Source organism: Arachis ipaensis, chromosome B1 (assembly GCF_059453495.1).
Source record: "Arachis ipaensis isolate K30076 ecotype BB chromosome B1, ASM5945349v1, whole genome shotgun sequence".
Taxonomy (NCBI): domain Eukaryota; kingdom Viridiplantae; phylum Streptophyta; class Magnoliopsida; order Fabales; family Fabaceae; genus Arachis; species Arachis ipaensis.
In genome coordinates, this window is record NC_142436.1 from 23301920 (window position 1) to 23446098 (window position 144179).

At 35.3% G+C, this 144179-nt stretch overlaps 2 protein-coding genes, 1 long non-coding RNA gene, 2 other non-coding genes and 1 pseudogene across 6 annotated transcripts; 4 read left to right on the plus strand and 2 right to left on the minus strand.

Moving 5' to 3' along the window:
- Positions 1-22346: 22346 nt before the first annotated feature.
- Positions 22347-24493, minus strand: LOC148575962 (protein FAR1-RELATED SEQUENCE 5-like; annotated as a pseudogene).
- A 14614-nt stretch (positions 24494-39107) lies between these two features.
- Positions 39108-40856, plus strand: LOC107627329 (uncharacterized). Its single transcript, XM_016330175.3, has 2 exons — positions 39108-39772; positions 40591-40856. The coding sequence occupies exons 1-2, from the start codon at positions 39227-39229 to the stop codon at positions 40672-40674; spliced, it is 630 nt and encodes a 209-aa protein (XP_016185661.1). The 5' UTR covers positions 39108-39226; the 3' UTR covers positions 40675-40856.
- An 11773-nt stretch (positions 40857-52629) lies between these two features.
- Positions 52630-59284, minus strand: LOC107648359 (aspartic proteinase 36). 2 transcript variants are annotated; one of them, XR_015902273.1, is made up of 12 exons: positions 58793-59284; positions 58567-58687; positions 56772-57199; positions 56512-56668; positions 55497-55579; positions 55319-55415; positions 55138-55210; positions 54770-54976; positions 54518-54642; positions 54191-54292; positions 54022-54119; positions 52630-53134 (listed from the first exon to the last, which is right to left on the minus strand). It is a non-coding gene; the product is annotated as an aspartic proteinase 36 (transcript). The 2 variants fall into 2 exon arrangements; XR_015902272.1 differs by having other exon boundaries at positions 55319-55579; positions 58793-59261.
- A 14009-nt stretch (positions 59285-73293) lies between these two features.
- Positions 73294-78483, plus strand: LOC110270216 (uncharacterized). Its single transcript, XR_002359489.2, has 2 exons — positions 73294-77136; positions 78072-78483. It is a non-coding gene; the product is annotated as an uncharacterized LOC110270216 (long non-coding RNA).
- A 26916-nt stretch (positions 78484-105399) lies between these two features.
- On the plus strand, positions 105400-105822 carry LOC148575963 (uncharacterized). The gene has a single exon (XM_088502634.1). The coding sequence runs from the start codon at positions 105400-105402 to the stop codon at positions 105820-105822; it is 423 nt and encodes a 140-aa protein (XP_088358760.1).
- Positions 105823-134364: 28542 nt separating this feature from the next.
- On the plus strand, positions 134365-134472 carry LOC148575964 (small nucleolar RNA R71). The gene has a single exon (XR_015903446.1). It is a non-coding gene; the product is annotated as a small nucleolar RNA R71 (small nucleolar RNA).
- The last annotated feature ends 9707 nt before the right edge of the window (positions 134473-144179 follow it).

Here is a 144179-nt window from a genome sequence, read left to right on the forward strand (position 1 = left end):
TACATAATTAATGGCAGTAAAGGAAGGAGCTTAGAAAACATACCTATATTAACCTATCAACCATATTAGGTAGCTAGATGTTCTTGCACACCATGAGTGAACATTCACGTCACTTAAAAATATTGTTTAATTTTATTTTTTTATATATATTTCAAATATTTTTTGTATCATTTTAAGTAAATGGCTTATTATTATTTTGGATACATATACGTCGTATAAAAATATTGTTTAATTTTATTTTTGTTACATATTTCAAATATTTTTTTATATCATTTTAAGTAAATGTCTTATTATTATTTTGGATACATATTTATTCTCTTTACATGTATATAAATAGTGAAATATTTTGGTTCTTATACTTGTTTTATAATAAATAATTTTATAAAATTAATTAAAATAATAACTACTTAATATTTTAACAAAAATTAACAATACAAATAATACTCTATTTATAGAGTATAACTAAGATCAATCCCAAATAATTTAAATAAGTAAAGAAAATTTTTAAATTTTAGCAAAGCACGTAAATACTTTGGTTCTTAGTTTGTTTCATAATAAATAATAAGCACAAAATTAATTGAAATAATAAATACTCAAGATTTTATCAAAAATTAACAGCATAAATTATATTACGCGGAGTACACAAAATATATTTTAACAAATATTAATTCCAAATAATTTAAATTAAGGGAACTTCTAAATTATTTGGCAAAACATGTTACTTAAATGTCTTATTATTATTTTAGATACATATTTTTTTCTCTGTTAATGTATATAAATAATGGAATACTTTGTCTTTTATATTTGTTTTATAATAAATAATAATCATAAAATCAACTAAAATAATAAACACTTAAGATTTTAACAAAAACTAATAATACAAATAGTACTTTTAAGAGTACATAAAAATAGTTTAATTGTTTATATTCATTATATTATTTTTTACATAATTTATTACAAAATAATTTATAGTATGAATTTAATTTGATTTATTATATTTATAATATTAATTATTTTTCTTTATAGTACTTTTAAGAGTACATAAAAATAGTTTAATTGTTTATATTCATTATATTATTTTTTACATAATTTATTACAAAATAATTTATAGTATGAATTTAATTTGATTTATTATATTTATCATATTAATTATTTTTCTTTATTTGTAGAAGAAAGAAAGTATTTTTTGACCTCCCAACAGGGACGATAACATGTTACGTCATAACATTAATGTGATGTATCGAAAAATTATTTGTGATAATATAATGTTCACTGTATAACAATAGTGAAAAGTTAAAAGACAATATTAAAGTTCGAAAAGATCTATGATGCATGGGCATAAGGCTTGACTTGTGGGTGGCAAAGGTGGTAAATATTCTTATCCCATATTTACCATGTCAAATTCACAAAAGAATGTATTTCTAAAAATTGTACGGTGTTTTCAGATGGCTACTCTAACAATATTGCTCATTGTATTGACTTGCAACAGCATACGTTGTCTGGTTAAAAAGTCACGACTACCACATTTAAATAGAATATTTACTACTAATTTTGATGAAGAACGCATTGACTGTCCCAGTTTTTTTAGAACTTGGTAGGAAAGCTATAAACCCTCTACAGCTTATTGACCTTGAAAATCATAAATCGTCCAGATGTTGTTTCACCGACATGGTTCACCTTATGTGCATCTCGTTGATGAAGTAAATCTTAATGATCCGGTAAAATATCGGTGGATATATCCAATAAAAAGATTAATTTTTAAATAAACCCCTCTATGACATGCAATATGATAAGTATGTATACTAAGAGTATCCTTTAATTTATATGAAAGGTATCTCGGTCGTTTGAAGCAGTATATTCATAATAGGGCACAAGTAGAAGGTTCAATTGCAAAAGGCTACTTAGCTGATAAAATTCTAATTTTCTATTCTAGATATCTTGATAATATCGAGACTATGATTAACCGACCAGCGCGAGTTGATGATCAACCTAGTCATGTTAGACCTAATGTAGGAAAAAATTATGTTCTCAAAATTTATTGAGTAAGTATAAAACACAAATATAACTCTTTTGACCCATTGACTATTTGAACGAATTTGCTGTTATTTCATGTAGTATATTTAGGAAAAAAACATAAAGAGAAGGCTATGGGATCAAACACAGTCGTAATCAAAGATAAACAGTGTTGTCCACAAGAAATGTTTTTGATGGTTCAAACAGGAAGTTGATAGAATATACGTTATGCCAATTGTATTTTCAACTTAGAATATTTACTACAATATATCTACCTTTGATGATACTAAGGATGCTTGTTATATGGTGCTAGGTTCCAAGGTAAGGTACTCAGTATTGAATGAATTTAAGTGGTTTTCATGCAGCCTCATACTTCAAGTAAGATGTTTTGGGACGTACAACTTCAATGAGGATAAGTTCAAAATCATCGTAAACGAAGAAGGGATAAAAACCTAAAATAGTGGAGTTTATGTCTCTTCTAAAGTGGTTGTTGGTAGTGTTCCATATTATGGAAAAATAGTGGACATCATTGAATTGAATCATAGTTGTTAGTTCACAGTAGTATTGTTCAAGTGTATTTGGACTGATACCACTATTAGTAGAGGCATCAAACAAGAATGTTTGGGACTTACTAATATTAATTTCTCTCGTTTGATACACAACAACAATCAAGAAGATGACGAACCATATATATTGGTACCAGAGGCTCATCTCGTATATTACATGAATGATGAAATAGATAAAGAATTGACTGTAGTGGTTCATGTGAAATCACGAGACTTGTACGACATGGAAGAAGACAATAAAGAAGTTGAAGTTAGTTTTTCACTATAACCAGGGTTGAACATGTCAGGTGAAGGTGACATTGAAGATTTACAGTTGACAAGAGATGATGATGACATAGAAGACCCCACAAATGATGCTTTTGATAATAATGATGAGGCTGCAGAATAGAAATAAAAAAAATCAATGTAGTTTATGAATTATCTTTCTCTAATTACTAACAAAAATGGTGTCCGATACATTAGCCGTTTGCTTATTATATTATCATCTAGATTTTGGTATTTAATTTAAATATGTTGATTTATTGGTTTTATAAATAAATGTATGTTTTACTCTTTTATAGCTTATTATTAGAAAAAATTATTTTCCAATGAAGAAGTAATATCGTTGTTATTGTTGTTGTTGTTGTTGTTGTTGTTGTTGTTGTTGTTGTTGTTGTTGTTTGATGGTTTAATAGGACAAATGAAAATAGAGGACTTCTTATCTTGTACACGTATAACACTCGCTAAAGACATGACTTTTACCTCTCCATTCTCTTCATTGGAACATGCATGCAATTTCTGTTGTTAGAGATATATGATTTAATAAGGTTAATGTTAGGTGTTGGTTGGAGACTATATTAGCACGCTCTTGATTCAACCAATATTTGGCAACGGCGACTGAATCTAACATGCAGGTTTGCTCCCTCATGCTTCCCTTTAAAATTTTTGTTACACAACGAATAATATGTATTAACTTGATCTATGCTATTTTAGTTGCTTCAATGTAATTCCTTATATCAAAATTGAAATTTGTAGAGACTGCATGAATGGGGATCAAAGTACTAGAAAAAATTTGGGTATATTTTTGTCACATACGCATCTCGAAAGAACTTTGAAGACATACTTACTGAATTGAAGGTAAATAAATAAATCTCTTATATAAAGTCCATTTTGTGACGGTGTGCTTATAAAAAAATACTTTGAACTATATTTTTATTGTGTAAACACGCAATACAAACAAACATCTTATTGAGTTGGATATTACATCACATGAGAAAATAAGGATTATAGAATCATATCTTACAGAGTTTTTTTACCAAAAAAAAATTCACTCCAAAATTATTAAGAAATCTACTATCACTCATAATAAGACAGATGATACTTGCTATTTATTTTGTTTAGTTTTGGACAATGTCTTATGACTAGAATAGCATCGGTCTATATTAGGTTCCTAATTGCCTCTGCAATAAACCTACTTTAAACCAGTCTGACCCGTCTTAAACTGATCAACTCGAATTAAAGCGAACATGTTGACCCGACGGGTCAATGTCTCCAACGTGCCTCTATGGTGCACTAGCGGTGAACCTGGGACCTTCAAAAAACAAGCACTATAATTTTCCACAAGCTCAGCATGTCATTCAATACAATAGAGGCTAATAATTATATATATTATAGGAAGATGTTCACGTTTGATGTTGTGGTTGTGCGGTACGTGATATTCCGCTCTATGCAACCATTTAGATATAACTTAAAATAGTAGAATGGTGAGGATTGGGGGCATGTGGCCTTCGATGGAGAAGTCTATAGTATTCATGGTGGGGCCTCAACGGGGTTGGAAAGTTATGCGTTGAATAAGAAAGCGGTTCGCATGTTTGCCCAAAGTGTAAGTTAACGCTTGGAAGCTGTAGTGGTGTGATTTGACGAAGCCGAGTGGAGATGAAGTGTTTTTGGGCCAGTTGCCTTTTTTGTTGCTTCTCTCCTACGATTGGGCCATGTTCCATGATTTAGGCCAGTTCAGTTTCATGAAATGAAAATGCTGCGTTGGACAGTTATGAATGAGTGTTTTCCAAAAACAATCAAAATTTAAAAATTTTATTCTTGTTGGTGCTGTTCAGGAGAAGAATATAGGAAAACGTAATGAGTAAGTAAAATTTTTAGTTTACTCACTAACCTATTTTAAGTTTATTCTAATACTATTTCATGAGTTAGAGTTATTTGTGGATTGATGTGTTATGTGTAACAAATTTTAATAGATAAAATTAATTTTATATTGAGAAAATATGTTAAAAAAATTCAAAATATTAAAAGCCTCATATGTGATTGTTTTTTTAAATAAAGTATAGTTCGCTTGTAGAGAAATTGGAAAAATGATTTGTTTTATGAAAATATTTTTTGTAGTGAAACAAATTCATTAAAATTAATAGTTAGGCATGATTTAGTAAAGTTTTGACATTTCTAAAGGTTTTGAGTTAAGTTTAGATTTATTGTTACTGTGTAAAATGTTTATTTTATTTTAAATATTTTATTTCAATTATAAAAAAATATTTGATTTGAAATATGTTATTTATTTCATTATAATGTTTTAGTCAAACTTATTTTCTTCAAAGTATAATTATTTTTTTTATTATTGTCATTATCTTTTGTTTTGTTCGGTGATGTTCATCATCAAACAACTACAATTACTACTATGATAACGACAAGTATAATTCTCAATTTTATGTAAAAGAAAATAATAATAGCACCGCATAGCTGATGTAGTTTTTAATTTAAGGTAAATTTTATCAGCTACATTTGAAATGGAAAAATGTGAATAAATTAAGTCTAAGCAAGTGTTAGTTTTGATTGATTTGTTAGAGTATGAAGATGTTTTAAAATAGGAGAAAAGAAAGATGTTTTTATTGTTTGAATTTTTTTTAAATATTTATCTACATATAAAATATTTTTGTTTATTAAATTTTGTAGTAGATGGTTAACAAATTTTTTCTTTAAATAAATTCGAGATGACTATAATTCATGAAATCCAGTTAAAATAAATTTAAAAGAGGTTAACGAGTAAATTAAAATTTGACTCAATCATTATTTATTAGATAGGAGATGTGCCAGGAGAACTGAGTCCAGGCCAAAACATGGAATGCTCTCAAAAAAAGGGTTTAGCTAGTTATTTTGTTGTGATTAAACTTTATTGTATTGTAATTAGCACTTAAGTAGTTAAGAATCCTTAGAGTACAGAGAGATTAGTACAAGCGTGAAGTGTTATTTCGTTGAGTTACTACCAAATTTTGAAAGAGATGAGTGGTAAGTACGAGGTATAATGAATAGCATGAACCCATGCCAAGAAGCACAACGATGAGGAAAGATTGTTACAGCGTGATTAGCGTTGGTAGTACGTTATAGAAGTTTTAAGATAGAAATGGGCATGAGGGAAATAGTGAAGGTAATGATGTGGAAAGGAGGATGGGGCTGGAAGAATGACATCTGACATAGAAGAGAGACGGATTAAGGTGTGGGAACTTATTGTTAGCGCCTTGTGGAGATGCAGTTGGAGTAGGCTGTGTGGAGAAAGATCATTCCGATTCAGGTGGGATGGCGGAGCCGGATGCACCCATTCTGCAATTGGTGATAGCATCAAGGTCAAAAACCTTTTCTGGTGGTTCTTCAGTGTCATCTGAGTGTGCCACATTCATCTTTCCCTTTCGCGCAGATGTTGCGAAAATGATCGGCGAGGTTGGCATATTTGTCCGTCAAAGTCTGGACAATATCGTAGTTGTAGTTGATGATGACGACTTCAAGGCTGGCACAGAGTGCACGTAGTGTCATTCTCGCGGTGTCTTCTATGCTGGTTTTATCATCGAACGCAATCCGGCCAGACTCGACCAAAGGCTATTGATAGGTTGGAGGGACCAGGGAGGTGAGGTGGCGGTAACATGTCCGACCGTCGCAGAAGGTCTTTGTGACGACTCGGTACAGCGGTTGTAGAATTTCAAGCTTGTCACATGCATCACTAAGTAATTTTCTCATGCTGAAGGTGAGCGTTGGTGAGTTTTTTGGGGGCAAGGTCGTCGGCTACAAAAACAATGTATGAGTATTAGGTGCTAGTAGCAACCAAATGTGATTAGAGTATACATGTAAAGCAGTTCAGTTGTGAGAGGAACTTACCACGCAGGTATTGAGGAAGGGTGAGCTGGTCCTCGCGGTGAAACCATTCATGCAGGGCTCACAAAGCAAGACGCTATTTTTCACGATAATGGTCTAGGATAACTGGCTCCGGCGCTAAGGCATTGTTAATGCGGCTTAGACCACGATCGTAGTCCCCATCGCCGAAGAAGAGGACCCATGCTTTGTTGGCGTTATCATGAGTTGCGAACTTACACCAAGATAGACCATGGAAGTCATTGATCTGTTCTTGAACCTCTTCAAAGGAAGTATAGATCCCAGGGACCCATCCGGCGAAGACGCAATAATAGTCCGGTGTTGGTTCCATAGGGTCCATTGGGGTAAATTCTTTTTTGTTTTTGGTTTGTGTAGCCTCTACGGCAATGGCGTGAAAGTGGCAGTTTTATAGGAGTAACAAGAATGGGTAACAAGAATGTGTAGTGTAAGGGATGGTTAGTATTTGGGGGGTGCAAAGATAAAATTTTTAGATTTTCAAATGGGTTAATGATGTAGATGGCATGGGTAGAGAATCAGCATCTAATCTACTATTTCTGACAAAGCAAGATTAGCTTGACTAAGATTGGACATTGTTATACGGCGGAAAATAGTTGACATTTTTGCACTAGAAATTGATGTTGAGTAACATGCAAATTTAAGTGTAATGACGAGTAGAAAATGTAATGTGATACTGCATTTGAAGAAATAAAATGCGTGAATAACAAATAAAATAATGTTGGGTGGAGTAACAAAATTTTTCTTTTATGTTAGATACGTTCGTTTATGAATATGTGAGTAAATGAAATTGGATAAAATAACCTTTGTTTGAACAATGCGTGTAATTATAAGAATTTTATTGTTGAGAAATGATGATGACCATTTTTTATACATTAAAAAGAGATCCTTTTTTTAAGTTAAATAAAATAATTTTTATATTGTATGTTATTTATTTTAAAGGTATATACATTTGTTTTGTTTTACTTGTTTGGCCTACAGTAAGAGAGAAGAAAAAGGAAGATACATGAAAAGGATAGGGTTTCAAAAAAAGGTAGGAACTGCATATGTTTTGGAATTTTCAAAGGGGTTGGGGTTGTTGTTGGGGTAAGGATTATGCGTAGGGTTAGGAGGGTTATTTTGTTTGGTTTAGGGTGTGTTATCGTTGGGCTTCTGAAGAGATTTAAGGCAACATGTTGGCTATTTATTGTGTATGGTGTGAAAAGGGAAAAAGAAAAGGATGGTTTTAAAATTTTTGGGTACTATTTTTCTTTATAAGTTGTGTGTTAATGAAAGAATTAAACGAATGTAAGATGATATATAATTCATTTGAAATTGTTATTGCATAAACAAATTAGATGTTACATAATGTAGTAATTGATTCGAAGAATAAAGGCATGGAAAGAATTATGTTTGGTTTAGTAAAAAAAATGGTTTACTTTATTTTGGTTATATTATGTTTAATAACTTGGAAATTAATCAAATTGGAGAAAATGACTTTTACCTGAAGAATTGTAAGTATAACAAATTTTTTGCTGTTAAAAAATAGTCATGAGAATTTTTTATGGAAAAGAAGAGACGTTTTGGTTTTAAGCGAGATAAATCGATTTTCGTATGTTATTTATTTTAAAATCTTTTGTAATTATTTTCCATCCTATATACTTATTCGACTTACAATAAGTGGGGTGGAAAAGAAAAAAGAAAAACGTATAAAAGGGTTTAGGAGTTTGAAAAAGAGGAGAAAAAACATATACTTTGGAATTTGCAAAGGTGGTGGGATTGGGGTTTAGGGTTATGAGAGATCACATTTTACCTTCTAAAGTGAGAATTCAAAATTTAGAGGATCCAAATTCTCTAAAATAATGTTAAGAATAATATTATTGAGAGTACTAGAATAAGAGTACGATGTTAAAAACATTATTCTAATGAATGATTTAATTTTTTTCGTTTTAATTTTAAAAAATGCCAAATTTTATATGTTATTTTAATTTTAGTAAGCAAATAATAGTTTTATTGTAAAATTAATATTATGTTTAATTACTCTGTTTGAACCTATAGTTTTGCGAAATTTTTAATTCGGTCGCTATACTTTTTTTCCTTTTAATTGAGTCGTTGTACCAAATTTTTTTTAATTGGGTTCCTATACTTTTTTTCCCTTTTATTTGGGTTCCTGCACCAATTTTTTTTTTAAATTAGGTCTCTATACAATTAAACTAATTACTGTCAAGAGGGACTTAATGCAAAAAACTTTTTGGTGCAAGAACCAAATTAAAAGGAAAAAAAGTATAAGGACCTAATTGAAAATTTCGAGAAATTATAGGAACCAACAGAGTAATTAAACCTTAATATTAATAACATCTATTTAAATACCCAAATTAAAATAATAGAATAATATAAAAAAAATATTTAACTTGATCTCTATTTAGGTAAATTTTTATGCAAAGTCTTGTTTGTAAACTGTAATTCAAACACACGAATTTGTAACTTCTGCATCAACGTATCGTTTACAGTTGGTATTCCTAGTCCTGGTTGACTCCAATAGTTTTTTCGATAAAACCTTTCATATTTATTCCAGGCATTCATGAACGAAAATATTTTAATTTTTTAAAAAAGCCTAATATTCTTGTTCGTGTTTTGAATTTTTATTTTGTTTTTATTAAAATGTGTGTTATAATTTTGTTATAAAATACATTATTGATCTTACCAAAAAGAATAAAATAAATTAAAAATTAACCATACACAATATATTTCACATGCATACATGGGTCAAGGTTGGTTTAGAATAGTAATGCACCGTTATTTTTTGTTAAACAAATGCATTTGAATTCAAAATGACTTTATCTTAAATTGAAACCATTAATTCATGCCTAATTAAAATGGGAATGCCGTGTGAATAATTATAGTTGGTTGTGACAACATTTTTATTTTCTCTGGATGTGGCCTTATTCATCGGGGTCCAGTTGCTATGAACGTTGTTAATAACCATGTGTGCAAATTTTAAGTACCTTCCTTTGACCGTGCATTTTAAAGTTGAAAATGACTTTTTAGTTACACGTGCTTCTTAAAAATGAAAATGTGTTTCTTTAACAGAGCTCCCAACGCATTGCTGCAGAGGGAGCATGTGGTTCTGAAACGGATACGAGGGAAGTGATGGTCTACCCTCTATGACAAGGGAGAATGATTTGCCTATAGTAGGAGATGCAGAAGTTCTCCAAAAGACGTCTCCATTCTCATCCCTGCCAAGGAACAGCGATGTGAAGCTGAGGAATAAAAAGTAGACAATAATTATAGCGTATGAACCTCAAAAGTTTTTTTTGTTATTTTGTCATAATCGGGTGAGGGATTAACTCCTATCCATCGCTGCCAATGGGCCCAAAGCTACGGCCCATCTTCATTACAGTAGGGCGCCTGAGTATGTGTTGTGTGGGTTTAGGGTTAATCTTTCTAAAAGAAAAGTCATGTGATTGGGTTTGATCTCCTACTATTCTCCGAATAGGTTCCCCTGGTTAGTTTGTTGGCTTTCAACCCACTCTCTCCCGGAGCATGAGTTCAAGCACGTTACACCATGAAACCAAATTGGATGGAGTTGTTGGGAGGAATTTTTAAAACTGGTTTCGGATCAGTGGAAACGGTTGGACTGTTATTTGTAACATTTAAATTTCCATGACCCAAAATGTTTACAAATTCATGCCATGGATAGATGGGTCTGTTATGGCCTTTGTTACCCTTAGGCGGTTCCGTGAGTGAGTCCACTGAATATTGCAAAAATTAGGTGGGAAACATGTTTCCATAAGGTTGATAGTGTCATATCCCTGACTCATGTATAACCTTCCGTTGATCATGAAATGAGATTTCAAGATGGTCAAATTGAACACAAACCGACGCCGTCAGATCCAATTATTTGGCGAAGTAACGTTCCCTGTTGATTTAAGTAGAAATAGAAAGTACAAAGACCCACAAGTGTTCCATGCATCAAAACACATGGTAGGAATAAAAAGGTAGAGTGGTTACCTTCCCTTTTACCCCTTTGATGACATTGATAGGTGATAATCACATCATCTCCCTTTTATACTCAAATTTCGATAGGCTTAATCGACAAAAAGCTCTGTTTATTTTAGCTTGGAGACAGTGGTAACCCAAACATCACCGTTGACACCGCGAGGAAAGAAATGGAAACGTTCGATTCGTTTCTTGTATATTCTTAGGATCCTTCTACTAATGTGGGGTAAGCAACGTACATGGCTGATGATACTTTTTCTGCCGTTGTTGTGATCACATTTATAAATAGGAGCTTTTTGTGTTATAATTTTCTTTGATGTTTGGCTGTAGGGTCAATGACAGTCTCAGCGTTGACACCCTTGATGCCGTTGGTACCATTCAGGATAACAACATGAACTTTGAGCATAGTGTTGAACTAGTTTGTGTCTTTGCCTTCCCTTTTCATACGTTTGTACTTTTGTGGGTGTGAATGTAGTGGATGCTTAGAGTGTTATAGTGGTAGGTAGCATCTCTTTTTTTTTTACTTAAGATCGATTCCAAGGGTCTCACATGCTAATGTAACGTTCTTCTGTTCACAGTCTCTGCCGGAGCAGTTATCCCAGCTAGTCAATGATGGTGGTGACATTGGCCACAATGAGGAGAAAAGCTTAGTTGGCCGCCTACTTGATTTGGCCCAGGTATGTGTGGAGATCCTCCCTTGTTTGAACATTGTGTGGGTGTATGTGTTAATTGTCTTCATGTCGAATGAACACCAAGTAGTGGCACGCAGTGTAACCCCATGAAGTGTTCCGTTGCGCTAACTTTTCGTTTCAGTTGTTGTGGACTTGTGTGAGGAACCACGTGCCGCTACCTTTTTCGAAGCAAAAACCCTAACCACAAATGCGACACATGTTTTCTTATGTGGACAAGTCCCATTACACCTGATCATGAAAGCATTAGGCTTGACATCTGGGTTCTAACATACGCCGTGTGGGTGTCAGTTAGTCATAATTTGGTGTTCCTTCTTCAATTGACTGACGCAATATAAGGGACCATTAGAAAAAGTGTTATACTCTAAATGGTTGTGTGCTATATTCTGCTGGGCATCGAACTAAAAGTTGCTAATGTAAACATTCACATAGCAAAGTTGGAGACAAAGCCCAAATTGTCGGAGGGCATGCTTCTTCAGATCCTTCAAATGACTCAAACTCACTATGAGGACCACCATAAGATTGTGATGGTTCCCAGGTCTAACAGGGAAAACAAAGGGACCGACAGTGCGGATGTCGTAGGCCATTTTAGTTGTGAAAAGGTAACAGAAAAAAGAACACACCAATGTGGCCATGGTGGGAAGCTTGTAGAACAGGGCACGACAACATGTGTCAAATCCACAACGGATAAGGGGAAGGCAGCCCACAAGGAGTCATCCCTGGTCCACTCCTTGTTGGATTTTTTTGTGCCTAACTCCCCCACGGAAGATGATGTTATTGTCATAGAAGAATTGCCTTTGACGCAGGGGAAAAGGACCGCTGCCTCCCTAATGGTATCTCTTGGGAAGTCCTCCCTCCCTCCCCACACTGGGCTGTTGGCACTCCAAAGACGTCCACTGACGACGTTGCAGTCAAGGAGGCACGACCCGGTAGTCCCCAAGGAAAGGTAAAATTATTTAACATTGTTGTTGAATCGTATGCCTTGTTTCGTTGACTAATATGCGCTAATGAATTTTATGCAGGATCTATGGAGCCTTCCAGTGTGGAGTCAATTTGAAGGAACGACACAGGTAACTGCCTTATATACCTCCACACCACCGACACATAAAGTGCAGAAGCTCCCCAAGCTTGACCATGAAGAAATCATGCCCATGAATATGCGGCCTCTTCTGAACCTCAGCCGACTACCGCCGAGACCCCCCATAACTAGGGCCAAACGGCACCTAATGATTCGCCAAGTTGCTAGTAGCAAGAGCCGCCAGTCAACCCGCAATGTGGATTCAAGCCTCTTGGCTGTTCCACTGGTACATCCCATGTTAATCTTTTACCTCTAGCATGAAGAATCCATTTCCACTGAACAAAATTAACGACTTTTACATTGACCTCCATGAATGTTCCTTTGCAGAGCTTTAATATGTACTTTCGACTGACTCTTGGGATGGAATTATTGAGGTATGAATGCAAGCTGACAGCATATATTTTCCAACATAAAGAAGATAATTCGATTCCAAATCTCGAGTAAGTCCCTACACACTCCTAACGTAATTACGATCAGCACCGTCACACAAATTCACAATTGTTATGTGATGCAATGAAGGGGATGCTCGCATCTATTACTAGGCACTCGTTTTCTACGTTACTTCCGTCCTTTGAAACCCCTTTTTCATTTTTCGATGAACCACACAAAATGGGCAACAAAAAAGGATGGCCCTTACAAGGGGAAACAAAATTCAAGTAACGTGGATACATGGCAACCATCTTCTTTATTAAAAATCATTAATCAAGAAATGGGCCAAAATAAGCCCACTAAAATTTTACAGGGGTCAGGGTAAGCACAACAAAATTCCCAACCACATTTCGAATGAATAAAAATATGAACCTAATGTAACTTATTAGTGAAATCGATTTTTTTTTTTGGCAAATTGGCCTACTTTAAAGATGTTTTTTGGTCTTTTTTAATTGGGCTAGTGTGGGCCACTTTTGCACCAGTGGAATGAGTCTGATAATAACATTCTTGGCTCATTGTGTACCCGAAAAGTTGATGCTGAAAATCCCTAATACATCAAAGAAAGAGTAAAATCTTGCACAAAACAAAATTGTTGAATAAAAAAACCGTTGCAGAATTGTTGAACCGGCCAAGAACTGGTCAATTGGCCCAAACCAGGCTCTAGCTGGTTTTTACTTTGCAGCGTTAAATGTCAACGTTTGGGGAATTAGAAGAAAAAGGAACCACCGTCACCTTCCTCTCTCTCGATTCTCATTATCTTGTTGCGGCCTACCGAAACTTTCATATTTCTTGATCGAATGTGTTTAACATCATAGAGATTTCCATTTTCCTAAAAAATTGAGTACCATTGGCATCATTCTTGATGTTGCTATTCATATTACGTAATTGCTTTATTTTCCTACTATTCAAAAGTTATTTGTCATGAATCCTTGATAATCCTTCTTAATCTTCCAAAACCTTGGTTGCTCTTTGTTAAGAATATGCTGTGTCTATTTTAGCATTTGGTTCAAGGTGTCGTTATAAATTAGAACTTTAGTTTGACAACTTCTGGTTTTGTGTTTTGTACTTTTCTATCATCTGATTTTTTGGATAGTGGTGCGTTGCTGTGTGGCTGTATGTGATGGTTTTACTATTTTGGTTAGAACATTGATACATATTACTTCCCTATTACTATTTTTGTTAGAACATTGACAATTTGTTTATCCATTTTTATCCCTTGCGCAATTTACTTTCTCACTGTTGCGAGTTTTGTTGTCGATGATTACAAATAAATGTTACAGTACAAGTAAAATGTTGAGTTGGTTTGCCTTGCTGCATGCGGTCACTTGATTTGCTATTTTTTTGTTATTGGTCATTGAATGCGTCTTAAATTGGTTTCTGACTTGTACAACAGCTGAATTCTTGATTTTCCTGTATTGCCAAAATTTCTACGGTTATTATGGTGAATTTAATTATTGGCTGGCATCTGAGCTTGTTAGAAATAAACATAACAAAGTTGAATAGAATTGATTATTTGGTATTGAATTATTGAATCGGTTGATCCGGTTTCGGCTAGGTCTTTCATCGGTTAAGAAACATTCCATGAAGTCCCGGATTTGTGAATTGCTGATTTATTCGTGGTTTTTCTGGTTATGTAATGGGTTTGGATTGTCTCAAGTTTTTTCCTCTGGTCAAACATCAACGATCAGTGCATGATTTTTTTAGCGAATTTCTTTTCATAGTTTCCAGTGCTACATTTTCTGAGAATTCAATTGTTTTTACTGATAGATGATATTTAAGCTTACGATTTGAACATTTCCAACTTCACCTGCAGGGAGGTATTGTTCGAGCTTGGTGGTTTCAAGATCGTCAGGGGGGTATTCATCTTGTTGCCCCCCCTCCACACACACACACACTCCACCCAGATGTGACACTACAAGAAATTACTGGAATAGCGATCGATTTAGCGACCGATTCTGGTGGTCGCTAATTAGAAAATAGTAACCAATTTCGGTCGCTAACAGAGCGACCGATTTTTGAACAAGGCCACTAAACCCCTCACCAAAGAGTATCCATCGCTAACATAATCGGTCGCTAAATGGTGACCAAATTTTTTGTCGCTAAATCGGTCGCTGAGTAAATCGGTCGCTAAATGGCGACCAACTTTTCGGTCACGAAATCAGTCGCTGATGAAATCGGTTGCTAAATCGGTCGCCGATGCCTAATTTGAAAATCTAAAATCGGTAGCTAAATTAGTCGCTAATTTCTGAACTAAAAAACTAAATTGGTCGCTAAAGCGGTCACTATTCCTAATCTTACAATTATAGATTTTTACTAATTTCACATTTACCACTATTAAAACTTAATTTCATATATAATTATATTTTCATAAAATATAAAAAGAATAAAACATAAATCAATTTTTTAAATAAAATTTCAAATAAGTACCAAAAACATTCACAATGTCTACATAGAATATAAAATATTGAAAATTCCTAAATACATCAAATTTATGATCCACAATCTAAACTAAAGGTAAAAATAATTCATGAATAACATAACTCTGCTCTATTCATGAACAATCAGTATGCTTCAACAATTTCTGCACTAGTTTTGTCCCTTTGATTTTTCCACTGCTCTTGGAGATTGTCAACTTGTGTTCTGACATTGGATACTGATTCAATTGCCTTTGGGATTATTATATCTTCTTGCCTTCTCTACATCTCCTGAAGTTTCCTCTCTCTGCTGGCTGAATCCTTTAACAATATGACCTTAGACATGTCTTTCACTCCCTATATGTGCAAGCATTCTTCATCCTCCTTCTCTTTTCCTCTAAATATTAGCTTTTGTTCCTTAGGTTCTAGGCCAATCTGAGATGCAAGGACACCTAGCCCTTCAAAAATGAGCCAACTAAAGCAGCTAATTATGCTTCAATCTCATAATTTTAATTTGTAAAAACAAGCTGATACTAAAAATTGTCCCCCTTTAATTAAAGCCAAATTGTAACATCTTTATTAGCCTAATAATGCAATAGATGTACTCAGTAAAAGTTATACACTATTACTGCTTAAATTTATAAGATGTTTAAATTGTTAAAAGGTTCAATAAAATACTTTTTCTTATAAAATTATGTGATAATAGTAAATACATGATTATATAATCGTATAAAAGATTTTACCTTAATAAAAATGTATGTAAATTAAATCCAATCATACTGCAATGTACTAAAGGGAATACTAGTAGCTAGAGGAGCTGCAGGTGGAGGAGCTACAGCTGGAGGTGAGGGAATAATAGTAGTATTAAAGGGATTCCCATCTTTTCTGCAAAGTAAATGCAACTATAATTAACTTGTATTAAGCAAGTTTTATATTAGAAAGAGAAAAGGCAGATTGGCTAAAAAGAAAGCTAGAAGTTAGCACAAAAAAGAAAATCAAGTTCAAACTATAACTAACCTGAATTCAGGAATAGTCAACAACTTTGGAGGAATCGGCCCAGAGAATAGATTGTTCTCTATATTCCTACACCATATTAAACTCATGGTTTAACTAAAACTCACATTAAACTTCCTAAGCATTGTTGCTAGATATAGGTAGGAGTTATATGTATGTTGCATGAGTTCTAAAATACATACAGATTCTGAAGAGGGAGGTCTTCCAAAACAAAAAGGGTTCCACCAAGTTGATTGTTCTGCAAGTGTCTTCAAGAAATAAATAAATGAATAAGAACAACATTGATTTAGCAAGGTCAAGTAGAATCACTTAGTTGTAAGAAATTATACTCACAATGTAGTAAGAGTTGATAAATTCGCAATCGAGGGAGGTAGCTGACCACTCAAGTTGTTACCTGACAGATTCCTGCAGCATTAAGGGATTATTATGAAACCGGATATGGTAAAAACACCGAAATATCAATCTGATTTTACATAATTTTCTTACATATTTGTCAAACTGGTGAATTATAGAAACATCTGAGATTTGTCTAGTTAGATGGTTATTGTTTAATGACCAAAGGGCAGCAGCAAATTGCCATTCATATTGAAGAAACAGATTATGCAGAAAAAAAAAGATAAAATCTAACTCTTGAGATCAGATATGCTATAAACTCACAATTCTGTTAGTTGAGTTAAAATGGATAAGGCATCTGGAATGCTTCCATTTAACTTATTATCCAAAAGAGATCTAAGTTGAAAAGATGAAAAGAAAAGAGGAAATAGAAACTTGTTTAATGATACAACAAAACAAGTCACAAGTTTATAGATGACAAAGATAACATACAATCTCTTCAGAGTAGATGGCAGAGTGGATGGAATGGTCCCTCCAATGCTGTTGCTGCTAATATCCCTGCCAATTGAGGAATAGAAAACTTCATTAGGTTTTCATGCAAAATAGGAGGAGTTCAAAACTTAAATGTTAACTCAGTAAGGTAACATCGAATTTGAAGTATACAAAACTTACATTTTTATTATGGATAGAAAATCCAAATTACTTCCAAGCTGTCCACTCAAATTCATGCTTCCAAGTTGTCTATCCATCCAAAAATTGCAACAAATTTCAGGCAAGACATATACCAAATTTTGATCACAGTCACATGCAACTCAATCAATCAAAAATAGTACAAAAGGATATAGATATGATCTTCAAGAAACAAAATACTCCTATAGAATTCACTACTTGTCTATTTAATTAGAATTCTCTTTTTAATATAAGTTTAATGGAAACATACCAAAGGCATTTCCTTGGAAAATATGTGATATCTGAATTATGCAGCCAAATCCAGGAAGGGATTGGGACCACTGACAAAGCAATGAACATGTAAGCACATCTCATTTTGCACTTTCTTCCATTCAGCTACAACGTCATCCTTTTCATACCACCCTCTCAACTGCCACACAAGAAAGAAAAAGGGGGATGGCAGATACATAATATGAATTAGTTAAGAGAACCAATATTTTTGTTCAAAATATATACTACCAAGCACTATAATTTCTATGCTATGTGAAAGCAAGGACACAACACAAACCTACTCAAGATTGATCACATTGGAGACTGTTAAAGTTAGATTAGCTGTGAAGTCGCAATGCGATAGAATGTAGGTTCTCGGAATAAAACTTGCATATTTGTTTATCTAATCCTCCAATAAAACTACCTTAAGTTTTGAAGCTTCAAATCTTGCCGGAGGAACCAAGAGCCTAACAGCCTAAATTTAAACAAAAAGTTATTTAGTAAGAGTTTTCTTCATTTCAGATAACAATCTGTACATGAATTAAGAAAAGAAATTTCAATTTTGTTTATTAGAACTGGAAGCTGGAGTCCAGAACACACATTCTTGATGATGAGAAACTGCGGATTCGGACGGTGGATCTGGACGGCGATGCAACGATCTGCGACAAAGCTAATAATTTGAAATTAAAGCACATAATAGACAAAAAGACTGAGAAATAAATAAGCAACAGCAGATTAGAGACGCTTAATTAATATCCTAATAGATAAAACCAAATCAAAATAGTGAAAAATTCTCTAGAATTATAGTGAGAAATCAAAATCAGAGATACAAAGATGAAGTACCTTGACTGAAGGAGAAAATCTGCTTAACTGGAAGACTGCTGTTGATACCGGAGAAGAAGTTACTACAGGAGGCGGCGTTGAGAAAAGAACGACGTGATGCGAGAAACGGCAGATCTGGATGGGGATGCGACGATCTGCGACAATGGATGAACGAGCAGATGAAAAATGCGAAGAGGGGGCAGATGATGATGAAGACTCGAGGAGGCGAGATAGCATCGACGAGAATGGCACTGACAAGAACAGCGCCGATCAGGACTTGCTGGAGAGTGAGGGAGGCGGCAAGAGGGACACTGTGTGAGGAGAAAGCTCAGTGTAAATTAGGATTAGGGTTTAAAAGTTATGTATTCTTTTAATTTATTTTGAAATTTAAGTTATTTAATTTATTGATTAGTCAAAAAAAAATAGTGATCGATTTAGCAACCAATTAATTTATAACAAATTTTGTAGTGGTTGCAAATTCGGTTGCTAAGAATTACAATAGTGACCGATTTATTGACCAATTGCTCTAATCCAATGATTTTATAGTCGGTCGCTAAAATCGGTTGCTATATTATCCCTTAGCAACCGATTTAGTGACCGCTACATTAGCGACCAGCTACTTTAAAAGCAGCATTTTAAAGTTGGTTGCTAAATTAGTTGCTATTTTAACACTTAGCAACCGATTTAGTGACCAACTTCTTAGCGACTGATTTAGCAACCAACATTTATTAAGCTTGTTTTTATATTGGTCACAAAATCGGTTGCTAAATTAAAAAGCGACCGATTTAGTCACCAACGGACCCTAAAAGCATTTTTTTTGTTTTGGTTGCTAATTCGGTCGCTAAATTAAAAAATAGCGACTGATTTTAGCGACCAAGAGTGGGTAGTCACTAAATCAGTCGCTAATTGAAATTTAGCGACCGATTTAGCAACCGACTTTTTCTTTTCCTAAAATATTTTGATTGGTCACAAAATCGGTCGCTATTCTAAAACTTTCTTGTAGTGTGAGTACTACTACTTGTTGCACATATGTCGGAACACATGCATACCTAACATAATAACACGACACACACTTTGTAGATCAGAAAATTACTGGGGTCATTAATGCTGATTTTTCTTACTTTGGTATAGCTCATCAATACATCATCCATGATTGCATCACTGAAAGCCATGAGAAACAAGGCACCAAGGATTTGGTACTTTCCGTGTGACTTTGCCACTGGTGTGCTTGCCGATACCCCAATCTCACAACTGCAGAATAGTTACGAAGGATGCTGGATGCCTCAAACTAACAACCTGGAACATGTAAGCGTGTAGTTTATTACAATATTGATTTCATCAACAGTAGGGAAAAAAGGCCATTATTGGTAGCTAACCACCAATGATGAACTGCTATACTTCCTTCATTGCTTATCTGCGACAGGTGTTTGTGCCAATTTGGGAAGCCAGAGACGCCTGGTATATTATGGACGTTAAGGTATCAAAAATTTATATGCTGGATGTCAACAGGTCTCCAGAGAGCATTGTGCGAAGGGAATCCAACATGAATAAGATCGTGAGCTATATTCCGTCCACGCATGTTTCCGAGTAACCACTCGTTTCATTCCTGCCGGAGGCCATTAACCCTTTCACTTGTTTCTTCCTATTTTTTGTAGTGTCATGCATTGGGGAAGATGTTTGTCCATAGCAGGAACATCATTAACTTCCGCCACACATCCCCTAACCTTACCAACTGGGGACACTACATCTACCCAGAAGGTCTACCCAAAGACCTGGAGAGGTTGCTCCTACTCGCTATCTTTAAAATGACCTTTTCATTTCTGCCTGATGTAAATAGTGTGATCACCTTTTGAATTCTAACCAAATTTTATGTAGTGCCGAATCTGCACTGTGGTGTTTATCCTGGCTACAATACAATAGGGGCTTTTCTACAAAAATATTCCGCCACATGGTACGTCAACCCAACTCCTCCTGAGCTTAGTAATTTTGTTAGCCCTTGCTGGTTCCGAACTGCCTCGTTAACATAATTGCCAAGTGATTTAAGGCAACATGAATACACTACTATTGTTTTAGTAAACACGATGTTTGTTGGAATTGTTATAGGAGAACAACGAGCACGTGCGCATGAGGGCCGCCTTACACATTGTTCAATCGGATGTGAACCAGCACCATGGGTTCATTGATAGCAAGGCTGAAGTTGTTTGGAGAGTAATCACATCTTGCAATGACAAGGAGTCCATGAACAAGGACGACATCTAATACATTCTAGTCTGTGTTGCTGCATTTGAACCGATATTGATGCTCCACTTTTGTGATTCAGTCACTTGTCACCATCTATATTGTCAGAACATGTTGCTGTTGCATTTTGTTAAATATGTAGTAGGATGTAAGCATGCACAAACTGAACTTAGTGTAGTTCATTTTAAGTTGGTATATAAAAATAATGTATGGCTTTTTGGTTACAACTAAAACATGGCCACACATGTGTCTAGTGGGTGGCCTAATTTTAGTTGCAGTACTTAGGGAACCCATGTAATCCAACCCAGGTGTGGAACAATTACCTGTGTTTTATAACACTGCATCTAATTATATATTGGAGTTATAATAATGAGACTTTTTTTTAACGCAAATGCATTTTTTTAGTTATCAATTCTATTTTGTTATCTAACACCAGAAATTGTGCTAGTTCGACAAATCTACCCAATAGACTGTCTATTTTTGTTGTTTTATCAAACTAATCTAGGTCGCTTTGATGGATATCAAATTAACATATGTATTTTATGATTACCTTTGTCGATGGTTATGTGTTCCTAGATTAGCAATGAAAATTTTTTCTAATTAAATAAAAAGTTGATAATCTCATTTCTTCCTTTATTTACTTATAGTCTTTTGGAGACTTAATTTAGTAAGAAATTTTCATGGTTTCAGTTGTCTTTCACTAATCAACTCTCTAGTCATAAACTAAACACATCAGCAACAACATAATGCATTAAGCAGATAACATGAAGAACATAACACATTATGAGAATGTAAATGTTATATTGCGGGGTATTCATCGAAGCTGTTTTGGAAAGAAACAATTTCTGGTCAACTATTTTGCTCAATGGTGAGAAGATTAAAGTAATAATCAATACATAGAAAACTATTCCTTTGTCTCCTTAAATCTGTTGAAGCAAAACAATGGCTGTATAAATGATACACAAACATGAGATATTTTTTCAAGAAAAGGAACACAGTCAGGAGAACAGAGATGAAGTTCTTTACATAATAACCACAGTCCACACTTTCAGTACATCCCCACAAGTCCGAGCAATGTAATTTAAGTCACATCACTAACTTACAACATCAAGTCCACCGCCTCCTTGGCATCAGTACATAACTTACCATAACCACTAACATATGGATCAATACACATGCCAATTTAACTAATTACTAGACAAACATACCACTACGGTGTAAACCCCAACAACATGAAATCTTCCTGCTGGACTTTAAGCATTGTTCAAATGGGTTGCACTGACATGCACCGTCTTGCTACCTCTCTGGCTTTGGTTTTCGTTGCTAACCACTTACGAAACACATGCAAATTAACATCAAATTCCTCACTTTATGTCAACATTAGTCATGCATATGATATGAATCATTCTCATTTAATTAACTAACGGACCCACGAGTCTATTAATTAATAAAGAGGGATTTGCCGATTCAAACCAAAACTCTAAATGCAGCTTTGTTTAAGCCATATGGTGAGTGCCACAAAGTTATTTAATTATACAACTGATTTCTTAATCGATAGAAATACCACAGGTTCACCCATCTATAGTTCGTCATCCATCACTAAACATAGGACAACGCACATAATTTGGCCAAAAAATAATTTGACATCCATATAGCACAACTTCAACACAAACTTTTCCAAATAGCAAGGTCATTCAATCGTACGTACTAGGACATGGCTCTGTGATTCATTGTGGGGTATGATATCTTCTGCGGGGTCTTGGCTACATGTCGGCTGGCTTGGTGGACCGCTCGAGCAACGAGTACGGTGATGACCAACTTTTCCATAGGTGTTGCACTTGCGCCTCTTTCTTCCGCGACAACCGAAAGGCTCTTGAGCATGCCCAATTCCCTTAGTCCGAACCACAATGGGATCCCGCACTCCTTCTTCAGCACCATCAACACTGCACCTACCAACAGTCCTAAGACCATTCTTCATTTCCAAGAAGTCGTTTCCTCAACTATCTTCTCCAAATAACTCTTGAAATCATTCTCTCGCATACACGCAACTCTTGCCAACCGCTTGCAATGCTGCAGGAAAGCACCCACTTGGACCTTATATACTGCATTCACATCACCCTCTTCGTTCATGGTGGAAGACCCCTCCAGATCAACTTTGGCCGTCTTCAACCAGCGTTGCAAAACCATGCTTTTTGGAAGACAAATCTATGTCCAACTGCACCAAGACCGCAAGTATGTGAACACAAGGTAGTCCAAATGACTCCAACCTCAGACAACTACAAAAAAAGGAATCCTCTCGAAAATGGTGGGCAACAGTCCACCTGAATTGTGGCATACGATACTTCTGTGTCACATAAACTGGCCGATCATCCAATTTATTGCACTCTACAATAGTAATCTGAACACTTCTTTTCAACGCATCTCTAAAATGCAGAAATATTTTCTTTGTGAAGTTCACTGGCCCTGACTTCTCTAGCTCTGGAAACTGAGTTTAAAGCACCGGGCTCCCATACAACGACCTAAACTCAAGCTCCTCCTCATTATCCCTCAAGAAATCAACATACCGTTGGAAGTTCATCATAAACTCCAAGATTCTGTATCGCCTTTCCACAAACCTCCCCATCTTCGTATGCAATGACTCACATCGAGATGTTGTCCTGAGGCCAGCATAAAAGCATCTGTGTATGTACACGGTTGCCCATGACATCTTCTTACCATATAAATCCTTTACCCATTCTACTTCCCACACCCCACACTCATCCATCATTGCCTCCCATTGCCTCTCAAACTCCTCAACCTCAACATCAGCAAGCATGCAATTTCTAAATAGAGTTGTGAAGTGAGGATTGCACACATTCACGGTTGCATTTTTCAGTAGGTGCCATGCACATAGCCTGTGATGAGCTTCTAGAAAAACTTCTTGAATGGCAAGCCGCATTGCTCTATGCCCATCAGTGATGACTACCTTAGGCGCTTTCCCTCCCATTCACTCCAAAAACTTTCCCAACTGCCACACATATGACACTTGTGTTTCAGAAGACACCATGGCTGCGCCGAAGACACATGTTTGGTTAGGGTGGTTCACCTTGAAAAATACAATCACCGGCAAATTGTACTTGTTTCGCCCATACGTCGCATCAAATGCCAAAACATCTCTAAAAATTTTGTAATCATCCTGACTAACACCCATCGTTCCAAAATAGATCACACATTTGTTGCTCGTCCCTAACCTGGTATCGCCAATACATGTTCTCATCTGCCCTTGCACAAGAATTGAAAAACCGTAATGCGGCATTCACATCGCCGCAATGCATTGCACGTTGCCGCCTAGCCACATTATACATATCTCTCTTTGTGAACGGAACTAGGTTAAACCCCCCTGCTGGACAGCATAGACTCATAAATTTTTGGAATCGAAATCCCAACTTGCCTCAAACTTTTCATGTGGGCTACATCAACATATGATATTTTTCTGTATGCTGGCAGGTATGACACAAACTTTGCTGGGAGAAGTTTGTGGTTATGCTCAGCCACAAAACGACACACATACCAACTGGTGCTATCGGCTTTCCGCTTTATCCTCATCTCTGCCTGACACCCGCAACGGGTTACAACCTTGTGCTCCCTCTTCCGATGTTACATCTGAAGCCATTTTCTATGTCTAAATCCTTCTCTATTGCACATATACGTGTAGCGAATAATTCGACCCTTCCTATTCTTCAGTTTCTTCCCTTGTCACATGGCAAAACCCTTTGCTTGACTGTATTGCTCATAGAAACGACACGCCTCATCCGGGTTAGCGAACTCCATCTCCAATATCTGTGCACAACTAAACATTACATATTCAGCACTGTCATTCTGCTCACTGTATCGTTCATCCGGTGATTCTCCCTCCAACTCCTCTGCCTCTGCTTCCATCCCATATCCAGCGGCGTCTCCTGCACAGAGAAAAGCTGACCAGTTATGTTTACCGCTAACGATCCTAAATTACAATTACTATACAACCCGGTAAATTATACACCAATGCCAATCATACCATTGCATCACCATCTCCGCTATCCCCGAAGACGTTAGAATTCTCTTCATTCTCTACATCCAATTCGGGGATCGTTCTGCTAGAAGAAGACATTAAAAAAAATTTCCCTCTGCCTCTGCTGCAACAACTTCCCCAAATATTCTGTATGTCGCAAAACCATTCACCAATATTGTAGCAAACCCAACAAACATAATGTTAGTTTCCACCACAAAGAAGAACTAAGACATACCATGTAAGTGACACCACCGCTAATGCTCGAAATTTAAACATGCCATACGTACACTCATAATCATCCTCCTCAAAAATCACATCACAAAGCATCTTACTTAACCAACTCAAATCCCAACTCGGTATTCCATTAGCCAAAACTATCCTCACTCACCGCAACCTTAGTCTCCACAATAAAATTACTACACAAATTTATATGCTACCATTATCGGTTAGACCCAACTACACCATCAAACCCACACCCCCATCTTCATTTCTAAGAAAAAAAATTAATGCATCGACATACATTGTTCCAAACCGATGCGCCCCTCCCCCGTAATACCCACAGAGCATAGACAAAAGCTTTCCAAAATCTCAATCATAGTAAACATAGTTTAGGCAAAAGCTTACTTACCTTATCTTTCACCAACATCCCACTATGGTCTTCCCTCAAATACGCCATTCTTCCTTTGCCACACGCCTATTGTGTTATGCCCCTTTGCTTTCTATACGACTTTAATAAATCTCAGACCACGCACTGTTGCCTTTCAACACACAATGACTGCACTCCTTCCAGGATGAACAACCCAAGACTGGACCATCAGATCCACTCTCTCACTCCATCTCACCTTCTTTGATTTGACTTAATTCTTGCAAAACTATTTCTTACAAGAATCATTTAGATTTCCACTAAATCGGCTCGGGCCCAAAGTTTCCAAACTCACACTAACCATGCTGTTTAATAAGCTCCACTCCTATTTTGTTTTTACAGCCGGTCCTTAATATAATTTCAAATAAATGCTTGAGGTTATATTAGACTATTTGCCCTTCACTAATGGACAAATTTGAAACAAGCTACTTGGTGGTACAATGAATATGATGTTTCGCACATTCACATCAGTATACGGGATAACTTTCCTATATATTATAAAAACAACTCCTTTTTGTTAACGACGTATTTATGATACTAATGACTAATAAGTATATATTTATGGTTATTATATTAAAGAAATTATATTTAAATTAAAACAATAAAATTTAAACATATAAAATATTGTTTTTATAATTCAATATTAATATTATATTTATTTATTTTTATAATTTAATTTTGATCGATACACTAATAATATAAAATATTTTACACAATTGTCTAATAACATCCATTTTTTTGAATAACTATTCATGCAATGAATATAAAAGATAACTACTTTTACTGATGTAGTGTTATATAATTGGATATAATACATCAAAATTAAGTTCATATTTTTATGATTTAAATTTTAATTTCATTATAATTGTATATATTTATTTAATTATTACCGAGTCTAACGGTTCGACTAGTGACCTACCAGTTGAACCATTAATCCTGTGACCCAGTAACTTAGCCGGATCGATTACCGGTTCGATTCTAATAAGTATGATTTTGATCTCAATAAGGTTCTAGAAGAAGACAATGGAACTTTAGATGGACAACAAATAAATGGTGATGTATATGCATGTTGTAGATAGGGGCTCAATCTAAACAAAGAACCATAGTTTAGAGATGACTTATCAAATTCTCTAGCACGTGAAGCATGTAGATTCATAGATTCATGACAAAATATTTTTGGCCAAGTTAACACGATATTTCAAGAGAAATTTGATCTGAACGAAACACTAGTAGTTGGTGATGTAATGGAGATATTGATCTTTAATTTTAAGACTTGGATTGATTTATCATATTTTGAGGTTAGGGTCATAGTATTAGGTATTTGTCTACAGTACAAATATCTTAGAGAGGTTAATTAAGTAAGGTGCAATTTGGAAGAAGCCTTAATTTATGCTTAATTCAATTTTATTTTATTTTTATAAATTCATCTTAAATATTGATTTTTTTCTTTTAAATTCAAACAAATTTTGAGAAATAAGTTTTTAGTATATATATATATAATGAAAATTAAATATGAACAAACTCAATTTAAGTAGTAAACAAAACTTCTAGTTTTATTAAAGGCAATATTGGATTAGCACAACTTTAAAGAATTTGCATGTAAACTTATTCATATTATAGTCCATTGATTTTTTTTTTGAAAAGAAACAATATACAAACTATGTATATGGGCAATGTAATTTCGCGGCAATTTTAAAGAAAATGCCGCTAAATATAATCGATTTGGCTACAGGAATATTTTTTTGCTGCGCTAACCGTCGTTAAACATCATTTTCAATAGTTCAAGTGCTGTTAAATTCTGATAACATAGTATTTTGCCACATTAACTACTGCTATAATTTTATTTGCAGATGTTTTTGTTAATAAACGCCACAAAATTTTAGCCGCTATTTGTTGGAATTTTTATAATGCATGTAGATAAATATCAATTAAGTAGAACTAAATATAATAGATCTATTTTGATTTAATAATATTTCTTCTCCATCATAATAAATTGATAACAACGGCGTTAGGAACATTTTAGAAGTAAAAGGAATAAGAGAAAGGGGGTGAAGAAAGTGGAAAGAGTAAGATTTGGTGCGATTAAATTTACCTTACACTCGTTGCTATTTATAGAGTATGGGTTTGAGCCGATTTGCGAAATAATTAGGCGAACTGATAGAGATGAAAGTAGTTCGCCAAGTCTCTAGGCAAATTGAATGAATGAGATGTAGTTCGTCGGGATATTGGGACAAACCACGTACGAGACAAAAAAGTTTAGACCTCAATAAATAATATTTTTTTATTTTACTTTTATAAATAAATATTTCTTTAGTTTATATAAGAAAAAATTTATATATATTAAAATATAAAATACTATTAAAAATAAATTAAATACTGCATATTAGATTAATATATGATGACTAATTCAATAATTAATTTTTTGTCCACGTAATTGTTTTTTAAACGATTTTTTTTTATCAAAGATAGAAGACTCGAATCCGCAACCTCTTAATTGAATATGAAGAGACTATGCCATTTGAGCTATAACTCATTGGCTTTTTTAAACGAATTAGGAAACCATTTTAATTGAATGAAATGAAACTCACTATCCTTTTATCACTGTCACCAACAGCTGCTTGGACCCGCACAACACCAAATCATGACTAACCAGCCAACAAAGACGCTGCTTAATGAGTAATAAATTCAATTCAACTAGGTATCTTTTAAAAATTGTACAATATTCAGCTTTTTATTACAATAATTTAAAAAAATTAAAACAAAGACATCTAAAAATTATAAATAGATTTAGTGTCTTTTTAAAATTAAATACACATTCAAAATACAAACTAAATAAAATTTGAATTTAAATTTAAAATTTAAATTTCAATTTTAAATTTCTGTTTCGAATTTAATATATTTAATTATTAATATATTACAATTTAAATATACATCCAAAAATCAAATTAGTTAGAATTCAAAATTTCAAATTTAAAATTCTAAAATAAATCTTAAACCATCTTAAATCACAGTAAAATCTTCGCTCCGTAAAGATCTAGAGTTGCAGCGCCTCCCCCTCCTCATCTGTGGCCGCTTTCGTCTTCTCCCGGTTGCGCACTTCTCTGCGACGATCCTTTCCTTCGGCGACGCGCTCCTTCCCGCAACGCGCACACCCCCGCGCCTCCTCCATCAATGGACTCCTCCCCGTCTGGTCTCCTCCCTCGCGCCACGCACAACCGCCCCCTTCTCCCGCGCCTCCCCCCGTCTCCTCCCCCACGTCGCACTCCTTCTGTCTCTGGTAGTTCTGCTTGCAAAATTTTAAAAAATTTTGGTTGAGTTCATTCATAAAGATATGTTATCCCTTTTTTTCGCTTAATAAAAAGTTCTATTTTTTTAAAATTTATGTATAATATTGGAAGTGTCTGTGTTTTATTTTTTAAATGTATTTGTGATTATAATTTTTTTTTTGCACTCATATGTTTGATTTGGGAGTTATAATATTAACCTAATTTGGATGTGTCAATACTTAATTTTAGATGTGTTTATGTTGTTCATTATGTTCTTATGTACATATATAAGTTTTTTTTACATGAGTTTTGGATGTATTGATAAAATATTTAGAATGCATTCTTATAATTTTGGATGTGTATTTGAGTTTAATTTTTTCTGTGTTCAATATGTAATTTAGAACTACAACAACAATAATTTAGATGTGTTAATACATAATTTTGAATGTGTTTATGTTGTTTATTTAATTTTAGATGTGTTTTTGACACTAGTTTTGAATGTTTTGAATAAAAAAAATAATTGAAGTGAGTTTAATTGATTTTGAAAACTTCACTTATTTTTTTTAAATTAGTACACGAAAATTTGTTACGAGTTTTATGGTTTGATTTGCAAAAAATTAATGTATTGCAAGTGATTACAAATTTAACAGTAATAAGTATTTAAAATAAAAGTAGTTCTTTAAAAATAAGAAATATGATTAATTAAAAAATTAAAATAATAAAATATTAAATTTAAAGATTGAATAAAAACTAAATTTTATTGTACAAGTAGCATTTTCTTAATAAATAGTCAAACCGAAGCAATTAGCCACAGAGTCACAAGTCACAACCCTAATCAATTTTTTTTCCTTTTTTCTCCCTGTTGCACATGCTCATAACAGACCACAAGAATTTTAATGTGCTCCATGGCAGGTAAACTAAAATTATCACTAAAGTTTGTATAAAATAATAATAATAATTACTAAATTTTTCTGCCCCAAATTCAATTTGAGAATCATACATGAGCAATTTTGGACCTGTTAACTACTGTTTTAACTCTTAAGAGAGGTTAGGGTTCTTTTCATAATCAGTTGTTGTTTGTTTATGACAAGCTTTGATATATTTTAGTTACAAGTCACAAGTTATTCCTCAATCAATGTACTTAGTTGGTTTGCGTTTTTCAAATGTTAATTCACAATAATTTTGTGTAGGGCTTATGAGAAAGATCGAGTTTATTTGAGTTATCTACATGTATACATAATAATACTTTAGTTTTTTATTTAAAAAAGATAGTACTTTACTTTCAACTTTAAAAATACGATTAATGTTAAATTTGTTTTAATTTTATTATTAATATTTTAAGAGGAGTGTTATGGACCAGCAACTTTTGTGTTTTGTAGCCATCAATTGACCATCAATAATATTTTTAATAGTGTGAGATTACATCCAATGGTGAGAGATCACTCACTTTTCTTTTGATGGTTAAGTGCTAGCCACAAAATACAAAAGTTATTGGCCTCCTAGACTTTCTCATATTTTAAATATGTTTTAATTATACCATTGAGAGTCATATGCTAATTATATGTTAAAGTATCACTAATGTGTGACACTAATAACTGTGTAAGTGTAAGATTATCATGTCATATATTATTTACATCGAGAATTATAATTAAAATATATTACAATATTCGAAAAAAATTAAAACTAAATATCAAGAAAAATTGAAAATAAAATGTAAGCTTTGAGAAAAAATAATAGTTATTGTTCAATAACTTTTTTGCAAATAAAAATTATATTGATAACATTCTAAAAATATATCATTTTTATAAAGATTTATTTTAATATAGTAATATTTTATTTTAAAACAAAAATTATGATAAGTATCACATGTTTTTGTTAGTAAATTATGTAAAAATATTATTTAAAACTTATTGCTTTATTTATATAAAAATAACTAAAATACTTTTAAAAATATTTTTATATAATTTACTAACAAGAATATATAATATTTTTTATAATATTTGTATTATAATTTTATTTACAAAAATATCTACTAAATTATATGTTTGTTTTTAATTCACAACATTTAATTTATATTTGATTTCACATTCATTCTTATTGTTTAGTTTCAGTTTTACTCTTAATATTTTAGTATATTTAAATATATTTTAATTAGGCTAGCATTGACACGTATTAGTGACATACCGTTAGCATATAATTATCAAGTTATTATTTTTGTTAATGGTGTTTTTTTTTTTTAACTAAAGATAGGAAACTCGAACCCGCGATCTCTTAAGTAAGTATAGAGAGATTATGTCATTTAAACTATAATTTATTGGCTTTTGTTAATGGTGTTTATCACTAAGAATATAATTAAAGTATATTTAAAAAATTATTAACGATAAATTAAAATAAACTAAATATTATAATTTTTAAAATATTTTAAAAATTTTAAAAATAAAAAATATACTTATCCAAAAAACAACGATGGAAGAAGAAATTGGAAACATAAGTTATCATTGAAATACTTAATTTAATAACTCTAAAAATACAATATGACGTATAACTGTAAAACTGGAATAAATATTTTATTATTTCAGAAAAATGTTATATTATACGTGCTCAGATTCAAGTCACTATGAATTAAATACTATAAATAAGAATTTATTTTGTTTAGAACTTTACGGGAGTAGTAGTTTTGGATGACTTACTCAAAAAGAAATGGCAACCAAACAAAACATTTATAAGCATTAATTTTGAATGCTTCAAAAGTTTCTCTCCTTAGATTTTTTTTTTCTCCATCCCAATTTCTGGTGAGTATACCCTTTCAAAAGCTATATTTTTGCAATATTGTTTTTTATTATTTTTATTGATGGCATGGTCAAGCAATAGTACTGCATGAAATTGTGGTAACTGATAACATACAAAGAATTCCAGCATGTAATTTTATTTAAAGTTTATTTCTTATTGGTGGAGGATGATCGCGACAACCTCAATGACTTGATTTTTTAGATGATTATGAGTAGGGTTTTTATTTTGCTTTGGATATTTTACATAATTAGTAAAATTAACTTTCAAAATTTAAAATTTAATATAATCTTTAAAATTTAATAAAAAAATTAACTTTCAAAATTTATAAAATTTTAGATATTATTTAAATATAAATTAAATTAAAAATATACGTCATATAATATCAAAGTTAAATATATATTTTTAAATTAATTTTATATTATCTATACAAAAATATTATTTATACACTCAAACTAATTACTAGAATTAACCATTAATATATTTATATATAATATATATATAAAATTTAATTTATTTTTAATATATATTTATATTTTAATATATATATATATATTTTTTAAATTAAGAATAAAATTTAAATTCAAAATCTCTAAATAAAAATAAAAAAATTATATTATTTAAATTATAATTTATTAACTTTTAATATATATTTTATATTAATAATTAATTTTAGTAATTAATTTTAGAAAACACATAGTATAGTCTTTGTATATTATATGTCACGGAAAATTTTAGAAGGTTAGATTTAACAGTGTTTGAATAGTTTTCTGGAGTGTTTGAGAATACTCTAGATGGTTCCGGAACGTTCTAGAATGTCCTAGAAGGTCCCGGAATACCCTAGAAGGTTCTAGAAGACTCTGGAAGGTCATAGAGTATTCTAGAAGAGTGTAGATGTATATAGAAGTATAAAGAGTGATATGGAATAATCTAGAAACATTTAGAGAGTTGTGGTAGGATAGATATTTGTAAAGAAGGTTCTGGATGATTAATCTGGACCGTTGATTAGATTTAATCCTAACCATCCATTAAGGAGGTGGATGGCTATAAATAGGGATGAGAGTTAGAGTTTGGGTGTGTGAATCATTTGTAACCACACTTGAGCAATAAAGTGTTCTTCCACCAAAGCTTCCTTTCTCTTGTGTTCTCTTGTGTTCTTAGCTTTCTTGCTAAGTAAAGAGGATTAGGCTGACTTGGTCTTAGCTCAAGAGGTTGAGTAAGTCCGAGTGCCGGCACGGTAGCGTTGGAGTGTGTCCAAGGCCGTGACAATTTGGTATCAGAGCAAGGTTCGAGAGGGAGCACAAGTCGCTTGTGGGAATGACTTCTAGTATCACCATGGAGCATGTTGAGTCTCAAAGGGGAAGGGATACTATTCTTTCTCAATGGGGAGGCAAGAAGGTCCGTTCTTCAAGTGAGCCTAGAGGTAAGGACTCTAACTTCTTAGAAGAAAGAGTTTCTATGTTGGAAAATGTTCTATCCTCTATGGATGAGCGCTTCCAAAGGATAGAACATGACAAGGAGACCCTCGAGGCTCACGTATTAGGAGAACTAGATGCTTTCAAAGAAAGCATGCTCCAAATTGAAGAGAAGCTTGAGAATTCCTTAAAGCTATTTGAGGAAGTTCGAGTTTGGTTCGAGGAGGCGAAATCTCGACCAACCATTATAAGGGAGACGACAAAGATTGATCTCCCCAAGCCAAAGGAGTTCAAGGGCGTAAGGGACGCTCGCGAGGTGGAGAACTTCCTATGGAAAATGGAGAGGTACTTCGAAGGCCAAGGGGTGGTCGAAGAAGCAATAAAGGTACGCACTGCAGCTCTCTACCTTTCTGATAATGCTACTTTGTGGTGGAAGAGAAAGTGCGTAGATATGGAAAAGGGCACTTGCAACATAGCCACATGGGAAGATTTCAAAAGGGAATTGAAAAGACAATTCTTCCCTGAGAATGTGGTTTATGAAGCAAGGAAGAAGTTGAGGGAGTTGAAGCACAAGAGTACGATTAGCGACTACGTAAAGGAGTTTACTACTCTCACGCTTCAAATCCCCAACTTAGCATCAGAGGATGCATTGTTCTTCTTCATTGATGGACTCCAACCTTGGGCAAAGCAAGAACTACAAAGAAGGAATGTTAAGGATGTCGATGAGGCCATCGTGGTGGCCGAATCACTCACTGAGTATCATAGGGGAGACTCTAAACCTAAGTCTTCCTCCAAGCCTAGTTCTGCTAAAGGTGGGGGAGACAAGGGAAAGAGCTTCTCAACCAAGAAAGAAGGAAAATACTCTTCAAAGAAAGAGTACGAAGAAAAAAAGAAGGCTTTCATGCCCAAAGGAGGATGCTTCGTGTGCAAGGGACCGCACCAAATGAAGGATTGTCCCAAGCTAGGGACTTTGGCATCTATTGCTGAGGAACGAGAAGCTCAAACTCAAGTAACTGAGTGTGTTGGATCTATCCAACACATAAATGCTGTGAAGACCAAAGAGGCAAGTACTGCAGAAAAGAAAGGCTTGATGTATGTCAAAGCCTTTATCAATGAAAAACCTGTCATGGCTATGATCGACACTGGTGCTACACACAACTTCATCACGCCTGATGAAGCAAGGAGGCTTGGGTTGAAGATCACCGAAAAGAATGGTTGGTTCAAACCCGTGAATACCAAGGGTGAACCCCTTAAGGGAGTAGCAAAAGGGGTTGAGATGACTCTTGGTTCTTGGAAGGGCCTTGTGGATTTCTTAGTAGCACCCATGGACGATTTTAAAATAGTCATCGGGCTCGATTTACAAAGGAAGGCAAATATAATACCTATGCCATACTACGACGTAGTATGCGTCATGGAGAAAGGGTCTCCGTGCATGGTCCCTACAGTCTCTAAAGTTGGAGGACCACCGATACTTTCCGCTATGCAACTCAAGAAAGGGTTCAAGAAGGGAGAGATTACATATTTGGCCCTACTACAAGAGGAGTCAACACTTGAAAGAGAAGACGTTCCTCCCGAAATCAAGGAAGTCCTTGAAGAAAATAAGGATGTGATGCCTCCCGAGTTGCCAAAACAACTACCACCTAGGAGGAAGGTGGACCACAAGATTGAATTGGAGTTAGGAGCAAAGCCGCCCGCCTCAACACCGTATAGAATGGCACCGCCAGAACTCGAGGAGTTGAAGAAGCAACTCAAGGATTTGCTAGATGCTGGGTTCATCCGTCCATCGAAGGCACCTTATGGCGCACCAGTCTTATTCCAAAAGAAGCATGATGGTTCATTGAGGTTATGCATCGACTATCGAGCACTTAACAAGTGTTCCTTTGCAAGGGACGAAGTCCACTTCTTGGGACACATCATTAAAGGTGGAACTCTCTGCATGGATCAAGGAAAGGTGAAGGCTATCAAAGAGTGGGAGCCGCCAAACAAGGTATCTCAATTGAGGTTATTCCTTGGGTTGGCTAATTACTATCGGAGGTTTATCAAGGGATACTCCACTAAGGCTGCACCATTAACTGATCTTCTCAAGAAGAATCACTCTTGGGAATGGTCAAAGGAGTGTCAAAAGGCCTTTGATGAGTTGAAGGCTGCTATCACAGAGGGACCAGTACTAGCACTACCCGACTACTCAAAGGTATTTGAAGTCCACACTGATGCTTCTGACTACGCTATTGGAGGAGTTCTGATGCAAGAAGGACATCCTATTGCCTTTGAGAGTCGCAAGTTGAATGATACAGAGAGGCGATACACTGTCCAAGAGAAGGAGATGACCGCGGTGGTGCATTGTCTGAGAACTTGGCGTCACTACTTGCTTGGTTCACACTTCATCGTCAAGACAGACAATGTGGCTACAAGCTACTTCCAAACTCAAAAGAAGTTAAGCCCCAAACAAGCTAGGTGGCAAGACTTCTTGGATGAGTTTGATTTCGAATTCGAATACAAGTCAGGCAAGACTAATGTCGTAGCAGATGCGCTGAGTCGCAAGGCTGAGTTAGCGGCCATTTCTATGGTGGAAGGAGACATTATGCATATCATCAAGGAAGGGTTGCATCACGATCCATTAGCCAAGAAGTTGGTGGAGTTGGCTAGAAAAGGTAAGACCAAAAGATTTTGGTTAGAAAACGACCTTCTCTACACAAAAGGGAGAAGACTATACGTTCCTAAATGGGACAATCTGAGAAGGAAGTTGGTAAGAGAATGCCACGACACCAAGTGGGCTGGTCACCAAGGTCAACGAAGGACCTTAGCACTCATGGAATCTTCTTATTATTGGCCTCAAATGAGAGCTGAAGTGGATAGCTATGTGAAGACTTGTCTTGTGTGCCAACAAGATAAGATTGAAAACAAGACACCAAGTGGGTTGTTGGAACCTCTGCCTCCATCAGAGCGACCGTGGGAAAGTGTCTCTCTAGATTTCATCTCTGCCTTATCGAAGTCCGAGGGGTTTGGATCTATTCTCGTGGTAGTGGATCGATTTTCGAAGTATGCTACCTTTATACCTGCCCCTACTGACTGCACTGCAGAGGAAGCAGCACGACTATTCTTCAAGAATGTGGTGAAGTACTGGGGATTGCCTAAGAGCATCATTAGTGATCGAGATCCACGCTTCACAGGACGACTATGGACAGAGTTGTTCAAACTCCTTGGGTCGGAGCTTCATTTCTCAACAAGCTTCCATCCTCAAACCGATGGGCAGACTGAGAGAGTGAATGCCTTACTCGAGTGTTACTTAAGGCATTTTGTGAGCGCTAATCAGAAGGATTGGACAAAACTCCTCGACATTGCTCAGTTCTCATACAATTTGCAAAGGAGTGAGTCTACAGGGAAGAGTCCGTTCGAGATTGTGACTGGACAACAGCCGCTTACGCCTCACTCTCTTTCTTCCTCTTACTCAGGGAAGAGCCCTGGAGCTTATCATATGATTAAGTCATGGGAAGAACAAGCAGATGTCACTCGTTCTTACCTCGACAAAGCTGCCAAGAGGATGAAGAAATGGGCAGATAAGAAGAGGAGGCATGCAAGCTATCAAGTGGGAGACAAGGTAATGATCAAACTTCTTCCACAACAATTCAAAGCCTTTCGCAAGGTTCATAAGGGTTTAATCCGCAAATACGAAGGACCATTTGAGATCATTGGACGTGTTGGGGAGGTTGCTTATAAAGTACAACTCCCTCCCTCTATGAAGATCCACCCGGTCTTCCATGTGAGTATGCTTAAACCATATCATGAGGACCAAGACGAACCGAGTAGAGGTAACTCGAGTCGTGCTCCGCCTGTGGTGATTAGATCTTTTGACAAAGAAATCGAAGAGATCCTAGCTAATCGCGTCGTGCGACGAAGAGGAGTACCACCAAGTATCCAATACTTGATCAAGTGGAAAGGGCTCCCGATAACTGAAGCTAGCTGGGAAACTCGCGAAGATCTGTGGCAATTTCAAGAACACCTAGAGCGCTATCATGAACAGAACGCGACGAGGACGTCTGCGCATTAGGTGGGGGAGAATGTCACGGAAAATTTTAGAAGGTTAGATTTAACAGTGTTTGAATAGTTTTCTGGAGTGTTTGAGAATACTCTAGATGGTTCCGGAACATTCTAGAATGTCCTAGAAGGTCCCGGAATACCCTAGAAGGTTCTAGAAGACTCTGGAAGGTCATAGAATCTAGAAGAGTGTAGATGTATATAGAAGTATAAAGAGTGATATGGAATAATCTAGAAACATTTAGAGAGTTGTGGTAGGATAGATATTTGTAAAGAAGGTTCTGGATGATTAATCTGGACCGTTGATTAGATTTAATCCTAACCATCCATTGAGGAGGTGGATGGCTATAAATAGGGATGAGAGTTAGAGTTTGGGTGTGTGAATCATTTGTAACCACACTTGAGCAATAAAGTGTTCTTCCACCAAAGCTTCCTTTCTCTTGTGTTCTCTTGTGTTCTTAGCTTTCTTGCTAAGTAAAGAGGATTAGGCTGACTTGGTCTTAGCTCAAGAGGTTGAGTAAGTCCGAGTGTCGGCACGGTAGCGTTGGAGTGTGTCCAAGGCCGTGACATATAGCTCCGGTACACGAAAAATCCAATCCACCCAAATAAAAACCAGTCCCGTATCTAATCGGGTAATTACCTGCACCGATTGAATAGCGGCGGGATGAATACGTGCGGATACGATGGTGCTGTATTTTTCATATTCCAATGAGCTGTCCAGATGGATAGGCAAAATGCCTCTGTTTCTGAACTACCATGAATGCATATATTGACAAGTACACACAACGGGATACAATACAATGAAATATATAGATACAAAAATCTTAACGTTTTGTTATATATAAAAATATAGTATATATAAAAATTAGATAAAATTATAATAATATGTCAATATTTTATTAATATTAATATATAAATTAATTTATTTAATATTTTAACTTTTTAAATTATAGAAATATTTTATATATTATATTATAATATACTTTAAAATAACAAATGTTAACACTCTATTTTTAAATTAATCTTTATAGTAAAGTAAAAAATTAAGATTTTGAAAATCGGATCGGTCATCGAACCTTTTTAGTTATTGATTTATTGTTTTATTAGTTCAATCGGTTTAGTTGTGGTTTAATTAAAAAAATCGTTGTAGAATAAATAATAAATAAACACACTAAAATATAATTATAGTCTACTATATCAACCACAATAATATTATAATCTCATCCAAATACAAACTCAAAAATCAAATAACAATAACAAAATCAAGAATATTTTATGTACTGTAATTCTTTACGGTGACAATCCAGAGGCAACGATAAACACCAACAAATAATTTTTTGCCAAGATCATCTTAGCATTGAGCGGAGCAACCATTACCTTTGCTGATTGAGAAAAGTGAGCTGAGTTTGAGTAAGAGCAGTTGAATGCGATGAGCGACGGCAACATGGCAACGACCACGACGACGGACAACGGGCGAAGAGCGGCCGAATAGGGACCGTAGACGCGGATGCTGGCGATTGACAAATCTGGGGAGGGGTTCGAGGCTTCGAGAACGATGAGACGGATGGGGAGATGCGAACGCTGGCAATTGGCGATCTTGACTGCGATAGGCGACGATGGTGAGACAAACGACAGCACGATGGAGGCTAGGGTTTCTAGTCTTCCTTAGAGAATGAATTAGAGTCTTAGAGATTTGTGACAGAATAAGTGAGAGACTGAGAAGTGAGAGAGAGACCGCGTGGAGGAGACTAATATAAAACGATAATGTTTTTGTAAATCGGTCGAATTTCGATTCGATCTGACCGACCAATTTTCAGCCGATTCATCAGTTTTTTTTATCGTTTTTGAAAAAATAATTTTTTTGTATAGACTATATCGTAAAATCTTCTAACTTCTAGATGGATTGATTCCATCGGCCGATCCAATCCAATTTTTCGAATCATGTAAAAAATCTTTATTTAAATTAATTTATTCATATTTCTTATTCGAAAAAATCATCTAAAATATAAAACATCACCATTTATTTATCATTTTATTTTAGGGTAATGTTAGGTAGACAAAAAAAACAGCCAGAATTTGCCTTATTTAGCATTAATTAATTATTGCAACAATTAATGAATGCCAAATAAGGTAAGTTATGGCTGGTTTTGGCTGATTTTCTTTGGTTACTAAACATTTCCGTTTATTTTATTCTCCAAGTTCTTGAACACGACAAGTAAACAAACTATGTCCGATCTTCTTAAGTTCCGAAGCAATGATGAATGCTAATCACATCATCAGTACAAAGAATCTTGCCTATATAAACCTTTCTTCTACAATTATCCCTTCTCACCTCTCCATTCTCACACTTACAAACACTTAAACACTCTCAACTCTCAATCCCACCAAAAAAAAATGGAAGGTAACACTCTTCTCTTTCTCGCATTGCTCTGTATTGTAGTTGCCGGCGTAGGAGCCCAGTCTCCGGCGGCCTCTCCGACCGCATTAACAACAACTCCGGCCACCACCACCCCAGTTTCTTCTCCCGCACAAACCCCTTACAAACCTAAATCACCAGCTCCGGTTGCTTCTCCCAAGCCAGCAGCTTTATCTCCAACAACAAATGCTGCCGCTCCTGCTCCGGCAACCAACCCTCCGGCGGCGACTCCTCTGACCACTCCGCCGCCAGCAGAGGTTCCGGTGAGTTCTCCACCGGCACCTGTTCCAGTGAGCTCTCCACCTTTGGCAGTGCCAGTGAGCTCTCCTCCAGTCGCGGCACCAATCACCCCCGTGGCTCCTGCTCCAGCGCCGACGAAGCCTAAGAACGGAAAGAAGAGTAAGAAAAATGGTGCTCCGGCACCGGCACCGTCGTTGCTTAGTCCTCCAGCTCCACCCACAGGAGCTCCTGGACCCAGCGAAGATGCTTCGTCTCCTGGTCCTGCTGCTTCTTCTAACGACGACGTACGTTCGTTTATTTTCTTTTATTCTTAATTTAATAATTGATTTTTTAATTCTATTATAATTTTGTAAACTTAAAATGATGTAGCAATGTGTTCTTCTATCCCTTAACCAGAGGTCTTGAAAAAAAAAATCGTATTGAAAATCCTACCGTTAGTCAACCAGATCTTATCAGTTGGATTTTTATTCGAGACCCAAACGACCGTTGTTCGATTCTAGGGGAAAAAAAATCTTAAAGTAACATATGTTAATTTTAAATTTTTTTCCCACCAGTAATTGAATTTTAGACTAAAGTATAGATCTTGATTACAGTAAAACACTAGTTATCTGTCCCTTCTACGTTTTTTTTTTTTTTTGTACAATGTGAATCTGATCTGCGAGTAACTGTGGTTAAGTGGTTTAACGAGTTTTAACAGTATTTAGGTTCTTTTTAATATGAGATTTGTGTCTTGAGGACTTAAGGTAAAAGAAATACTATTTATATACTAAAATTAGCCATCTTGTATTTATATATAAATATATATTATTTAATTTATTTTTAATATATATATATATATATATATATATATATTAATATATATTTTATATTAGTAGTTAATTTTAATATACATCTAATATAATTATAAATAATAATGTAATATTGTCACATGTGTCATTATTTAACTGATAACATGTCCAATTTGACTAACAAATTTTTTAACGACTAATTTAATTAAAAAAAATTTAAAATTAATTTAAAAAATAAATTATTTTAAAGACGAATTTAAATATTAATCTCTATAATATTTGGAATCTGAATTTGTGTGCCTTTTGATTTGCAGAGTGGAGCAGAAAGTATCAGGAGCTTGAAGAAGGTGATGGGATTCTTGGCATTGAGCTGTGCGGCTCTTGTTTTCATCATCTAAACACCACACACTCCTTTTGCTGTTGTCATATTCTTGTATAATTCCTTTTTATCTTTTTAAATTTTTCTTTGGGCCCTGCTATGGGCATACATTACATTTATTTACATTGTTTGCCTGTATCATTTTGTTCTTAAGGTTATTATCATTATCATTATAATAATTAATCTCAATAATGCTTGGCCTTTCGGTTGGTTCGATCATTTTGGTTTGTGCATTACTCTTTGAGTTGCTTTAAGGTTCAATGTCATGATTTTTAGGCTTTAACGACTTATGATTATGACTTATAAGTGGTTGCATTGCACACACTTGCCCTATCGGTTAGAGTGAAAGCGAAGGAAAGAAAATAATATGTGCTAACATGAGGCTACTTTTTGTCTAAGGAAAAAAAAAATTAATGAGTCGATATTGTTGCAATATAATACGAATACGAAATTATATTGAATAGAAAGCTCAGACAAAATTCTTTTCTCTTCTTGGAAGGTTTGGAAACAGTTTTATCCTTAGTTTACTTTTTAAGTGGAATTAAAGGAGAACATGTCAATTAAACAAAAGTAGATAGGATAAGTAGGTTTATGAAAAGTCATTCTTATTATTATTGTCAAAATAGTTTCTAAAAAAGTATACGTGCTTTAATTTTGTTGTCAAAACATTGGAGCATCAAATTGGTCCTAATTTATGTCACGCATCATCTTCTAAGAGCAACTCTAATGCTAAGAAATAGAGTTCTTCTTCTGACATATGGAGACTTAATTACCATTGGAGTGAAAAGGGAAAGATGGCTCTTCACGGGGATCAAGGTTGAGAGTCCCTCTAAGCAGAGACTTGCAACAACCAATAAAATCATGCCATGTGGTAAGTTAATTAAAAAAATAAAAAATATATTAAATATATATATTAAATACTTATATATCTATTTAATTAATTATTTATATTAATTATTTAATAATTAGTTATATTAAATTATAATTAATATAAATAATTATGTTAAATCAATATCAAATATTATTTATATTGTTATATTAAATCATAATTAATTAAATTTATTTTACATAAAAAATAAATTTAATTTTTATATATTATAAAATAATTTTTAGTTGGATTATTTATTTTTATTTATAAAATTTAAAATACTAATCAAATTTAAGTTATTTATTTTAATATTTTATAATATTGAATTATTTTGAATTTATAAATTTAAATAATATTATTATAAAAATAATAATTATATTAATTTTAATTACTTAATTAATTAATTAGGTGAGACCACAATAGAGATTAAAGTTAATTCCTTCTAATGGAGAAGAGAGAGATTCATTGAGTTCCTATTTATTAGTTATGACGCAAAATCTGATGTGGAGTCACTTTTTATGACAGGTGGGCCATAAATATGGACTGAAATGAGTTTCCTACTGAAAATAGTCTAAACTCTTACTTACTAAGAACCAATCTGATTCGGTTACATTTTTTGGTGATTAATTTAATGCATTAATCTTTCAATAATGAACCTGACACACGTGATTTTCTAAAAACGATTTCAATAATAAACCCTAAATCATTTTACATATCAATAATCTTTGGTAGACAAAAATAATCAGATAATTTAAAATAATTTTATTTAGTATTTATTAATTATTATTAAAATAATTATATAATTTTAAATATTATAAATATATAATTATAAATATTATGTTAACTAAGATAACTTTAAGTATTATTTTTTAATATTATTGTTTATATATGTTAATGTTGTACCTATTATGTAGGTTTTTATGTTTCTTGATCAAATGCAGATATGTTTGACAATAGTTCAGTATCTAAGACAACGTTTGATTTATATATTGAAACAGGGGCGTAAAAATATAGACATCACAAATATAGATACAAATTATTAGTATATATATATATATATATTGCGTTGGGTAAAATATTGAGTAAAATATAAAAAATTAAAAAAATTCATATTATTTTTATAATATTTTTTTTTAAAATAGAAAAAGAATCATTCATTGCTATTATTATCCTTCACCATCTTCACCATCACAGATTTATCATTACACAATTTACTACAAATCATTCGGTAAGAATTTTTACAAAAATCAACAAGAATATTTATATTTCAAAAAAAAAAGAAAAAAGAAAACCAAAAGGGAAGGAGAAGGCAACAGAGGAGCAAATTTGTGAAAGGGGAAAGAAGAAGGCGACGAAAAAGGAAAGTGGCAGAGACGAAAGGGGATGGAGATGGAGGAGGAGCCAAAACCGAGGTAGAGGCGAAACAAATTAGGGAAAGACGTGACAGTGATAGACTCAAAGAGGGAGAGGGAGAGGCAAACGTGAAGAAGGAAGAGAAGAAGTTGGCAACTTTGGACAGAGAAGGAGGAGACGCGACAGCGCCAACGAATCTGGACGAAGAAGGAGACGTGACAACCACGGATTTGGACATAGGAGAGGAGATGATGCAACAGCAATGGTTCTGGATGAAGGAGGAGGAGACGCAGCGGCGGCAGCAGTAACGGCGGAAAGAGCAGTGATTAAGGGAGAGGTTAGTGGTAGAGAAAAGATGGAGGAGGGAGGAAGGAGGAAGGTGAGCATAAGAGAGAGGAAAAAGGGGATTAATATTAGGGATAATTTTTTTTTATTTATAGGATAAAAATATAAAAATGGTGTCTTTATGTCTTATCTCATTTTTTTTTCATATGAAAACAATTATAGTGTAGTGCAATGAAATGGACGTGTGTTAAAAATTTTCGCTGCTATGTTAGTCTAAACCACAACCTGCGTTTTACCCTTTTCATTTGTTTTTTATTTTTTTATTTTTTGTTTATCAAAACGATCAAACACAGCCTGCGTTTTAGTCTTTTCAGATTTTTCAATTTTTTTTATTTCCTTTTGGCCCAAACGCAGCCTGCATTTATGGATGGGCAATATTTGAATTGTTTTTGAAACTCCAAAACACGGCCTGCGTTTTTAACGTGTCAGACTCTTTTTTTTCCGAAAGCTTCAAAACGTAGGTTGTGTTTTGTGTAGAAAAAAATATTTTAATCAAGAGCCTTGCTTATAAATACGAAATGCGATTCATCCGAAGTTCCTCACTTCATTTCTACTCTTATTCCTCTTTCTTGCATATATGTCATAGTTGTGAGTTTTTTTTTTTTTTTGGCAATTAGTTGTGTCAAAAAAGTCGGGTTAGGTGAGGTTGAGGTTATGGAAGGTATTGCAATTTGCGAGTGTATTATAACGGTGAGATTATACCAAACACACACAAATGAGTGACTTCTGTTTGTGAATGTATGTTTTCATTTGCTATTCCATACACCAGGAGTTTTGTAGAGTTACAAAATGGTCTTTGTGATAACATACAAAGTCACATTTCAAAAAGTCACATTTCAAAAAGGGTGAGCAACATTTTATACAGAAATCCTGTACAAGTATTTGGTGGGATGATACAGTTTCAAATAATGTCCATCATTGACGATACAAGTATGCAACAGATGTTCTGTATTTATCAACAAACTTGATTTCACGTGCCGATGATAGAGTTGTACGTTGAGTTCGAACAGTATACGAAGCTGGACGCGGTTGGCGAGGAGGTCAATGTTGATAAGGTCGGGGATATAGATTGGGAAGAAAATAACAACGACAGTGAAGAGGAGTTCGAAGCCAACTATGAAGTCGATAACGAAAACGATGACGGAGACCTGGCAAGCAATCCGGCAGTACAAAATGAAATGGATGCGATTATAAGCCAGCACCCCTTTGGTGTTTCATCTTTTAATGGGACTCTGGATCTCGAAGCCATGCATTTCCCAGAATTTCCTGAATATGCGAATATGGGTATGTTATGAATTAATTAAAGTTACCACTACCATTTATTTTATTTGCCTTGTCTGACGGATGGTGGTTCGCATGTCGTAGGTGAAGGCGCCGTTGCGGCAGAAGATGGTGAGTTTAATTTCAGAATGGAATTTGGTTCTAGAGAGTCAGTAATATCTGCAATCAAAAGATACACTATCTCTAGAGGAGTTGATTACACTATGTATGAGTCTGAACCGCAGACATTCTATGCAAAATGCAAGGGTTATGGTGCAGGGTGCGATTGGCTTATCTGAGCTAGCTTGATTCGAAAGAAAGCTTCTTGGGAGATCAGGAGATACAATGGCAAACACACGTGCACCATGGGCACGATTTCACAAGATCATGCCAAGTTGGACTCAGACACAATTGCAGATGCTATTAAACCGTTGGTTGAAGCAGACACGTCGATAAAGGTGAAGGCTTGGTTTGGTAAAGCTTTTGTTTTTTAAAAGTAGCTTATGAAAACTGTCTTTTAAAAGATAGCTTTTTAAAAGCTGCAGCACTTGTGTTTGGTAAAATCAAATTAAAAATGACTTTTAATAAGTAGAAGCACCACAATTATGTTTGGTAAAACAGCTTTTAAAAGTTGAAAAAATTATAATAAACATGTTTATAACAAAAAATAAATTTTTTTTCAATTTTTTTAAAAATTTATATAATATTTTAAAATAAAATAATGTTAAAATAAAAAATTTATAATAAACATAAATATAATAAATAAATTCTTTTATTTTTTAATTTTAAAATTTTATATAAGTATCATAAAATTTATTTTATCCTAAATATCATCACTAAAAATAAAAAATAAAAAAATATATGAAGATTAGGTTGAAAAATAAAAAATATATGAAGATTGTGTTAGAATTTGTGAAGGTTAGGATGAGAAGTTAGAAATATATGAGGATTTCAATGGCAATATAATAGCGAGAAATATGTGCGGAAAAATGAAAAAAATTTGGTAAGCATAAGCCAGCTTTGAAAAGCTCCCTTCTAGGTGCTTTCAAAAGCACCCCTAACTTTTAAAAGTCGTAAGCACAAGCACTTGAGCTTTTTAATTTACCAAACACAAAATAACGTGCTTGTGCTTTTAAAAAGCACAAGCACCTCTTGAAAAAGCTTTACCAAACTCAGCCGAAGTCCATTATTGCAGAAGTTCGGTCTAAGTTCAACTACATTGTAAGTTACCGCAAGGCTTGGTTGGTAAAGTAGAAATTTGTCGCAAAAGTTTTCGGTGATTGGAAAATTTCTTACCAGATTCTGCCAGTATGGTTGAAATTAATGACTGCGAAGATATCAAGGTCTCGTGTTCAAATAAAAACGCTCCCCGTTTACCGTGAAAGTGAGTAGGTTCAAGGTGTAAGAGTTCTCTATTGCATTTTTTGGAGCTTCTATCCGTGTATTGTAGCATTCAGACACTGCAAGCCATTGGTGCAGGTTGATGGCACACACCTGCATTTTTTACAACCATGCGTACGCATGATCAGGCATGCGTACACACGAACGCGATCACGTGCCTCATTAAAGAAAACACGCTGGGGGCGATTTTTTGACCTGCTAGAGCTCAATCCAACTCATTTCTGAATCTATTAAAGGCCAAATTCAAGAAGGATGAAGGGGAGAGCACTTAGGTGTAGTTTAAAAACATGTTTTAGGTCATTTTCTAGAGAGAGAAACTCTCTCTTCTCTCTAGAATTAGGATAGATTAGATTAATTTCCTTTTAGATTTAGGTTTTAAATCTTGTCTTGATTTAGTTTTCCTTACAATTTCTTGTTATTACATTTTTGCTATCTTAGTTTTACTTGTTATTTCCTTATTTTGTCACTTTTATGTTTATAAGCCATTGTTGGATTATGATTTCTATTAATGCAATTTGATATTTTTTGTCTGTTGTTGTTTAATTGAGTTGCTAGTATTGTGATCTTGCATTTGGTAGCTTTAGATTTTATTAATTCTTGCTATTTACCATGCTTTCATTTTATACCTTCCAAGTGTTTGATAAAATATTTGGTTGGATTTTAGAGTAGATTTTTATACTCTTTGCTTGAGATTGAGGACTTAGGTGCCTTAATATTATTGAAGTCCAGTATCATTGGTGATTTAGAGTTGTTAGTTGATTCTAAGATCAATTATGTCCACTTGATTTAACCCTCCGATGTTAGAGGAAAACTAAGTGGAATTAACCCTTTGTAATTACCATGTTGTGGTCAATGATACAAGATGGAAAACCTTGACTCTTGATCCTTGCCATGAGTAACCTTTTAGCATATATATTATCTTAGTTGTTAGCTTTATTTTCTTCTCATTTACATTTCTTGTCCATCATTACAAAATTCCCAAAATATTTCATAACCAATAATATGCACAGTTCCCTGCAATTCCTTGAGAGACGACCCGAGGTTTAAATACTCTCAGTTTTTATTGGTTTGACTTAAGTGAAAAATAAATTAAACTTTAATTGAGGATTGTTTGTCGGTTTTGATCTATACTTCGACGAGATTATTTTTCTAAAAATTCTAAACCGATGATTTTTCTCCGTCAAGTTTTTGGCGCCGTTGTCGGGGATCGAACCCGGGTCACCCGCATGACAGGCGGGAATACTCACCACTATATTACAACGACCAATCGTTGTAAATTTTTGGGTGAAAAATTCTAATCCAAACAATTTCACATTTCAATTTTTCTGTTCTTATTATGTCTTGTAGAATTTTTAGTTGTATTTTCTCGGTTTGCATATATATATTGTGGAATTTTTCAAGAAAAACATTCTTAATAGGGCATTGACATCCCAATTGATTTGAGTTAAAATATTTTTCATTGAAACTTGCTTGAACTATATTGTGGAATATGGTTTTTAAACTAAGAACACACAACTTTGTGAGTTTTGAGCCTAATTGTGTGGTTGCATCATATAACTACTATTTTTCTTTTTGTGTGTTATTCTCTTTCTATGATTGTAATATTTAATTTATTTGATTCTTTATGTCTATTATTCTGTGTATGAATGTATTTATATGATTGAGGTCATTATTTCATTTAGCTCACTTATCCAAATAGCCTACATTTTTATCTTTCATTGTTAACCAATTTTGAGCCTATTTTAATCTCCCTTTGTTCTTTATTTTAACACATCACTACCTCTAAATGAAAAATAATAAATGTTCTTAATTTGAATATTTGATTAGTTTAGGCTAGTGAGAGTGTGTATCATTTAAGTGTGGGAAAGTTTGGGAACAATGATAGAGATAAAAGTGTATTTTTATATTTTTGTTGAAGATCTTGAAAATTGGGTACATACTCATACATTAAATATTTAAACCATATGCATTAATAATTTTGTATATATGTTATGTTGAAAAAAAAAAGGAAATTAAAAGGAAGGAAAAGAAAAAGAAATAAAAAGGGGACAAAATGTCCACAAGAAAAGTAATAAGAATAATGCATATGGAATGTGAATGGAAAAGAATGCATGAGTGTGTGAAAAGTAAAGAATGGGTAGTTAGATTTGCATTAGAGTTAAATAGGTTGTAGGTTGGTGGGAAGTGTAAGCTAATCAAAGATTCAAATTCTAGTCCACTTGACCAAATACAAACTTACCTTGACCTAGCCCCATTACAACCTATGGAAAAGCCCTCATGATAATTGTATGCATACATTGAATAATTGTTGATTGTTAGATAAAAAACAAATCTTAGAAAGCACGATTTAGAGGAGAATTGAGTGAATCAACCCTAAACACTTGAGCGATTAGAGTGTATACACATCTAGTGAGGGATTCGATTGCTCAATTCTATGTTTTCATCTATGATTACTTCTTATCTTGCAAGTTGTAAATTCTTTTTCAATAACTCTAATCAATTGTTGGATTTGACTTGGTTGTGATTGCTTTAGCCCTTATGTTCATATATGTATTCTTGAAAATTGATTTATTTTGACCAAGTAGTTGCATACATTTAAATAGATCGCATGTAGATAGATTGCATATAGGTAGTTTACTTTCAATAAATATTGATACCCCTTTCTTGTCTTTCTTGAGTTTAGCATGAGGGCATGCTATTGTTTAAGTGTGGGGATGTGATGAATCCACATTTTATGGTATTTATTTTCTCTAATTGAGGGATTTTATTGACTTCTCTTGCATTTATTCACTAAAATAGCATGATTTTGTGAATTCTTCCTAATTTGTGCTTAAGAGTGAAAATATGTTTTTTATACCCTTAATTTGCTAATTTTAATTCACTTTAATTCCATTCGATGCCTTGATGTGTTTGATGAAATGATTTCAGGTTTCGAAGGCAAGTATGGTTTGAAGGAGTGAGGAGAAAGCATGTAAAAGTGAATAATTCATGAAGAAATGAAGTTTGAAGTGTTTTACAGCCATGCGTACGTACAAGCATTCATGCGTATGCACAACTTCAGTTTTATATCCATGTGTACGCACAGAAATTGATGCGTACGCACGAATGCGATCACGTGCCTCATTAAAGAAAATACGCTGGGGTGGTTTCTGGACCTGCCAGAACCCAATCCAACTCATTTCTGAAGCTATTAAAGGCCAAATTCAAGAAGGATGAAGGAGAGAGCACTTAGGTTTAGTTTAAAAACATGTTTTAGGTCATTTTTTAGAGAAAGAAGCTCTCTCTTCTCTCTAGAATTATGGTAGATTAGATTAATTTCCTCTTAAATTTAGATTTTAAATCTTGTCTTGATTTAGTTTTCCTTACAATTTCTCATTATTACATCTTTGCTATTTTAGTTTTACTTGTTATTTCCTTATTTTGTCACTTGTATGTTTATGAGCCATTGTTGGATTATGATTTCTATTAATGCAATTTGATGTTTCTTTGTCTATTGTTGTTTAATTGAGTTGCTAGTATTGTTATCTTACAATTGATAGCTTTAGATTTTATTAATTCTTGCTATTTACTATGCTTTCATTTTATGCCTTGCAAGTGTTTGATAAAATACTTGGTTGGATTTTAGAGTAGATTTTTATACTCATGGCTTGAGATTGAGTACTTAGGGGCCTTAATATCATTAATGTCCAGTGTCATTGGTGATTTAGGGTTGTTAGTTGATTTTAGGATCAATTATGTCTACTTGATTTAACCCTCCGATGTTAGAGAAAAATTAAGTGAAATTAATCCTTTGTAATTACCATGTTGTGGTCAATGATACAAGATGAAAAATCTTGACTCTTGATCCTTGCCATGAGTAGCCTTTTAGCATTTATATTATCTTAGTTGTTAGCTTTATTTTCTTGTCATTTACATTTCTTGTCCATCATTACAAAACTCCCAAAATACTTCATAACCAATAATATGCATATTTCCCTACAATTCTTTGAGAGATGACCCGAGGTTTAAATACTCTCGGTTTTTATTAGTTTGACTTAAGTGACAAACAAATTAAACTTTGATCGAGTGTTGTTTGTCGGTTTGGATCTATATTTCGACGAGATTATTTTTGTGAAAATTCTAAAAACCGACGATTTCCCTCCGTCATTTGACGAGATTATTGAGAATGCTCTCTTTATTCATAAAATTGAACGTGGAGTTGTTCTTCTGTTTTTGTATGTTGATGACATGATCATTACTGGAGATGATGTTGATGGTCTCTCTGATCTTAAAGCCTCCCTTCACCGTATTTTTGAGATGAAAGATCTTGGTTCTCTCAGTTGTTTTCTTGGTCTCGATGTCATATCCACGGATGATGGTATCTATCTCTCTCAAGCTAAGTATGCTTCGGATCTTCTTGCTCGAGCCGGTATTATAGATAGTCGTACTGAGTCTATTCCTCTTGAACCTAATATTCGTTTTACTCCTATAGATGGAACTGTTTTGGATAATCCTACTCTTTATTGACAGTTAGTTGGAGGACTAGTCTACTTAACTGTCACCCGACCAGACATTGCCTATCCAGTTAATGTTCTTAGCCAGTTCTTGTCAGCTCCTCGTACTACTCACTATGTGGCAGTTCTTCGCATTCTTCGCTACATCAAAGGCACCCTATTTCATGACATTTATTTTTCTGTCCATTCATCTTTATCCTTTCAGACATACTCAAATGCTGATTGGGCTGGTGATTCAACTGATCGTCGTTCTACTACTGCTCATAATGATGTGTTTCATGAAGCTGAATACCGTGCTCTCGCTGACACCACTGCTGAGGTTGTCTCAATTTGTTGGCTTCTCGAAAACTTGGGTGCACCATAGTCGTCTCCAACTGATGTTTTTTGTGGTAACTACAGTGCTATTCAAATTGCCCATAATGATGTGTTTCATGAAGGCACCAAATACATTGAGATTGATTGTCACTTTGTTCGGCAACGCATTCTTATTGATGTTGTTCGTCTCATCGCTGTTGGAACACTGGATCAGACTGCTGGTATCTTCACGAAACCTCATCATCTGACTCGTTTTCGGACTCTGATATCTAAACTCAAGATGGTATTCTTAGCTCCCACTTGAGTTTAAAGGGGGATGTTAGAGAATAAATTAGAATTAATATTAGATTAATTAATATCATTTATATTATAAGATCATATATTTTTATTACTCTGATTCTTTTAGTACCTGTATATACCATTTTTTCTAGTTTAATCTCTTGTTTCAAATAATAATAATAATAATAATGAAATTGTATCCTTCGTTGAGAATTCTTCCCCTTGTTAGTCAGTTACGTTCATGCCATTCATGTAAATCGTAGACGTGTTGTTGACGCTAAATAATAATAATAATAATAATAATAATAATAATAATAATAATAATAATATTATTATTATTATTATTATTATTATTATTATTATTATTATTACTACAGGCTGCTACTACTACTATTATTATTTACTATATTGTAGAGTTAAAGGTTAAGGATTATGGAGTCCTTCTCACTAATAATATATTATAATGTGAGCATAACAGATTCATTAATTAGGGTGTTACAGTAATAATTAAAATAATATATTATGATATGAGTATAACAGATTTGTTAGTTAGGGTGTTACAATAATAATAAAGTTTTAAGTATTACATAATCAAATTCTACTAGATGTCACCATTAGATTTATTGGGAAAAAAATGTGATTTAAAAATTTTGGAGATATTATATGTATAGCATTCTTGTAATTAAATTTAATTAAGTTAGTACAAGTCCAAACAAAAAAGCGTGTGTGAGTCATTGTTTTTTTTTCTTTGTGTTTTTTCAACACATAAATCTTTGTTAGAGAGCATAAAAACCTATTGATATAGTACAAAATTTTTTGCACATAGCACAAACTTATTAATATAGCACAGAATTTGTTTTACATAGCACATAAAGGTTTGCTGCATACTATAAATGTATTTTGTTAGTTGAGTGAGCCAATATTCTATGCATGTGTTCCTTAAAAAATTTCTGTGCAACAAAATTTCTGTATTGTACACTAAAATTTATGTGCTATAGGCCAAAATTTATGTGCTATGTATATTTTATTAGTTGAATGTCAATGTTTTAGGTATGTGATCTTTTAAAAATTTTTATGTTCTCTAGTAAAATATATATGTTATGCACCAAAATTTTTGTGTTCTATATTTTAGTTTTCTGAACATATATAAGAAAAGAAAAAGATGAAGAAAACGACGACCATGATAATGATAATAAAGGATGAGGAGGAGGAAAAATGAGGACAAAAAATCAAAGACGTGGTAGTAGCAGCAACAACGACAGCAGTGACAACGGTAATGGCAACGGCAACAACGATAACGAAAGAGGAGAAAAAAAAGAAAAAGTGTACGCATAAAAAACATTTGAACGCCTAGCTTTATTGTTCAAATTTACTAAAACTCTAATGTTCCAATTTTTTACTGAAACATTTTAGAAGAATCCGAAATATTGCTCATCTTAGTTAGATGTTTCCATTTATCTTCCATTGATTCAATTTTAGTCCTTCAATTAGTCAAGTGTTCCAGACCTGTAATTTGTAATGTCCCACCAAGAATTTTTCCACAGTAACCGGTAGCATCTAACCGTCCAATAGATTAATACAATCTCTTTTAGACGACAAATCCAATGAGAAAAAGAGCAATAGAGGAAATAAGTAAATAACAAAGTAAAAGCCACAGCCGAATAGAAATGCAAAAATTACAATATATGAAATTGCATCTCAACTGTATGCTGCCACTGTATCATTCACCTGTATATTACAATATTCACAAAAATAAGAAGAAAAAGAAAATAGCGTTTTACAGATGATGGAATATCTAGAGAATTTTCTGTGCCTCTATCAGAATTCAATGATCACTGGTTATCGTGAGCAGAATAATCGTTGTTAAAAAAAAAATCTAATCAGTTGATTGACCAGGTTTGCACAAATTGAGCCTTGATAGAAGTTGGATATGCTACTGACACCAATCAAGCAAAGATAGCAAGCAGCAGCTGCATAACATTATATATATAGCTCATAATGGCTGTAGTTCTTGCTCTGGAACAGCCGCATTCACTGGCTTGTAAGTATGTGCGCTTTCCTGTCTTCTTTTCCAAATTACGAATATTCCAAATGCCGATAATCCTATAAGCAATGCGATCAAAACGGCTAAACCCACAACCCAATAGTATTGCTGCCACCAATTCCTGCATCATTTTGGAAAAATGTATCAATATCCAAAGTCGTTCCAGTTAAGGCAAACCCAGTAATGAGAAATTCTCAAGTAGACACTACTTATCACAAGCATTCCATCCAATATTAAATTTATGTAAAGTTGTGTGACAAGAATTACATTCTAAGTTTGACAAACTGAGACACGCTGTCAATTGTCGAATGGAACAACTGTTAGTACTGTCAACTTAAGAATTTCTCACTCCAATTTTTGTCAATATGTATCAGGGACTTGGGTATTATGGAGTACCCAAACTCCCACATCAAATAATATAGGATGCTTGGTGTTGTATTTAAGAGAAGTGGTTTTTCTTCCCTTAACAACTAGTTTTTAAGCTGTGGTTTCCATTTTTCTTAGGTACTTAACACTATGTTGTTGAAGTTTTTCTCTCGATAAACCAGGAGAACTAAAAATATCTATATATATTAAAATTAATAGGTAGATTAATTTTCCAACTATTCACTCTTCATTTCTAAGGTGTGGTTTCCCACTTTCCTTAGGTACTTAACACTATGTCATCAAAGTTTAACACTCGATAAACCAAAATTTTCCAACTATTTACTCTTCATTTCTAGCTCTAACAACACCAATGGAAACTATGAGGATTGAACACAGCATATACGTAAAATATTTGTTACCCGAATATAAACAATGAAACATTAACTTGTAAAGTGAAATTATAGCATGTTGTAAAGTGAAATTATAACATTAACTGAGTATCTGCTTCCTAGATCCCTCATTATATGCAATACCCTTTCTGAAATTCAGTGCATACACACACACACAAACCACAACAAATGCAGGAGGTTCACAGATAACTTTTCCAAATTTAGAGCTTTTCAATTTAAAGGAAAAAGCTACCGTTTTGATGAAGGCTCAACATTCCAATGAATCAACTTATAACTCCCAAAGGTGCCAGGAAGTTGCACATGGTGTTCAGCAAGCCGGCCAATTATATTCTGTATTAAAAAAAATAAAACCAAATAAGTAGGTAGTTTTCACACAAATTCAGCAACAAATGTCCACTTGCCTTTGCAGTTGTGTTAGAAATGTAACTTGCATGTGCACTCGGGGTTATGGCCCATCTAGATATGGAATAACTTCCAAAAGAAGTCAAATTCAGCAAGTGAACCTGTGAATTTCCATCCATGAGTGTTATAACATAGAGTAACAAAAAACATATTTGCAAATAAAATTTTCTCTGGAAAACTACGACGTCTTCATGTCCTAGCTTAGGGTGTCTACCTAAATTCCTGCCTATGCTAAGCATCCAAGGTAGCCAAAGTGGTTAGATTCCTGATTAAACTAAAGCTAAAATATGTTCCTAAATATGGTGAACGTCTGAACGATTTCTAACCTGAGAAGTATTAACATCTAACCCATGAGCAATGAGCCCAGTCAATTCAGGAATGCGAGGCTTCATATCCACGTAGCTGATGTTAAATGAAATTGCAAGTGTTATTTGTGCAATTTGGATTTCACCTGTTCATTTAAGTTGATGAAAGCACATCAGTCAATGAAAATATTAATTCAAAAGGAGATCACACTATATTCTGAAACACATAGGTATCACTAATTAAAAAAGAGATCAGCATATTAACTATAATACCTGGAGGTGCATTATGCTGTGATGCAGATGGAGCAACCGAAGGTTCAAATGTTTGGGAAGAATTTGTTACTCCTGAATTTGGAGGCATCAACGGTGAGGCATTGGAGACTTGTAATCTTTCCCACAACTCAGCACAATTAGTTTTCCAGAAACCAATTTTTGTATGCTCACGATCATATGTAACAAGAGTGTTTCGGACAACGATACCTAGGGAAACAAAAAATGACATCAGAATGGCCACTAAAGTATTGCAGAAGCCTTAAACCACAGAAGATAGCGGTATAATATGAAGTTTGAGAGGATCAAGAATTCTCTCAAAGCAAAGCATGAGAGAGAATGAAGTTACCAAAACAAAGCAAAAAAGTTACCTCCTAAAAGAGTAGTTGGATCCTTTCCATTCTGGAATACCCCTAGACAATAAGCACCTCGCACTTTTGAATGCTTCATGAAAAATTTATGAAGTAAAAAATCAGCCAGAAGTGTTTTGATAAACAATTTTGCAAAACTGTAAACACAACTAAAAATACTAAGGAGCATTATATAACTAACCCGGAACATGTAATTTTCAGGTGACAGTGAATACTTCATACCATTTCCAAATACCATGTCAACCACTGGAAAGCTTTTCGAGAGTTGAGAAACATCACTGAAATACACGGAAAGCCAAACTATTAATTGAACTGAAATGGAAGAGTGATTTGAACATTTAGTAATCCTATACACATACCTTCCAGCACCAGAAAAACATATATCATTGTAATTTGGATCTGGACCACTGATTTGCTTGAATGAATTAAGTTCCCTCTCAATCTGCAGATATATAATGATAGTCATGAGGTATAAGATACAGGAAACTTGAAAAAGAAATACGCTGAATGATTCCAGTCTAACTGATAAATGAAAAACTAAATACTTCAAATTCTGATTTTCTTGAGACCACACAAGCAGAAAAGCTATTAAATAAGCCCACAATTCGAGAGACCAGAGATTCCTCAAACTTCAAGAAAGAGAATTAAGAATTAAGAATAATTTATAAAAATCAAGAAAGAGATTCCTCAAAGCTATTAAATTGGCCTACAAAACTACTACTATTTATGCCTATTCCACCAATAAAGAGAATCAATAATAATTTATAAACAAACATCTAAGGCTTGGAATTCAAAACTTAGCACCAAACTCCAAATCAAATATTAGAGAGAAGCTGTACAAAACAATCAGATCTATATCCAGTCTTACATATAATGAATATCATTATGGATTGTACAAACTTCTTGCAGCATCATAATTAACTTTGCCAAAATTCACCAGATTAATCTCCAAGACATACCTAATTCATTGTCTGTAAAATAATTTAAGCCATTTAAATCCTTATTACTTAGCAGGGACACAATATGTCCATACAGTGAACATGATTCTTTCACCAACAATAGCATACAGAGGTGGCTCCTCTTTGTGTAATAGTCTAATAGAGGAGTCTAGGCCTCCCCAAAATATTCAAACTTCCAAAAATTCTCTTTTATGTTCTACTATGGTTCCAATTATTACAATGTGTGTATATGACCAGAAAGAGAAACAAGACTCTTATATGTTGGATCCTTGGGCAATTTAAATCAATGCCAAGCCTAAATCATATGAAACTCAATTTGAAAACAACTCGGTGCGTTTAGGGAACAGCAGAATGTGACACTAACATACGCAACCCAGAAAAACCCTTTTGTGGAAATATACATTAAAGAACTTACAGCGTCTTTAAATGCATGAAATGCAGCTTCTGGTAGGTAAGCATAAGTCGTACCACTATCCAAGACAGTTCCATGTTTCTTATCAAAAACCTGTGGGTCTAGAGGCAGTTTCTTCCCCGCAACATGTATCTCCTTCAAATCGATATTGTAATATGGGCTGTCGCCACCCCGAAACTAGAGTAAATGTGTGAGATTAATAAAATGCATTTGTTAACAAAATGCATCTCATATCCATAAGATTGGTATTTTTAAATAGATACCTTCGCACAGGATCTGAATTTGCAAAGACCATGCCCGATGGGGGAGATATGCCACCAAGAACCATTGCGCCTCCACCAACATCCATTCCACCATAGCATAGAGAGAATGAATCACTTATTACATTTTTATCAACTAGTTGATCCATGATGCTAAGATCTCCACGGCCCAATCCCATGATGCCATCAGCATGCTGGCTATAAAGATCACCAGTCTCAACAGTTTCACAACCAAAAACAGCTCGCTGTGGGGAAAGCTCACTCTGATTTCCAAAGGATATGACATCCTCGCCAAGGACACCACTGCTAGAACTCATTTCAGCATACTGTCTCTCATACACACATTGGTTCTTGTCAGTGTCACAGTTGCAATCCAATGTACATTTGACAGCTTGATAAGTGCTTGATGAGTCTGGCTGGAACTTCGGATCCTGTTAAAATAAAATTGGACACAAAATCCAAAATGCTTCAGATAAATTGCATCAGCAATAACATACACATGCATTGGCATGATAAGTTTTAGATGAACTCATTTTTTAACATCTATTTCACCCTAGAGACCTAGACAAGGTATTAACAAGGAAACATATAAGAGGTATAAGTGCTAGTTTGGATTGGCATTTTTTAGTGAAAAAGTACTTTTCTTTTTAATAAAGTACTTTTATTCAATTTAAAACCTATTTGGATACGTCTTTTAAAAAAAGTACTTTTATTAAAAAAAAGCAAAAACAAAAGACGTTTTTAATACTTAAAAACTCTTTTAAAAAGCCTATCCAAATGTAAAATAATTTTTGTCTGTTGAAAAAAGATCTTTTTTAAAAAGATGAAAAAAATAAGTACTTTTTTCAAAAGCCAATCCAAACTGACCCTAAATAGCCTGGGTGTTGGTAGGGTTGAAAATAGCCAAATATGATAGGTATACCAATTTTCGCAAAGCACTTCCCTTAGAAACGCCCACGACTAGATATAAACTTTCCTGTAAGCTCAACTCAGTCTTCTCTTTTCATAAAATATTAAAACCTAAGGCCTGTTTAGAGATATAAATGCTTTCTTTTTTATTCAACTCCAAGAGTTATCTCAAGAAGCTTTTTAGTAATAAACTGTTCAGGAACCAAAAACAAACTGATCTAAGCACACTACTAGCTTATCTTGAAATCATATTGAGAGGTCTATATTGGACAAATAACTTTCAACAAGTCAATTGGCCAAGGACTTCAAGGTTTCAAATGGGCACAGGTATCAGATCAAAATTATCACACTGTATGGTTTATGTTAAGAAAAAAGTGCAACCTAGGCTAACCACAGACTAGACCCCTTAAAAGGCATAACATACATAGACAAACAAGGGTAACTTGTCTACTAAAATAAAAACGCCCACAGATCCACCCTTGTCAAGTATATTGTACTTGCTGTAAGTAAAGATGGAAAATATAAATATAAATGGCGGAATGAAAATGAAGGAAGTAGACTTATATAGTATCCAGTTGTGTAACAACACCTAACAAAATCTTGGTTACAAACCAAGCTGTCCTTTAATACTCTAGCTATGTATTTTCAACTTTTTATTGTAGAGTTTACATATCCACATCCACAGCACAATAACATAACATCTACAATATTTTCACACAATTTAATTATCATTTTCCATTCGCAGAATACAGGAATGCAATTAAAGCAATGATCCATGTAGAAAAGGTACCCGAGAATCAATATAAGCACATATCATCCAAAACTGCAGATATCCTACGCAGAAGAAAATTTTGGAAATTAAAAACTCAAAAATGCATTGAAGCATTACCTGGTGGCTGCCACACTGTTCGCAAGTGGAGCAAGGAACATACGTAACTGTGCTCCCAGTGTCGACAATAAGCGCAAACATCTGCGGCGGAGTACCGATCCAAAGCCGCGTCGTGTAATACCTACGCCATTCAAAACTCAAATCTCAGAATCACAAATAAATAAAATAAACGAAAATAAAAGGAAGCAAAATGTATTTGTTGCGATGGTGGAAGAGGTTGATTTACCCATTGAGGAGGAGATCGTCGTGGAGCCTCATGCGAGCGTTAGGGTGGCGCTGGGACTCGGATCCCTGAAGCTGGCGACGAGGATCGAGCGCTGAGGTGGAGGAATTCGGTGGAGAGAGGTACAATGGAAGGACCATTGCGGTGTGGGAGCTTCGATGGCTGTTGCGGAGGAGCAGGGGGTCGCCGGCAACGCAGCAAGGAGCGAGGGAGAAAATGGTGGTGGTGATGAGGAGAAGGAGGTGACTGTGTGCCCGCGCCATGATGAGCGAGTTGGGTGGCTCGGGCTGGGAGGGAACGAGTCGAAGATCCGAGTTATGGTTATGCGAGGAACGGATCAGAGAGAGAGAGAGAGAGAGAGAGAGAGAAGAAGGGGGGGGGGGGGGCGAAGGCGGGTAGAGAGTATCTTTCTCTCTCTATCTTTTATTTCTGTCTGAATTAGAGATTGGAGGGAAGAGAAGTCAGCGTCTCCTTGAAGAAAAGATTGCAGGATGTTAAATTCATTGTTAATAATTGTTTTTTTATTTCATTTACGCTTTTTGTTTTCCTTTCTTTTTTTATGGATTTTCTGCCTTTATTTTTAGGTTGAAATTTGGATTGTATATTTTTAAACTCTAGACCTTTCTACGGTCATTTTGAAGCAATTCACTGTACAAAAAAATTATTTAAGTCTTGATATGTGAAGAATTATTTTTGTTAGGAATAAACGCTTACATTAAACAATTATGTTTCATGAATCTGAAAAAAAAAATTAGTTATTCGTTTATTTTTTTTGTTATAAGTATCTTTTAATATGATAAGTTAAGGACTAATTTATTATGAATTTGAGTTCTATTTAAAAATTTATGGTTGGATAATAAATTGGTACATGCATAAGGCAAGATTCAAATCTCTAGTATTTATTAAAGCGGACTAATAAACTAACTACTAAATTAACTCAAGTTAATTGCTAATAGTTATTGTAGTTTACATATGATATATATTTAGTTTTTTAAAAAAATATTTAATTATTTTATTATAATAAATTTAATTATTTTATTCTAAAATATTCAAATATCTTGATAAATAATTAATTTACTAAAAGAATATATAATTATGTAATAACTTATTTTAGTGGCTAAAATGGTTTTCATTGAGTATTTTTCTCAACAAATATTGCTTACAATTATGTTTAGTGACAAAATGTCAAAGAAAAATGATATCACATTAAGTTTGTGTTATTATAGTAACCAAAATATTGTGTACTACTTGCTCAATAGTCATTAGTGGGGAGTAAAATAGTGTTGATAAGAGTAAATAACTATTTTGATACCGAAAGATTCTGATTTTGTCAAATTAGATTTCAGTATTCATTTTGAAAAGATAAATTTTGACAAATATGAACTGTTTGAAAAAATGACTTAGATATTAACTCTTCACTATGGACATTAATAAAAATGTTTAGATGACACGTTAAGTGCTTATATGAAGGACTTAACATTGAAGGGTGAAGCAAAAATAGAAAAGCACTCTTCATCGACGAAGAATGACACATCTATATGCAAAAACAGCTACAAGACATACACTAAAAGAAGTGGAAAACCATTTGATGGAACCTGCTTCTGCCATCATGAGGTGGTGATCTTGAATTCGAAAATTCGAGCCAACTTTGGACGATGATTTTTTTTGTTATCCTTCTTGACAAGTATATGTATGTGTATGTATATATGCATGCATGGGAGTGTGAGTGAGTGAGCGAGCGAGTGAGAGCTAGAGAGAGAGATGTTGGAAGGTAAGTGATGAACTTAATACTACAGCAACACTCCTTAATACATTTTGAATTGTGCATCATTGGGCAATCACCATTGACTATTATCCAAAGAAAATAACAAAAATTATAGGAAGATAAGGTTTTCTTTTTTAACTCAATGGCAACTATGAAGAGAAGGGACGCATGCATCTTATATTAGAGTTATGTAGGTTTTAACTAGAATATGCGCCCAGTCTTTCTTCTAATATATAGAAAGTACAGCTTACACATGTTGTTGAATCATCAACAATCAAGCAAAAGTAAATACAACCTAGCCAAACCAAAATTTAATTCAGAAAATCAGTTCCAAAAGTCAAAACATCAATTTAAGGCAATATCAAACCCAAAAAAAAAATTTCAATCCATATGCGCGACCTTGTGTATGTATGCATATGTAGCAGAGAGGGAAGTGTTGATATCAAATTTATATGAACCAAATGCGCAAACTAGACTATCACACTCACACCATCTCAGAATTTCATGAAGTATCATCATCAAACATAACTTTCTAAAATTGTTTCCTTTCCTTTGGGTAGGGCTGGAAGTGAGCCGAGTTGAGCCGAGCTAGACCAAGCTCAAGCTCGACTCACGAAAATTGAGCTTGGCTCACGGCTCGACTCATTAACTATCGAGCTTATTTCTTAAGCTCAAGCTCGGCTCACCAAAAGCTCACGAGCTGGCTTGAGCTCATAAGCTGGCTCAAATAAGAGAAACGTAAATATATAATTTATAATTTTATATCAATAAATTATAACTCATATATTTTTAAAAATATTTGAAAAGATCAATTTTATATATTGTTTATCTATCAATAAATTATAATTTTTTTATTTATGTCCTATATTAAAATTATATGTAAAAAATAAATATAAATATTAAATAATTAAGATTGTTATATATATATATATATATATATATATATATATATATATAATCGAGCCAGCTCACGAGCTAATGAGCTGAGCTTATCCAAGCTCAAGCTCGGCTCATTTAATTTATGAGCTCAATTTCAGGCTCAAGCTTGGCTCACCAGCTCACGAGCTTAGCTTATCGAGCTGTTAACGAGTCGAGCTCGAGCTGGCTCATGAGCTGGCTTGACTCACTTCCAGCCCTACCTCTGGGTCAAACAAACCTCACTGCTTATTGTCTCCATCCTCATCATCATTTGAATCAGTATCTTTGCTTCTTCTTCTTCTACACTGGCTATTGTCTATTGATCTATGTTTAGTAATATAATAACTGAGCTATAAATTTACCGGTAATAGATAATACTGACATTCTTAGATGAACTTAGCTTTGCTAATGTATCATTATAGATCTTTTATTCTTATGATTATCCAGTTATTAGTGTTATTTACACTAAGTAACTCATGTTCATTAATAGTGTAATCTAATGTATCTAATTTTAGTAATTATCTTTAGAATAATATTCTATTATTAAATTTTGATGAGTCATCACCTTATAACGCATGGCACTTCCAAGACCAGCCACCACATGCTTCCTTTCTTCTTCTCCAAGCTAGGATTTTTTTAGAGCAAAGTAAGAAAATATGTGTGTCCTAATACTTCTAGCTTTAATAATTATCCTTTCTTAAGATATTTTTACAAGTGACTTTAGGATAAACCTTATCCTAGGCCACGATTTTCCAAGAGTCATTATGACCATCATTTAGCTTCTTGAACAAGCCTAGCTCCATGAGAGAAAATGGAAGAACTTCCATGAAAACTCCAAACTTCAATCTCCATTCTTTTTCAAACTAAAACTCCAGTCGAAAATCTAAACCGATTAAAGTGACCACCTCATCTTTCTCTTCTCAACCATACCATTTTTCTTGAGGTAAGACAAGGTATGATGATAGCTCATCACCATGTAAGGCTCCGCCATGGTGGAAACTATAGTAACCATATTTTTCTTCATGTTTTCTCTTAGGATCTCTTGTTCACTCACCTTAAGCTCCAAGAGAACGTGATTTCCAGTAGCCTTGAGATAAAAAATCCTTCTTTTTATTACCATGAAGCTTCAGCCTCCATAGTTCATATGATTCTAAAGTTATTTTTTATGTTAAATTAGGCATAAAAGTGATTTTGGAAGCTTGTTCTTGGTTCAGTTCTTGGACAGCTACAAAAAAGGTAAGATTTGATAAATCAATCAATGATTGATTGTGTTCTTAAGGTGTGAAAATCAGAACTGGTTGTTTGGTGCTTGATTTTAAGTGTTTATATGATGATTTAATTATGAAATCTTGTTGTTTTAATGCTTAGAAGTCAAACTATTGAAAGGTTGTTGTTATTGTTGCTACTGAAACTATGGGTTTTCAGCTTGAATATCTATGTGTTTTCAAGTGATTTTGGTAGGTTTAGATGGCTGAAAATGTTGCTCTTTGGTTTGGTGAAAATCGGGTACCAAAAAAATTAAAAAACTAGTTAAAAATCAAGTGAAATTTTGATGAAATTTTGAAGAAAGCTTTTCAGCCCTTGGAGAACAAGAAACCCCCGAGTTTTAATTGTTTTGGAGTCAAATTTTAATTATTAAAAATTTTGGAATTAAAAGTTAATTAGTGAAAAGTTGAGGAACCAAAGTATAAATATTAAAAGTTAAAGGAGTCAAAATATAATTTTCAAAAAGTTCGGGGTCAAAATATAATTTTTGAACATTTTGAATAAAATATTGATAAAAATGTAATTTTTTTCTAAAAGTCTTAGGAAGACAAGTTTTAGCCCATAATTCCCTAATTCTCTTTAATAAACACCTAAGAGAAGGTATAAGAGATGGTATAGGGGTATGTAAGGTAATGAAACAGGATTCTGAAACTTGTAAATATGTTAGTAAGAAAAGAAGTTAAAAGCTATACAACAGTGGGCTTAGTCTTAAAGAGTAACAGAAAGTTGTAAGATAAGGTCACACAGATATTGTGATGTTTGATTTATGATTATGAGAAAATGATAAAGATAATTGCTAAGTGCTTGGAAGTATGGATATATGTGATTTATGAGTCTTCGGGCGATGTTTGAGAATATTGTGCGGGGACGCCCGTATTGTGCTGTTACTTTTCAAACAGGCTACGATAGAGAATGTACCAGCCTTGCAAGCTGAGAATACTTGGTAAAGGCCTGACTAACATACCTGCGATATATTGAGAACTAATCAAATACTAGCCCTGCAAGTTAAGAGTACTTGGTAGAGGGTATGTTGTACTTAATCTGGGATTAAGTTCTGGGAAAGCCTTATCTGACGTGTCGGATTACGTCAGGTGCGAGTCGAAACTGATAAATGAGCTTATTACCTATAGTAGGACCAGACATGCATCATACTTGTTTGCGTATAATTGTGTGATTGCATATTGAATGTGATTATACATATGTCTCTTGTTTCTTCTGCTATTTGTGTTTTGGCTTATAATGTTATTATGTATATATTTGTCTAGACTTTATCATGACTATGTAATCACAAATGTTATAAATGAACTTAACTGTAAACCCCGACCTTACTAAGAACTCTCTAATTCTTACCTCTTACTCATCTTCAGATGGACACGGGAGTCCTATTTTACGAGATTGATCATCCTTATATCCACGAGGACCTGGTACGCAGCGATTATTACATCTATTATGCGGTACCTCGTGTTCGTAATTATATAGTATGTGGTAGACCCTTTTAGCATCCTATTGTACACCTTACTTTGATCCCGACGCACCTTATGATTTTCCTCTTTTATTGGCTGCATCTTGAGGAAGACTCCGAGATCATAGATATCTCTTCTGATAGTGATGATCTATATGAGGCACTAGCAGGCGGACATCACCACTTGCCGAACAATTTTCTGTAAGGCGCTTGGATTAGAGACGAGGAAACCTTTTGGGACGTCCAGTCTAACTTTAGTGCGTTAGAGTGTTTCCCTCACTTTTGCTAGTATGCTCAGAAGGAATAGACATGTCATAGAGTTATACTAGCCTGGGTGCCAGCTTAGGGACTTTTTGGACAGGTTAGGTCCTGGGACGTCTTATATATATATATAAATATTATATGAGTCACTAACTGAGAAATGCTGTATCACAGTTCTGTACTTGTATGACTGAGCTACTCTTGTATTATTATGTATATTATAGTGTGATGTTTTATATATTGCCTTCTACTATTCTATGAATGTGTGTGCTTATGTTTCCTTGTTATACTGTATGTATGCGACTCTAAACTACTATTATTTTTTTAAAAAAAATACTTGTAAACTCTCAAGGTGTTAACAACGAATCAGGTTTATATAACAAATAATAGTTAAAGTTAAGAGAAGCAAATTGGTAGTGCTCGACTTCTAGTATGATCATGACATACTGGAAGTTGGACCGTTACGGTCACCACTGCCATTATCATAATCATAATCATATCCATTAATCAATTAATCTCTTTGTGTATGTCTCAATGGGTAAATGGTTAAATGGGACATTGAAGGATGTGAATGAAGCCTGTTACAAAAGCCATGGATGAGTTTTATTTAGCTATAAGATTTGAGGTTTGATTTTTTTTTTAAATTATCCTTACTGAGGGGTTTAAAAATTATTGTAGATATTGATCTCTATGAATTTCTTCTCTTGTATGTTAATACCTTGATAATTTTTAGCATCATGTCTCACATTCGACAAAAGCTAGTTTCTTCCATGTCTATCTCATTATGAGTTTTGTTGTGTTTCACATGCTCTATTTAAGCTTAATTAGATTTGAAAGGAAACAGTTGACGTTTTGGAGTATTGTTTTGTGTGGGGTTCTAAATTTAGGTCTCTCATTGACCTCTTTCTCTCAATGATTCCCTATATTTAAGCTAAGAAATTTCAGAAGTTAGTGCAGTGCACGATGTTGTATATAATCTCTGTAAATAATCGGACTTTTGTAATTTGAAGAGAAACTAATTCCATTGAAAGAATAATGGTCAATCATAGATCTTCAGTTAGATATTCATGGATCCTTGTGTATAAATTTTACTGCTGTCAATATGGTAATAAAAAAAAGTTCTCTATTTAAACCAAATGTCTTTAAATAGCCTGACAATTTCACCATGAGTTTCAAACTCTAACGAATGCAGGCAAATATTATACAATTCCACTGGAATTACTGTTGAATCTTGATCAACATCTTTTTTGTAATAAATTTTTTTATATATCAAGAAAATAGTTGCCAGTATATCTGAATTTGAAAAACAATATGAATAACTAAATATCTAAACCCACACACGATTATCAATAAACCCAAACAGGTTGTATTGTATCACAATTTTAAAACGACTAATATGGTAAGTAAAGGAGGCTCATATAGGTCTAGTGGAGCCCTAGGAGGGGGTATAAGTAGCATGCGCGTGGAGCTTTGTCTCTTCATCTCTTCATTATAAGAAAACCTATCATTTTTGTCGTTGTCTTCATTTCCGAGGTCTCTTTCAATTCTTTTTTCAATTTTTTCTTCTTTTCTTTTAATTTTCTTTTCCTTCAATTTTTGTGTTAAAAAGATATAATTTTTCTGGTACATTATTTTTGTGCGTTAAACTTCTGTGACCCAAGTAGCATAGGACTATGTGAGGGGTTTTGTGTGGTTTTATATGATGCTCTTATTTTGCGTGGGGTTTCAAATTTAGGTCTCTTATTGACCTCTTTCTGGCAATGATTTCTTATATTTAAAGAAAATACTCAGTTTGGTTCCTAAAGTTACACTCGAGTCTCAATTTAGTCTTTAAAGTTTTAATTGCCTCAATTTAGTCCTTAAACTTTTCAAATTTTAATTACGTTAGTCCCTGCGGTAGTTTCTGTCAAAGAGTCAATTAAAAAATTTAGGGACTAAATTGAGACAATTAAAACTTCAAGGACTAAATTGAGACTCGAGTGTAACTTCAGGAACCAAAATGAGCATTTTCTCTTATATTTAAGCTAAGAAATTTTAGAAGTTAGTGCAGTGCATGATATTGTATATAATGTAAGTTTAGTAAAGCTAATTATAGAAAAGAAAAAAAAAACCTAAATAATGAAAGGAGAAAAACACTCCTGAGTAATAGCCATCAAACTTTGATGGTGGAGAGAGAGAAAGAATAGTAACCTCATGTTAGGGTGGTTTACGTAACAGAGGTTCACTTATAAATTGAAAATCTTTTCATTTTGTTTTCAATCAAGTCATCCAGATAGAATAACATAATATTTCTTTAAGTAGTTTTCTCCTATATATGTAGAGAAAAGTGTGTTCTCCTTTTGTCAAGAGAGAGTGCTATTGTAGTCTCCTTGTGATAGAGAGAAGTTGTAATTCTCAAAAAAAGTTATTCAATTGTTTCCATATTTTATACAAATTTCTAATTTTTCATCTCTATATATTTTGCTGTGTCATTTGTCTGGTACTTAACAGTGGTATCAGAGTTAAAGGTTGCTGATTAATATTTTTTTCCGCTGTGAGTTACCGTCTAAAAAAAGACAGCAAAGTATGAAATTTCAAAATTCAATGGGAGTAATTTTTCCATATGAAAATTGAAGATAAAAGCCATTATGAGAAAAAACAATTGCATGACAGTAATTGAAGGTAGACCAACTGGAATTATAGATGAAAAATGGAAGGAGATGGACAACAATGCTGTTACAAACTTACACTTGGCACTAGCTGACTCAGTTTTATCAAGTGTAGCAGAGAAAAAGACAGTAAAAAAAATTTGGAATGCTCTCACCAAATTATATGAAGTCAAGTCACTTCACAACAGGATATTCTCAAAGAGAAGACTTTATACTCTTCGAATGAGTGAGTCTACATCGACAACGGATCACATCAACAATCTAAATACGCTATTTTTCCAACTCTCATCGTTGGAATATACCATAGCAGAAAACAAACGTGCAGAGCTCTTACTTCAAAGTCTACCAGATTCATATGATCAGCTTATCATTAACTTAACTAATAATGTTTTGACTGATTATCTTTTTTTTTATGACATGGTTGCTGCTGTTCTTGAAGAAGAATATAGGCGCAAGAATAAGGAAGATAGATTAGAGAACTCAAAACAAGCAGAAGCTTTGTTGATGACAAGAGGGAGATCAATGGAGTGTGGTTCCACTGGGAGTCAAAGTAGACCAAAGTCATAAAGTAAGAAGCAGGTCAAATGCTACAATTGTGGTAAGAGAGGACACTTCAAGAAAGATTGTTGGAATAAGAAGAGTATAGAGAAGGTTCCAGAAGGATCAAGTTCTCAAGGATGTGTTGTGAGCACCTCTGATGATGGAGAAATTCTATATGGCGAAGCAACGATTAGTTCTAAAGGCAGCAAACAGCTCATTGATGTTTGGATTATTGATTCAGGAGCAACATGGCACATGACTCCTCATCGTGATTGATTTTGTACATATGAACCTGTCTTGGGAGGATCAGTGTTTGTGGAAAACGCTCATGCCTTAGAAATTGTTAGAATGGGTACTGTCAAAATAAAAATGTTTGATGATTCTATTTGTTCACTTCAAGAGGTAAGACACGTGAAAGGCTTGAAGAAGAATTTGTTGTCGATTGGGCAATTGGATGAACTTGGTTGCAAGATCCATATTGAAGGTGGGATCTTAAAAGTTGTTAAAGGAGCTCTTCTGGTAATAAAAGCAGAAAAGATTGCAGCAAGTCTATACATGCTTATAGGAGATACTTTGCAAGAGGCAGAGGCATCAGTTACTTCAGCAAGCCAAGAAGAAATGACGATGATATGGCATTGCAAACTGGGCCACATGTCAGAACGAGGCTTGAAGATTCTTGTAGAACGTAATCTCATTTCCGAGCTCAAATTGGTAAACTGACCGTTTTGTAAGCACTGCGTTACAAGCAAGCAACATAGATTGTAGTTTGGTAGATCAACCTCTCAGAGCAAACACATATTGGAGTTGATTCATTCTGATGTGTGGGAATCACCGGAGATGTCCCTAGGAGGAGTAAAATATCTTGTATCATTTATTGATGATTACTCTAGGAGGCTATGGGTGTACTCGATCAAGAAGAAGTTAGACGTATTTGCGATATTTAAAGAGTTCAAAGCAAAGTTAGAACTTGAATCCGAAAAGAAGATCAAGTGTTTAAGGATAGATAATGGAGGAGAATATGCCGATGGTGATTTTATAACATTTTGCAAGCAAGCAGGTATTCAATGGCAATTCACAGTTGCATATACGCCTCAGCAAAATGGTGTAGTAGAGCAAATGAATAGGACTCTCATAGAAAGAGCATGAGCTATGTTGCAAACTGTAGGTTTAGCCAAGTCTTTTTGGGCAGAAGCTGTTAAAACTGCCTATTATGTGATAAATCGGTCACCATCAACTGCAATTAGGTTGAAGACACCAATGGAGACGTGGAAAGGTAAGCCACCTAATTATTCTTCTTTACATATATTTGGTTGTCCTGTGTAGGTGATGTATAATTTCTAGAAAAGAACAAAGCTGGACCAATAGTCTAAAAAATATATATTCTTGGGTTATGCTGACGGAGTTAAGGGGTATCGTCTGTGGGATCCCACTGTCTACAAGGTAGTTGTCAGTAGAGATTTGATATTTGCAGAAGATGAATTGCAAAAAGAAGACAACATTGTTAAAGAGATAACAACTGTTCAAATAGATGAAAAATATAGAGAAGATGATCTTTCTGAAGCAGAATCATAACACGAAGAACAAGAAGCAGAGGTCAATGACATAGAAGTTTGTCAATCCACTTGACAAAGAAGAACACCATCATGGAACTCAAATTATGTTTTGACAAACCATGATGCATATTTTCTTTTGACAAAAGATGGAGAGCCAATAACTTTTATGGAGGCTATAAGAAATCCAGATGTTTCTATGTGGATGACAGTAATGTAAGAAGAAATTGAGGCAGTACATAGGAACCATACCTGAAAACTTGTTGAACTTCTAGCATGTCGGAAAGCCATTGGTAACAAATGGGTATACAAGATCAAACGAGATAGTAATGATCAGGTGGAACGATATCGTGCAAGATTGGTTGTCAAGGGATATACTCAGAAAGAAGGTGTTGACTTCAATAAAATATTTTCTCCAGTGGTGAGACTAACTACTATTAGAGTAGTTTTGGTTATGTGTGCTGTATTTGATTTACATCTAGAGCAATTAAATGTAAAGATTACTTTTCTTCATGGAGAATTTGAAGAAGAGATATATATGCTCCAACCAGAAGGTTTTGAAGAACAAGAAAAAGAAAACTTGGTTTGCAGGTTAACTAAATTTCTGTACGGTCTAAAGTAGACGCCAATGTGTTGGTATAAGAGATTTGATTATTTCATTATTAGCCTTGGATACAACAAACTTAGTTTAGATCATTGTACCTATTATAAGAGGTCTGGTGATAATGATTTCATCATTCTGCTGTTGTATGTGGATGACATATTGGTGGTAGGTCCCAACAAAGATCAAATCCAAGAATTGAAGGCACAGTTGGTTAGGGAGTTTGATATGAAAGACTTGGGACCAGCAAACAAGATTTTAGGGATGCAAATCCACCGAGACAAAAGGGATAGGAAGATTTGGCTATCGCAAAAGAATTATTTGAAGAAGATATTGCAACACTTCAATATACAAGAATGTAAGCCAATTTCAACCTCACTTCCTATTAATTTCAAATTATTCTCAAGTATGTGTCCTAGTAGTGAAGTAGAGAGGATGAAAATGTCTCGAGTACCATATGCATCAGCGGTGGGAAGCCTTATGTATGCCATGATCTGTACAAGGCCAGATATTGCTCAAGCAGTTGTGGTGGTAAGTCGATTTATGGCAGATTCGGGTAAAGAGCATTGGAATGCTGTTAAGAGGATCCTGGGATACATCAAAGGGACCTCGAATGTTGCATTATGTTTTGGAGGATCGGAATTCATTGTCAATGGATATGTCGATTCAGACTTTGCAGGTGATCTTGATAAACAAAATTTTACTACAGGATATGTGTTAATGCTTGCAGGAGGAGATGTGAGCTGGCTATGTAAATTACAGACGGTTGAAGCTTTATCTACTACAGAAGTTGAATATATGGCAGCTACATAAGCATGCAAGGAAGCTATTTAGATTCAAAGGTTGATGGAGGAACTCGAGCACAAACAACAGAAGATTCTTGTGTATTGTGACAGTCAGAGTGTCTTACACATTGCAAGGAATCATACCTTTCATTCAAGAACAAAACACATTGGAGTACAATATCACTTTGTTCGAGAAGTAGTAGAGGAAGGAAGTGTTGATATGTAGAAGATTCACACTAAAGATAACCTAGTATATGCCATGACAAAACCAATCAATACTAAAAAATTTGAATGGTGTAGATCTTCATATGGCCTATCGAATACATGGGCAACATGAATTTTGAAAATTTACCAAAATTAGCTTTAAGTGGGAGATTGTAAGTTTAGTAAAGCTAATTATAGAAAAGTAAAAAAAAAAAACTAAATAATGAAAGGAGAAAAATACTTCTAAGTAATAGCCATCAAACTTTGATGGTGGAGAGAGAGAAAGAATAATAACCTCATGTTACGGGTGGTTTACGTAACAGAGGTTCGCTTATAAATTGAAAATCTTTTCATTTTGTTTTCAATTAAGTCATTCAGATAGAATAATATAATATTTCTTTGAATAGTTTTCTCTTATATATGTAGAGAGAAGTGTGTTATCCTTTTGTCAAGAGAGATTGTTATTGTAGTCTCCTTGTGATAGAGAAAAGTTATAATTTTCAAATAAAGTTATTCAATTGTTTCTATATTTTATACAAATTTCTAATTTTTCATTTCTATATATTTTGTTGTGACATTTATCTAGTATCTAACATATAAACTCTGTAAATAATCAATTTGAAGGGAAACTAATTTCATTGGAAGATTAATGTTCAATCATAGATCTTCAATTAGATATTCATGTCAATATGATAATAAAAAAAAGTTATCTGAATTAAATCTTAAAACAGTACTAAGTTTTTTTTAAACCATATGTCTTTGAATAACTTTGCAGTTTCACCATGAGTCCCAAGTTCTAAGGAATGTGTTCGAGTATTATACAATTTCAATTGCCAGTATAATATTTACTGTTGAATCTTGATCAACATTTTCACTATAATATTTTTTTATATATCAAGAAAATAGAATTTTTTATTTTAATAAATAAATTAATTATAATAATTATTGAAATAAATAATTTATAAAATATTTACCAAAATAAATCTAAAATAGAAAATTAATTATAATAATCGTACGAATTTTTTATTTTTCAAAATTTAAATTAATCCAATTGGATCATAATTTAATCTAAAATTTTCTATGTACTCTTTTTGAGTACTAATTGATTAAACATATCATTTTAATCTCTTCTATCAACTTTTTTATGTACTAATTGCATGCTAAAAGTTTGGATTATTAATATTATTGATATTATTAATATTTTTTTATTATTTTAAAAAAAATATTTTTTTTATAAATATACGTATCTTGTTTACAGTGTAAACGAGATATAATATATTTCGTTTACAAAATGAGATATATTCTGTAAATAATATATACAGTATTTATTTTTATAAATATTTTTTAAATTATTTATCTCAATAATTATTATAATTAATTTATTTATGAGTAAAGTATTGTTTTTGTCCCCAACGTTTGGGGTAAGTTCCAAAGTTATCCCTAACGTTTCAAAATTAACTCAATGTTGTCCTACCGTTAGGGATCCGTTAACAGAATTGACGGCGGGATAAAATTGAGACGATTTTGAAACGTTAGGGATAAAAACGATACATAAAAATAAATTTTAATTTAATTTTATTTTTTAATAATATTAATTTTTTACTGTACATAGTATTCAATTATTTTTCAATTACATCTAAATAAATTACACTTAATCAAATTATTTTCATTTAGTCACCAAAAAAACAAAAAGTCACAAAAAAAAAATACTTTCATTTTAAATAAATTTAGTTTTTTTATAATTTTAAAGAATTTTGATACATTAGAAACAAAAGGTATAATTTATATTTTATTGTATATATATTATTTTTTTCTGTAGGTTTATATACTAGTCATTCTACAAATATTTCATGATAACTAAAAATCTTTAAGAGTAAAATTAAAAAAAAAAATTAATTTATTTAGAATAAAAGTAATATGATTAAGTGTAATTTATTTAGATGTGACTAAAAAATAATTGAATACTATGTATAGTAAAAAATTGATATTATTGAAGGATAAAAATAAAATTTATTTCTATGTATCATTTTTGTCCCCAACATTTTCGTCCTATTTAAGTCCCTAACGTTTCAAAATCGTCTCAATTTTGTCCCACCGTCAATTCTGTTAACGGATCCTTAACGGCAGGACAATATTGAGTCAATTTTAAAATGTTATGGACTTAAATAGGACGATTGAAACGTTAGGGGCAACTTTGAAATTTATCCCAAACGTTGGGACAAAAACAATACTTTACTCTTTATTTATTAAAATAAAAAATCGCAAGAAAATAGTAGCCAGTATATGCGAAGGATTTGAAAACCAACGTGAATAACTATATCTAAACCCACACACGCTGATTAATAAACCCAAACGGCTTGTGTTGTACTTGTATCACAATTTTGAAACGAATGATATGGTAAGCAAAGGAGGCCCATATAGGCCCAGTTGGAGCCCACAGGAGGGTGGTATAAGTAGCGTGCGCGTGGTACTTCGTCTCTTCATCTCTTCATAGACGTCGTTGAATTATAAAAAAAACCTATCATCCTTGTCGTCTTTTTCATTTCCGAGGTCTCTTCCGATTCACTTCATTTTCTTTTCCAGTCTTTTTCTTCTCTTCTTTTATTTTTCTTTTCCTTCAATATTTGTGTTGAAAAGATATAATTTTTCTGGTACATTATGTTTTTGCTCTATGATGATAATGCCCAATGATGCAAATCTCAAAAATCAAAATGTAATGAGACAGTTATGCCGTGGTTTTAAGTTCATCGATGACCTTCCCCATCTCTCTCTCTCTCTCTCTCTATATATATATATATATATATATATATATATCTTTCTTACTTTCTTTCTTTTAAATGTATACATACATACATACACACTCAAAGTTGGTGGTGGTGGTGGTGGTGATGGTGATGGTCGCGGTGGTGGTTGTGGTGGACGCAGCAGTAGTAGTGATGACCATGATCATGTTCACAACAAACAATCACACATTGTTGGAAGGCTTTTGATGAACGCCGCTGGCTTAGTAACTGTCTCTGATTATTTCGTTATAAGTAATGAGATCTGAGGGCATTTCCTACCTCTTGTTTTCTATGGCAAACCCTTTTTTGGCTTTTTGTTTCCGAAATAATATTGATTGACGCATGCAACGACAGCTTATCTACCTTTACTTTCACTGCATTATTGACCCAAATGCGCAAACTATAATTTTATGATGTTTTGATTAATTTATTTTGGTGCTACTTGGATATTTGAACCGTATGGTTTCATGTAATCTAAATGGGGGTTCTTGACCGTCATGCAATGCCAAGTAGCTCTTGTTTTGTTTGCATTTGCCTCATCGTTCAATCAATGGCAACAATAGTTTGATGGTTAAACTTCTGTGACCCAAGTAGCGTAGGACCATGTGAGGGGTTTTGTGTGGTTTTATATGATGCTCTTATTTTCTTAGATTACTGAGAACTGAAATTTCCTTTTTTTTTTTAATTCTTTCAACTGAAATTTGTGGCAATTATTTTTCTACTTACCAATGATGAAAGAAAAACACCGTTGAAATGCTACAAGGTTTTGTTCATAACCCAAGCAGCACCATTTCTCTCTCTCTCTGTCTCTCTCTGTGTATGTGTATGTGTATGTGTATGTGTATGTGTATGTGTGTGTTTGTATATATATATATATATATATCCATCTTCGATATGGTGCTTGAAGGCTGTGAATGAAACCAGCTGCAAAAGCTGTAGATGATTTGTCATTTGTAGCTAACTATGGAACCTGAGGGATCTGTATTCACTTTTTGATGGCTAAGTTGCTACATAAAAATTGATTTCATTTTGCAAGCCCGATGAGAAATTCTGTATCCTGCCCAATGATGGAACACATTTTCTAATGAGCGGTTGCACTGATTTGTTCATAACTGGTGTGCACCACCATCTTCACCATCATCATCACCATCATTCTCAGTCTCAGTCTCATCGCAACCTTCTACCCTCTTTGTCTCTCTGTCATTCTCTATCTCTCTCTCTGTGTGGGTGTAGATGGTGCACGGAGATATGGATAAAGCATGCTGCAAATGCTGTATATGAATTTCTTGTAGCTATGAGATCTGAGGAAATCTGTAGGTTCAAAGTATTTAGCCTTTATAGAATAAATTTTTCATGTAGCTGTGTGAAGTGCTTTGAATAAATGATAGTGTAAACAAGCTTGGATTACAATTGAGTACTTCAGTTGCATATTCTATGGTTTTAGTTTGCTGCTTCTTTTTTTGTGCGGGATAGTATAAATATGTTCTATTATTCTCTTTGTAGCAGAATGGATCCAGAATGGATCCTTTTATATGTTGTTTTACAAAATGTAAAGGCTATATTTTGCTGTCATTTGAGCCTTTTTTATGTGCCCAGTGATGAATGCTTATTGTAAGCTGGAACTTGAACATAATTCAAAGCCTTTTCATCCCTTCTGCCTTTTTTTCCCACTGCCATCTTGCAAAATTTGCTGCTACTTCTACTACTACTACTACTACTACTACTACTACTTCTTCTTCTTCTTCTTCTTCTTCTTCTTCTTCTTCTTCTATAGCAGTTGTTGGTGTTGTTGCAATCTTCTTCCTCCTCCTCCTCCTCTTGTCGCTCTTTCTCTTATTATTGTTATTGTTATTGTTATTAGATAATGAGAAATGACAGTGGGAAAAAGATGGTAGAGGCAGGCGGTGATCACTGCCTTAATGGATGTTAACAATTTCTGAGGGCACTGTTCGTGTTCATGGTTATTTTATTTTTTAAAAACAATATAATTTTCCTGGTACAATATATTTATAGGTTCAAAGACGATGGTTCATGATGATGCCCAATGATGCACATGTCAAAAAATATTGAGACAGTTATGCTGTGATTTTAAGTTCATCACTTTCCTTCCCTGTCTCTCTTCCTCTCTCTCTCTCTCTCTCTCTCAAATGCATATACACACACGCACTAAATTTGGTGTTGGTGTTGGTGTTGGTGCTTGCGATGATGATGATGATGATGATGAAAACTTCTATTCTGGAGGGGTTTTGATGAACGTCACTGGCTCAGTAACTGCCTTTTGATTATTTATATATACTATGAGATCTGAGGGCATTTCTCTCTAGTTTTTACACATAAATTTTTCCAATTTTTGTACCGAACTTTTACACCTTGTTTTCGATCTATAGTTTATGTACTTGGTTCAGGTCTTGTTTCCTTGGAAAAAATTAGGTTCTTTATTCGCAATTAAAACCTTTCTTTTGAAAATTGATGCATGCCGTGCATGGTCAAATTGCCTTTAGTTTGTTTGCATTTCATGTGGAAATTTTATAAAGCTTATTTTGTGGCTGGGAAGAGAGAAGGAGGGGGGAGGGGGGTGGAGTTGAGGAATTTTATGGTTCTACATGAAAATTTGATCCATATAAATCTACAATTCCGAGCTGCTTTGGTTCTGTTTGCGGTTGCCTGCTGCATAGTTCAATGACTATGTCAGGTGGTTTATGTGGCTTATTATGATTTTTAGTGCCCTTCAATTTTCGTTTACTTACCTTAGTAGCTTAAACTTCCAATCATTTTACCGTGATTCTTTATGTAAAACTGTTTTGAAATAGAGGACTGAAAATTTGTGCTTTTACTGAGGTGAAATAGTGTAACCGATAGCAAATTCATTGTTTTAAACTTATGCTCGATGATGGAAAAAACCACTATTGAATGTCTACATGGTGTTGTTCATAACTCGAGCTGCATAGTTCTCTCCCTCTCTCTCTCTCAGATACTTGCTTACTCTCTCTGTGCGTAGATTGATAGATTATAGATAGATAAATATATTATATCACTTCCAATGGTGCTTGAAGCCTGTGAATCAAAACCGCTGCAATAGCTGTAGATGAATAATGGATTGTAATTAACTATGAACCTGAGGGCTCTGGATACAATTTTTCTGTCTAAGTATATATTCGTAATTTAATTTTTGGTGCTCTTTTTTTTATAAGTTATGGATTTGGGATATTTTGGTTAGCATTTCAACAGTGTATTGTGTTAGCCCCAAAATTATCTTTAATGCTTCTACATGCATTAAATTAATAATTCTCTACTCTGCCCAATAATAGAGGAAATTGACTACTGAGCGGCTGCACAGCTTAATTCATATCCGAATGTGCGCCACCATCACTACAGCCATCTCCACTGCCACCTCTATCATCATCATGGCTATCTTCTACTCTCTCTCTCTCTCTCTCTCTCTCTCTCTCTCTCTCTCTCTCTCTCTCTCTCATGCAAATATATACACACACTCAAATGTTGGTGGCTGTGGTGGTTGCAGTTGAAACGGTGATGTCAAAGATGACAACGATCAGAATCTTGTTGGTAAGGCTTTTGAACACCACTGGCTTAGTAGCTGTCTATGATCATTAAAATTTTGTAAGCCATGAGATCTGAGGGTACTCTATATTTTTGCCCTCTTGTACTTGGAATTTTACGTGACAGGGTTTATTTGGTTTTGATATGATGCTGTGACTTAAATATTGCGTTAGTTATCTTAGTGGCTTAAATTATTGGTGTTTGCTATGGTGCCTAAAAAGTATTGCCTAATTACTAAAATAGGTAAAATAATTAATTTTAAATTTAAAAGTATGAAAGTTAAAAAATTTTAAATATTTTAAAGTTATTATAAAAAGTAATTTAGGCAAAAGTTAGGCACCAAACAAAAGGCACCATAGAATTCGCCTAAATTATTAGTGTTTAATTTTGATGATGCATCAAAACCAAGAAAATTTAGATTTAACGGCTAAACTGAAACATTGCCCCATGATGGAACAAACACTACTGAAAGGTCACGTGATGGTTTTGTTCATAACCGGAGCCTGCATCACTCTCTCTTCCTCTCACCACTCACTTAATCCGATTCTGTGGGGGGTGTGTGTGTGTGCGCGCACACGCATATGCCGCACGTGTGTGTATATATATATATATATATCAATTATTATGTATCTTCCAGATGGTGCTTGAAGGCTATGAATGAAACCGATGGAAAAAAGCAGTAGTTTATTTGTAGTTAAGTATTAAACCTGAGGGCTTTGTATTCATTTTTTCTGGTTAAGTGGCTGTACAATTGAAGGTTCTGTTTTGCTAGCTATCCCTTTTTTATTGATTTCATTTCTTGTTACTTTGCATGGACAGTATTTATTAATATTATTATTATTGTTATTGTTATTGTTATTGTTGAGTTTTGAAAGTCATGTGCTTGTCTATCCTTCTATTTTACACTTCATTTTTTATTTTGACATTGTCCTGCTGCCCAGTGACAGAACAAACAAGAAGCTGACTACTGAATGGTTTCATGGCTTTGTTTATAACCGGATGTGAACCACCACCCCCTTTATCTGCATCGTCATCATGAACCTCACTGCTGGTTGTAAATTGTGCACAAAGGATGTGGATAAAGCTTGCTGCAAAAGCTGTATATGAATTTGCTTTGGGCCATGAAATCCAAGGGTTGTGTACTATTTTTATCTCACCTCCCCACCACCCGAAAATTAACTGGGTGCAAAATCATTTTCCTTTGAAGAGCCTTCATGAGACCAGATTATCAGAAAATTGTGCATTGCTCTTATGACCTATTTTTCTTTACTCTGATCTGATATGGCTGGATGTATTGTTTTGTTCCTTTTTTGGAACTGCTAATTTGCATAGTTATTAGTCCTTTTTTTGCCATGGCCTTATGCTTATACAGTCAATATTCCATAGCATTAACTTGTTTATTTAACATTACATTTGTGAATTAGTGGTTTATGCTGTGTGGATGCTTAAATAAGCAATAGTTTCAAACTTGGACTACTATTGAGTAATTTAGATGCAGGGGTTGGCAATAGGTAGGGTAGGGCAGGGTTTGGAGCTAATTCTAACTCTTGGATTGAGATTTTTATATAAATTTAACCTTTCTATTCGCGGGTTGAGAATATTCCAATCTTAATTCTACTCATTCTTAACCCGCGGGTATTCGATCTTATCAGTGGGTTACAAAAAAGATATATTATTATATAACTTGATGATAATTTAAAATAGAATTGATTTTATAGTAAAGAAAAAGTATTAAATTATCAATTAATGATCTTCTTTTAGTGATTAAGCATCTTTTGCATTTAGTGAGAGGTTTTTGGTTCAACATTCATTTGAAACATATTTTTATATAAGTATATAATATATACATATATAGGGTGCGGGTTGGTCGAGTAGGGTTGAGGCTTAATTCGCACCCTACCCTGCACGAGAACCCTACTAGCACCTTACTCTATCCGTTGTGGATCGGGTTAACAATCTTATCCGACCGGGTGGGGTCGGCTTTGGTAGTTGCGGGTAGGGTTGGAAGTGAGCCGAGCTAGACCAAGCTCAAGCTCGGCTCACGAAAATTGAGCTTGACTCACGGCTCGGCTCATTAACAATTGAGCTTATTTCTTAAGCTCAAGCTCAACTCACTAAAAGCTCATGAGCCGACTTGAGCTCACGAGCTGGCTCAAATAAGAGAAACATAAATACATAATCTATAATTTTATATCAATAAATTATAACTTATATATTTTTAAAAATATTTGAAAAGATCAATTTTATATATTGTTTATCTATCAATAAATTATAAATTTTTTATTTATGTCCTATATTAAAATTATATGTAAAAAATAAATATAAATATTAAATAATTAAGATTGTTATAATATATATATATAATCGAGCCAGCTCACGAGCTGAGTTTATCCAAACTCAAGCTCGATTCATTTAATTTATGAGCTCAATTTTAGGCTCAAGCTTGGCTCACTAACTCACGAGCTTAGCTTATCGAGCTGTTAACGAGTCGAGATCGAGCTGACTCATGAGCTGACTTGACTCACTTCCAGCCCTATTTGCGGGTAGGGTATATGTTGCTACTCTTAGATGCATCAGCTATAGTTAAAAGTTTGACGATGCTGCATTTGTTTTTAACCATTCCCATGTCACCCGACTAATTGTAATGCAATTATTATTATTAGAGTGAATACCCCACCCGATCCTTGACAATTATTTCAAAAGGACAATGAGGTTCCAAAAAAAAAAAAATACCTGATTTTTTTTGTCAAGTACCTCGTCCTTTCTAGACATGAATATATCAGATTATAAGAGCAATTTCTGCACAATGCTTAGTATGATAATAGTATAATACATAAACATGCAAGCATAAGCAAATATTCAAAAATTGAAGATAAAGCTTGGGAACGCAGCTTGCTAAAATTAAATCATATGTAACAAAGAAATGTGGAAAATCATCCCATTGGTCTACGACCCATCTACTTACTCAAAACCTGGTTCACATTTTTTCCGAACACAATACAGGCTCACTGTATACTAAATCCAGCCATGTTGAGAAGAATTAAGAGATCCATTAGCAAGTGCAATGATAAAGAAATAAGAACATAACAGGTACCAATATATGAAAGAAACCTTTTATCAAACACCTAGTCGAACTCGCCGCACAGTCGCCGAAGCTCCTCCACTGGCTGACCCCACCGCTTGGTTGTTGTCGCAGCGTTTCTCCAGAAGGTAAGCAGAAAAGTGTGTGGGAGTTTTTTTTTTTCCGCTTATTTGCTTCAGTTATGGGTTTGGGGAGGTAGAAGGAATTCTCAGAGATTTTACACTATGGATACTTAAAATCAAACCCAAAGTTTGAGTTTTGATCGAAGAAACGAAGAGGGGTTAATGGGAATTGTTCACAGTTGACAGTGATGAGAAACAAAGCTTAGAAACGGCATTGTTTTGGTATGAAAGGACTAATATATCCTGTTTTGAAAAGTTACATAGCACGTGTGCTCCCGTAACGGCCAGGTCAGCGTCACGAGAGCCACATCAGCGTTTTTCGTTGAGTCCAACGGAGTCACTTCAACGGAGAGGTCAATTTATCTGCATTTTTGAAGGGTCAGGGACATAAATGTATTTTCCAATTCTTGGGGACAAAAATGTCCGCAAAAAAAATGTCAGAGATGTATTTTTCCTTTACTCTATTAAATATTTAAAAATAACAAGTTTTTATTAAATCTAAAATATCAAAAAAGTTATTGATTTGGCTATTACTTTATAACTCTTTTTCTACGGCTTTGTTTTTAATGGAGGGTGGGATATTAAGTTTCTCGTCTGGCTCAAGGTGTAGTAAAGTGGAGACAAAAGTCCATATTATTTGAGATTGTGAGAAAATTTCTCCTATTTGATGGTCGTTCTCGAACCTAAAAAGTGATAACTCTTTTTTATTGGATTGGTGTTTCCCTAATTTACTAGAATCATATAAAGTTGTTACTGATTTTGATTTTAATGTGACATCTTAGGTTGTTTTTTTTGTCCCATATACCTAGAACGGTAAATATGGTAGCTAATATGTTGACAAAAAAAAGTGTTTTAGTATATTCAAAATAATCCTTTGTAATAAGTATGAAACAGAATACAAACTCAGCAAAAGTAATGCTCAAATCAGGGGATAGAACTTAGAAGTAATGATAAAATAGAACAAAAAATGAATGAACGACAAAGTGGTGCAGAAATAGGAAGGACAGGAGAAGGCCGAGAACTCGAACAAGATGGAGGCTAGGAGTAGTAATGTCGAGTCAATTTGATTCTATTGCCTAAAAATGTGAACTCAAAATATTCTATGAATTAATTCAGAGAGTTTGACATATTTGAATAGACATAATGATCCCTTTCTCTATGTCCCATAGAAAAAATATAAATAAAACAAATAAATACAATTAAAGCTGGGAAAATTAAATTAGAAACTACCCCAACTAATCCATTTAAATTAGTTATGAAATAATAAACATATAACAACTTAATAAACCTTAAATGATCAAAATTTGCTTAGTTTTTCTATTTGTCTCTATAATAATCTTTCATTATCTTTATGACATAGTAATTAATTAGGTTCTTTAGTGTAATATAATTGAAAGTTAAAATATGATATAAAAGTGAAAAAACAATATTTTATTATTATTTTTATTTTCTACAAAAATTTAAAATATTAAAAAAATATAAGTTAAATATGACAATAATTTTAATTTTTAATCTAGTACTTTTTTAAAAAGCGAATCTAACTCTTACCGGAGTCTAATTATTTTCTTCACTCGTTCATACAACTAACATATATATAATTTAATTTTTATAATTAAATTATCAATATAAAAATATTTTATAAAAATAATTAATTGTATATTATAATTAATTTTCAAATATATTATCCAAAAAAAATTAAATACATAAATTTGATCGAATCACTGTATAAAACATTTTTATATCTATATCACATATCGTATATATATTTGCATTAGAGTACTTACATGCTCAAAAAACGATGAACCATATAGCATATTAGCATATATATCTGTAGAGAACGCAGCATACTGTAATAACTACAGAAGTATATATAGGGTGTGGTAATAAAGTACGTATTACATATACATAGAATAATTAAACTGACAGAGTTACGAGACGTGAGCACAGAATTAGAAGAAGCTTCTTGCTTGCATAAGATGGAGTAGCTGAGCCATGCATGAATCTCATCATGCATATCCATCTACCGTTGTTGATGATGCCTTCATATTTACACGCAGTTCAATTATTTCGGTTATGATAGATATAGTGTGTGTATATATATGGAGAAGCAAAGGAGGCCTTCTCACCAGTCACCCCTACCCATTCATATATATATATATATATATATTCCTCCTTCAATTCTCTCTCTAATCGGCTCTTTTCGTCTGGATGCAAATAAAGGACATTCTTATATAAGAATTATTATTATAATTTAAAGCAAAAATAATAATTATATTACATATGTTTGATATATATAAGAATTTAATTTTGATGTACTGTTCTTACTGTAAATTAAATTTATTTATAGTAGTAAAAAAATTCATGAAATGCCAAATATATATTCTTATATATAATAGTTGATTAATAATTAATCTTTAGTATATATATGACATAATTAAAAATAAAAATTAATCACTATATATTTTATATTTTTAAATATATTTTATATTTTTATATTGAGATATTTTATTCAGATAATTAATTTATATATTATATAGTTGCAATTAATATCCTTCATCATGTTAAAAATATTATTTTAAAATGGTATATATATATATATGTTAGGTATATAAAAAAATCTATCATTAAATATTAATTATTCATATAAAACACAAGTTAGAATACAAAATATATATTAAAAATAAATTAAATATATTTATATATAAATATATTGTAGTTACTTTTTGATGTATACATAATATTTATATATTATTAGAAATATAACTATCTATATATATATATTTTTATCAGTTTAAATTTGTTAAAAAAATAATATCATAATATAATATCATAACTTTTTTTATGATAAAAAAATTTAAAATTTAATTTTTGTTAAATTTTAAAAAAAAGAAATTTTAACATAATTAGAAGAAAAAAGGAAAACATGGACAAAAAAATTCAAACAAACCCGAAAACCACTCTTACTCATATTTTTTACTGTAGAAATATGTAGTGAAAGGCTAGCAGGCTATGCACATGGTTTGATGAGATAGGAAGTAGTGGACACTACGTATATAGAAGAAGAGCCACCCTCTATAATTGCCCCCTAATTAATTTAATCTCATTGTTAAGGTGCTCGTGAATCGGATTTGATCTACATATTAGCGGTGTTTATTCAAATCTAATTCAAAAATTGCGGATATAGATCCGATCCGCAAGGCTATCGGATCGGATCGAATCAGATCTGCACACTAATTGGATCGAATTACGGATTTTATGTTGGTATCCGCATATCCGATTCGCCGCAAAAATAAAGAAATAAATAAATAAATATTTTTTTTTTATGTTTTATTTCAATTAATAATTATCATATATGTTGTATTATTTTAATTTATTATTTAAAAAAAATATTTAATATTATTTTAAGAGTACACATATTTAAAAAAATAAAAAAATAAATTTTCTTGATTTTTTTTAAATAAAAATAAGTTTTTATTTTTTTATTTTACGGATATATCCGATATCCGATCCGATCGAATCCAAACTTAAAATATGCGAATATAAAATTTGATTCGATCCGCATTCACCCCTACTCATTATATTAGCTTTAAATGTATGCAATATGGGATAAACTAAAGTTAGCTCAAACTACCCTACTATTAGAGTAGTTAGAATTTTAAGAGTTCCAAAAGTACTTTTCTAAACAATTAACCGAAAAGATTCTTTATTTAAATTGATATTAAATTAGTACTAAAATATTACACCTTTCTTTATTACTGCCTAACTTTTGGTAGAGTATGATCGTTCTTAAGTACAAATAAATTTATAATTAAATCCATAGTATATGAGGCCCGCATATTGAATGTTTGTGTTGCATTGGTTAATTAAGTAATATTATATTTTTATTTAAAGATAATCAATAAGAGAAATCCATCAAATAAAACAAAAAATGTAAATATAATTAAAATAAAAAAGTTTGTGTAGAGATTACTTAAACTAACTACTAAAATTATAAATTAACAATAAGGAATATATAAAATATTGAATTAAAACCCGCGGGTTTTAATAAAACTATGAAAAAAATAAAAAATATTGTATTTTATATTTTTTAATTGATTGATTAAAAAATTATAAAAATAAAATTAAATATATATAAAATATTATCTATAAAAAATAAAAATAAATAAAGATAAGATAAGAATTTAATAGATTTTAAAACAAATAATAGATACAAAATGTTAGTTACATGATGAATAGAAAGATAAACTAGCAAAAATAATAATGATAAACCAACCTTGTTGAAAAGGCGAAGTTTAATTTCTTTTTCCAAAGATAATAGGTTATATTTCATTAATTATTAAAAAATGAAATACAAAGATGCCAAAAGCAGGACAGCATAATAAAAGGTGGGGATTTCCCAAAAACACTACATTGAAGGTATTCATCCGACGGTGCGTGGTCGAAAAACGAAGAAAAATCTTAAAGAAGAAAGAATGATAAATCCAATTGCATGCAACTAAGAGCTTGCCTCATGGAGATGACGACCTAAACTGTGAGTTCTTTGGATTTCACGGAGCAACTTGACAGAGCTTGCTAGAATGGCAGACGGCATAGAAGTAGAACCTTCAAAAATCAACTGGTTGCGAGCTTTCCAGCAGTTCCAGCAAATGATGGCAAGCAATTGAGGATTACGGTCAGCATTCTTCAACGGGTTAAGTATCTCTGTTGATGCAGTCCACCATGTCCAAAAGTCGTTAGAACTCTGAGGGGGAAGACAGTCACGAAGATAACTCTGAGACCATACGTCTTTAATTCTAGAGCAATCGATTAAACAATGAGTGACTGTTTTCGTTGCTTCATGACAGCAGGGGCATATTGGTGATATAAATAGGATGCGGTGATGAATCTGAGCAAGCACCGGAAGTCGGCCATGGAGAGCTTTCCAGATAAATAGCTTAATTTTGTGAGGCAAGTTCAACTTCCATAGATCAATCCACGACTTTTTTTGCTGCATATAATTAGGGCAAAGCTCCAAAGGCGGATGGTAAAATAAATAGCCAATTCTGTAACCTGAAGCTGTATCATATTGCTTGGATTTGTTCAAATCCCATTGCAATTTGTCCCCACCCTGCTGAATTTTAACTGACAAAATCCTGTTTGCAACGTCTTGGGGAAATAATTCTTGAATGAGATTCTGATTCCAATTCCTATCTTCAGTAATTAGATCTTTAACTCTTGGAACCAACTCAGAAATAACCTGTCTATTTGGCATGTCAGAAATCATTAAAGGATACGGAGGAGGCAACCAAGGATCCTCAAAGGTTCGGATATTCTCACCAGTACCCACAGCCCAATTAAGACCTTTTTCAACAATCTTTCGGCCTTCCAGTATGCTCCTCCATCCCCAAGAAGGTAAGACTCCAATTTCTGCCGTTATAGCATTACCATTGCTAAAGTATTTACCTCTTAGTCTTTTGGATAATAAGGAAGTAGGCTGTGTTACAAGTCGCCAAAACTGTTTGCCTAAAAGCGCCAGATTTTGGATTCTGAGATCTTTAAATCCAAGGCCTCCTTCTTTTCGTGGGCGAGTCATAGTGTCCCAGCTAATCCAAGCCATCCGCCTTTCAGAACCTTTTTGTCCCCACCAGAACTGAGAAGGTAGAGAGTGAATTTCCGAAATTAAACCATCAGGTAACTTGAAGCAAGACAATGTATAAATAGGAATAGCTTCTCCCACTGCCTTAAGCAATATGTGTCTACCACCTGACGAAAGAAGATTGCGCTTCCACCCTTGGATTCTTTTTCGAATCTTTTCTTTGATCATACTAAAAGAAGCCTTTTTCGATTTAGAGACTATAGAAGGCAAACCAAGGTATTTATCTTGAGCCCCAATATGATTAATATTCATAGAGTTATCCAGTAGTGTACGAGTAGTGGAGGGAGTGTTGTGGCTAAAGAATGCAGCAGATTTATTAAGATTTACCCTCTGACCACTGATGCTTTCATAAGAATTCAATAAATGCAGGATATTTGAACATGCTTCAGGATTAGCCTTACAGAATAAGATGGAATCATCAGCAAATAGGAGGTGGTTGACCTTGGGACATCGCCTATGTATCTGAAGACCCTGAATTACTCTGTTTTGTTCTGCCTTGTGTAGCAAGAAGGAGAGACCTTCTGCACAGAAAAGAAAAAGATAGGGAGATAGAGGATCTCCTTGTCGAATACCTCTATTTGGTTTGAAGAAACCATAAGGTTGTCCTTCCACAATAACAGAATAAGAAACAGTTGTCACTAATTCTCGAATCCACATGATCCATCGGGAGTCAAAACCAAACTTCTCCAATATAAACCAAAGAAAGTGCCATTCCACCCTATCATATGCCTTACTCATATCTAATTTTAGCGCCATTTTATTTTCGAGACTCCTTTTTTTATTCTTCAAGTAATGCATACACTCTGCGAAGTTTAATTTCATATATATATATATATATATCCCAACGCAACACAAAGTTGAATCTTGTAGACCTTATTTTTATTTGGTGCATTGTAATATCAGATAATTTGTGGTCCCAAATAAACGAATTAATCCATGCGCACACATGCGTATATATAATAAATCGAGGTAGAAAATAAAACAATTTGTTTGGGTTATATATATATATATATATATATATATATATATATATATATATATATATATATAATTAATCCATGCGCACACATGCGTATATATAATAAATCGAGGTAGAAAATAAAAAAATTTGTTTGGGTTATATATATATATATATATATTCGTAGTTGGTGGAGCACTATAGTTGGAGAAATTTTAATATCATTGTAACTAAATGAGAAGGGCTATGTTTCAGATTCTCCGGGGTGAAACGACTGTGAAAGAGGGGCTTTAGTCTATCTATATAGTATACTGTAGTGGAAGTCCCGGTAAAGGCCAAACCAAACAATCTCCACGGGCGCTAATAGCTAAAGAAGGAGCCCTTGCCCCGGTATTGAGAAGGAAAGCAACCGAGTCGATATCCATGTCAGTTAAAGATGTCTCTTTTTTGAGTTATAGGAACAGAGCGAAGGGCAAGCAGCTGAACCCATTTCCTTAATAGAATAGAATGGGGCTAGTTGGCGGACTTGATGTCATCTAAGTCAACTGGGGAAATCGGCTTCGATCCTCTTTGCGTTGATTCTCTAGTCGGAGAGTCATTTAATGATTATCCTCTTGATTTGTCTTTGTTACACCGAGCTTCCAAGTAATAGTATGAACCGCTTGCTCTGCTCGCATATATATATATATAGAGGTGGAATTAATTGCAGTTCAACAAAGAATTGCATTGGATTATTACTGAGAGACAGAATCAATCTTCTTGATTCATCACTACTATAGTGCATTCAATTATATTGTTTGAAAGATATATATACGACTCAACAATAATGGTGTCATTTACTTTATGCTACTTTTCATCAGCTCCACTAATATTATAGGGTGAACGAATTTTGGTTTGAACAGAGAATTAAAAAATTAGAGAAAAAAAGACTGAAAAAAGAATTTAAGATTATGAAATTGTGTGTAAATTATAGTTAGGCTCAGTCTTATATGCCGTAAAAATGAGAGAATAGAAGATTTATTATTCACAACAATCCAGCCGAATATATCTCAACACACTCTATTAGCAATAACAAATTCTAACAAACTTTTTATCTATAAATTGACTAACTTGTATCTTTTTCACCCCTTTTTAAATTTAAGATTGTTTTAAAACTACTCTGAGTTTGCTCTTCAACCGCTCGAAGGTGACAGCAGTGAGAAATTTGGTCAAAATATCTGCGATTTGCTCACTTTCTGGAATATGGACCACATGCAATAACCTTTTGGTAAGCTTGTCTTGAATGACTTGAATATCTAACTGAAAATATTTTGTCTTGTCATGTAATACCAGATTATAAGCTAAGAAAACTGTGTTCATGTTATCACACAGAATTGTAGGAGCAGTCTGGAGCTTTATTCTAAGTTCCATCAATAGATTTGTGAGCCAACAAATGTCCCCTTCACACGCTGCCAAGATCCTGAACTCTGCTTTAGTGGAAGATTTGGAGATTGTGTTTTGTTTCCTGCATGACCAGATAATTAAGTTAGTTCCCAAATATATAAAATACCCAGAGATTGATTTCTAATCTTCGAAGTCAGCTGCCCAATCAGAATCCGAAAATCCATATATTATGTAGTCATTGCATGTATGAAAAATTAACCCATGAGTCTTTGTCCCTTACAGGTAGCGTAAAATTCGTTTTAACAGTCTTCCAATAAGATACCAGTAGCTTGTGCATGTACTTATTTACTTTACAAACAGCAAAAGAAAGCTCAGACCTAGTGATGGTGACATATTGTAGAGCTCCCACTACAGACTAGTATAAAGTTAGATCTTCGAAATCTTGAGATCTCGACGACAACAGTTGAAGGGAGGAGACCATTGGAGTGGACATGGGAGCAGCTCCTTGCATGCCAACTTTGGATAACAAATTGGTAATATATCTTGTTTGAGATAAACGTAGTTGTCCTGCTTGAGTGTGTAAGACTTCAATACCTAAAAAATAACTTAAATACCCAAGATCTTTAAGAGAGAAAATATTATGCAGTTTTTGTATCATGTCGGATACAGCATGAAAATCACTACCCGTAAGTATAATATCATCAACATAACAAAGTAAATGCATAACACTTTTGCCATCATTTCTAACAAAAAGGGAAGTATCTGATTTTGTAGAGTAAAAACTAAATTTTTGTAGAGTATGGCTAAGTTTCAAAAATCACTCTCGTGAAGTTACAAAAAAAAAAAAAAATCCACTCTTGTGGTGCTTGTTTGAGGCCATAAAGGCTCTTATTTAATTTACAAACCATGTCTGATGTATTTTGAACAAACCCTAAAGGCTGTGTCATATAAATAGTTTGATGTAAATCTTTATTTAAAAATGCATTATTAAAAAATGTATAGTGGCAGGTTTTATAACTGGACTAAAAACTTTCTTAAAATCAAAGCTTTCAGCTTAGTGGAACCCTTTTGCCACCAAGCAAGCTTTGTAACGTTGTATGGTATCATCTAGGTTCTTTTTAATTGTAAAGACCCACTTGTAACCAATAATATTGGCATGAGGTAGAGGTATGACAAGAGTCCATGTTCTGGTGTTCATGAGGGCTTTGTATTCCTCTTTCATGGCATCATGCCATTTTGGTATTTTGAGAGCTAAAGTAGCATTCTTGGGTGGTTGTTCTTCTATATCGTTAGTGATATGTATAGAAGTAGTATATGCTTTAGGTTTTGATATGCCACTCTTTGATCTAGTGATCATTTGATGAGTATTAGTAGGGTGTGTGCTGTTGGGAGGTAGTGGAATGTCTACTACAAAGACGGGTTGCTGTTAGGGGTGGCAAATGGAGAAGTCCGCTTCGTCCCTCCAAAAGTCCGCCTTCTAGCGGGCTGGCCCGCCCCGCCTAATGAGGCGGTCTTGAAACCTCACTCCGTCCCGCCTAACAGCGGGCTGGCGGGCCAAACCTGCCAAATCTCTTTTTTTACTTTTAAATATTAAACAATATATATAATTTCATAACTATTTTAATAAATTTATAATTTTTAAAGACATAAAAAATTATAATTTCTAAATTAACAAACATTAAAGTCTTTAAAATTATAAATATATAATAAACATAATCATAAACTAAATTTTTTGAAATAAAATAATAAAACTAATATTGTCCAAAGTAAAATAAACATTGTCCAAAACATATAATTAAAATCTACAAGTTTTGAACAAATCAAACGTAAAACATAATCCAGAATACTAAATTAGAATATTTTCAAAAAATGTCCCTAGCAAAAAAAAAAGCGTTGGGCCCGCTGGGGAGGCCGGTCTCGCCCCGCCAAACCCTGCGGTTTAAGCGGTGCGAGTTAGGTAGGCTTTTGAAGTATGACGGTCTCAATTTTCCAACCCAGCCCGTTTTTTTTAGCGGGTTACGTGGATCAGCCCGATAGATTTTGTCCCATTTGCCACCCCTAGTTGTTGCTGTTGTATGGGTTTAGATAACAAGGATTCATCAAGGGGAGAAGTCTGATGTGATGTTAATAGTTGTATTAGATCAAATGAGGTTGAGGGTGGGATGGACGCGGGGGTTGTTATATGCGGTTCAATGTTGTCGTTAGGTATAGTAGGTGTTCTAGGTGGAGACAGAATTGGTTGTATAGTTGGTATGTAAGGAACTGGTGTCTGATCTAAGGATTTTGCATTGTCTGGTTTAGGGAAGAATAAACTTTGAAATGGAAATCGAAATTCATCAAAGAGATCATGGCGGGTTACCAGTGGGAGAAAGACATTTGTAACCTTTGTGTTGAGTGGAATAGCCCAAAAAAACACATTTGTGTGACTTATAATGAAATTTGGCAGTATTGTAAGGACGAAGGTGAGGGTAACAAGCGCTGCCAAAAGTCTTAAAAAAGGTGTAATCAGGTTTAGCAAAGAAAAGCATTTCATGGGGTGTTTTGTGAGATAAAATAGGAGTAGGGAAGCAATTAATTATATATGTAGCAGTTAAAAAAGATTCATCCCAGTAGGTGAAAGGCATTTTGGCATGAGAAAGCATGGCCAAACCCATTTTAGTGATGTGGCGATGCTTCCTCTCTGCACGCCCATTTTGTTCTGAGATGTATGGACATGATAAGCGCTAAAAAATGCCATGATGTTGAAGGTATTCTTCAAAGGAATGAGAGAGATATTCCTTACCATTGTTGGATTGAAGCATTTTGATGTTGTGACCTGTGAGTTTTTTCATAGATGCTTTATATTGTTTAAAAGCTTCAAAAACCTGTGACTTATTTACAAGCAAATAGATACAGGTATATCTAGAGTATGCATCGATAAAAGTCACATAATATTGAAATCCAAGGTGAGAAATCACGGGTGCTGGATCCCAAATGTCAGAGTAAACAAGTTTTAAAGGATAATGATATGTAATTTTTGAAATAGGAAATGGTAACTTATGCATTTTTGCTTGCATGCAATGATCACAAACAGAGTTAGAAAAATCTGAAAAATTGACAATTTTATTATATTTTGGATGATTACAATTTGTAAGGACATGTTTTACAATTTTAAGAGCAGCATGTCCAAGTCTATAACGCCATAAAGTGCAAGAGGTACATGAGTCTGATTTTTCAGCATTGTTAACAACAGGGGTGTGATTTTTATATGTGATAGTATTAACAAAATTGTAGATTCTTTAAGTCCTATGTCCATGTAGAAGAGTTTCTCGAGTGTGTTCGTATTTGACTAAGGAATTGTGTGCATGAAATTCAAAGAATATCTGATTGTCCTCACAAAATTTACCAACACTTATCAAATTCTTTATCAAATCAGGAGTATATAAAAGTTGATTTAAAGCAGACAGGCGATTCGAGTCTTTTGCAAGAATATATGAATTTCCAGAATGTGAGATGGACATACCTGAACCATCTCCTAATCGAACCTGTTCTGGTCCGTGATATTTATGGCTTGAAACAAGATTATTCAGGTCAAAAGTGAGATGGTATGAGGCGCCAGTATCTAGATGCCAAGAGTCATCTGTTAACATTGATGGTGCAGTTACATATGGCTAAGGATGATGAAAGGAAGAAGAGGGTGGTGGAGGATCTTGTGGAGTTTGTAGTGGTGGAAGTCCTAGATTGTTGAGAGTTGGTAGGAGGTCGAAAACCTTGAGAATTAGATGAGGAAGGAAAGCTTTGATCGAAGTGATGATAACATGACCACGCAAGATGACCTAGTTTTCCATAAACCTGGCATTGTGGACGAGTTGAGGTGTAGGAATTGCGACCTCCTTGATTAAACCTAGCTCCTCTTCCACGTTTTTCCCCAAAATTTGTTTGTGAATAGTGTGCTTGAACAATCATGAATTTTGGTTTGCGAAATCTTTCTAGCATATTGTCATGTGTTTGTAGTAAATTCTCAACTTCATTGAGTGTGAATGATTCTGTTTTTGCAGAGACAATGGATATGAATATTTGATAATCTTCATTGAGGCCCTCAATGATAATATCAATTTGTTCTTCAGTAGTGAGAGGATTTCCCAATGCTACTAAGGAATAAAAGAGGTGTTTGAGCTTACTCATGTAATCGGTAACTGTTAACCCAGCTTTTTTGATAGTTTTGATTTGAAATTTGAGTTGCTTAACTTTGTATCTTGCAGCCTTGGCAAAATAATCTTCAAGCTTTTCCCTTATTTCATAACAAAAGGTGCTGCCAATCATCTTGTTATTGAAATCTTAATCCATGGAGGCTAGAAGAAAAAAAGTTAAGTTGTAATCTTCTTGTCTCCATTGCTTGTAAGTCATGGATTCAGTACTAATGAGAGCATCAACATTAGATTCAAATTGAGGAGGAATTGAATCATGCTTGAGATGATCTTGCAGATCTTGGTCTCTGATTGTTGCAAGTGCCTGTGCTTGCCACGTTTTGAATTTGTTATTTCTCAATTTGTTGGCTATAGGATTCTGAAAAATTTTTGGAGTGAAAATTTCTGGAACAATAACAGCATTGTTGTTTGGAGGGTTTGAGTTAGCAGAATCATTAGTGATGGATGAAGCCATGGATCAAGGTACCACAGCTCTTGATACCATGAACGAATTTTAGTTTGAGTAGAGAATTAGAGAACTAGGGAGAAAAAGAATGAAAAGAGAATTTGAGATTATAAAATTGTGTGTGAATTACAGCTAGGCTAAGTCTTATATAGCCCTAAGAATGAGAGAACAAAGGACTCATCATTCACAACAACCCAGCCAAACATATCTCAACCCACTCTACTAGCAATAACAAACTTTTCTTCCACAAATTGACTAACCCGTATCCTTTTAATAGGGAAAGAAAAGTTATATCTCAACAACATGCATATTGAAGTGTGTTCCACACAACGCATGAATATTGAAAAATTTAAGATGAAGTGTACAATAATATACATGTATGTTGATATATAATTTTGAAAACTTTTGAGATTAGATTATCATCATATGTAATATGCTCGGGCCCAGCCCAATAAGGGCTGGAGGTCCAACATATGGACTGCCGACCCGACGGGTCCTTGACCCGTACACATCCGACGGAGATTTGACCCGTACAAAAAGGTGAACCGCGTATCGTTTCTCTCCTGGATGAAAATCTGGAGAGCTATCAGAAGCTTCCAGAGGGACGGGCTTGAGTCAAAGGGCCCACCCGAGCACGAGGTATAAATGGGAAGGGGCCTACCCTTCCCGAGAGGTATGTCACTTTTACCTTAATTAGCTGTTTCATCGTACAGACTCTTACTTTAGCAACAGAGTATCCTTGCAGGTGGCCCTACCCACCAACCCACCGATGATTGGGACAACACCTCTCCGTAAAGCTCGCGCACAGGTCCAGAAACACCCACGATCAACCCATTGCTCTCGACCCGACGTCCATCTGATCCATTACTCTAGGGAGCAACCATACGTTGGTGCCGTCTGTGGCTGACGTGACTATGGAGTTCATCCCTCGTACGGAGGAAGTACGAGCGAAGGGTGGAACCTGCTTGTGGAGTAGGGTTAGTTTGGGGACCTCACAGGAACGTCCGAGATCCCCGTCTTACCAGGGCGACACCCACATCCGGTCTCTCGAAAAACACCCATTTGGTGGTATTGGGAGCAGTAGCTCTCTAATTATGCAAGAGCTTAGACACAGAGTGCAAAACTTGGAGAGGAAACTGGTAGCGAGGGATCGCTATCATTCCGAACACAGTCAAGACTCTCGTCCGAGCCTGTCACGAACCCGATCTCCCACAAAGAGGTTGGAAGACCGTAAGAAGAGTCCTAGGAGGGATGACGAGTGTGACAGAACTGACGCTCAGTCCCTCACCTACACCCATGACAGGTTGGAGGATCGTGGGGACCGAAGGAAAGACAGAGAAAAGAAACGGCGAGATCCTGTTATAATGGGAGCTACTCCTTTCCACCCATCTATCCTCAAGGTTCGGCTGTCGAAGAACTTTGACAAGCCAATGGGCATGAGGTATGACGGGACCAAAGACCCTCAAGAGCATCTAATAGCCTTTGAGGTCAGAATGAACTTCGAGGGCGTGGGTGACACCGTCAGAAGCCGAGCGTTCCCCGTAACCCTGGTGGGTCCGGCAATCCGCTAGTTCAATGCGCTTTCGCAAGGGTCCATTACGGCCTTTGCGGACATCACGCAAAAGTTTATGGCATAATTCACCACCCGGATAGCTAAGGCCAAGTACCCGATTAAATTGCTCGGAGTGACTCAACGTGTTGGCGAGTTGATGAGAAAGTTTCTGGACCATTTCAATGATGAATGCTTGGAGATCGACGGCTTGACGGACTCCGTAGCAAGCCTATGTCTGACCAATAGTTTGGTGAACAAGGATTTCAGGAAGTACCATTCCACCAAACCCGGGTGGATGATGCAAGATATCCAAAGTGATGCAAGGGAGTACATCAATGACGAAGAGGTCAGTCAAGTGGTAGCCGCCAATAAACGGCAGTTACCCAATCAACCAGCTCGTCAAACCAGCAACACCAAAAGACCTAAATAAGTGTCGAGAGAGGATACATTTGGAAATTCTTTCAAGCTATTTTCCCGAGTGGGTAAGTTCACCAATTACACCCCCCTAACTGCACCTATCGTTAATGTTTATCAACAGATTATGGAAAAAGTCATATTGGCCAAGCCAAGGCAGCTCAAGAACAGAACTGGAGTGAACAAAAGCCTTTACTATGATTACTACAAAGGTTTCAGCCACAAAACACAAGACTGTTTTGATCTGAAGGATGCTTTGGAGCAAGCTATTTAAGAAGGAAAATTAGCATATTTCTCGCAGTTCATCCGGAAACCTAGAAGGAGAGAAAGAGAGCGATTCGAGGAAGATCGGAGCCGAGCTGTGAAGCCTAGGCAAGGGCTTCCTGAGAACACAGACACTGCCCCGACAGTGGTGATAAATGTAGTGGTTGAAAAAGATGCACCCCTTAAGTCAAAGTCAGTGGCAAAGAAGGATGCCAAAGTGCTAGCCGTGTCGTCGGAAAGCTCCAAGGTTCATTCTGAGGGGACCTCCCTGAGATATCCTTTGGCGAGGAAGACTGTTGGTGCCACGACCTTTCTGAGGACCCACCAATGGTAATCACAGTGAGGATCGGGACAGGTTTGGTCAAACAGATCCTGGTGGACACAAGAGCAAATTCGAACATCTTGTTTCGGAATGTGTTCGAAGCCCTGGGGATCAAGGAGTGTGACCACAAAAGCCATCGTCACGGGGTTTGTCACACTCCCGATTTGCATTGGATCAGGGGAGAATAGGAAGTTAGCGATGGCAGAGTTCGTGGTTCTGAGGGATTCCACGGCGTGCAACGTCATCTTAGGCAGGAAAACCATTAATGAGTTGTGGACCATCATTTGCACGAAGCTCCTTGCGATGAAATTTGTGACGGACAGCAGATCTGTAGGGTTAGTCCATGGAGACTTGGAAATGGAGGTTGCCTGTGACAAACGCCAGGCTATCACTCAGAAAGAAGTCAAAAGAAGCAACCAGAGTGTTTTTGGCAGACTTGGATGCGAGAATTGACGAAAAGCTAAGGTCGGAGCCGCAAGGAGACCTGGAGAAATTCTGGGTAGGAGATACAGAAGATAAGTTTACGTTTGTAAATCGAAACCTCCCCCATGAATTGAAGGAACACCTCATAAAAGCTATTAGGAAAAACGAAGACCTTTTTGCTTGGACTCCAACCGATATGCCAGGGGTAGACTCCGACTTCATGTCACACTGTTTAACCGTGAAACTTGAAGCCAAACTAGTTGCACAACGGAAGAGGAAAATGTCACCGAAAAGAGATGACAAAGTAGCCAGGCAAATGGCTAGCCTGTTGGAAGCCGGTTTCATCAGAGAACTAGACTACTCCACGTGGCTCTCAAATGTGGTACTTGTAAAGAAAGTGAATGGAAAGTGAATGATGTGCCTCAACTACACAGATCTCAATAAGGCGTGTCCCAAAGATTCATTGCCCCTTCCCAATATTGATGCCTTGGTAGACGCGGCAGCGGGATACTAATTTTTGAGCTTCATGGATGCTTACTCAGGGTACAACTAGATCCCGATGCACCGACCTGACAAAGATAAAAACGGCATTTCTAATGCCAACATGGACTTATTACTATAAAGTCATGCCGTACGGACTAAAGAATGCAGTGGTGACCTACCAAAGATTAATGAAAAAAGGTCTTCAAGGAACATATCGGTAAGTCAGTAGATGTTTATGTGGATGTTATATTGGTAAAGACGGCGGCACTGATACGGAAAAATTAATCCGTATAACTACCGAAGTATACCGCGTCGTATCAAGTAATAAAACTCACAAGAGTGAGGTCGATCCCACGAGGATTAAAGGATTAAGCAATCAATAGTTAATTGATTATTCTAGTTAGACAAGCATAATTGGGTGATAATCCAGCAAGAAATGTAAATAATATGAAATTAAATAAAAGCAATAAAGTGCAAGGAAAGTAAATGACAAGAAATTAAAGTGCTGAAAATTAAAGTGCAAGAATGTAAATTGCAAGGAATGGAAAGTACAAGAAAGTAAAGTGCAAGAAAGTAAATGACTAGAAAGTAAAACCAAGTGAAGCATTTCTACAAACACTTGGAAGGTATAAATGTGCAAAAGTAAATAAAGCCATAAATGTGCATAAGTAAATGACAAGAATTTAAAGAGAACAATTAAATGACAAGAATTAAAGACAAGAAGTAAATAACAAGAATTAAGAATGAAATTAACATTGGGATCAAGAGATATTGCATTCTCAAGATCAACAATTCTCATCTCTACTTCAATAATGCAATCATTGATCTCTTGGCAAATCATAAGTAATCAAATCCCAATCTCTTGGTTATTTGATTTCTCTTAACTTGATCAGTTGCCAATCTCTTGATCTAATTGCTCATGAGAAAAGATGAAGAATGGTCTCTAATTTAGAGCCACACAACCCTCAAGATTTTAATTCAAAGTGATTACATCTCACATATCAAGCTAAGAATTATCAATCAAGAGTGTTGTGAGAGAAGAGCCTCAAACTAAATTCTATGACTCCTTTCTCAAGTTCATCATAGAATTCAAATAGATCTAATCCCTCTCTCGATAGTAATTAGATCTTTGAAGCACAAAGACCCTCTCTAAAGAAGCAATGAAAGAAGAGTTAAAGATGAAGAATGAAAATAAATCAACCCATTAAATTGCAATAGAACTCTCTTTCACAAATGTTGGAAATTAGAAACTCATAGCAAAATATTTACAAAAGTGTATATGAAAGAAAATGAAAGAAGAAAAGAGAATGAGAGTGAAAGGGGAGTGGAGTCACCTCCACCCCTCCATGATGTGTGTAAAATGATGAAGCTAAGGTCCTATTTATAAGCTACCTAAATTACAAATTCAAATGAAATTAAAATCAAATGCAAATTTTCTAATTACTTCTAGATGATTCTTGTGGCCTTGATTGATTGTTAATTGTGGCTTGACTTGGGCTTGTGAACTTTTAATTCCCTTCATAGAATCTTGAAACATTGAAGAGTAAATGAGGGGATTGGAGTATTTGGAAGTGGCCCAATGTGGAGTGTCATTGAAGTGGCATTTTGGGCTTGTGAAGGTTTGAGAAACCTTGCACGTTGAAATATTGGTCTGCTGCGTCCCCATGATGAATGCCCACTATAAACTATTATATATCATTTGAAAGCCCTGAATTTCAGCTTTCTAACACCACTAGAAGCATGTCATTTGGACTTTTTTAGCCAAAGTTATGATCATTTGAAGGTGAAGAGGTCAGTCTGGCGAAGTGCAGTGATTTGTTTTACGCTGAAATTGTGAAGCTAAACGAATAGCAATTTGTACCTCCAAATCCAGTGTCCACTATAGAGTATTATATATGGCTGGAAAGTTCTAGAAGTTTACTTTCCAATGGCACTGAGATCTCCTCATTTGGATCTTTGTAGCTCGAGTTATTCTCGTTGGAGTGTGAAGAGGTCAGGATTGCAAATCCTCTTTGCTTCTCTTTGAGTTTGTTTCCAACTCTTTTGCCACCTTGGGAGTGTGGTTCCACTATTAGTGCTTTTATTGCTTCTTTTTCTATCATTTCCTACAAAATTCATTAACTCAAGAAATCAAAGCAATACTCAGTTTAATCACCAAAACACTCCCATAATTAAGCATTATGAATTGATTTTTATATGAAAAAGCATAGAAAAAACATAACATGATGCACAGTAATCACAATACCAAACTTAAACTTTGCTTGTCCTCAAGCAAACAAAGAATCATGCAATAAAGTTTGACAAACCAAGGTAAGAAGAGTAGCAATTTTTATGTTCATGGTTGGCTAGTTTCTTATGCATGCTACAATTACAAAAGAGATTCAAATGATTGATGCTTCTATCTAGCTCATTTTATGAAATCTTTTTCTTTATATTCCTTCCTTGAATCAAGCTTTCCATCTTTTTCTTTTCTTAGCTTCTTGGGTGCTTTGCACCATTAGTTAAAAGCTACGACTCTAAATGCTTTGTTTTCAAGTATTACCACTTGATACATAAGCACCACAAGCATTTAATTAGATGACTCTTTTAGCTCATTTGTTTCTTTTCTTTACTTCCCTTCTAATTATTGGTGCTTAGAGCCTTGAGCTTTGAGGGAGTGCTTTGCACTTGATCCTAGCCTTGACTCTAAGTGTTTTGTTTTCAAGCTTTTTGCTTGATACATAAACACCACAAGTACTTGACTAATGAATTATCATTGGTACTTAGAGCCTTCAACTTTCTCATTTTTCCCTTTTCTTTTCTTGCCTTATTTGCATTTTCTTCTTCAAGGTTTTCATGATTTCAAAAATTTCATAAAATGTCCTAGATAAAAACTTCAATTAAACAAACTCAAATGTAATTGAGCAACAATAGTCATGCTAGCTTCCCAATACTTATACGCTCATGCTAACTTCTTCTTTAATTACCTTGTTTGTTTATGATCATGATGTTTAATTGCTTTGACTCACAAATTTCAAGATGGTAATTATGATGTCATAGCACATGTTACAATTCAAATATCAAGCTATCCTTATTCACAGAACACACATGCATATAAAAAAAATGAAAGACAATCATACAATTGAAAGTATAGAAAATAAATAAGAGCAAAAGGAACTTAACCACCTTGTAGTTCATCTTCATTGTCATCATTTTCCTCCTATTCCTTCCTTCTCTAACACCAAATTTAGAATGATTGCTTGTCCTCAAGCAACAAATAAAATAGTGATGATGAAATTTATGATTAATCATGAATGTCTTCAAGAAGAGATGTAAGTAATGCATGTGTTTAAGCAAGCAAAAATCAAAGATAACAATCAAGGCACAAAGAAAAGAGACAATGTGATTGCATTACTAAGTGAGTTGTGCATGGTACTATGCATAAAAGGTAAGTGGCAATACCAAACTTAGTGTGACACTTTCATTTTAGAATGATGCAAGTACCCACTAAAGATTGAAGATCAAATTGTTGCATGCAACACCAAACTTAGAATGCAATCATATGCCAAATTATTGAAAGTAAACTAAGCAAAGAAAGAAATTGTTACCAATGGTTGGGTTGCCTCCCAACAAGCGCTCTTTTAATGTCATTAGCTTGACATGTTAGTTCTTGAATTTTCTTCCTCTTCTTCCAATTGGTTAAAAGAAATGACTTGAAGGGAGAAGAAGAGAAAATTGATACCCCTAGATTTGATTGCCTCCTAACAAGCCTTCTTTTGTTGTTATTAGCTTGATTCCTCTTGCTTGTTGGGGTGGGATTTGGATTGCTTTTTGTTGACCTTCTCTTTTTCATGGATGTTGTCTTTTGTTTCTTGGTCACAATCCTTCTTTAAGTGTTTTCATTTATTGCCTTCACTTCTTTGATTTCAAGACTTAGGTGTTGTGTGATGGTTGGAGTGTCCTCTTCATCAAAAACCTCTTGGATTGATGGTTCAATTAAATCATTCTCCATACAACTTTCTACTTCATTGGAGTGTGAACTCCCTTGGTTGTTTTCCTCCCTTACAACCTCTTTCTTCATTAGGATTTCACTTGGTATAGGGGCCTCTTCTTCCACTTCCTCACTCATAAATTAGTTTTCATCCTCAATGCTTGGCAATCCTAAGTGTTTCCTTATTTGATCTAAGTTCCCATCCATCTTCTTGAAGAGGGTTTCTTGTTCTTTCCAAGATTGTTCTTGTCTTTCCAAGAGTTCTCTAGCTCTCTCTCTAGATTCTATGGTACTTTAAAGACATTGTTCTGCTCGTAGTAAGAGAGAGGAAAGTTGGGGAGGATTTTGTGAACTTGGAAGTATTGTGATGAAGTTGTTTTGAGGTGTATGGAATGAGTTTTGTGAGTTGTGAAATAAATTTTGTGAATTTTAAAATGAGTTTTGTGTATAGTGAAATAAATTTTGTAGTTGATGAATTGAATTGTATGGATTTTGGAAGGAATTTTGTGTTGAGGCAAACTCAAATGGTGAAGAATTTTGATATGAAAAATTTGGAGGTGAGGTTGGACAATTTTGATTAAATGCATCTAGGGATGATGGCTCTTGATGGATGGGATAGGAAATATTGAATTTTCTTTGGTTTGTCCTTTCCAATCACAATTTGGATAGTTGTCCCATTCATAGGAGTATGAATCATTTTGTGTTCTTGGGAAGTATCCCATTTGGTTTGATTGCTCAAACTCCATCATTCCTTGTTCTTGATATCCCCAACCACACTTAGTATAGTAACTTGAATCATTTTGTGGTGGTGGAAAATACCCCATGTAACTTGCTTGATCATTGTGTGACCTTGGGGCATATCCCATTTGGGTTGATTGCTCATGATCCATCATTTCTTGTTGATATTCCCATCCACCATGAGGATAATGACATGAATCATTTTGTGGTGGTGGACAATATCCCATGTAATATGATTGATCAACATGTGAGGTAAACTCCATTTTAATTGAAAAATGTTGTATCAAACACATCTACCAAGAGAAATTGAAATTTCTTGTGTCACAACTAAAGAATTCTTAGTGAGACAATAACACAAACACCTTACTAGCAATAATGAAAGAGAAAAAAAGGCAAAGTAAATGACAAAAAAAAAAAAACGAAAAGAAAAAAACTGCCTAATCTAGATAATCAATCAACCGGTAGTTTGTTAATCACAATTAATCCCCGGCAACGGCGCCAAAAACTTGATACGGAAAAATTAATCCGTATAACTACCGGCAAGTATACCGGGTCGTATCAAGTAATAAAACTCACAAGAGTGAGGTCGATCCCACGAGGATTAAAGGATTAAGCAATCAATAGTTAATTGATTATTCTAGTTAGACAAGCACAATTGGGTGATAATCAAGCAAGAAATGTAAATAATATGAAATTAAATAAAAGCAATAAAGTGCAAGGAAAGTAAATGACAAGAAATTAAAGTGTTGAAAATTAAAGTGCAAGAATGTAAATTGCAAGGAATGGAAAGTACAAGAAAGTAAAGTGCAAGAAAGTAAATGACTAGAAAGTAAAACCAAGTGAAGTATTTCTACAAACACTTGGAAGGTATAAATGTGCAAAAGTAAATAAAGCCATAAATGTGCATAAGTAAATGACAAGAATTTAAAGAGAACAATTAAATGACAAGAATTAAAGACAAGAAGTAAATAACAAGAATTAAGAATGAAATTAACATTGGGATCAAGAGATATTACATTCTCAAGATCAACAATTCTCATATCTACTTCAATAATGCAATCATTGATCTCTTGGCAAATCATAAGTAATCAAATCCCAATCTCTTGGTGATTTGATTTCTCTTAACTTGATCAATTGTCAATCTCTTGATCTAATTGCTCATGAGAAGAGATGAAGAATGGTCTCTAATTTAGAGCCACAAAACCCTCAAGATTTTAATTTAAAGTGATTACATCTCACATATCAAGCTAAGAATTATCAATCAAGAGAGTTGTGAGAGAAGAGCCTCAAACTAAATTCTATGACTCCTTTCTCAAGTTCATCATAGAATTCAAATAGATCTAATCCCTCTCTCGATAGTAATTAGATATTTGAAGCACAAAGACCCTCTCTAAAGAAGCAATGAAAGAAGAGTTGAAGATGAAGAATGAAAATAAATCAACCCATTAAATTGCAATAGAGCTCGCTTTCCCAAATGTTGGAAATTAGAAACTCATAGCAAAATATTTACAAAAGTGTATATGAAAGAAAATGGAAGAAGAAAAGAGAATGAGAGTGAAAGGGGAGTGGAGTCACCTCCACCCCTCCATGGTGTGTGTAAAATGATGAAACTAAGGTCCTATTTATAAGCTACCTAAATTACAAATTCAAATGAAATTAAAATCAAATGCAAATTTTCTAATTACTTCTAGATGATTCTTGTGGCCTTGATTGATTGTTAATTGTGGCTTGACTTGGGCTTGTAAACTTTTAATTCCCTTAATAGAAGTTTGAAACATTGAAGAATAAATGAAGGGATTGGAGTATTTGGAAGTGGCCCAATGTGGAGTGTCATTGAAGTGGCATTTTGGGATTGTGAAGGTTTGGGAAACCTTGTACATTGAAATATTGGTCTACTGCGTCCCCATGATGAATGCCCACTATGGACTATTATATATCATTGAAAAGCCCTGGATCTCAGATTTCTAACACCGCTAGAAGCATGTCATTTGGACTTTTCTAGCCCAAGTTATGATCATTTGAAGGTGAAGAGGTCAGTTGGCGAAGTGCAGGGATTTGTTTTACGCTGAAATTGTGAAGCTAAACGAATAGCAATTTGTACCTCCAAATTGTCCACTATAAAGTATTATATATGGTTGGAAATTTCTAGAAGTCTACTTTCCAATGATGCTGAGATCACTTCATTTGAATCTTTGTAGCTCGAGTTATTCTTGTTGGAGTGTGAAGAGGTCAGGATTGCAAATCCTCTTTGCTTCTCTTTGAGTTTGTTTCCAACTCTTTTGCTACCTTGGGAGTGTGCTTCCTCTATTAATGCTTTTATTGCTTCTTTTTCTATCATTTCCTACAAAATTCATTAACTCAAGCAATCAAAGAAATATTCAATTTAATCACCAAAACACTCCCATAATTAAGCATTATGAATTGATTTTTATATGAAAAAGCATAGAAAAACATAACATGATGTGCAGTTATCAGGCACCGAGTAATTTGGTAACTGACCTAGAAGTTGTTTTCGATTGACTCCGGAGACACAATATGAGGCTGAACCCTTAAAGTGCGCGTTCGCTATGGAAGCGGAAAAGTTCCTTGGATTCATGATCACACAAAGAGGAGTAGAGGCCAACCCGGATAAGTCTGAAGCCATTCTCCGAATGAGAAGTCCTGGTTGTATGAAGGATGTTCAAAGGCTGGCTAGAAGGCTGATGGCTTTATCACGGTTCCTCGATGCGTCAGCAGCGAAGGCACTACCCTTTTTCAACCTAATGTGGAAGGGAATGGCCTTTAAATGGATCTCAGAATGCAAGAAAGCTTTCAGTCACTTCAAGAGAATCTTGTTGGAACCACCAATACTCGAAAGCCAAAGGAGAGAGAGACCCTGTACCTCTATCTTGCAGTCACGGAGGAGGCCATGGGGACCGCTCTGGTTCGGGAGGAAGATAAGCTCCAACAGCCTATGTACTTCATAAGCAAGGTGCTCCAAGGGGAGGAGCTAAGATACACTAGGCTGGAGAAATTAGCCTACGCTTTGTTGGTCTCCTTCCAAAGGTTAAGGTAGTACTTTCACGGGCATCTGATTACCCTGAGAACCGATCAGGCGATTAAGCAGATTCTTTAGAATCCTGACTTGGCGGGACGTATGATGACTTAAGTAATAGGATTATCCCAATATGACATACAGTATGAACTCTGATATGCAATCAAAGCTCAAGCGATGATTGATTTCCTAGTTGGAGTAACCGGAGATGCTCCCGGGAACCCGAACACACGGTGGAAACCCCTTGTCAACGGAGCATCCAACCAAACATTCGAAGGAGCCAGGATCATTTTAGAAAACTCAGAAGAAATGACTTATGAGCAATCTATCAAGTTTGAATTCCCAGTTTCGAACCACCAAGCTGAGTATGAGGTCCTGATAGGCGTCTTAACTTTAGCCAGGGAGGTCAAAGTAACAAAGCTGGAGGTTAAACAGTGACTCTCAGGTCATAACCTTACAAGTAAACGAGACCTATCAAGCCAGGGACCCATTGTTGCAAAAGTATCTGGAAAAAGCAAAGCAGTTATGCTAAGTATGCAGTAATACAGGGATAACTATACAAGAGAGGACTTAATCAGGCCCTACTAAAGTGCCTACGTCCTTACCAGACGACTACGTCTTAAGCAAAGTCTACAAAGGATATTGCGGCCAAAACATTGGCGGGAAATCTTTAGCCTGTAAGCTCGTTAGAGCTGGATACTATTGGCCTTCTATGAAGACAGATGCCCGGGAGTTCGTGAAAAAGTGCAGAAAGTGCCAAGAAAATGCAAATTTCCACAAGGCGCCAATAGAAGAGCTGAGTTTCATGCTGGTCTCCTGGCCTTTTTCACAGTGGGGAATTGACCTCTTGGGACCATTCCCGGTGGCCCCAGGTCAAGTCAAGTACCTCATTGTGGCTATTGACTATTTCACTAAGTGTGTGGAGGCAAAATCGTTTGCTAGTATCTAGTCTGCGAATTGTCGGAAGTTCCTCTAGAGGCAAGTAATTGCTAGGTTTGTGATAGTAGAGATCATTGTGTCGGACAATAAGATGCAATTTTTTGACAAAAAATCTGGAAAGTTCTTAGTAGGACTGGGACTCAAACATAGGTTTTCCTCTATGAAGCACCCCCAGAGTAACGGGCAAGCCGAGGCGACGAACAAAGTTATCCTCAGTAGGTTAAAGAAGCATTTTGATCAATGAAAGGGCTCTTGGACAGACGAGTTAGCCTCTGTCTTGTGGTCCTATCAGACAACACCATAATCTTCCATCGAAAAATGCCTTTCCAGCTTACTTATGGAATTGATGCGGTTATTCCAGTAGATGTGGTTATTCTAGTAGAGATCGGAGAACCAAGTCCAAGATTACTCCTAGGCGGGGGTAGTGAAGCCATTGAAAAAGACTTTATAGATGAGACAAGGGATATGGCTCATTTGTTGGTGACAGCTCTGAAGCAGAGGATAGTGCTGCATTACAATCACAGGGTACAGAATAGAAGTTTTGAAGAGGGTGATCTAGTACTGCATCGTAACGACATCGGCTCGCCGACTCCAGGAGAAGGCAAACTAACGCCCAGTTGGGAAGGACCTTACAGAGTAAGAGAAATGCTCAGGAAAGGTGCCTGCAAGTTGGAATGGCTAGATGGAAAAGAGGTCCCGAGGACTTGGAATGCGACAAATCTTAAGAGGTTCTACTCTTGAATGACCAACGACCTACCAATCTGACAGTTATTTTTTACCTTTATTTTTATTCACTTTGTCATCTGTTTTGTTTGTCTTTTCTTTATATTTACTTTGTTACAAGAATTTTTGTTCCATTATTAAGGAGGGGGTACTATTTCCCCTTGCCTTCAAAGCGAGGTGACTGCAAGGGGTTTTAACGAGGCCCATTATTGAAAAACAATTGCATTATTATGGCTAAAATCATTTTGGTTGATTTTTTCTCATTGTTCACAATGGTTCTCCGGGACTGATCACTCCAGGTACCACAACACATTAAGCAGATATCCATTACACAACGACTTGACCGCCAAACGAGGAACAATAGTGATTAAAGCAACCAAGACATGATTCTAACTACGAATCGAAAACGTTAAAATGGTAGTTTAAAAAGGGCATCGCATCAGCCTGAGAAACGAAGTTCAAAATGCACAAAGGCCCTTTTTCCGGCCTAGCGATAAGTAACAAATAGGAAATTATTCAAGTTACGAAATATGGCACCACATCGGCCCAATAGGTAAAAGGTACAAGCCTATAAATACAAAAGAAATTACAAGTGATAAGGTTCTTTACTTCCTTGGGAGGTCCACGAACTTCCCATTGAATCATTTTGAAGGCCCCAATCACCAAGGTGTTGAAGTCAGGAGCAAGAAGGGAGACTTGAGCCTTAATCGCCTCCTTGGTAGCCGTAATGGCTTCTTAGGCATCCTTAATAATTTGCTTATTTTTCTTCTTCATGGCCAAGGTCTCCTGCCGAGTAGTGTCTACCGTCTTCCCGGTCTTGGCCAGCTTCTCTTTCAGCTCCTTCACCTTTCCCTCGGCTGTGGCAGCCCAGCTTAGAGCCTCATTAAGTTGACGGGAAAGTAAGAGATCCCGGTCTACAAGGCGATTGATCTCATCAGCACTCTCTTTGGATTTCTTTTCCTCCTCGTCAAGCCGGGTCTTCAGGGACTCCTCTAGGATTTTCATATTGGCAATGTCTCTCTGGGCAGCCCTAAGCTTTCCTTCCAAGACTTGACCATGCACCATCACAGGTTCGACCTTTCTGGCTATAGAGGTTGCCCGGAGGAGGCTCCGATAGTCCATCTCACCTGGGTGGCCAAGTCCTCTTCCCGGAAGATGTCCACGGTGCCAGGAAGAAGTTGGGAGTTGATAAAGAATCCAGCATCAAAGTTCTTCTCTGTAACGGAGAGAACCTTTTCCAAATCAGAGTTTGTTTTTCTTTTCTTCAGATTAGTGATAACAATCACCTCGGGATTAGTCTCAATCATTTCCCCTTTACCCCGATCGTCTTCATCGATAGCAGGGTTCTCGACGGGGTTCTCAGGAGGTACTTCAGTTGGAGGGCGCGATTGAGCTTCACCCTCACTGATAACCTGGGTCTCAGGCTCGACGGAAAAGGTTGATGAATTGTCGTCGCTACTACCATCTCCATCGGCGAAGTGATGGATCATCAAGCTAGATAAGGTCGTGTTCTTGGTAGCCATTCCGACTACAAGAAGCAAGAAAAAGCATAATAGAATCCAAGTTACAAAACACAAAAAATAAACACATCAAATTGGGAGCAAAATAGTAAGCAAGTCGGGAGAGCGGGAATAAATAAAAGCAATCTTACCTACACACTTGGGACCAGATTTCTGGTCGCCCATCAACAAATAAGGGTTAAGATTCTTAGAACAAAAATCGTCAATAAAACGTCGGCGACTTATAGGTTCTATTCGCCTTTCCCCTTCAAGAGTGAGCCAAAAAGGGTGACAACCCTGTGTCGGCCTCACCTTAAAATAGGTTTCTTTAAATCAGTGAAACAAATCTTTGAAAAGCCCAAAGATCTGCCAATTTTGAATTTCCCGAAAGGAAAGGTATCCCTTTTGATGCTTTCCTTCGCGAGAGAGATTGGTGGGTAAGAAAAAATAATGGAACACATTAACGGAGGCTGGGAGCTCCAGATATTTGCACACCATCTTCAAAGCACCGGATGGCTGCCCAGCTGTTTGGGTGGAGCTGTGATGGGGTGACGTCACATCGGTTTAGGAGGGCCATGATGAAAGGTGAGAAAGGAACACGAACACCCAACGAGGTGAACATGGACTTGTACACCCACATCCAGTCAAGAACCCGTGGAGACGACAAGTTTAATTGTCATATGCGTTTTTGGGATCCTGAAACGAACACATTGTAGTTCGTCTCCTCTAGGCCACCTCCACACAACGCCCCAGAGTTACGGAACTCTTGCGATTCCTCCTGGGTTATTTTAGACACCATGCTCGTCACATCAGTAGTAACCAAGGCATAACAATTTACAAGGTTTCGTGCCACAGGTTGCTGTGCCATACCTGTAGTGGGGGAAACACTTAAGTCAACACAGGAAGTCAGAAAGACGAAAAAAATGTAAACTAAACTACATTTTTCTACGTCACTATCCTATGTTATTTTGCACTAATTTAGGCCTAAATCCAAGGAAAAGAACACCTATGGTACCCCCTAAGGTCTAGCTAATAACAATGAGTTCTATTCAAGTAAGAAATAGACACAGCAAAAACAACAAACAACGATAGCAATAATAAAAGCAAACACAACAATCAACAATGAAAGAGGTATAAAAATGGGCAAAACATGCATGAAAGGATCACTTACCAATAGATGAAGCAGGAGCAAGTGATGGATGGAGGCAAATGTGGTGAAACTCACAGCAAGAAACGAGCAGAATGTGGATTGTGAAGTGGTAGGGGCGAAAGAGAATGAAGAAGTTATGAAAGAAAATGTGAAACGAAGAAGTTGTGAAAATAAAAGGAATGCTAAATGGTAATCGTAAGGGGGGAGCGCGAAAAGGCAACGGTAAAACGGACTCCTTTCGCTTTCAAATCAGTCATAAAGAGCATTAAATGCTCTCTGCACGGATATCAAAATGACGCCCCAAGTAACGGTTGGGGGCAGCTCACGCACACTAAGAGCGTGGATCTCATTAGCAGATCCACGAGCAGAAGGGAACCACTACCCGGGAAGACGCTAGTAACTCAAACATGCCAATCGCGAGCCTCACGACTTGTCATGTTGGGGGCACTGTTTCAGCCTATCCGGATAAGGGCAGGAGGTCCAACATACGGACTGCCGACTCGACGGATCCTTGACCTGTACATGTCCGACGGGGCTTCGACCCGCACAAGAAGGTGACCCGCATATCGTTTCTCTCCTGGATGAAAACCTGGATAGCTAGCAAAAACTTCCAGAGGGACGGGCCCAAGTCAAAGGGCCCACCCGAGCACGAGGTATAAATGGGGAAGGACCTATCCCTCCCCATACAGACTGTTACTTTAGCATCGGAGTGTCTTTGCAGGTGGTCCCACCCACCGACGATTGGAACAACACCTCTCCGTAAAGCTCGCGTCTAGGTCCAAAAAGACCCTTGATCAACCCGCTGTCGTCGACCCGACGTCCCTCCGATCCACTACTCTAGCGAGCAACCGAACATAATAAATAATAGATAATATAGTTGTAGCATATAATAATATTTAATTTTAACCTCCACGTGTTTGTTACATAAATAAATGATATGAAAATTATTTATTATTTTTATTTTTTGCATATGTGTTTGTCACATAAACAAATGTATAAATTAATGCTGCGGAGAAGAAAGTAGTTAAAACTTAACAAACCACAAAAAATTTGGTTAACCAACCAACCTACACAAACAAAACCCACATTATTAGTGCCCTTATTTGACATTATTGTATATAATTAAGAGTATAAAATTCTAATGTTCCTACTTTAACTATATGGAACGATTCTTGGAATATTCTCGGTCGCCACATGTTTATTGCTTATGTGAGGTTTAGTTTGTCAATCATGCTTCAATGATATGTTATACTCCTATTATTGATCGGATAAGAAAAATTATATTTACAATATACATACACAAACATAAACCCTTCGAAATATAGGTAGCGTTTGTTTGTAAGACCGAGACTGAGAGACAGTGACTTAGAGACAGGAACTAAAAAAAGTTGCAGTATTGTATTTGGCGTAAAAGTGTACAGGACTGAATTATGTCTTTGTATCCTGTTTGGTTTGAATTAAAACTAGAGACTGAAATGGTTAAATTTTTAAAATACCCTTAACTTCTATATGCAACCCTAACCCCAAACCCAAATTCAATTTTTCATAAATGTAATTTGGTGCCCTAACCCACTCCAGATCCCTTCTTGTCTCCTCTCCCCAAATCCTTTGGTCTTCTCCATTGCCAGCAGCAACGTTGAGGATCCCGAGCGATGACAGCGTGTCTGTCTGCCTACAGCGGTTCATAATCGCGTCTTTAAGCCTCTGACAGTGGTGGTGTTGTTGCATTTTGCATGCCTTTGGGTCTGCGCCACCACCATTGTCACCGTCTCGGAGTTGTGTCTCTCCCCTTGGGTCTTTGTCTCTCAATGGACCTGGTAAGTTTATGAAGTTTGATGTTGATATTTGGTATAGCATTTGTCTAAAACTTAATCTGATTTGGTATAGCCATCAATGTATGCATATTATTTCAATTGCTTTTATTCACATGATTATTTGATTGTTAATTTTTGCTTTTATACAGACCTAAATCAATGAATTCATAGTCTCTAAATTTTTATATATGTTTACTCTTAAATTGAATTTATGGAAGAGTGATAGGGATGAAATGAATAGACCGATATATATATATATATATATATATATATATGCAGTAAAAATGTGTTAATAGAAAATTATGGCAGTGGAAGGTATTTTCTAACTTGACTCTGAGTCTTTTCAGAATAGATAAGAATGAATATGATAATAATTGGTGATGATGATGATGATGAGCATGTTTGTTTCATATTTGGTATTACCCATTGCTAATTATATTAACTAATCATTAACATTAGGAACAGTAGTATTAACAGAAGTTGAAATATTGCATTCATGTTGAACATTAATCACAATTTTGATAGCTAGATGACCAAGTAATGACTTATTAGAATAATAGCAATAAATATGAGATGTCTTATATATTGAGGAGAGCAGATAGAATGCAGTATATATTGAGGATTATAATCCATTGTGACAACTACTTTTTGGGTCTACTACTTGAAGAGGAACAAAGGAGATTATGAGATATCTTATCCAATCCATAATTAGTTACATTCTAATTATATTAACTTTAACTAATTTTCCATATCTTAACCTAATTACCATCAAAGGTGTTTGAAACTTGCTTATTCTCTCTCTTAGTTAGGGATTTCCTGTGGTGATGTTATGAGTTTTGTTTATTACTTTAATAACTTCTCAAAACTTTTTCTTCCTTCTTTGATAACTTGTGTAATTGTTTAAATAAGTTCTACAAAAGATAGAATCATTAAAAAAATTAACTGTGCTTTCTATAATTTTAATAGATTGCTAATTATATTTGTAAATAATATCTTATTAGAAAATAATGACCAACCACCTCACTTACTCATGTTAACTTACAATCTATTTATTATTAAATGAGATATGAATATTATATCCCCATTTATTATAAAAATAAGATGTTAATCTTACTTTAAATATGATTTGGCCTTTAGGTTCAGCTGCCTATTTAAGCATGGCATATACAAGTAGAAGATCTAACCCGAATAGAAAGTATTATGCCTGTCCTGTAAGACAATGTGGATGGTTTAGATGGGCAGGTCTGTCTAATCAACGTCCAACTATCCAACATTTTGAAGTTACAGATAATCGCTCTTGTGATTTCAATTTCAATTTGAAGTTGATCGAACAAGTTGAAAAGCTGCATAATGATGTTGTATTTATGAAATTGTTAGTGTTATTTCAATTTTTTGTTTTTGTAGTTTGTATTGTCCTGATGATAGTATTGTTGTTTAAGTTGTAGTTTGACATTTGAATTGAAACAGGTAAATGACAAATTGTATAAATTAGTTTGCTTTAATGAAATTCCAAAAACTACCTAACAGCCATCTGGAGAATTCGATAGTACTAATGTACTGGCTATGACCTTTGTATGTACGAATGCATCCCTTTATTGTTAAGATCCCCTTGTATGTATGTATGAATGCATCTCTTCATAGCAGAAAGTATTGTTAAGATCATGGGTTTGCTGCCACAAACAATAACATAAGTTGCAATACAGTGCACATGACCCTTCTTAAACTAACTAATGATCCACTAGTAGTCATAATCCATACTATAGAAACAACAGCGGCAACCAAAATAACCATTAATACAAGTGATTTCCCAATTGTCCATAGATTGACATTTTGATCATACCCTCCTGTTGCGAAAAGGCGGCATGCCTTCTTTCCTATCCTTAAACAATTCACATTACCGGAATGAGCCACAAATTCATTTGCAGTTCATTGGCTAAGGAAAGCATATTATCATCACCATCAAATATCTACACTCATTCACTCCCCCTTCCCCACTAAAAAATCCCCAAGAAACGATACAAAGCTCAAATCTTTACACCCACTTACTTTGCATTTCTTAATAAGCATTTTCTCAGGCCAAAATACAGAATGATATCCCTCTTTATATTATATTGAAATAGACCAAACATTTTTTCCTCTTTACAGGATCCTGAATTTCAGCAACAAAACCAAAAATTAAAATAACAGTCAACTTATATTGAAATGTTTTGTGCTCAATAACACAATTAAAACCAAAATATGGTACTAAGCATCAATGCACCTACTCAATACGTACCAAAAGAAAAGCAATACCAAAATATCCAGCCAAATGTATACCAAATATAAGTTGTACCTTAAACCATCTAATGTATAACCATCTAATGCATACTAAAACCCTATAGTTCCAATATAATATACTAAGTCAAATCCATATAACAAGTTTCAGTCACATGACAACTTCAGATAATGGAATGCATAAGGGCAATCTCTTGTGAATCTGACAAGCCCCAGAAATGAGCACACACATTCGGACTCTCAACAAACTTCAACACTACCTTCACCACCTCGTCATCACCAAACCTAAGTTGTGTAAGCTTCTCACCGACCTTAAACTTCTCGTTCACTCCAACGATGACATCAGCAAGTAGTTGGGCATTCTTCCCTTGGTCAGTGGAAGATTGCTGGATATGGTTAGTCATCCTCTCTAAAACATTAGCTTGCTTTCTCTTCTTCCCATAACGCCTTATGCTTCCTCCATTCGCACCAGCTTCAGAATGTGAGACTTGTCTTTGCACTGCTTTCCCTCCATCGATGTCTGAATTTGAAGACATTTCAAAGTCATCAAATCCAATTGCTTGGTCTTTAGTCTCTTCATTAACCTGTTCCTCTGCATCAAAGCCACTAACTGCACCTGTTCTCGTGGCTCTATCCTTACCGAATATACTCTGCAACCGGTAAAATAGAGGAAAGGGCTTGCCAAGACTATAGAACTTGGTTGGATGTGCCTGCAAAAACAAAAATAGGATTATAGTTAGTATATACAAAAAAAAGATACAAGTCATTCAAATAGGAACAACATCACACAGACCTTCAACCATGTATCAAGGACATTTTTGCAGTCAACCTTGACACATTGTTTTTCATGATTCCAACCAAATTCACTGCATGCAAGCATGTCAGTGGCGTACTGATACTTCTCCTTCAAATGCTTATACTTATTCTTGCAGTGTTTTGTGATTAGGGTACACCCAGGAAAGGCTTCCAGCATCTTCAGAGCTAGTTTCTCAAAAGTTTCAGGTTTAAATTGACCACAATCAGCCCTCTGACCATCTACAACAAATTCCTCCATGAAGCCAACAAAAGCATTAGTCTCTTCATCACTCCATATGCATTTGCCGTCCATTATCACCTAACAAAATTAACATAAATAACCATAAACAAATACAACAAGTGTAAACCCTAAACCACAAACAAATACAATTGTGAAAAACAACCATAAACAGTTTTAATAGTCACAAACATTTTTAATAACCACAAACAAATAGTTTCTATTACAAATGAAAAGTTGCTATTACAATGTTTCCCTTCACAACAAGTCTTACAAACTAAAATGCAGCTATTACAACATAAATTAATCGATGACAACGTTCATTACTCTGCTACAATACAAATTAAGATATTACTACTCCATACGACTAGTTCGCCACTCTTCATACATCTCAGTTGCTATGTTATCATGTTAGTGTGTCCACTCGTTTGTGTTTTCAACTACATCGATCATTTCATTCTATGGTTCATCTCCATCAGGCGAAAATTCCTCCAATATGCTACCTTGCTCCTCCAGATCCATATCCATACTCTTTCGAATAAAATTTTTCAGCAAACAACAAGCAATAATTATTTGACTTTGTGTCTTCAGAGGGTAAAAGCTAGGGCTTCTTAAGAATGACCATCTCTTGTTGGGCAAACCAAAGCATCGCTCAATAATATTCCCGGCAGAAGAATGAACCCTATTAAAATATTCTTGATAATTGCGAGGTGCACGTGCTCCTTGGGCCCACTCTCTAACATGATATCGAGTGCCTTTACATGGTACTAGAAACCCAGGACCATTTGTGTAACCAGCATCAACTAAATAGTAATTCCCTATAGATAAGTGATGAGCGGATAATTTATACGCTTTTTGACATTGTTTTTAGTATGTTTTTAGTAGAATCTAGTTACTTTTAGGGATGTTTTCATTAGTTTTTATGTTAAATTCACATTTTTGGACTTTACTATGAGATTGTGTATTTTTCTGTGATTTCAGGTATTTTCTGGCTGAAATTGAGGGACTTGAGCAGAAATCAGATTCAGAGGTTGAAGAAGGACTGCTGATGCTGTTGGATTCTGACCTCCCTGCACTCAAAGTGGATTTTCTGGAGCTACAGAACTCGAAATGGCGCGCTTCCAATTGCGTTGGAAGGTAGACATCCAGGGCTTTCCAGCAATATATAATAGTACATACGTTGACCAAGAATAGACGACGTAAACTGGCGTTCAATGCCAGCTTTCTGCCCAAATCTGGCGTCCAGCGCCAGAAAAGGAGCCAAAACCAGAGTTGAACGCCCAAACTGGCACAAAAGCTGGCGTTCAACTCCAAGAAGGACCTCTACACGTGCAACACTCAAGCTCAGCCCAAGCACACACCAAGTGGGCCCCGGAAGTGGATTTATGCATCAATTACTTACTTTTGTAAATCCTAGTAGCTAGTTTATTATAAATAGGACCTTTCACTATTGTATTAGATATCTTTTGAACCATTTTTGAATCTTAGGAATTATCTTTGAACGCCTGGTTCTTAGATTAGAGGGGCTGGCCATCTCGGCCATGCCTGGACCTTCACTTATGTATTTTCAAACGGTGGAGTTTCTCCACTCCATAGATTAAGGTGTGGAGCTCTGCTGTTCCTCAAAGATTAATGCAAAGTACTACTGTTTTCTATTCAATTCTTCTTATTTCGCTTCTAAGATACTCATTCGCACTTCAACCTGAATGTGATGAACGTGACAATCATCATCATTCCCTATGAACGCGTGCCTGACAACCACTTCCGTTCTACCTTCGATTGAATGAATATCTCTTAGATCTCCTAATCAAAATCTTCGTGGCGTAAGCTAGAATGATGGCGGCATTCATGAGAATCCGAAAAGTCTAAACCTTGTCTGTGGTATTCCGAGTAGGATTCAATGATTGAATGACTGTGACGAGCTTCAAACTCGCGATTGCTGGGCGTTAGTGACAGACGCAAAAGGAGGGTGAATCCTATTCCAGCATGATCGAGAACCGACAGATGATTAGCTGTGCTGTGACAGAGCATGTGAGCATATTTTTCACTGAGAGGAGGGGATGTAGCCACTGGCAACGGTGATGCCCTTGCATAAAGCCAGCCATGGAAAGGAGTAAGACTGACTGGATGAAGATAGCAGGAAAGCAGAGGTTTAGAGGAACGAAAAGCATATCCATTCGCTTACCTGAAACCCCTACCAATGATTTACATAAGTACCTCTATCTTTACTTTTATTAATTATTTTCAAAAACCCATTACTGTTGTTATCCGCCTGACTGAGATTTACAAGGTGACCATAGCTTGCTTCTTACCAACAATCTCCGTGGGATTCGACCCTTACTCACGTAAGGTATTACTTGGACGACCTAGTGCAGTTGCTGGTTAGTTGTATCGAAGTTGTGAACCATGGTATTGGCACCATGTTCTTGGCGCCACTGCCAGGGAAAGAAAGAGCCATGAATTTTCCATAATCAAAGTGTAATCACGATTACGCGTACCAAGTTGCTCACGTTGCCAGGGATTGTTCGAGCCTGGACATCACAATTTCGGGCACCAAGTTTTTGGCGCCGTTGCCGGGGATTGTTCGAGTTTGGACAACTGACGGTTCATCTTGTTGCTTAGATTAGGTAATTTTCTTTTTGTTTTCCTTTCAAAAAAATTTTTCAAAAATATTTCAAAATTTTATCCTTTGTTTTCGAAAAAAAAAATGTTTTCAAAAAATATTTTTCTTCAGAATTTTTAAGAATGAATTCTAGTGTTTCATGAAGCATGTGAAGCCTGGCTGGCTGTAAAGCCATGTCTAAATTTATTTGGACTGAGGCTTGCAATTTGTTATCAAGAGCAATATACTCTGATGTTAAATGCTGAAGCTTGGCTGGCCATTGGCCATGTTTAGTGTTTTGGACTGGAGCTTTCATTGAAAGCTTGGCTGGCTAGTGAGCCATGTCTAATTCCTGGACTGAAGCTTTAGACTAAGAATGCAAGATTCCTGGAATTCATGTTAAAAATTTTGGAATCCTTATTTTTTCTTTTTCATATTCGAAAAAAATCCAAAAAAATTGGAAAATCATAAAAATCAAAAACATTTTTTGTGTTTCTTGTTTGAGTCTTGAGTCATGTTATAAGTTTGGTGTTGCATGTGCATCTTGCATTTTTCGAAAATTTCATGCATTCATAGTGTTCTTCATGATCTTCAAGTTGTTCTTGGTAAGTCTTCTTGTTTGATCTTGATGATTTTTTGTTTTGTGTTGTTTGGTGTTTTTCATATGCATTCTTGAATTCTTAGTGTCTAAGCATTAAAGAATTCTAAGTTTGGTGTCTTGCATGTTTTTTTTGCATTAAAAATTTCAAAATTGTGTCTATGATGTTCATCTTGACATTCATAGTGTTCTTGGTGTTCATCTTGACATTCATAGCATTCTTGCATGCATCACATGTTTTGATCTAAAAATTTCATGCATTGCATCTTTTTAGTGTTTTTCTCTCTCATCATAAAAATTTCAAAAATAAAAAAAAAATATCTTTCCCTATTTTCTCTCATAAATTAAAAAATTTGAGTCGATTTTTTCAAAAATTTTTAAAAAATCAAGTTGTTTCTTATGAGTCAAATCAAATTTTCAATTTGAAAATCTTCTCTTTTTTCAAAATCTTTTTCAAAAATCAAATCTTTTTCAAATTTCTTAGTTATTTTCGAAAATTCCAAAAATTTTTCAAAAATCTTTTTCTTATTTTTATCACAAATTTTCGAAAATAACAATAACAATTAATGTTTTGATTCAAAAATTTCAAGTTTGTTACTTGCTTGTTAAGAAAGATTCAAACTTTAAATTCTAGAATCATATCTTGTGATTTCTTGTGAATCAAGTCATTAATTGTGATTTCAAAAAAAAAAAAAATCAAATCTTTTTCAAAACCAATTTCAATCTTATGTTTTCAAAAATATCTTCTTATCTTATCTTTTTCAAAATATGATTTCAAAATATCTTTTCGAACTTCCTAACTTCTCACCTTTTCAAAATCTATTTTAACTAACTAACTAACTTTTTGTTTGTTTCTTATCTTTTTCAAAACTACCTAACTAACTCTCTCTCTCTAATTTTCGAAAATATCTTCCCTCTTTTTCAAAAATTTCTTTTTAATTAACTAATTATTCTTATTTTTATTTTTGATTTTAAAAATTTTCGAAAAATACTAACATTTTTCAAAAAAAACCATTTTCGAAAATCACTAACTCTTTTTCAAAAATATTTTTCGAAAATTCTCCCTCTCCCATCTTATTCTATTTATTTATTCATTTACTAATATCTCATCTCACATCTCAACCCTCCTCACAGTTGTGTTTCTTCCATTACATTACATTCTCTGTCTCCCCCCTCTTCTTCTACTCACACAGGGATCCCTATACTGTGGTATAAAGGATCTCTATTATTATTATTATTTTTCTGTGCCCTTTTCTTTGTCATATGAGCAGGAGCAAGGATAAGAACATTCTTGTGGAAGCAGATCCAGAACCTGAAAGGACTCTGAAAAGGAAACTAAGAGAAGCTAAAATACAACAATCCAGAGATAACCTTTTAGAAATTTTCGAACAGGAAGAGGAGATGGCAGCCGAAAATAATAATAATGTAAGGAAGATGCTTGGTGACTTTACTGCACCTAATTCCAATTTACATGGAAGAAGCATCTCCATTCCTGCCATTGGAGCAAACAACTTTGAGCTGAAACCTCAATTAGTTTCTCTGATGCAGCAGAACTGCAAGTTTCATGGACTTCCATCTGAAGATCCTTTTCAGTTCTTAACTGAATTCTTGCAGATATGTGATACTGTTAAGACTAATGGAGTAGATCCTGAAGTCTACAGGCTCATGCTTTTTCCTTTTGCTGTAAGAGATAGAGCTAGAATATGGTTGGACTCTCAACCTAAAGATAGCCTGAACTCTTGGGATAAGCTGGTCACAGCTTTCTTAGCCAAGTACTTTCCTCCTCAAAAGCTGAGCAAGCTTAGGGCTGATGTTCAAACCTTCAGACAGAAAGAAGGTGAATCCCTCTATGAAGCTTGGGAAAGATACAAACAGCTGACCAAAAAGTGTCCTTCTGACATGCTTTCAGAATGGACTATCCTGGATATATTCTATGACGGTTTATCTGAGCTATCAAAGATGTCACTGGACACTTCTGCAGGTGGATCCATTCACCTAAAGAAAACGCCTGCAGAAGCTCAAGAACTCATTGACATGGTTGCAAATAACCAGTTCATGTACACTTCTGAAAGGAATCCTGTGAGTAATGGGACGCCTATGAAGAAGGGAGTTCTTGAAGTTGATACTCTGAATGCCATATTGGCTCAGAACAAAATATTGACTCAGCAAGTCAATATGATTTCTCAAAGTCTGAATGGAATGCAAGCTGCATCCAACAGTACTCAAGAGGCTTCTTATAAAGAAGAAGCTTATGATCCTGAGAACCCTGCAATAGCAGAGGTAAATTATTTAGGTGAACCTTATGGAAACACCTATAACTCATCATGGAGAAATCATCCAAATTTCTCATGGAAGGATCAAAAGCCTCAACAAGGCTTTAATAATGGTGGAAGAAACAGGTTTAGCAATAATAAACCTTTTCCATCATCCACTCAGCAACAGACAGAGAACTCTGAACAAAATACTTCTAATTTGGCAAACTTAGTCTCTGATCTGTCTAAGGCTACTGTAATTTTCATGAATGAAACAAGATCTTCCATTAGAAATTTGGAAGCACAAGTGGGCCAGTTGAGTAAAAGGATCACTGAAATCCCTCCCAGTACTCTCCCAAGCAATACCGAAGAGAACCCAAAAGGAGAGTGCAAGGCCATTGACATAAGCACTATGGCCGAACCTACAAGGGGAGTGGAGGACGTGAATCCCAAGGAGGAAGACCTCCTGGGACGTCCAGTGATCAATAAGGAGCTTCCCTCTGAGGAACCAAAGGACTTTGAGGCTCATCTAGAGACCATAGAGATTCCATTGAACCTCCTTATGCCCTTCATGAGCTCTGATGAGTATTCCTCTTCTGAAGAGAATGAGGATGTTACTGAAGAGCAAACTACCAAGTTTCTTGGTGCAATCATAAAGCTGAATGCCAAATTATTTGGCATTGATACTTGGGAAGTTGAACCTCCCTTGTTCATCAATGAACTAAGTGATCTGGATCAACTGACATTGCCTCAGGAGAGACAGGATCCTGGAAAGTTCATAATACCCTGTACCATAGGCACCATGATCTTTAAGGCTCTGTGTGACCTTGGTTCAGGAATAAACCTCATGCCCCTCTCTGTAATAGAGAAACTGGGAATCTATGGGGTGCAAGCTGCTAAAATCTCATTAGAGATGGCAGACAGCTCAAGAAAACAGGCTTATGGACAAGTAGAGGACGTGTTAGTAAAGGTTGAAGGCCTTTACATCCCTGCTGATTTCATAGTCCTGGATACTGGAAAGGAAGAGGATGAATCCATCATCTTAGGAAGACCTTTCCTGGCCACAGCAAGAGCTGTGATTGATGTTGACAGAGGTGAAATAGTCCTTCAATGGAATAAGAACTCCCTTGTGTTTAAAACTCAAGGACCTCCCTCTGCAACCATGGAGAGGAAGCATGAAAAGTTTCTCTCAAAGCAGAGTCAACCAGAGCCCCCACAGTCAAACTCTAAGTTTGGTGTTGGGAGGCCACAACCAAACTCTAAGTTTGGTGTTGAACTCCCATATCCAAACTCTAAGTTTGGTGTTGGAAAGTCTCAACAAAGCTCTGCACATCTGTGAGGCTCCATGAGAGCCCACTGTCAAGCTATTGACATTAAAGAAGCGCTTGTTGGGAGGCAACCCAATGTTTATTTATCTAACTATATTTTTCTTAGTTATATGTCTTTGTAGGTTTATGATCATGTGGAGTCACAAAATAAATATAAAAATTGAAAACAGAATCAAAAACAGCAGAAGAAAAATCACACCCTGGAGGAGCATCTGTCTGGCGTTCAGCGCCAGAACAGAGCATGGTTCTGGCGCTGAACGCCCAAAATGGGCAGCTTCTGGGCGCTGAACGCCAGAACAGGCATGGTTCTGGCGTTCAACGCCAGAAATGGCACACAAATGGGCGTTGAACGCCCAAAATGGCCACCAACCTGGCGCTGAGCGCCCAGAGTTGTGTACAAAGGCATTTTTACATGCTTAATGGGTGCAGAGATGTAAATCCTTGAACACCTCAGGATCTGTGGACCCCACAGGATTCACTCAGGATCTGTGGACCCTACAGGATCCACTCAGGATCTGTGGACCCCATAGGATCTCCACCTACCTTCACTCACATCCATCCACTCTTCCCCATAAACCTACCTTATAAACTCCACCTACCTTCAAAATTCAAAACCAATTTTCCACCCAAACCCACCCATATGGCCGAAACCTTTCCCCCTTCCCTTCCCTATATAAAGCCCTTCATTCTTCATCAAATTCACACAACACACCCCTCTACACACTTCTTGGCCGAAACACATCCCCACTCTCCCTCTCCTCCATTTCTTCTTCTTCTTCATCTATTCTTTCATCTCTTGCTCGAGGGCGAGCAAAATTCTAAGTTTGGTGTGGTAAAAGCATAAGCTTTTTATTTTTCCATTACCATTGATGGCACCTAAAACCGGAGAATCCTCTAGAAAGGGGAAAGGGAAGACAAAAGCTTCCACATCCGAGTCATGGGAGATGGAAAGGTTCATCTCCAAAGCCCATCAAGACCACTTCTATGATGTTGTGGCCAAGAAGAAGGTGATCCCTGAGGCCCCTTTCAAACTCAAAAGAAATGAGTATCCGGAGATCCGACATGAAATTCAAAGAAGAGGTTGGGAAGTTCTAACAAATCCCATCCAACAAGTCGGCATCCTAATGGTTCAAGAGTTCTATGCTAATGCATGGATCACCAAGAACCATGATCAAAGTAAGAACCTGGATCCAAAGAACTATGTTACAATGGTTCGGGGGAAATACTTGGATTTTAGTCCGGAAAATGTGAGGTTGGCATTCAACTTGCCAAACATGGAAGAGAACGCACGCCCCTACACAAGGAGGGTCAACTTTAATCAAAGGTTGAACCAAGTCCTTATGAACATATGTGTAGAAGGAGCTCAATGAAAGATTGACTCCAAAGGCAAGCCGGTTCAACTAAGAAGATTGGACCTCAAGCCTGTAGCTAGAGGATGGTTGGAGTTCATTCAATGCTCAATCATTCCCACTAGCAATCGGTCTGAAGTTACTATAGACCGGGCCATCATGATCCATAGCATCATGATTGGAGAAGAGGTGGAAGTTCATGAGATTATACCTCAAGAACTCTACAAGGTGGCTGACAAGTCCTCCACTATGGCAAGGTTAGCCTTTCCTCACCTCATCTGCCACCTATGCAATTCGGCTGGGATTGACATAGAGGGAGATATCCTCATTAAAGAGGACAAGCCCATCACTAAGAAGAAGATGGAGCAAGCAAGAGAGCCCATTCATGGAGCTTAAGAGGCGTATGAAGCTCATCACCATGAGATCCCGGAGATGCCTCAAATGCACTTTCCTCCACAAAACTATTGGGAGCAAATCAACACCTCCCTAGGAGAATTGAGTTCCAATATGGGACAACTAAGGGTGGAACATCAAGAGCACTCCATCATGCTTCATGAAATAAGAGAAGATCAAAAAGCAATGAGGGAGGAGCAACAAAGACAAGGAAGAGACATAGAAGAGCTCAAGGACATCATTGGTTCCTCAAGAAGGAAACACCACCATCACTAAGGTGGATTCATTCCTTGTTCTTATTTCTTCTGTTTTTCGTTTTCTATGTTATGTGCCTATCTGTGTTTGTGTCTTCATTACATGATCATTAGTAGTTAGTAACTTTGTCTTAAAGTTATGAATATCCTATGAATCCATCACCTCTCTTAAATGAAAAATGTTTTAATTCAAAAGAACAAGAAGTACATAAGTTTCGAATTTATCCTTGAACTTAGTTTAATTATATTGATGTGGTGACAATGCTTCTTGTTTTCTGAATGTATGCTTGAACAGTGCATATGTCTTTTGAAGTTGTTGTTTAAGAATGTTAAATATGTTGGCTCTTGAAAGAATGATGACTAGGAGACATGTTATTTGATAATCTGAAAAATCATAAAAATGATTCTTGAAGCAAGAAAAAGCAGCAAAGAACAAAGCTTGCAGAAAAAAAAATGGGCGAAAAAAAAAATATAGAAAGAAAAAGAAAAAGCAAACAGAAAAAGCCAAAGCTCTTAAAACCAAGAGGCAAGAGCAAAAAGCCAATAACCCTTAAAACCAAAAGGCAAGGGCAAATAAAAAGGATCCCAAGGCTTTGAGCATCAGTGGATAGGAGGGCCTAACGGAATAAAATCCTGGTCTAAGCGGCTAAACCAAGCTGTCCCTAACCATGTGCTTGTGGCGTGTATGTGTCAAGTGAAAACTTGAGACTGAGCGGTTAAAGTCAAGGTCCAAAGCAAAAAAAAGAGTGTGCTTAAGAACCCTGGACACCTCTAATTGGGGACTCTAGCAAAGCTGAGTCACAATCTGAAAAGGTTCACCCAATTATGTGTCTGTGACATTTATGTATCTGGTGGTAATATTGGAAAACAAAGTGCTTAGGGCCACGGCCAAGACTCATAAAAAGCTGTGTTCAAGAATCATCATACTGAACTAGGAGAATCAATAACACTATCTGAACTCTGAGTTCCTATAGATGCCAATCATTCTGAACTTCAATGGATAAAGTGAGATGCCAAAACTATTCAAGAGGCAAAAAGCTATAAGTCCCGCTCATATGATTGAAGCTATGCTTCATTGATAGTTTGGAATTTATAGTATATTCTCTTCTTTTTATCCTATTTGATTTTCAGTTGCTTGGGGACAAGCAACAATTTAAGTTTGGTGTTGTGATGAGCGGATAATTTATACGCTTTTTGACATTGTTTTTAGTATGTTTTTAGTAGGATCTAGTTACTTTTAGGGATGTTTTCATTAGTTTTTATGTTAAATTCACATTTCTGGACTTTACTATGAGATTGTGTGTTTTTCTGTGATTTCAGGTATTTTCTGGCTGAAATTGAGGGACTTGAGCAGAAATCAGATTCAGAGGTTGAAGAAGAACTGCTGATGCTGTTGGATTCTGACCTCCCTGCACTCAAAGTGGATTTTCTGGAGCTACAGAACTCGAAATGGCGCGCTTCCAATTGAGTTGGAAAGTAGACATCCAGGGCTTTCCAGAAATATATAATAGTACATACTTTGGCCAAGAATAGACGACGTAAACTGGCGTTCAATGCCAGCTTTCTGCCCAAATCTGGCGTCCAGCGCCAGAAAAGGAGCCAAAACCAGAGTTGAACGCCCAAACTGGCACAAAAGCTGGAGTTCAACTCCAAGAAGGACCTCTACACGTGCAACACTCAAGCTCAGCCCAAACACACACCAAGTAGGCCCCGGAAGTGGATTTATGCATCAATTACTTACTTTTGTAAACCCTAGTAGCTAGTTTATTATAAATAGGACCTTTCACTATTGTATTAGATATCTTTTGAACCATTTTTGAATCTTAGGAATTATCTTTGAACGCCTGGTTCTTAGATCAGAGGGGCTGGCCATCTCGGCCATGCCTGGACCTTCACTTATGTATTTTCAAACAGTAGAGTTTCTGCACTCCATAGATTAAGGTGTGGAGCTCTGCTGTTCCTCAAAGATTAATGCAAAGTACTACTGTTTTCTATTCAATTCTTCTTATTTCGCTTCTAAGATACTCATTCGCACTTCAACCTGAATGTGATGAACGTGACAATCATCATCATTCCCTATGAACGCGTGCCTGACAACCACTTCCGTTCTACCTTCGATTGAATGAATATCTCTTAGATCTCCTAATCAGAATCTTCGTGGCGTAAGCTAGAATGATGGCGGCATTCAAGAGAATCCGGAAAGTCTAAACCTTGTCTGTGGTATTCCGAGTAGGATTCAATGATTGAATGACTGTGACGAGCTTCAAACTCGCGATTGCTGGGCGTTAGTGACAGACGCAAAAGGAGGGTGAATCCTATTCCAGCATGATCGAGAACCGACAGATGATTAGCCGTGCTGTGACAGAGCATGTGAGCATATTTTTCACTGAGAGGAGGGGATGTAGCCACTGACAACGGTGATGCCCTTGCATAAAGCCAGCCATGGAAAGGAGTAAGACTGACTGGATGAAGATAGCAGGAAAGCAGAGGTTCAGAGGAACGAAAAGCATCTCCATTCGCTTACCTGAAACCCCTACCAATGATTTACATAAGTACCTCTATCTTTACTTTTATTAATTATTTTCGAAAACCCATTACTGTTGTTATCCGCCTGACTGAGATTTACAAGGTGACCATAGCTTGCTTCATACCAACAATCTCCGTGGGATTCGACCCTTACTCACGTAAGGTATTACTTGGACGACCCAGTGCACTTGCTGGTTAGTTGTATCGAAGTTGTGAACCATTGTATTGGCACCATGTTCTTGGCGCCACTGCCAGGGAAAGAAAGAGCCATGAATTTTCCATAATCAAAGTGTAATCATGATTACGCGTACCAAGTTGCTCACGTTGCCAGGGATTGTTCGAGCCTGGACATCACAATTTCGGGCACCAATAAGTAATACAAACAACGTAAGCTTAACTATCGTGAACTCAAGCTATATTTATAGGCTTAAATCCAAAGATGGCATAATTACTGTGGGGTATCTTAAGACTATTATGACGAGTGATTGCATATCGAAGTATCCGTGAATCAGATGCCGATCCTTCCCATCCACTGAGTACATAAACAAATCCCATCTCTCGGTTACACACTCCTAAGACATTGGTACAGATTTTACCCTTTCTTGTTTGATATCTTGACTTTTCGAACTCGAAGACTGTCACCTCTATATAAATGTCGTCTAATGCTTCCAAACAACCCTATAATCCAAAGAAAGTTATGATACTCAGATATAAAATCCTTTAGGCTGAAAAACAAATCATACACATAATCGATTAAGCTATACCTTAAACCTTCTCCATGTGGGGTCAACACAATCCTCTTCAACTGGTATGGCCTTGGCATACAAAATGCTTTGAATACGTATAACAACCTTTAAAACCTTATTGAAATATTTACTAATTGTTTCTCTGGACCTACAAAATCTAACCTGTAGACTATGGCTTTTTTGTGATGCACTAAGATAATTAAGAAAATTGCAACTTGCTCCGGCAAACTTACATGACCATCCTTTTTAAGTCCTCCTTGAACTTGGAGCAACTCACACAAATTAACAAAGGCATTTGTGTTCATTCTCAACTCTCAAATACAATTCCTATCACCCTCGCCAATAATACACTCTAAAGCCTCACATTTAATTCTACTATTCATTTTTCCACCTAACGACAGTTGCCCACTACTTCTATCCCTAAAGTAAACAAATAATGTAAGAACAAAGAACAATATCAAATATTCATTCTTGGATCTCAACTCTTCATAAAAAGACACGTATCACTTAATAATTTTTTACCGCTCCATTTCTTCTTAGCAAAGTCATTTCATTAAAAAATGCATAAACATTCAACTTAATCTAACACTTCTCATGCAAACTCTTCTTTATCTTCTTAGAACCAAAAAGAAGAATAAGAAGCTAGAAACAAAATACATGTAACTCTATTTACTTCTCCATTTTATTTTAGTTTCAATTGGAAATCAAAACAGAAAATACAATAGAAACACAATAGAAATGGTAATAGTGATTAATCTCTATCATTTCATAAATTGAAAGTAATTTTTTTTCCTTTAACCAAATCAAAGTCTTCCAAAAAGTAAAAAAAAATTAGAAGCTAATGAATAATGAGAGAAAATTAGTTCCTCTATCATTGCATATAGAATTAAAATGTGAAGTGGTTGAGACTTGAGAGAAATAATCAGCATAACTCCATAATAATTTGGGAGCAACTTTATATATTTCCTTCCAATATTTATAAACATCATCTCAGCCAAAATACTTATTGTAATAACAAAGCCTTATGAATGAAGAAAAAGCTAAATGTGCCGTCACAGACCTAAGCCATATCAAGCATAATTATATGAGAAATTTAAAGGAGACATAACTTGAAAAAGCAAGTAAATTGATATAAATCAAGCAACTAAATCTGAACTACATTACAACACATTTAACATTATATAAAACAGACTTTGTACTCTATTTTTTCAACAAAGCAACTAAATTTGAACTATATTACAAAACTAGGCAAAGAATTTCTTCAACTTCAGTGCTACTACTTCACACCATTAAGAAAATAATGACAAATCAAGCAAAATAGTAAGTTGTCTCTTTTTAAACTTTAATTTTTTCAAATCAAAGTAACCAAACAAAACAAAAGCTTAAGAGGTTCTGAGTATAAATACACCTTTCAAACACACAAAAATTTGATTTAAGCATTACACAATAGTAATTGAATATCATGAGAAGAGAAAAGTCCTATTGCTAGGTCACGACCAAATGCACATATTAGGGCACGACAAAAAAATGAACAGAATCAGTAAATTAAACAATATTTGGCTACAACTAACCTAGGTCACAGTAGCTAGGACGACGAGTTGGTGATTGACGTCGACAGGAACAGGGGAGAGGCGACAACTTGGTTCTTCGATTGTTGTCCTATGAAGGAGAAAACAAGGAGATGAGAACATGGGGCTACGAAGATGAACTTGAAAATGATGACTCACTTACCTAGCGGTGGCTACGCTAGCGGCGACAAGGTGGTTGTTCTTAAACTGGTGATGCAGAGGCTACAGTGATGTCCTTGAAGAAGAATGAGAAGATGAAGGAGTCACGAGAGTTAACAATGAAGCCCTGATTTACATTAGGGTAATGTTTGAATTATTGAATTAGAATGGGGGTAATTTAGGTACAAATTATAATTAAAATTTCTGTCTTCGTCTTCAAAATTTTCAATCTCCAGTGTCCCTAATTTTTGGAGGTACTGAAATTTTGAAGACGGAAACAGAAATTTAAGTACCAATCTCTGGCTCAACAAACATAATACATTCTCCGAACTAGAGTTTGTATTTCTTTTCTTTGGATTGGTGATAATAATCACCTCGGGATCAGTCTCAATCATTGCCCCTTTGCCCCAATCGTCTTCGTCGGTAGCAAGGTTCTCGACGGGATTCTCGGGAGGTACTTCGGTTGGAGGGATGGTGCCCAGAATTGTGATCACACTTTTCACAACTTCGGTACAACTAACCAACAAGTGCACTGGGTCATCCAAGTAATACCTTACGTGAGTAAGGGTCGATCCCACGGAGATTGTCGGCTTGAAGCAAGCTATGATCATCTTGTAAATCTTAGTCAGGCGGATTCAAATGGTTATGAGGTTTTGATAATTGAAAGATAAATAAAACGTAAATTAAAATAAAGATACTTATGTAAATCATTGGTGGGAATTTCAGATAAGCGTTTGGAGATGCTTTGTTGATTTTAAACCTCTGCTTTCCTATTGTCTTCTTCCAATCATGTGTGCTCCCTTCCATGGCAAGCTGTATGATCCTCTCGGATGAAAAATACTAGGTACGGTTTCTGCACGGCTAATCAACTGTCAGATTTCTCGTCTCGGATGAAAAATACCAGGCACAGCTATCGCACGGCTAATCATCTGTCGGTTCTCACTAGTGTCAGAATAGGATTTCTCTATCCTTTTGCACACTGTCACTGCACCCAACATTCGTGAGTTTGAAGCTCGTCCCAGTCATCCCTTCCCAGATCTTACTCAGAATACCACAGACAAGGTTTAGACTTTTCGGATCTCAAGAATGCTGCCAATTGGTTATAGCCTATACCACGAAGGTTCTAACCTCACGGACTCGGTCCGTGGATTAGAGACCCAAGAGAATATACTCCGGCTATCGTCCAATGACTACGTTGAACATCATGTAGACCACTTGTGGTTGTCAGGCACGCGGATCTTGGCTAAGCGAATAACGAAGATAGTGGGTGATTGTCACGGGTCACCCTTTTATTCTGACTTAACTGAATTAAGTACGAGAGTATATCTTGGAGAAGAAGTAGGCCTGAATTGAAAGAGAAACAATAGTACTTGCATTAATTCATGAAGAACAGCAGAGCTCCGCACCTTAATCTATGAGGTGTAGAAACTCCACCGTAGAAAATACATAAGAGAAAAAGGTCTAGGCATGGCCGTGTGGCCAGCCTCCAAATGTGAAATATGGCATAAGCTCGTTTCAAAACTCTCTAAATACAATAGTAAAAGTGCTATTCATACTAAAACTAGTTACTAAGGATTACAGAAAATAAGTAACTAAGTGTAGATAGTTCAGAAATCTACTTCTGGGACCCACTTGGTGTGTGCTTGGGCTGAGCATTGAGCTTTACACGTGCATAGGACTTTTCTAGAGTTAAACGCCAGCTTGGATGCCAGTTTGGGCGTTTAACTCCAGTTCTGGTGCCAGTTCTGGCGTTTTACGCCAGAAAAGGGTCTCTGGCTGGTATTTAGACACCAGTTTAGGCCATCAAATCTCGAGCAAAGTATGGACTATTATACATTGCTAGAAAGCCCAAGATGTCTACTTTCCAACGCAATTGAGAGACAGCCAATTGGGCTTTTGTAACTCTAGAAAATCCACTTCGAGTACAGGAGGGTCAGAATCCAATAGCATCTGCAGTCCTTTCTCAGCCTCTGAATCAGACTTTTGCTCAGGTCCCTCAATTTCAACCAGAAAATACCTGAAATTATAGAAAAATACAAAAACTCATAGTAAAGTCCAGAAATGAGATTTTTGCATAAAAACTAATAAAAATATAATAAAAAGTAACTAAAACATATTAAAAACTAAGTAAAAACAATGCCAAAAAGGGTATAAATTATCCGCTCATCACAACACCAAACTTAAATTATTGCTTGTCCCCAAGCAACTAAAAGAAGAATAGGATAAAAAGAAGAGAATATACAATAAATTTCAAAAATATCAATGAAGATTAGTTTCAATTAGATGAGCGGGGCTAATAGCTTTTTGCTTCTGAACAGTTTTGGCATCTCACTTTATCCTTTGAAGTTCAGAATGATTAGCATCCATGGGAACTCAGAATTCAGATAGTGTTATTGATTCTCCTAGTTTAGTATGTTGATTCTTGAACAACTACTTTATTAGTCTTGGCCATGACCCTAAGCATTTTGTTTTTCAGTATTACCACTGGATACATAAATGCCACAGACACATAACTGGGTGAACCTTTTCAAATTGTGACTTAGCTTTGCTAGAGTCCCCAGTTAGAGGTGCCCAGAGTTCTTAAGCACACTCTTTTTGTTTTGAACCACGACTTTAACCGCTCAGTCTCAAGCTTTTCACTCGACACCTTCACGCCACAAGCACATGGTTAGGGACAACTTGATTTAGCCGCTTAGACCAGGATTTTATTCCTTTGGGCCCTCCTATCCATTAATGCTCAAAGCCTTAGATCTTTTTTACCCTTGCCTTTTAGTTTAAAGGGTTATTGGCTTTTTCTGCTTGCTTTTTCTTTTTCTTTCTCTTTTTCTTTTTTTTCGCAAGCTTTGTGTTTTTCACTGCTTTTTCTTGCTTCAAGAATAAATTTTATGATTTTTTAGATTATCAATAGCATTTCTCTTTTTTCATTATTCTTTCAAGAGCCAACAACTTTAACATTCATAAACTTCACTATAAAAAATATGCACTGTTCAAGCATTCATTCAGAAAACAAAAAGTATTGCCACCACATCAAAATAATTAAACTATTTCCAAGATAGAATTTGAAATTCATGTACTTCTTTTTCTTTTTCAGAAAACATTTTTCATTTAAGAAAGGTGAAAGATTCATGGAATTATTCATAGCTTTAAGACATAGACACTAGACACTAATGATCATATAATAAAGACATAAACATAGACAAAACATAAAGCATAGAAACCAAAAAATAGAAAAATAAGAACAAGGAAATTAAAGAACGGGTCCACCTTAGTAACGGCAGCTAGTTCTTCCTCTTGAAGATCCTATGGAGTGCTTGAGCTCCTCTATGTCTCTTCATTGCCTTTGTTGCTCCTCTCTCATGGCCTTTTGGTCCACTCTGATTTCATTGAGGATAATGGAGTGCTCTTGGTGCTCCACTCTTAGTTGCTCCATGTTGGAACTCAATTCTCCTAAAGAGGTGTTGAGTCTTTCCCAATAGTTGTGTGGAGAAAAATGCATCCCTTAAGGCATCTCAGGGATTTCTTGATGAGGGACTTCCTCGTGCTCTTGTTGAGGTCCATGAGTGGGCTCTCTTGTTTGCTCCATCCTTTTTCTGTGATGGGTTTGTCCTCTTCAATGAGGATATCTTCCTCTATGACAATTCCTGCTGAATTGAATAGGTTACAGATGAGACGAGGGAATGCTAACCTTGCCAAAGTGGAGGGCTTGTCAGCCACCTTGTATAGTTCTAGAGATATGATCTCATGAACTTCTACTTCTTCTCCAATCATGATACTATGGATCATGATAGCCCAGTCCACAGTAACTTCAGACCGGTTGCTAGTAGGAATGATAGAGCGTTAGATGAACTCTAACCATCCTCTAGCCACAGGCTTGAGGTCAAGCCTTCTCAGTTGAACTGGCTTGCCTTTGGAGTCTCTCTTCCATTGAGCTCCTTCCATACAGATGTCCATGAGGACTTGGTCCAACCTTTGATCAAAGTTGACCCTTCTAGTGAAAGGATGAGGATCTCCTTGCATCATTGGCAAGTTGAATGCCAACCTTACAGTTTTCGGACTGAAATCTAAGTATTTTTCCCAAACCATTGTGAGCCAATTCTTTGGGTTTGGGTTCACACTTTGATCATGGTTCTTAGTGATCCATGCGTTAGCATAGAACTCTTGAACCATTAAGATTCTGACTTGTTGGATGGGGTTGGTGAGAACTTCCCAACCTCTTCTTCGAACCTCACGTCGGATCTCTGGATATTCACTCTTTTTTAGCATGAAGGGGACCTCGGAGATCACCTTTTTCTTGGCCACAACTTCATAGAAGTGGTCTTGATGGACTTTTGAGATGAATCTCTCCATTTTCCATGACTCGGAGGTGGAAGCAATTGCCTTCCCTTTCCTCTTTCTAGAGGTTTCTCCGGTCTTAGGTGCCATTAATGGTTATGAAAAAACAAAAACCAGAGCTTTTTCCCATACCAAACTTAAAAGGTTTGCTCGTCCTCGAGCAAAAGAAGAAAGAAAGGAGGAGAAGAAGAAGAAATGGAGGAGATAGAAGGGTGTTTTAGATTCTGCCAAAGGGGGTTTAAGTGTTTATGATGTGTGAAATTGAAGGTGGTAAGGAGGGGTATTTATAGGGTAAGAGAGAGAGAGGGAAGTCGTGTATAAAGGGGTTGGGTTTGGGAGGGAAATGTTTTGAATTTGAATGGTGAGGTAGGTGGGGTTTTATGATGGGTTTTTAGGGAGTAGTGGATGGATGTGAGTGGTGAAGAGATTGTGGGGAAGAGGGTAGGATTTGATAGGTGAATGATGTTTGGAGAAGAGGTATTGATGTGATTGGTCAAGGGTATTTGGGGAAGAGTGTTATGAAGAGGAGAGAAAGTGAGTTGGGGTAGGTGGGGATCCTGTGGGGTCTACAGATCCTTAGGTGTCAAGGAATTCTGCTCCCTGCACCTTTCTAGCATTTAAACGCCCTCTGTGTGCCATTTCTGGCGTTAAACGCCATCTCTGCTACCTTTTCTGGCGTTAAACGCCAGGCTGGTGCCCTTTTCTAGCGTTAAACGCCAGTCTGTCTGCCAATTCTGGCGTTTAACACTGGCCAGACAGCCTGACAGCCATACATCCTTTTCTGGCGTTTAACGCCAGTCTGTCTGCCATTTCTGGTGTTTAAACGCCAGTAAGCCTGTCCTTCAGGGTGTGCTATTTTTGATGTTGTTTTTAATTTCGCTTTAGTTCTGCAGCTGTTTTTGTGACTTCTCATGATCATCTACCTAAAGAAAACATAACATGGCAATAGAAAACAAATTTCTATAAATAAATATAATTAAATAATATTGGGTTGCCTCCCAATAAGTGCTTCTTTAATGTCAATAGCTTGACAGTGAGCTCTTAGAGAGCTTCACAGAGACTCAGAGCTTAATGGTGGCCTCCCAACACCAAACTTAGAAGTTGAGTGTGGGGGCTCTGTTTGACTCTGTGTTGAGAGAAGCTTTTTATTCTTCCTTTCCATGGTTACAGAAGAAGATCCTTGAGCCTTAAACACAAGGTAGTCCTCATTCAATTGAAGGACTAACTCTCCTTTGTCCACATCAATCACAGCTCTTGCTGTGGCTAGGAAGGGTCTTCCAAGGATAATGGATTCATCCTCATCCTTCCCAGTGTCTAGGATTATGAAATCAGCAGGAATGTACAGGCCTTCAACCTTCACTAAGACAGCCTCTACGAGTCCATAAGCCTATTTTATTTATTTGTCTGCCATCTCCAGTGAGATTCTTGCAGCTTGTACCTCAAAGATCCCTAGTTTCTCCATTATAGAGAGTGGCATGAGGTTTATTCCTGACCCCAGGTCACACAGAGCCTTCTCAAAGGTCATGGTGTCTATGGTACAGGGTATTAAGAACTTTCTGGGATTCGGTTTCTTCTGAGGTAATTTTAGTTGAACCAAAGTATTCAGTTCATTGATGAGCAATGGAGGTTCATCCTCCCAAGTCTCATTACCAAATAACTTAGCATTCAGCTTCATGATTACTCCTAGACACTGAGCTACTTGCTCTTTAACAATATCTTCATCTTCTTCAGAAGAAGAATACTCATAAGAGCTCATGAATGGCAACAGTAAGTTCAGTGGAATCTCTATGGTCCTTGTATGAGCCTCAGATTCATTTGGTTCCTCAGGAGGGAACTCCTTAGTGGTCAGTGGACGTCTATTGAGGTCTTCCTCATTGGAAATCACTGCCTCTTCCTCCTCTATAGGTTCGGCCACTCTGGGTATATTTATGGCCTTGTACTCTCTTTTGGGATTCTCTTCTGTATTGCTTGGGAGAGTACTAGGAGGAGTTTCAGTAACTCTTTTACTCAGCTAACCCACTTGTGCCTCCAAATTTCTGATGGAGGACCTTGTTTCAGTCATGAAATTGAGAGTGGTCTTAGATAGATCAGAGAATATGGTTGCTAAGTCAGAGAGGCTCTGCTTAGAATTCTCTGTCTGTTTCTCAGAAGATGATGGAAAAGGCTTGCTATTGCCAAACCTATTTCTCCCACCATTATTATTATTAAAGCCTTGATTAGGCTTCTGCTGATCCTTCCATGAAAAATTAGGATGATTCCTCCATGAAGGATTGTAGGTGTTTCCATAGGATTCTCCTAAGTAATTCACCACTTCCATTGTAGGATTCTCAGGGTCATAAGCTTCTCCTTCAGAGGAGGCTTCTTTAGTACTGCCGGATGCAGCTTGCAATCCAATCAGATTCTGAGAAATCATATTGACTTGCTGAGTCAATATTTTATTCTGAGCCAATATGGCATTCAGAGTATCGATCTCAAGAACTTCTTTCTTTTGAGTCATCCCATTATTCACAGGATTTCTTTCAGAAGTGTACATGAACTAGTTCTTTGAAACCATTTCAATGAGTTCCTGGGCTTCTGCAGGTATTTTCTTCAGATGAAGAGATACACCAGCAGAGTGGTCCAATGACATCTTAGACAATTCAAACGGACCATCATAGAATATACATAAGATGCTCCATTCTAAAAGCATGTCAGAAGGACACCTTCTGATCAATTGCTTGTATCTTTCCCAAGCTTCATAGAGGGATTCACCTTCCTTCTGTCTGAAGATTTGGACTTCCACTCTAAGCTTGCTCATCTTTTGAGGTGGAAAGAATTTGGCCAATAAGGCATTGGCCAAAATTTTCCAAGAGTTCAGGCTTTCTTTAGGTTGTGAGTCCAACCATATCCTAGCTCTGTCTCTTACAGCAAAAGGGAAAAGCAGAAGTCTGTAGACCTCGGGATTAACCCCATTGGTCTTAACAGTGTCACAGATTTGCAAGAATTCAGCTAAGAACTGATGAGGATCTTCCAATGGAAGTCCATGAAACTTGAAATTCTGCTGCATTAGAGAAACTAATTAAGGCTTAAGCTCAAAGTTGTTTGCTCCAATGGCAGGAATTGAGATGCTTCTTCTATAGAAGTCGGAAGTTGGTGCAGTAAAGTCACCAAGCACCTTCCTTGCATCTCCACCATTGTTGTTGGGTTCGGCTTCCGTGTCTACTTCTTTTTCGAAAATTTTTGTAAGGTCCTCTCTGTAGTGTTGTGCTTTAGCTTCTCTTAGCTTCCTCTTCAGAGTCCTTTCAGGTTCAAGATCAGTTTCAACAAGAATGTCCTTATCCTTGTTCCTGCTCATATGAAAAAGAAGAGAATAGAAAAGAAGAGGATTTTTCTATGTCACAGTATAGAGATTTCTTTATGTGAGTATAAGAATAGAAGAATAGAAGAATGAGGTAGAGAGAGAATAAGAGGAATTCGAACACAGAGAGATGGAGGGGGTTCGAATTATGAGTAGAAGAGAAGTGTTAGTAAATAATTAAATAAATAGAAAGAGATGAGAGAGAGAGTATTCGAATTTTGAAAAGAGGGAGAAGAAAAATATTTTTATTTTTATTTAATTAATTAAGTTAGAATTCGAATTTTAAGAAAAGAAATAAAATAAAATTAGAATTTAAAATATTTAGTTAATTAAAAAGAATTTTGAAAAAGTGGTTAGTTGTTTTCGAAAATTAGAAGTGGAAAAGTAATTAGGTGGTTTTGAAAAAGATAAGGAATAGTAAACTTTTTAAAATTAAAACAAACTAGTCAAGTGGTTAATTGAAAAAGATTTGAAATTAAATTTTGAAAAGATAAGAAGTTAGAAAAAGATTTTGAAATTAAGTTTTGAAAAAGATATGATTGAAATTTATTTTGAAAAAGAAATTAAAAATATTTGATTTTTTAAAATTAAAGTTGATGACTTGACTAATAAGAAACTAAAAGATATGATTTTAGAATTTAAAGATTGAACCTTTCTTAACAAGAAAGTAACAAACTTGAAATTTTTGAATCAAAACATTAAATGTTAGTAAAGATTTCGAAAATATGAAATAAAAATAAGAAAAATATTTTGAAAATTAAAAAAATTTCGGAAAACATGAAAGAAAAATGAAAAAGATTTGATTTTTTGAAAAAGATTTGAAAAGATAAAGTTTTTAAATTGAAATTTTGACTTGACTAACAAGAAACAACTAAATTTTGAAAATTTTTTACTAAGTCAACCCAAAATTTTGAAATTTATGAGTAAAATAAGGGAAAAATATTATTTTTTATTTTTGAATTAATGAAGAAAGAGAAAAACACCAAAATGACACAAGACATAAGAATTTAAGATCAAAACAAATAATGCATGCAAGAACACTTTGAATGTCAAGATGAACACCAAGAACACTTTGAAGATCATGATGAACATCAAGAACATATTTTTGAAAATTTTTAAGAAAAGAAACACATTCAAGACACCAAACTTAAAAAAAAATTTATGTTTAGACACTATGAATTCGAAAATGCATATGAAAAAAAACAGAAAACAAGAAAAGTCAAAGATCAAACAAGGAAAATCATCAAGAACAACTTGAAGATCAAAGAAGAACACATGATGAATTTTCAAAAATCTAAGAAAAATTAAAAACATGCAGTTGACACCAAACTTAAAATTTGACACTAGACTCAAACAGGAAACACAAAATTTTTTTGGTTTTATAATTTTGTTAATTTTTATTTTTTTTTTGTATTTTTCGAAAAATTATTTTGGAAAAAGAGAATAAAGAAATTCAAAATTTTTAATAACTGATGAGCGGATAATTTATACGCTTTTTGGCATTGTTTTAAGTAGTTTTCAGCATGTTTTAATTATTTTTTAGTATATTTTTATTAGTTTTTATTTGAAATTCACATTTCTGGACTTTACTATGAGTTTGTGTATTTTTCTGTAATTTCAGGTATTTTCTAGCTGAAATTGAGGGACCTGAGCAAAAATCTGATTCAGAGGCTGAAAAAGGACTGCAGATGCTGTTGGATTCTGACCTCCCTACACTCGAAATAGATTTTCTGGAGCTACAGAAGACCAATTGGTGCGCTCTCAATTGCTTTGGAAAGTAGACATCTAGGGCTTTCCAGCAATATATAATAGTCCATACTTTGCCCAAGTTTTGACGACGCAAATTGGCGTTTAACGCCAAGTCTTTACCCTATTATGGCGTTAAACGCCAGAAACAGGTTGCAAACCAGAGTTAAACGCCAGAAACAGGCCACAACCTGGCATTTAACTCCAAGAGAAGCCTCTACACGTGTAAAGCTCAATGCTCAGCCCAAGCATACACCAAGCGGGCTCCGAAAGTGGATTTCTGCACTATCTGCACTTAGTTACTTATTTTCTGTAACCCTAGCTACTAGTTTAGTATAAAAATAACTTTTAGAGACTTACTATGGACCTCATGACATTTTACACGTTTCATATTGTATTTCTGACGGTATGAGTCTCTAAACCCCATGGTTGGGCGTGAGGAGCTCTGCTGTGTCTCGATGAATTAATGCAATTGCTTCTGTTTTCTATTCCATCACGCTTGTTTCTGTTCTAAGATACTCGCTTGTACTTAACCGTGATGAATGTGATGATCCGTGACACTCATCATCATTCTCAACCTATGAACGCGTGCCTAACAACCACTTCCATTCTACCTTAGATTGAGTGTGTATCTCTTAGCCTCTTGGTTCATGATCAGAGTCTTCGTGGTATAGGCTAGGATTATTGGCGGCCATTCCTGAGATCCAAAAAGTCTAAACCTTGTCTGTGGTATTTCGAGTAGGATCTGGGATGGGATGACTGTGACGAGCTTCAAACTCACGAGTGCTGGGCGTAGTGATAGATGCAAAAGGATCAATGGACCATTTTCACTGAGAGGACGGATGGTAGCCATTGACAACGGTGATCCACCAACATACAGCTTGCCATGGAAGGAGACCTGCGTGCGTGAAGAAGAAGACAGTAGGAAAGCAGAGATTCGGAAGATAGAGCATCTCCAAATCCTCAATCTGTTCTCCCTTACTGCATAACAAGTATTATTTAATTTATCCTATTTACTCTTCATAAATCCAATCATTTTTATCACTAATTTCCTGACTAAGAATTACAAAATAACCATAGCTTGCTTCAAACCAACAATCTCCGTGGGACCGACCCTTACTCACGTAAGGTATTACTTGGACGACCCAGTGCACTTGCTGGTTAGTGGTACGAGTTGTGAAAAGTGTGTTTTACAATTCGTACACCAAGTTTTTGGCGCCGTTGCTGGAGATTATTCGAGTTTGGACAACTGACGGTTTATTTTGTTGCTTTGATTAGGAAAAATTTATCTTTTTGATTTAGAGTCATTAAATTAGAGTCTTTTATTTTCTCTTCAAAACTCTTTCAAAAAACTTTTAATTTTCTTTATTAATTTTTAATTTTTCTTTGAGTCTTCTGTTTGAGTTTAGATTCATATTTTAAGTTTGGTGTCAATTGCATGTTTTTATTTTCCTTTAAATTTTTGAATTTGTGTTCATTGTTCTTTTTTTATCTTCAAGTTGTTCTTTCTATTTTTCTTGTTTGATCTTTAGTTTTTCCTGTTCTGTATCTTTTCTTATTTTTCTTGTGCATTTTCAAATGATCAGTATTCAAAAAAATTTATATACATTAAATACTTTTTTTAAAACACGTTAAATTTATAGCTCAGTTGGCTAGAGCGTTGTGCTTATGTTCTTGGTAATTGGGTATCTTCCTTTTAAAACTTTTTCAAAAATAATTTTTCTTTGATTAAATCTTGTGTCAAACTTTTAAGTTTGGTGTTCTCTTGTTATTTTTCTTTAATTTTCGAAAATTTATTTTTAGTTTTCTAAAAGTTTTAAGTTTGGTGTTCTTTTTATGTTCTTGAGTCTTTGAATTTTATTCTTGTTGTTCTTGTGAGTCTTCAAGGTGTTCTTGAGTCTTCTTTGTATTTTGATCTTAAAATTTTTAATTTTGGTGTTCCTTGGTGTTTTTCCTCCAAAATTTTTGAAAAACAAGGAGCATTAGATCTAAAAATTTTAAGTATTGTGTCTTTTGTGTGTTCTTCTCTTTCCTCATAAAATTCAATATATATATATATATATATCCTTTCCTTTAATTGCTGATAATTTTCGAATTCATTCGGTTGATTTGGTCAAAATTTTCAAAATCATATCTTTTTCAAAATCTTATCTTATCTTTTCCAATCTTAAATTTTAAAATCATACCTTTTTCAAATCTTTTTAATTAATTACTTATTTTAATTTTCAATTTTCTTTTTATCTATTTTTATAATTTTTGAAATTATTGTTAATTTTTTTATTTTATTTTATTTTATTTTCCTTTTAATTTTCGGTATTCAAAAAAAAATAATAAATAATTTTTTTTTTACAATCCACATCATTTTCCTTTCTCCATCATGGATCTAAGTGGAGATGAACAGTCCAGAAGGACTCTGGGGTCATATCGTAATCCCACTACTGCTGCATATGGGAGTAGTATCTGTATACCTCCCATCAAAGCAGGCAGTTTTGAGCTAAATCCTCAGCTCATTGTCATGGTGCAGCAAAGCTGCCAGTATTCCGGTCTTCCACAGGAAGAACCTACTGAGTTTCTGGCATAGTTCTTGCAAATTACTGACACAGTACGTGACAAGGAAGTAGATCAGAATGTCTACAGATTATTACTGTTTCCATTTGCTGTAAAAGATCAAGCTAAGAGGTGGTTAAATAACCAACCTACAGCAAGCATAAGAACATAGAAGCAGTTATCAGACAAATTCCTGAATCAATATTTCCCTCTAAAAAGGATGACACAGCTAAGGCTGGACATCCAAGGCTTTAAACAAGAGGATAATGAATCCCTTTATAACGCCTGGGAGAGGTACAGAGGGATGTTAAGGAAATGCCCCTCTGAAATATTTTCAGAGTGGGTGCAACTAGACATCTTCTACTATGGGCTTACAGAAAAAGCTCTGTTGAGTTAAGAAATTAATTAATAAAATTGATGATGACAAACATTTGATTAGTGGGCTAATCACCCAATTAGTTTTGATTATTTTTGATAAGTGATGCAGGCTAAAAACAAGTGTTGCAGCAGCCCAACATCAAACAAAAGATATATGCTAATGGGCTGAATGGTAAGAAAGACAAGCCCAAGTCTTTCATCTCAAGCAAAAGTCTTCTAAGAAGCAAGGCAAGGCACCAACAGGCTGAACTTGAGAAGAACCCGATCCAAGCCCGAATTGATTTTTAATTCCCTCCATCTTGCCTTACCAGAAGCAACGTTCCTCTACTCTCTAATCAAGTCAAATCAAAGCTTTAGAAAAGTAAGAAAGAGAAAGAGAGAAAAAGCTTCTTCCCTAAGCTAGTAACCAAAGAAGCAAGAGAGAGAAAGTTTAAGCATGAAGCACAGAAGCTAAAACAGAAAATCGAAACCAAATCAAGCTTAAGTTAAAGGTAATCCATCTCATCTTGCATGCATCAGATCTTCTTCTCTTCTTCCCAACTCTCTGCTATATCCGAAAATGGCATTCAAGGGAAAGTTGTTCTCTGCCCTATTCTGCTTCACATCTACGGTCACAAGTGATACTTGGGGACTAAGTAGTTTCTCAATGGCTAAGATCAAGTTGACCATGAGAAGATTTCTATGGTTATTGCTTTGAGGCTTTCGGTCAAGATGAAGGAGTCAGAAGTAAAGTTTCTACTTTAAGGTTTAATGTGAAAAAGTGAATCTGTGGGTTGGTGAAGCTCAAGGCTCAAGGTGTTGACCTTGGAAGCAGAACCAAGCAACATGCAAGGAGATAAAAGAAGCTTGCTACTCATTTAGAAGGCAAGGAGAGAGAACCAGAGTTTGGTGAGTTGCGTTCTGTGAAGAGTTCCCTGAAGAAGTTCCTCTACTTGGACAGTGCTTTCTTTCAAAGAAGAATTTCGCCAAAAATGAAGAACTGAATCAGAGACATGCAAATCTGGTTTGTCACATAGCAAAGAGGCTGTTGAAGAAGTCAATATCCTTCATGTTTTACAGATTGTATTTTTCTTTTCAATATTTATCTTTCTGTAATTTTTGAGTGAAAAGGCATATTGAGAGAGCTCAAGTAAAAGCCAATGAGTGGAAAGAGGCTGAGTGATACACTTGAGAGAAAAGCCTAGAGTTATTTTCAGATTTCTTTAGGTAAGTTTGTGTCTTGTATCAAGTACCAGTGAGGTACCCCTTTCTTAGTTGGGTGAGCACTAAGAGTGAAGAGTTAGGTATTAGCATAGCCAATGTAAAGTTAGGTTAGAACTTGAGTATGAAAGGATTGTGTCAATCCTGTGAAATTGGTGTATGTAATACTGTTAACTATAGTGAAATTCTTCCATAGTTGTGGAGGAGACTGAATGTAGGTTGCATAGCACAAGGCAACCGAATCAGGATACAAGCTGGTGTTAGCTTTTCTGTTCTCTGCTGAGTTCTGTTTTCTGATATTCATGAGACAAAAATAAATTGTCTCATAAATTTCCGCTGCTGAGTTCAAACAGAACCTAAATTGAAAGTTTGTTTAAAAAGGGTAATAACAGTAACTAAAAGGAAGGCATAGATTCAACCCTCCTTCTCTAAGCCTACCACAACCTTCAATTGGTATCAGGAGCTAAGGTCTCAAGAATCAAGCTTAACCGCTTGGAGCAAAGATCCAATGGCGAACAACTTAGGCACAACCACAGTTGCCTACACCCTCACTGAAGGCCAGTCAAACAACCGGCCACCTTTCTTCAACGGGAAGAACTACTCCTACTGGAAAGAAAGGATAAGGATTTTTATCCAATCCCTTGACTACAACATATGGAATATTGTTGTGAGCGGTCCCAAGATCCCAACAAAAACAAGTGCTGATGGAGTGGTGACTCCAAAAGAAGAAACTGAATGGAATGAAGATGATAAGAAGAAGATAGAGCTGAATGCCAAAGCAATCAACCTTCTTCACTATGCTATTAGCTTTGAAGAGTACCGGAAGGTGTCTAGATGCAAGACAGCCAAAGAAATCTGGGAAAAATTCCAGGTTACACACGAAAACACTAAATAAGTCAAAGAAACGAGGATTGATATGCTATGAAAAGATGTTTAGCATGAAGGATGGAGAAATCATTGATGAAGCGTTTGAGAGATTCTCAATCATAATCAACAACCTTGATGCTATGGGTACAAACTATGCAGAACAAACCTTGGTGAGAAAACTCCTTAGAAGCCTCATAAAAGAATGGGAAACCACTGCCACTGTCCTAACCGAAAGTAACAACCTAAGTCCCATAACCTATGATGAGCTGAGAGGAAAACTCCTTGCCTATGAAGCCACACACACAAACACAGACTCAAAGAAAAAGGGAATAGCCCTCAAGTCACAAATAGAACCGAAAGAGAGTGAGTCTAGTGATGGTATTTCAGATGACGAGCTTTTGTTTTTTCTAGGAGATTTAGAAGGATGATGAAGAACAAGGGCAAATACAAAGGTTCAAGTTCAAAGGAACACAAGATTTACTTGAGCAAAGTGACGTGCCATCACTGCAAGGAGGCTGGACACTTCAACCTAAACTGTCCAAAGCTCAAAAAAGAGGACAAAGGAAAGAAGAAAAGGAAGAGAGTACTCATGGCAGCTTGGGAGGATCTTGAGAATGACTCAAATGAAGAAGAAGAATCTGAAGGAGATGACAAAGACTGCTTCATGGCTGGAAACAACAATCTTGATGAGGTAAACTATTATGATTTGACCATTGAGGACTTGCATGCTATTATTGATGATCTCACTTTAAACACATCAAAACTGCTTGATAAATACAATGAATGCAGATCTGAAAGAGATGTGTTAAGAGATGAAAATGAATTTTTAAAAGAAAAGGTGAAGGAAACTGAATGTGTTTTGGACATCATTGAAGAAAACATATTTATAAAATCTAAACTTGAAAAATTAAAAGGAAAGCACATTGTGGATCCTTCTCATGAGTTAATTGCTGAAAATAAAAGATTAAATGATATGATTAAAAGGTTGAATGGTGACTTAGCAAAATTTGCTCAAGGTTCTAGTAACTTGGACAAATTACTTGCAAGCCAAAGACCATTGTTTGAAAAATCTGGTTTAGGCTACATAGCCAAGGAAGATGTAGTTTCTAATATTTCCTCTATAAAGTTTGTGGCTTCTTTATCAAATACTAAAACCATACCAAACAAATCTGGTATTGAAAATGCTCAAACATTTGAAGAAAAATTTGATGAAGTATACACAAGTGAAACTGAACCTTCACCAAGAACTGAAGTTCAAACCGGCCAGGTTTGGGTTACATTTCGAAAAATGAGGCTGTTTTCAAGAAACCACCATTTTACAACAAAACCTCATATTCGAAAGGTAAAAATGTTCAAAGAAATTCTGGTGAAAATGCTTTTGCAAAGAGGAACAACTTTAATAAAAATCAGTTTGTCAAAAGAAATGCATCTCCTCAAAAAACCAGAAAATTTCAACACTTTAATCATTTCAAGTAATATAACTCACTTCAATTTTAGTGACACACATCTGAAAATCATTGTGTCAATTGCAAGAAATTTGGTCACTCATATGAACAATGTTTCATTGAAAAAAGAGTTGTTGGAAACAAAGTTTACAATATTGTTTGTGATTTCAATGCACTTGGGCAACCAAGATGGATTAACTTCAAAGGATCCAAATCAATTTGGATACCTAAGGCTACTTGAAACTCTTCATGCAGATTTGCCTAGCATCCAAGAACAAAAAGGACATGTGGTACATGGATAGTGGATGTTCAAGGCACATGACTGGAAGGTCAACCTACTTCATCAAACTAAATAAGTACGATGGAGGTTTTGTGACCTTTGGAGATGATGGTAAAGGTAAAATCATTGCTGTTGGAAAAGTAGGTAATGAGCAATCTACTTTCATTGATGATGTACTTTTGGTATGTGGTTTAAAGCACAATCTTTTGAGTATAAGTCAGCTGTGTGATTTAGGATATTTAGTTGTTTTCAAAAGGCTTGAATGCTGTGTTGTTAATGAAAAGACAAATGAAGTGATGTTTGTTGCCAAGCGTTTCAATAATATGTATGGACTTACTCTTGATGAACTAAAGGATCAAAATGTAGCTTGTCTTCACTCTAAAGAATCTGAAAAGTGGTTATGGCACAAGAGATTGGGCCATGCAAGAATGTTTCAAATAAACAAACTTGTAAAGAAAGAATTAGTAAGAGGTCTTCCTTTGATAAAGTTTGACAAAGACATCACTTGTGATGCTTGCCAAATGGGAAAACAAACAAAAAGTTCTTTTAAACCAAAGGAAGACATCTCTACTAAAAGACTACTTGAGTTGCTACACATTGATTTATTTGGTCCAACAAGAACTCAAAGCCTAGGTGGTAAACATTATGGTTTAGTGATTGTGGATGACTATACTAGGTTTGGTTGGGTTTTATTTCTT

Coding starts and splice junctions, on each gene's coding strand:
- LOC107627329 (XM_016330175.3), top strand. CDS start 39,227: ATGGAAGGTAACACTCTTCTCTTTCTCGCATTGCTCTGTATTGTAGTT. Junction 39,773..40,590: donor CTGCTTCTTCTAACGACGAC/GTACGTTCGTTT, acceptor TTTGATTTGCAG/AGTGGAGCAGAAAGTATCAG.
- LOC148575963 (XM_088502634.1), top strand. CDS start 105,400: ATGCCTTTCCAGCTTACTTATGGAATTGATGCGGTTATTCCAGTAGAT.